This window comes from Sylvia atricapilla, chromosome 2 (assembly GCF_009819655.1).
Source record: "Sylvia atricapilla isolate bSylAtr1 chromosome 2, bSylAtr1.pri, whole genome shotgun sequence".
In the NCBI taxonomy this organism is placed as follows: Eukaryota; Metazoa; Chordata; class Aves; order Passeriformes; family Sylviidae; genus Sylvia; species Sylvia atricapilla.
The window spans coordinates 50,180,912-50,322,244 of record NC_089141.1 but is presented as its reverse complement, the minus strand read 5'-3'; the positions used below and the strand labels follow the sequence as shown (position 1 = coordinate 50,322,244).

The 141,333-nt window shown below is 39.4% G+C and overlaps 1 protein-coding gene across 1 annotated transcript; it reads right to left on the bottom strand.

The window, feature by feature from the left end:
• Positions 1 to 19,832: 19,832 nt before the first annotated feature.
• Positions 19,833 to 135,472, bottom strand: FREM2 (FRAS1 related extracellular matrix 2). Its single transcript, XM_066313206.1, has 24 exons — positions 130,324 to 135,472; positions 126,856 to 126,945; positions 75,163 to 75,309; positions 72,798 to 73,028; positions 69,908 to 70,033; positions 68,770 to 69,021; positions 55,127 to 55,276; positions 53,092 to 53,301; positions 52,709 to 52,906; positions 50,555 to 50,719; positions 50,293 to 50,475; positions 46,817 to 46,947; positions 45,766 to 45,924; positions 44,567 to 44,870; positions 42,610 to 42,741; positions 41,682 to 42,013; positions 32,043 to 32,235; positions 29,741 to 29,845; positions 28,438 to 28,565; positions 28,215 to 28,349; positions 23,815 to 23,941; positions 23,432 to 23,619; positions 22,355 to 22,501; positions 19,833 to 20,679 (listed from the first exon to the last, which is right to left on the bottom strand). Exons 1-24 carry the CDS (start codon positions 135,470 to 135,472, stop codon positions 20,167 to 20,169), a joined length of 9,495 nt encoding a protein of 3,164 aa, XP_066169303.1. The 3' UTR covers positions 19,833 to 20,166.
• Positions 135,473 to 141,333: the final 5,861 nt, after the last annotated feature.

Below are 141,333 nucleotides of genomic sequence, written 5' to 3'. Positions count from 1 at the left end.
TGCCTTGCTTTTCAAAACAAGGAGGTAGAGAAAGGGAAGGAGCTGACTGCAAGCCAGCTCACTATTTTACACCTGGTGTGCTGTAAGTGTGGTAACTCCCTCTGTGACAAAAGCAGACAGAAAGTACTCTCTGTCCATTAGTGGTCACAGAAAGGGTGGGCAGCAGTAGCTGGCTTCAAACTCACATCAGGGAAAGCTACATTTTACCTGCTCTAGGCATAGTTGGCTTGGGGGGTTTTTGGCTTTTTTTTTCCCCAAGAGACAGTCAGTTCCCTTCACCTCTTCTGGTTTTCACTCTCACTTCAGCTGTCAGGAGGGAGGAAAAACTTGAGGAAAGATACATGTGGATTCTCAGGGCCAAAATCCATTCTCTTTGGGAGATATTTATAGGAGTTCAGACTCGGGAACCATTAAGAACAAAGTTCTTTTCTCTCTGCCCTCCCTCCCCACCCACTAATTCCCTCTGCATTTATGCACACACAACACTGATCTATTTCCGTGCCAGAATCATTTTACTCAGGGCTTCTGGCCTCCCAAACTCAAGAGAGATGGTGAGGAAGAGCAGAGTTTTCCAGGTCTGTGTTCAAGGCAAAGACATGTGGAAGAAAAAGTCCTTTTGGTAACTGGGCTTGTGCTCTCCCTAGGGAGTAGAAGTGTCTTGTTAAACCTGCATCTGGTAAAAAAAGGATTCTCACTCTTGCAGGGATAATGGGGAGAGTTGATTAAGAGCAGTGGTGGCTGTGGAGCATGCTAAGGCTCCTGCCCTGTCCAGGGACAGTTCTGCTGCTCCATCTTGCTCTGCTGCCATCCAGGGGAATTCTAGTCACTAAAACAGGACAAGAAACAACTGTGAATGGGTCATTTGCTTTTCTCCAGACAAATACAGAATAAGAAAAGAAATAACATCTGGAAGCTCAGTGCCCATTCCTTGAGAAAGATGTAAGGGAGTTCTCCCAGCTGAAAAGCCAACGGTTTCCAGAAGACCACAACACAACCAGGTGTCCTATTCCTGTAGTCACAGGAAAGGCACCTCTGCAGTGTGAGGTCACACCAAAATCTTGCTCTGTGCCCACCTTTCTCAGAGGGAAGGGGATGGGATTTCCATTGTCCAGGCTGTCTTGTTTGTCAGGGACTCAGGTCTGTTTGCACAGCTGTACAAATAGCCATGTATGAACTCGCAGCTAGACATTTTCACAGATCACTTTCTAAAGAGGACCTTGGAAAAGCTATTATTTTGCTTTCATTTGTCTTTAAGTGGATTTGTACACTTTTGCTTCCTTAAGTGAAGTATGAATAAATATATATGAATATACAACAGCTGTCTACAGCAATATGCTGCATACTTATCTTATACTTGAATTTAAGAAGGTGTTCTGACTGCTAATAAAGCTATTTTTTTCACCAAAATATAAACCAGGGACTTCAATTAAATATATTTTTTCTCACTGTATCTCACATATACAAAAGAGTAAGCTTATGCATAAGCACTTATATAAGGAGAACTGAAATTTCTTATGCTGATTTGTTCTGTCTCTAGGTTGGTATAAAATAACCATTGCACCGGTTTTCTACTATCACAGATTCTTCACAGTGTGATTTGTAGCATAATGTAAAACATTCCAGTCCAAAGCTACACTAAAATATAACGAAACAAAACTAAATAAAATAAAACAATCTCGGCTGAAGCTCTCCAGCACATGCATGAGAAAGAATGCAGAAAAATCCCTCTAAAATAACCTGTATGCTTGTTCTTTTCCTAAAGGCAAAGTCCTTCCCTGTTTACTCATCAGCCACTTTTCACCTATTGATCCTTCAGCTGGCCCGGAGTCCAGCACGGACTGGGGAAAGCACAGCCCGGGATTGATGTGTGTGAACTCTGAACCTGGGGAGACAAAATTGCTTATTTTGAGTCTATGCTGTCTCTCCTTTCAGTACCTTCGTTTGAACTTAGTGGGATTTCACAGTGTTTTGAGCACCAGCAGCGGTTTTTGTTCTTCGGCTTAATCAGCCTAAATACTAACGAGACCAAACTCTCCTTTCACTTTCGTCCTGCGCTCTTTCACCTCTGCCTGGCAGAAGGGTACAAAGGACAGCTTCACAAAGCCCATTTCACGAGTAAGCACTGCAGAGACATCCTCTCTGCCGAGTTACAGGGAGTTGTGACAAACACAAAAGGCAATATTTCACTTCTGACATTTCAGAAAATTAGATTTTGAAATCCTTTTTCCAACAGCAGACCATGAAGTGTGGGTCTAATTGGAAAAGTTCCTCTTAACAGCAGGATGGCTTCTCTTTAGTGTCAATACAAATTGGAATTGTAAATTAAAACCATTTTTTTTTCTTATCATAATCGAGGTAATGAAATGAAAAAGCTGCGTCTGCATTTGCCATAAAAAATAATTTAAAAGTTCTGCATTTAATGTTTCTAAGCATTAAATCTACTGAAAAGATCATATATTTAAAGGAGGAAAACAAATATTTCCCTAGAATTTTCTGCTCTCACTCAGGAGTCTTGATTTCAGGGGGATTAAGCAACCAGACTTAGTTTTTTCTCATGGGTTTCTCCCTCCCTTCTATCTCTTTCTCTAAATCCTGTGATTTTCTGAATGCTGTGTTGAAAAAATAAAAATAAGGGTTCGTGAAAAAACACACAAAACCAACACTACTTCTCTAGAATTATTACATTGCAGAAGTGATGCATTTAAGACTGAAAGATTCTTTTAGGTCAAGCAATAATTGCATCACACTACTGACATAATATTTCACCATACTGTAATAATGCATCCTGGTGGTTTGGTAAACCATGGTTTTTCAGAATCTCAGTGTTTTGGCACCTTTAAGAAGCCATTGAACTGGTCAGGAGGAGAGGATGAGAGTCACTTCCACCTGACCATGGAAGTGACTCTCATCCCAGGTGAAAGCACAGAGCTGCTGGAAATGACAAATAAAATAACTTGGCCTAAATAGTACAGAATATTTGGAGTACTGCCCTTGTACTCAAACATCCTGATACTCTGCCTAGAGGCTTGCTCTCAAATCCATCCTTTGTGGTTTTCTTCTTTTTTTTTTTTTTTTTTCTTTCAATTTCATGATAAAACCCAAAGGAATCCAAATTCATCCTTGTTACCAACAGTAATAAGTAGAAATTACCTAGAAAAATTAATGTATTTCAAATAATTTGATCTTTCTCAACTTCTCCATTCCTCTGGACTGTAATGAGCAAAATTGTCTTTCTAGGGAATACTTTTCTTCTCCTTTTCATGGGAGCAAAAGGTAAGAATAAGTCTAACAAAGCAAAAGGCACCTTGAACCTATCAGTAGAAAAAGCTAAAATTTTAAGTAGCTGAGAAGAGTAAGAACAAAGGTAACATATCCAGTTCTGTGGCTTTCACTTGACTATGGGATAAAGTAAAGGCAGTCTTTTACAGGAAAACTTTAGAGAAGTAAATTATAACTGACCTTCATTCATAGGATTTACTGACTTGCTGTATGGAGACACTCTAAGATTTCAGAAGATTGCACAATTGTACAAGAAAATGTTTTACAGGCACAGCAGAGGAGAAAAGAAATCCCATACCATGTTCAGTTACAGCTAGCCTTGTGCCTATCTGCCACTGGCAGCCTGCCCTGTTCTGATCTGCGAATTAAATCTAAAACATCCACTTCACCCAGTAACTCAGAGGAACACGGGACACCAGAAAGAAGAAAGCATCTCCCCTCCCAAGCTGGAAAAAGGCTCAGCTCCCACCTCCACTACACTCAAGCAAGTTTAGGCCAGCTCCACTGGCAGATGGGAAGCTGCCCTACTTTTTTGATCCTTTGGTTTTAATGTTCAAGGATGAAATACAAAGAGAAAGGAGGAAAGAGGACAGGCTAGAAGGCTCAGGAGAATTTTGTTTTCATTGTAAGGGAGAAGCTGTGCAGTGACAGCAGTTTCAGTGTCAGAAGCTGCAGCACCTCCCCAGGTGGCAACCCTGGCATCTGCTCTCTGGATAGAGAGGAGACAAGTGTGGATGACTTTTGTAGCAGCTCAGTGGGACAGTTGTTCAGGTAATGTATGCTGATCTCTTCTGTCTCAGAAATTTAGCCACGGAGCTCTGCCTCTTTGTGACACTGCTTTTTAGGCAGCTCTTTGGATGGACAATGTGCCTCTTTGTCCTGTGAGTCATAGGTACTGTATCCAGCTTGGACACTGGGTAATCACAGGAGGAGTCTTCCCTCACAAACCCAGTTTTACTCCAGCAAAATAATGCAAAAAAAGTCAGCTCAGCTGCCCTCTGAGTGGCTTAGATGCAGAGAATATTGGTGCCTTCAAAAAGGGACTGACTGGATGTCCCCAAAACCCTGCTGATGGTACTTGGGTCAGACACACTGTGACCAGATTATACAGTTGACATTACATTGTACCTACAAAAAAAAAAAGGTGAAACTATAAAAAATGTCAAGAAAAAAAAATATTTGCATGTATTTAGTCAACACATCTTGGAAAGCACATGGATCTGCTCTTGCTAATATGTGACTACATGTCTCACAACTTCGTGCTGGTTTTGGCTGGGGGAGAGTTAATTTTTTCAGAGTAGCTGGTGTGGGGCTGTGTTTTGGACTTGACCTGAGAACAGTGTAGATAATGTGGATGTTTTCATTGCTGCTGAGCACTGCTGACACAGAGCCAAGGCCTTTTCTGGTTCTCACCCACAGCAAGCTGGGGGTGCACAAGGAGCTGTGAGGGACACAGCCAGGACAGCTGATTCCAAGTGGCCAGGGGGATATTCCAAACCAAACCATATAGTGTCATGCCCAGCATATAAAGCTGAGGGAAGAAGGGAGGAAGGCAGGGACAATTGGAATAATGGCCTTTGTGTTCCCACTGTCCCATTTTTACTCTTAGAGTTCTCTCCCCATGCTGATGCAAGGGCAATGAGTGGGGAGATGTATGGTGCTTAGTTGTTGCCTGGGTTAAAACACACACGTGTATTTTTGTGACACATTTCCAGGCAATTCATCCTTGATTTTGACCTGACCTCTGAATGAGGAAGACGAACAGTCACATCAGGATGTGGTCAAAAGACACTTCTGTAGCATTCTGATTCAGCTTGTGCTGCCAGCAGGATCCTGCTGCTGCACTGACAGTAGTGGAGCCTGCAGTCCTGCTGTGAAAGCAAGGCTGGGGCTGTACCTCTCCTCTCCCCTCTTCAGGGTGGGGGGACAGAGAGGTTTTACAGCTAGTGCCATCCACATCTGGGCATGTCTCTTAGCTTTCCTTCTTCTCCCTGCACTGGGTGTGACTGTGGGCTCTGTCTCTGGATCATTGAAGAAATAAAGGACAGCTCTGAAAGAGCCGGTGGCACTCTAAGACTCAGGTAGAAGCCCAAATCTGTGATCTAATTCCCTGGCTGTTTATGCTGTTCCTGGGCTTGGACACCATCTAGCCCTGCACCTGGAGCCCACTGACCTCTGATATCTAAATGGTGGAGCAGGCTCCTCCTCAAGGTTACACACAGCTTGGGGCTGCCAAGGCTGGCCCCTACCAAGCAGCCCAACCCTGGGCTGCAGTGTTCTGCCTTGCTGGCTTTTCTCATTCCTTGCTGCCATCAGTGATGCCTTTTTCATCAATTTCCCCTTCTGATTCAACCCTTTTCTGGAACTCCCCCATCTTGGTGCTAGCTGTACTTTGTTAATGAAAATATGTCTCCAAGAGCTGCTTTTGGCCTTGGCTCTTGGGAGAACCAAGATGGGATGGGAGCCCTTGGAATGTGTTTTGTCTTTCTGCCTATGGGAAGAGCACTAGTGGAAAGTGCCTTTTCCCTAGGCAGAATGACAAAACACATTCCAAGGGCAGAAAACTAGCCACTAATACAGAAAACATGTTCCAAGTGGTAGAAAACTAGCCACTAATACAATAGGCTACAAATATATGTGTAAAAATAGTGAGAATACACAAAAAAGAAAAAGGCAAAATCAGCATGTCTTCACTAGCAGCAGTTTCTTTATGGCTGGGGCTGGCTCCTCTTTCACAGGCTTTTACACTTTTGCCTGAGCAGTGATAAATAAATAAAGATGCAGTCATCAGAGATCATTAAGAATTACAACATAATGTAATGGATCCTTAAACTTCCAAACAGCTCCCTTTTCTTTGATGACTTCTGTAAAGCTTCTTGGCTTCAGTAAGTACACTGCAGATGTACATTTAGGCAGCAAGCCCAGCTCCAGTGGCTGCGGAGAAGAGTATTAACTTGTACATTATTCTATAAGTATCTGCCAGAAGTTTGCTGCGTGTATTCTCCACTGAGGGATCAAAAAGTGTTGACTCACAGTGGCAGCATTAATGCCTCTGACCTGGCTCACATGTCAATATACTTTAGGATATGGAATCACGCAGCCACAATCTGCACAACCTGCAGCATTTATATACTGCTGTTACTCTAGCCTGAAGCAGCAAGGCAGATTTGTAACACAAAATAGAATGCTTTTCCCTCTGTCCTATGTTTAGAGAAGTGTAATAGAGAATCCCACACCAGTGATTATTCTCTATGTGATTATTTGGAAAGAGCTGCTTGTATGGATAGGCACATAAAGCATTCTGCAGAATATTCCCATCTCGGTTACGCACCACAAAAAACCCACATTTGCCCCTTCAAAAATATAAGCCGTGACAACATCACCCACAGCTCTCCCATCTGTAATTTCCCCCGATCACTTGGCTCCCAGAGTCTTGCTGTGCCTGTTCGCACAGCTCCCCTCCCGGCAGTGATGGATGGGAGCGCTCAGGGGGCCGGACACACACGCACGGAGCCCTGGTGCCATCCAGCGGGCAGCTGCGCTCTGCGCCCCGCAGCAGCTGTCGTGAGCGACTCTGCAATGGTCAGCCCTGCTTCCTGAGACCCCACGTTTCCACCTCCCAGACTGGTACGTGGAATAAAGGGGAGTCAGCTCCGGATTACCACGTCCTCAGGTAGTTCTTCCCACAGCTCAGGATGCTCGTACGTAAGCTGTGGATCCAAGCCCTGTGACAGCCAACACAGTTAAGTGGGGTCTTGAAAAGCAATTTGGGTTACTGAAAGGAGGGTCTCCATCCTGATTTGTTCCAAGGAGTGCTTAAACGCTTGGATGTAAAAAAAAGAGAAGAGAAGAGAAAATAGAATAATACTCCCCAAACAAGTTCAGGGAATTCATTTGTAGCTCAGAATCGAAAGTTACCTTTTAAGACACCTCCGGTGGGATTCGCTTTGGAATACTGAGAGTTGCCCACCTCTTGGCATCACATCACCTTTAGTTACCTGTCTCCAAAACCACCTTGTTTAGATAAAAGTCCAGGTGTTCATCCAGCTTGCCTGATCTACCATTTTGCAAAAAAATATAAAAAAATGAAGCAGCAAAAGCAGTGTTGTTCAAATCAAATCTTCAGGGTAAACTTATATAAAGTCAGTGCTCTCAGCTGGCAGCACAGTTCAGGGCCACCTTGCTCTGCCAAGGTGCATCAGCCTCATGGCATTAGACTGTGCAAGGCAAGATGAAAAGGTTTGTGCTGACCACCGCAGTTTACTGCCAAGTACAAGGCTTATCTCATTTGAGTCCTTTCTGGAGTGATTAGTGCACTCAGAAGTTTGACCCTGCTGCACGCCTTATGGAGTTTCTGATTTACTGCAGCATACTCTTCCCACTCTCTGAGAGTCAAGAGCTTATCTGGGAAAACAGATGCCTTGAAAACTTGGGGGCCCTATTCTCCGTTCCAGCTAAATTCCACTTACGACTAGAAGGGAGGGTAAAAGATTACTTTAAACCATCTTTAAGAACCCTCTATTTCACAGTAAGCAGCGGACTAACTTAACTTCTAATAGGAATTAGAGTGCCTTAAGGCATTGTGATAAAAGACCAGCTGGTTAGGAATGCTAACGCCTTTCTGGCAAAGAGGAATAGGCAGAGAGGGTCTTTGTCTTCTCTGTCATAACATGTATCTCTGAGGGTAAGAAAACAGAGAAAAAATATACTTTCTGAGGATATTTATTTTTCTACTTATTCCTCTTTACAGTCTGCAGATAGCCCTTCTGATGTGGGAGTTACAGTAGAAGTAAAGACTGTGTTAATTATATTTACCATGCTCTTAAAGAATGAATAACCCTATCTGTAACTGAGATATCTGGAAGTGCCCTCTCCAAGGAGTCAGACAGGCAGGATCCACTACATGGAACAGTGCAACACCATATAAAAGCAAGATAATAGGTATAAGGTAGGTACAGAAGAATGCAGCTATGCACTTAGGAAAACACTCCTCATGCAAATTTAGATAAAGCAAAAGACACTCCTCCCTTTTCTGCAGCCTTCAGAGAGGCTTACTCTGACTGCCTCTCCATCTGCCCACAAAGGTGACCCACAAACATCATTTATGTGGCTGTGTGCATCCCCCTGCCCTCGCTCACAGGGCATCACCTCAGTCACCTAACACAGAACTACCTCCTGCTTTTCCACGGCAGAGTCCAGAGTGAAAAGAATCTAGGACCTCAGAATACAGCCCTAGCTGCTCAGAAAGAAGCTTACACCTTGTTAGTGGATAGAGAAAAAAACCCCCAAAATAACATTCCTCATACCTTGGAGTTTGGAGAGTAAGCCTGGCCTTGACAAAGTCCAAGTTTATCTTTAGTTACGGAGATTCCCCAAAAGAGGAAACACGGGTAGAAAAATCTATGCAGAGGAATTCGCTCATACCCATAATACTGAGCTGTATTTGGAATAACAAAAATTCCAAATAAAATACCAGGTGGTGTTTCTTCATTGCGGTGGTGTTGTTTTTTTTTTTTTTTGTTTGTTTTTCGTTTTTTTTTTTTTTTTTTTTTTTTTTTTTTTTTTAAGGAATATTCAGCCATACAAAATCTGTGTTAAAAGTCAAACACAAAAGCACAACCGTGGGGCAGAAGCTTTGTTTCCATCTCCCTACACCACTGTTTTTTGTTGTGGTGTGAAAGCGAGGATACTCAGGATCTGCCCTAGCAGAAACTCTTCAGCATTCCTGCATGAGTGAAAAGAGAGGAGGGAGATTTTCCCAGAGCAGCTCTGAAGGGAAATGTGTACATGTGGGTGTATACCTGGTGGTAAACGAGATAAAATTATGAATTTAAAAAAGCAGATAGAGATCTTCATTCACTGCAGTCATTAAAGAGACTGGATGAAGTCTTACCTTCCCCAACTCCCTTTACTTTCCAGTGACAGTGGTCAGAATTGGTCTAATTTCTGGTTTCCTTGAAAACCCTTTAGTGAGCACATTTATTCTAACAGCTGGAGTGCTAATCTTGTAACTAATCTTGTGAGTAAAGAGATTTAGATAGTTCAGAGGGATTTCACAGATGTGTGCATATGCAGGTTTACATGAGTGTGCATGTGCCTGCCCGTATCTGTGCACAGATGTGCACAACTTTTACACAAGTTTTCAGGGGTTATAACTTTTCTGTGTAATAGCTGAAAAGAACAGAAGGTGGCGTGTTTTCAGTATTTTCATCCAGCAAGTAAGTGCAGTAAAGGAAATCAAAGAAGATACTACAGTAAACGGAAAAAGGATACAGGAGAAAGAAGACAGCTAAACCCAGACCACACTCAATTCAATAAACCTCTGCTGTTAATGATTGTGTTGATACTGAAGGCTATTTATGTTCCTATTTTAGCAGTGTGATTCACTGGTCCCATAAGGGCTGATTTTACTAGACTGTGGAAAATTCCCAGGAAGATCACTACTGTGGTATTTTTACAAAATTTGCAAAATGCAGGTGTGTAATTTTTTTCTGGGTTGTTCTTTTATTTGTTTGGGGTTTTGTTTGGCTTTGTTTTCTTAGTGGTAAAATTCACACAGTATGACCAGTTAATCAAGAACCATACAAGGAAGATAAAAGTGGCCTTGACAGTTTCCCTTTAAAGTGCAATACCTGGGAGATGACACCAAACAAAAAGAGAATTAATTTACATTTTCCAAGAAGTTACAAAGTCAAAACTCAAAAGAAATAAATTAGAAATTACAGAACTGCATGTTCTCAAGTCATTAAATTAAGATCTGTCTGAATATTTAATCAGGCTTTGTGCCACTCTTACCACAAGCAGATGCCTTTTGTCTGCAGGGGCACCCTCTTGGCCTGCCTGCTTTTCTTTAAAGTATAGATTTAACTCTCTTTTCCAACCCACCAATCTATGAGAAACAACAGGTTCCCTACACCCTGAGTGGCAGCAGCAGAAAAAGCCCTGTTTACAGCCACGATTGGTGACTCACCAGGTGGGGAGCTCCTCTTCTTGAGCTCTCCTTTCACCTTCTTCTAATTACTAATTGCCACAGCTCCTTTAATGAGGATCACACTACTCCAGAAGGTGTCGAGAGCTGGTCTGAGCAGGACTAAAGTGACCTCTTCTGCCCCAGCCAGGGGTGCCAGGAGCCCCCAAGGAGCTAAGGTTCACATCCCGTGGGAATAAAGCAGCACTTTTGTTTTCCCCTTTGAGAAATCTTGGACAGCGTCTGACAGCAGACAGCCCTTCTTTGTTTAGCAGCCAAACGCCCTCATTTCCCTGGGCAGCTGATTCGCTTTTAACTTCATACCTTCACCAGATGAAAAAGACTCCCTTAGAATGTCTGGGGACCAGGGGGAGAGGTCTCAGGTGGCCCAGGGGCTGGCAGCATCCCCTGCCACGGGCTGCTGGAGACGTGCTCACTGAGGAAGCCTGTTGCATTCCCCCATTTGGGAGCACATCCAAGCCACTCTGATAATGAGGGACCAAAATCATCTCACAGCAGTTGCAGAAGGAGAGGCCAGAGCCCACAGCTCAGGAGAGGGGCACCAGGAGAAGCTGCTGCTATGCCCCAGACTGCAGGTTCATGGGATGCTGAAATTCTGGTGCTGCAGCATCTTGACATAAAGCCAATAGAGGATGCATAGACTTTGGAAAATTTCTGTCATTTCACTCCTCTTTTTCTCAATGTGCTTGCTTGCTGATTCCCAAACATGAGGTATTTTGAAGAAATGGTCGTGCTTCTCCTTGGCATCCTGCAAGAGACCAGGACTGAGTAGCTCAAACGCTGGGGGTATAGATTGCAGCTGCTGGTCCCAGCTACAACTGCTGGTCCCCATCAGGGAGACAGTCCAGAATGCCACCTGCTTGCTTATTTTGGACTCCAGGAGAGTGTGTCAAATCAGTCTCCCTCACCCCAAGGCTCTGGGAGGTGCATTCTCAGGTTTTGACTGTGGGTCTGGCTCCTGTGACACCTTCCAGGCAAATAGGCCCTGAATTCTGCTTCCCACCTCATAACTCTTCATCCTTGTGATCTTATCTGAGGAATTACAAATAAGTAATTTTTTTTGTATTATCTAATACAAAAATATAGACATACTCATAAAATATCTACAATTTACATATACCCGTACCTATAACATACTATATAAAATGCACAGCTACTACTCTGTGTTGTACATGTATGTTTAAAACACATGATAAAATCTAAATAAAATTTAGATCAATAAAAACATATTGTGTGTCCGTGTTTGTGTGCACATGTACAGATGTTGCAATCATGCTTTGAAAACAAACATTTCTCTAGAGAATAGAACTCCCCAGCACTTCTTGAGAAGACTGGGGAAATGCATATTACCACAGCTGACAGTCCCAGATGTGAACCACAGGCAAAGCCAGAATGCTGCAAGAATTTTTTTGAATTGTTTGCCTCACATTTACCATTCAGAGTGATGTTATGGATGTCAAATGCAGTTCCTGAGGAAACTGAAGTTTCCTGTGGAAGAAATATTTCCCTGGCACCCTCATTTTGAGAGCCAAATTGGAAAGGAAAATCCAAGCAGCAGTGTACCAAGTCAAATAGCTAGGACAGAAGCTCTTATGCGTGGTCCTGTTCTGAGGGTAGTGTTGCAGGGTAGAGAAATCCCCACAGCTGAGGAAAGAGCAATAAATGAGTGCTCCAACTGTTGCAGGAGGTGTGCAAACACAAACACAGACATAATGGCTGATAACAGAATGTGAACTTCGCAGAAAATCTGTCTAAATACCCAACTAGTTCAAGAAAAAACTGTCAGCTAGAGAAAGCAGGTATTGATCTACTCACATGTAGCCTGGCTGCATAAAAGCAAGAAGTGGGTTCTGCCTCTGATACTCCTCTTTTTTGAGGCGCCAGTCAGGTTAGTAACAATTAAGTTGGCAACAAAACAGCTTCAGGCGTGCACCCCTCTGGGTTACGTCCTGCAGCTAGGTTAGGTCTCGGTGCAGGGTGTGCTGTGTTGAGAATCACTGCTGACCAACCAAGCTTTTCCCATAATCAAGCACAGCAAGTATACCCTTAATCAGCAGTAAGAATTGTACTTCTCTGTCACACTTGTGTTCAGAAAACCTCGGGTGTCTGTGACCAACAAGACACTGTCCGAAAAGGGGCTCTTTTTGGACCTTGCTACTAAAGTTCACCTGAGTTAAGATCTGAGAGTTTAGGTGAACATGCTCTGCCAAGCCTTTTGCCACTGATGTCCTGAAAGATGTGACACACACGAGCACATCTCCTGTGCAGCATGGCAATGTTGTGTTTGACATTGCAATCTATGATGGAAGAAGTCACCTGGAGTACAAAGGAGCCCTCAGAGTCCCTGTGCTGTACTGTACATCCACTCTGATGCATTAGGGCTGTCTGGGATATTAAGGGCATCATGTAGCACCTCTGCTAAATTCTGGGCAGATGAAAGTTGCTGGGTGTGTGATGCATGGAGAGCTGCTGGTGTCCATAAAGCCATTGCAAGTCTCTCCAGCTCTTGAGGCTGGATCCAAATCTTTCCTTTCCTCCTACTGGGAGAGAGTGTTTCAAAATCCTGACAACAGGAGCCCAGGAATCCCATTTTCAGAAGACTGTGGAAGGCACACCACTGATGAGGTGGTCTGTGGCACAGCTGTGTCATGAGATGTGGGCACTGGATGACACCTGTGAAGCCAACCTCCTGATATAGCAACATCATTTTGTCCCCAAAGACAGAGATTTTTTTTTTCTTCTGAACAATTAGCCAGATTGTACTCCTCCCTTGGTTTCACAAGCTTGGCAATACTGGGGACCAGTCCCTCAGGGGCACAGTACAGCTTGGTGCACTGAAGTCCAGGTGTCTTGCCAAGAAATGGAAGCAGAGCCCAGCCGTATTCCCACGAGCTACTACTTTTAAAGAATTAGGTATTCATTTTTCTTTCTTGCCAGAATCGTTCTGGTGCCATTAGAAAGATAAGAAAAAAAAATACATCAATGAAAGAGACATTTGAGAGCCCAAGAAATATTATTTTAACCTTTGGGTACAAACAGCAGAGGATAAATGGAGCATGTTTATAAGGTAAATAAAATCATCAACAGTATCTTTTACCTTGGCCCCCAAGTCCCTCAGTCCACTTTACCTCATTCTGCCCAGATCATATGCCTTCACAGGATATGCACCAGGAAAAGGCTATTGGATCCTGCTACCATTTCAAGCAGTCCTCAGCAGGGGGTTTAGGCAGATGTGAGGTGAAGGGAAACCAGCTGTTAGAGACCTGGGGTGCTGAAAAATGGAAACTTTCATTCCTCTTTTACTCCAAGAAAAACAAAATCAGAAAGGCACATTATGGTATTTGTACTTAAAATTACCAATTCCAAGTCTGAGGCTGGTGGCTCCGTACAACTGTTAGGGCACTGGAGTGGCTCTTCTGGGTCAGTTCATCTGCCTCTGCCAGTGCCCAAGAGTAGAGTTCTATGGAACAGAAAGAGAAGATGAACAGCTTGATCCTTCCCCTGAATCCTACTGGCCTCTCTAGTCCAGGCTTTCTGAACCAGCTGACTTTTCCTCCATGAACTACCCTTCTATATATTTTTTTTTTTTGGTTGGTTGGTTGGTTGGTATGCACACCATCCTTCAGTAATGAGTCTTGCAAATTTAATTTTAGGTTGTATGGTTAGGTATTGGCTACTTTCATTCCTCTAGCCAAATTTTATTGTTTGGAACCTCTCTAAAATATTAAAAGAAAGAGTGAACCATTGCTCTCTACTCACAGTCTCTCTAACATTCAGGATTTAATGTACCTCTGTCATATTCTCCCTTGGGTAATTCTCTTCAAGGCTGAAGAGCAGAAGAAAGTTTTATCTATTTAATCTCTACTCACGGTGAAGGAGATTCCATACCTTTTATCATCCTGTTTGTCATTTGCTGTGTCGCTTAGTTCCATTGTATGCTTTTATTTTGGGAGGGGGGGTGAGGGAGTGGGGGGGAGGAAATGAAAGTGGGAGGAAAGTAGAAAGTAATATATTCTCAAAGAGGAGATACAACACACACTTATCCAGACTGCCTCCTCTTGCCTTCCCTGCCAAATAAGAAGGTTTGCTACAAAAATGGTCAAAAAGATGCTTGAGATGACAATTATAACACATGATCTTCAGTTGCACTAGTTTAACCTGAGCACTTTTACTTGGACAGATACAGATTTATGCTCTACATGTAAACATGCACTCAGGAAAACTTGTATCATAACACTGCAGGTAACAGGTAGTAAGAAGAATCCAGCACATGCTGGAGTATTGGCCAGGAAATGAAATAAGACGTATCATTTAAGAATCTTCCAGTTGTTTTCTTCAGTTTCAGTGGAAGCCAGTGGTTACTTACCAAAGTTCTGAAAGAATTACCTCTTGAGGTAAATAACAAACCTCTCCAAACTCAAACAGGCAACCTTGAGGGAAATTTACTGAACAGCTTTCAAAGCTAAAGTACTCCATGGGATGAGCTGAGTTCTTTCAGGGTAAGAGCTGAGTCAAGCTTTCAAAAGACAGTGAGGATGCATTAAAAACTCCTGACTCACAGAGACGCTGAAATGGGACTATGGGGCTTTGAAATGCAAGGCATCCAGGACCTGTTGAGATTCTTGAACAACTCAGGAGTACCAAAATTCTTCCACTACAGTGTCCAAGTAAGTGTTATCATGGACGTGTGTGGACATGACTTGATTGCTGAGGATGATTTTGGAATGGGAAATTAATGTCCTTTGATTTACTGATAATGCCATACTTCTGGGACCAGACTCTATTCATTTTACATCATATGTAGCTATTTATATTGGAGCAGGAAACTCCTTCACTTTGATTTGCCCTGGCAGAAATCACAACCCAGAGCTTGCAGGTATGACACAGAGCTTCTCACCTCAGACTAAGTAACTGCTGAGCACGATTCACATGAGCAGCTTTAGGGAGCAGAAGGGAATACACGTAGCAAACCAGGAATCACTGCTTGCAGGCTTATCCTTCCTTATTGCAAGGTATGTTGATAAATATATTGTGTCACTCGTGTAATTAGCCATGAAATATGGCCTTTCTGACAGTGAAGGAGGGAAGTGATTGCTTACATTCACACAGAAGTCAGAGGTCAGTGCTTACAAAGGGTGGATGAGACGGGAGAAGTTCAGAGTGGCTTTTCCTTTCTGCACTGTACTTCTTTGAATGCATCAACATCTATCAGTGATACCTCTGCCATTCTGATGTCCTGGCACAAGCAGCAACACCAGCCCTGCAGGAACAAGGGAACTGCTCCCTGCAGAGTCACCTTCTCTTGTCAGTGAGATGAGTAAAATAAAGCCTGCCAGCAGCACACAGGAACACGGCAATCCAGCCAACAAAGGGCTTGCAGGTATCTAGAGATTTCTGATGTTCTGGAATTGAAAGAGAAATCCCTCTCTGAGCCATGAGTGCAACCACAAAGATTAAAAAAAACCCCTGTACTGAACCCTTCATGACCAGAAAACTATCAGCTGAGGAACAAAGCAGTGAGATTTACTGCAAACACAGGAACTTTGTGTTCTTCCACTGATGTGACAAAGTAAGATTTTTTAACACTGACCTCTCTCCAGAGCATGATAATCATACACAAAAAGTTAGATCAGTAACCAAACAGAAGTAGTTTAATTTTTTTCCTGATACAAATGCCAAATATCACAGCCATAGACATCAGCAAAAAGTTGTACCAAATAAATATGACAGCTTGATAACAAATTTAAACACAGTAATTATTGTATAAATGGTTAAACAAATGGTATTATTGCTAGCAGAATAAGCATCTCCAGGGAAAAGAGGATTGAATACATAATCTGGAAATAGATTAAATATATATATATATAAAATATACTCAGTTTATTGCTTGGATAGATAAATATTAAAATATTTGTGCACATCATTGGGAACGAGGCACTTACTCAGGTTAGTATAAACAAGGCCACTTGTTAAGTAAAAGGAAAAATGTTAATAAGCCTCCAAAACATCTTGCTGAAATCTGAAACCTTGAAGCTGTAATTACAAAAAAAAAGCAAAAAAAAAGCGCATGCTGTTACAGATGTATTTATAGTTCACTGAATTGTAAAAATTCCAATTTCTTAAGAATGGGACAAATCCAGCATGCCTTACTGAAAACACTGGGATTTTTTTCCCCAGGAAGAGGACTTTGATATCTGACTCACAAATCTTACTCATGCTTGTCCAACTTTTCAGTGTTTGCTTTGTCCTTTTATTTGTTACCACCATTTTGTACTATTATTTTATATATTGTTTCAAAACTCTTAATCTGATTATTTCCATCAACCTAAATATTTAACAAAGTTTTAATCAGACACTGTTAAAAGTGATTAAGTTGTTTACTGGGCTAAATATTTGGCTTGAAGAACACATGGGTCTTGATATGATTCTATAAAAACAAGTAATAATTAAAGAAAGACTTTGCCTGCAAGCACCTTTAATGATATTTTGGTCTGTAAAATTCAAAAGCAGAAAAATAGCTCTACTGATAAACACCTAATTTCTGTATTTTATAGATATATTTTTTAAAAGATCATCTCTGATTATACAAAACAGGCATTTCATAAATATTAAAATGTTCTATTATTTACATGTGTCCGATTCTACTGTGGAATCATTGACTGGTACTACCCAAACATGCAGTTTCTAGGAGAGAAATTCTGCTATTCCCATAGTGATGCCACACATAGGCACAAAGGTAAATTTGATCTTAGTGTACATTTGCAACTTAGTGGTAAATTTATGAAAATAAAAAATAACTGTGGATTAAGTCTTTGATCAATCTTGCACACATAGTTCATTGATCATAAAACCAGAAACTTCATTACAAGAGCAAATTTATGTCAGGTGACTGGGAGAAAAGTCTAAAGCATTTGGCGTGGCTTACAGATAACTGTTTCAGGCTAGAACACAGATTAATGAAAATGAAAGATGACTGCAAGAATTTAGTAATGGAGTTTGACCCTTCAGGTGCTGCAAACAATCTTCAATTAAGCTGTCAATTAATCACCATCTTCAGAAAACCTAGAAAAGGTAAGACAGATTCTGCCCTGATGCATTTTGTGAAAAGCTGATGAAATCCCGTTAAACAAGTGAAGCCATAACAACACAAATCCAGAGCAGCAGATACCAGCACGAGTGTCTCTGTGGGTGTATTCACACTGTATCACGAATCACAGCACAGATATTCCTAGGCTAGTAGAGCTTCATGCTCCTGAGCCTTATGGCTCACAGGACAACTGTGCAGAATTACTAGGTCAGGTCTATCTGTGTTGATTGACCCCCACAACCAGGCTGGGAAGTCTTCTGATGGATTTTTTTTTTTTTCTTTTTTTTTTTTTCAGTTCAGAGGCAGCATTGTGTGCTTACAGGTTGCTTTCAAATTGAATCCCGCTCTGCTAGCTGATCTCTGCAGCATGATCCCTGGAACACCAAATGTCAAGGGTATTTATTGGGGGCTGCCTGTACACACCACCACAAGATGGTGGTGGTGGAAAGGAAGAGACACTTTAGCAAGGTCCCAACATCCTAATTCAGATTCTATATAGTTAACTCTATTGAGAACTCCATTGACTTCAGTGCTGTTTGACAATCTCATGGACTCTCAAATCTCATGGAATTTCAAAAGCAGTGGGATCAAGTGCACCTTCGGCAAGTTTGCAGATGACACCCAGCTGTGGTGTGGTGTGGCTGACAGGGTGGAGGGAAGGGATGCCATCCAGACGAATCTGGGCAGGCTTGAGAGGTGACCCTGAGCAAACCTCATGAAGTTCAACAAGGCCAAGTGCAACGTCCTGCATCTGGGTCAGGGTAATCCCTGGTAAGGTAAACACAAGCTGGGCAGAGAATGGATTAGGAACAGCCCTGCTAAGAAGGACTTGGGAGTGCTGGGGGATGAGAGGCTGGACATGACACAGCAATGTTCACTTCCAGGCCCAAAAGCCAAACATCTCTCGGGCTGCATCCAAAGCAGTGTGGCCAGCAGGGTGAGAGAGATGGTCCTGCCCCTCCACTCTGCTCTTGTGAGACGCCACCTGGAGTGCTGCATCCAGCTCTGGGGCCCCCAACATGAGAAGGACATGGACCTGATGGGATGCATCCAAAGGAGGGTCATAGAGATGACCAGAGGGCTGTGGCACCTCCCCTATGAAGACAGGCTGACAGAGTTGGGGTTGTTTAGTCTGGCCCAAGAAAAGGCTCTGGGGAGACTTCAGAGCACCTTCCAGTACCTGAAAGGGGCTTACAAGAGAGCTGTGGAGGGACTTTTTCCAAGGGGAATTAGAAATCAGACAAGGAGTAATGACTTCACTCTGGAAGAGGGTAGGTTTACGCATTAGGAGGAAATTTACTATGAGGGTGGTGAGACACTGGCACAAGTACTTCCAAATGCCTCATGCCTGGAAGTGTCCAAGGCCAGTTTGCATGGGGCTTTGAATAACCTGGTATGGTGGAAGGTCTCCCTGTCCATGGCTGTCGGGTTGGACCAGATGATCCTGAAGGTCCCATCTGACCCAGGCCATTCTGTGATTGTATGACTTAAAGGACTTATGTAAAACACTAGTGTGACAAAAGGGACAGTTTCCTGAAGGTTACATAGCTTTCACAGCCAAGGATTTGACAGGGACAGAAAAGGTCCTGTCTGGATAAAAACATCTTTGGGACAGAACAGGTCTTGTCTGGGTGAAAACTGACACAGGACACTACTGATCCCAACTTGTCATGTTACCTAAATCAAGAATGCTGAGAGAAAATTAGAATTATTCTTGCAGAAGTAGTCACTTGTTAAAAAATGCACAACAATGACCCAGCATGTTTGTCAAAATGTGCTATGATTATACAGAAATAAATACTACTTGATTCAATCAAATGTTAATTTTTTCTTCTCTTTTTGTTATTTAGCATGGCAAATAATGGCTGGATTCATTACAATGATTCCTAGGCTCAGTTCAGCAGAACCTTGTCCTCTGTACTTTGAATCTAACTATCATCTTCTCTAGGCACTAAAATACTAATGCTTGCATTTCTCAGCAGTGGACACGCACTAAAAATAAAATTGACCTTACAACACTTCCATGATTCATTATAAACTTAACAGAACATAAGCATTCAGTTTCAGTGAAAACCAAAATTTTTTTCTGGATTTGTTGCATTCTTTGGCTTTATATAAACATAAATAAAAAAAAAATCTCAGATTAAATAGATGAATAAGAATTTGAAGGAAAGAGTATGTATTGAATCCTGTGACATGCAACTGTTTATAATGCTATGCTGTATAATCTAGCTGTCTTTTGAAAAAGTTCAGTTACATAATAGCAAAAAAAAAAAAATCACTGGTACAGATTAAGTCAAAAACTTACAGGACGGAGGATCCATGCCTAAGGCATTCTATCACCTTTCAAACTATTTGTAGACATTGAGTTCTTTGTGAGAAACAGTACAAAATTTTACAGAAGAGTGTAAGGATCCCTCCTCTCAAGTATTATGTGTTTCTGAAGAAAGAGATCTCTCTTATTGCAGACAGGATATGTAGCACCTTTGTTCATCTTTTATTCTTTTGAAATGTCAGAAAATACAAGACCACAACAATAATCTCTCCCTTACAATGCAGTCCCTTGAATTGCTGCTTAAGATTAGTGCATGTTATAGGGACATCAGCATTTCCTTTCGTGCAAAGTGGGAGGTTCAGTTCAGCTTCTTCTGTTGTTGATAATCGAAGTAAAAGCTCAGTATAAAAATTTCAAGTACACCTAGAAACAAATGAACTCCGCATGAGTCACCATTATCTGCTTCTAAAAATGTGCAGTTCAAGAGTTTTTTTGAGGCACTGTGGCAACTCTGGCTTGAATACTGCGGTCTTGGAATCAGACTTCTGAGCTGTCATTGTTGTAATTATGTGGTAGCATCATTGGTTCGTTGCTGCCTGGCTCGTTTGTGCTTTCCTTCTTGTCAGAATTTTGCTTCCATTTCAGCAGCAAAACAATAATTGCAATTAAGCAGATGGCAAGGAAAATGGCAGCAGCTCCACCAATGATTGTGAGAATGCTGATTCCTGCACCTTGGTTATCCAGTTCCCTGGGGAGGACACCATTGAGTGCCACCTCCCTCTGAGGCCCCTGTCTCCTGCTGCTGCGATCCAGGGCTATGTGCTGTATGTTTGTTCCTCGGTTGTTCCCTGCTCCAATGTCTCTTGCAAGTTCTGGGGCCTGCTCAACTCCCCTCTTCTGCCTTCTCCATGTGGATGCTCCTGGGCTCCCAGCACTAAGGAGAGAGTGGTACTGCTGCTCCACGCTTCTTTTGCCAATCCCACGGTTGGCGTTCTCCTTGGAGCGCACGGTGTAGATTGTATGGACATACCACTCCCTGCCCAAAGAAACCTGGGAAGAAACATTTTTTTGTATTTAAACACACACATACTAGATCTGGGCAGCACTACATGTAGAGAAGACCAGCCTCTGTTCTGAGTGGAATGCCTGGACAAGCACTGTCAAAGTCATGCACAGATAACTCCTTACTATATGCCAGTGTGCACCAGAAGAGTTGTATTTTCTGCCAGAATTTTCAGAGGGTTTAGTCTCCATTCCTCTCCACAGTCAGACTCGGTGGCTACCAAGCGCAGACGAAGAATGCTATGGCCTCAACATGGTTTTGATACTATTAGTACCAAAAGTCACACAAAGTATCATTAGCTGTGGATGAGCACAGAAAAGGACCTTCCAAACCCAATCTACCAAGTGATTACACCCTGGCTTTAATCCCCTCTAAACATAAGAAAGCAATTTTTTACTGCAAGGATGGCTGAACATTGGAACAGGGAGTCTGTGGAGTCTCCTTCCATAGAGATGTTCAAAAGACAACTGCTCAAGGTCCAGATTAACCCGCTCTAGGTGAACCTGCTTTGAGCAGGGTTTCGGAACAGTCAATTTTCATGGGTCCCTGAACACTTCATCCACTCTCCATGGGTCTCTGCAATTGGAGTGTGAGATGATACTGTCTTCCTTCCATTTCTCTCATCCTTCCTGGATACATACCAGATTTGGCTTCCACAAAGTCCAGTAGGCATATCTAAATACTGTCCTAAAGCTATTGCCTGTTAATTTGAATGGTTGCAGCCCAGTTTTGTTATTTTGAAAAATAACACATTTTCTATTTTATTCTTGTTTTTCCAAGTATTTTTCAGGATATACTTTTGTTTCTTCATATTCTCATGTTTTTGACAAAAAGAGGACCCAAAATCATGGCATTGGAATCCATGGAAATAGATTCTTCACATAAAAAATGAGAATTCATTGTCCCAGGGGCAGATGTGAAACTCTTTTTATACTTTAAAGTAGGCCTTTTTGTTAAATACTCTACTGCTTACAGTGAGACCTTTACAGTGAGACCACTGAGGTGGCCAGGAGTAGAATCAAAGTCTCCTCCATATTTTTCCTACTAATTTACACACTTGAGCTTTGCATGCAGTTTTGCACTAGAGACAAGTAGTGAAGAGAGAGCCTTTTGGCTGGGTTATATAGATCAAAGGGCTGAATGCACGCAGCCAAATGATTATATATAATTAAAAAGTAGTTGCACCCCTTAGTTGTCAATTTTTATACTTTCCAGTGCTTCATACTGTGCAAGTTTGCAAGGAAAGAATTGTACAGAAAATGCTGAGTATCAACTTGATGTTGATTAAGTTCACTATAAATGCTTATGATTTTTAATTTTTTTGTCTTTGAGAAGTGAGATGGGAAGAAGTAAAACAATGCTGTGCAACAAAAATCTTACTAACTTCTTAAAAGAAATGTACAAGAACAATTTGCATGACTTCTGGTTAGCCTGTGGAATTATACAAGAGAAAAGCAAGAGTATCCCTACAGAAACACTTTAGTAAGTGTTCCAGATTTTATACCTAGAAGTTTCTAAGCATCTATAATTGTATTTGACTGCCACTGGAATCAGAACAAATCTTTCTGTTGGTTTCAATTTGATTCACAGTTAACAACAATACTTGTGCAAGTACTTCTTCCTTGGTTCAGTACTCTTGCTAATAAGATGCAGAAATCATACCTGAAACAGAGGAGTTGAGTCTACTTTAAATCCATCAGAGCCTGGCTGTTTGACTAATGGAATTGCTTCAGGATCATCTATTGCAAGTTTTGCATTAAAAAGTACATTTCCAAAGCTTGTGGCTTGTGTCTCTGGCTGAGCTTTGTCCTGCATGGGGGGGGAAAGGGTTTGTGAAATGCAGATTTATTTCTTTGAGGAAAAACAGTTTTAGTATTAACTTGCAATGTATAAATTGTGTAGTTTAAACATGCTATTTTATGCAGTCTAGAGAAATACTACTACAAGAGAAAAGACATGAGAATCAGTTGTGGTCCCATCTGACTTGCACTAACTTCTATTTAATCACTTACCTTTCTGGAATAAAAGGGGGAAACACTTTTAGAGTGTTAACACTTCAGAGAACAATCATAGCTACACTTCTTAAATAAAAAGATACATAAATGTGGTGTGAAATGAAAGTAAGAAGTCTATTTCTCAGTCTGAAGAAGCTACGTTTCATTTCATTAACAGTCATGTAAATTTGTTTAGCTTATTATATAATTACCTTACTTAAAGTTAACTCTAAAAGTCAGGCATCAAGTCTGTAGTTACCTCAGGTTACTCTACAGTTATTGTCAAGAAGAAAATTAGATCATCCAAGCCAACTTTAGAGGTATTTCTCTTTCCCTATGGACTACAGAGGCAATCTGGATGACTAACTTTACAGTATACACTAGATTTTGTGTGGCTAAATATGAAGCAAATTCCAATCCTTTACTTCACTTGCATGCCTTCTAAAATTCTCTCTATGGTCAGTGGATACAGACAATGCAGAGAAAAAGCATATTTTGGGATTCTAACTTAGGTCAAACTCTTAATGTAGACAGCTCCCAGAAAGATAAATAAAACCAGGAGGAAAAAAGGCAAGATACTGCCTCCATCAGTTCATGTTAGTTCATGTTCCTGGAGCTTGAGTCAAAAATTTGGTGCTTCTGAGAAGGTTTTAAACAGTTGGATTTTGGATAGAAGACAAGTTAGAAAAAAAAAAAAAAAGGAAAAAAAAATATATATGCATCCTCCCAGAATTAGAACACTTACCACAATCTTAAACCTGTACAGAAGGGATGGAGAATCAGCAAGGCACCCATATTCAGTGTTGGATGGATTATATTTGGGTACATATCCATCAGCTCCTGTGCACAGGAAAACCTTCTCGATGCTACAGTAGAAGGAATCACCCAAATTCTGCACTGGATCCACCATCACCCGACCATATATGACATCACCTATGAACAGTGCACACAATGCACATCCAGTTAGACTGGAACATTTAGCATAGCTCTGAAGCTGAGCTAATAAAGCCTTGTCAAGAAGCTTAGTGCAACAAGCACAAACCCTTACTCCTGTCTTGTTTTGACAGCAACAGGATCCTGATAGTGTAGAACACAAATTAAATGTGTATGATCTGTGCACAATTGTACCTTCTGAGAAAGCAACATCACTCTCTTGCCCAAAGCCCATCGAGCCATCAGACAGCCACAGTGTCTTTTTGGAGAGGAGGAACATCTGGGTGTTCAAGCTGAACTCAGCAGCCACTGGGTCACTGACCTAAAACCACAAAAGTATAAGGCTCTTCAACAAAACTTTTTAATGAAAAAAAAAATAGCATGATCTTAAACTCTTAAATCAAAGCATGAGCTTCTCCCAATGTACATCAGATGTCAGCTCTGCACATCTACATGCAATAATACAGTTTAACAAAAAGATCTGTTACTAGAAGCATATGTCTCTGTATTTTATATGCAAACAACCTTTGGATTATCCACATCTGTGATATGTGACAATATTCTAGGTTAGTTTCTTCCCACTACATTTTTCCAAATCCCAGCTAAGGAGGTGTCCAGGGCAACTTATGTGTGGGAGTAACTGGAGGAAAATTTTTCCCTCAATAACTTGTCTCTGACTCATCACAGCGTGTTTTCTCTATCCTGTTTTCATTCTTACACACAAGTGTCACCTCTGCTTCTGATCCACTATCAATATTTGAAAACACGCATTGCTGAGAATTTATTTGCAAGTACTAGTTCTTCTAATGTGCTGCAGGATTTATTAGATCATGCATGTGAAAATACACCAGACCATTTGAACATCTTTTTTATGCTAGTATTTATCATTAGATATTTGACACACTTATCTCTGGTTCCTCCTCAATTACATGAAAAGTATAAAATTAATCAATACTATCAGCGGCAGTTTTTCATGAGACCATAAAACAAAAGAGAGAAGGCAAACTGTAAAGGGACATGGCATAATAAAAGGGAAATTATACAGTGAATAGAAGTACTGGGGGAGCCTAAAGTTCAGAAGGATGAAAGGAAATGAGGAAACAATGTGGAAGACACATACATCCAAAAAAAAGAAAAAAGAACAAAAGGCCACTAAACAACAAAAAAAGAGAAGATAACATATATATGTATATTTGTGTATATATATGTATACTTGTGTGGACAGGAAGGAAAGAAAACAACAAAGAAAACATTCTTGCTGGCTCATGGACAAGGGTCCATTTCACAAGAAAATCCCAAAACTATGAAAGCAACAGGATCTGGAGAGAAGAATGTACAGCTCAAACCTTTTTATAAATGGAGCGCTACTCTTCAGAAAAAGGAGCCCTACTGTCATAACCTTTGCAAAGAAAAAGAAGAGAGATAAAAAATTCCATTCCCTTGGAATGCTTCTTTCTAAAAGCCTGGAAAACAGGCCATTGTAGTTCCATAAATACTTAATTAGCACAACTGTTTTCCAACTGTGTTATTTATGACAGTATTTTAAGCGTAATTATTTTCATGGACATTTGAGACAATTTATATAAGAGTTCTTAAAAAATAATCTGTGAGGATCTCCTGGGTGAGAAGAGTAACTGTCAATATTTTCTGCCTATTTGCCATGTCCATCAATTCTGCACTTGGACAAGGTGGGGACATTGCAAATCACCTATGGGATCAAAGCCCAAGTAATACTTGGTAGCTCAAGGAACAGAGCACTCTTGTAATTTGTCCATCCCAAGACAACAAGTATCCTGAGTATGGAAGGGCTCCTGTCAGGAAATAGCCATACACATTGAAAGAAAAGAGATGATGAAAGGATTCGGATAAAGAAAGCAAAGCTTGGAGGTTGAATACTGTTCATTTTCAGGGAATCCCAGAGTGAGACAGTGGTAATACAATCCTCACTAGAGTTCCAAGCTACCTGTTTCACTCCTCAGGGGCCATGGAGAGAGGAAAAAGGAGACATGCAGACGATTCATGTTAAAAAAGGAAATGTTGGAAACGTGGGGAAATACCAAATACATCTTATTCTTGATTCTTAAAATGGTTCCTCACTTGTGACCAGTGAAAACAATTGCAAAGGAAATTGCAAGAAAAAGTTTCCAAAGAAATGAAAATCTTCATATTAAAAAGCCCAAGAAGATAATTCAATATGGGAGCTGGAGCATTAAACTAAGAATTGGTGGACACAACTCTTGTCTTGCCTTATGATTTTATTGTTAGACTTTGCAGTCAAAAGTAATTCTGGTCCAGTTGTGGCCCCTACACTCACTGCTTTCTGGGAGTCACAGAGTGGTTTGGGTTGGAGGGCACATTTAAAGACCATCTTACTCAACCTCTCTGCCATGGGCAGGGACACCTTCCACTAGACCAGGTTGTTCAGAGCCTCATCCAGCCTGGCTTTGAACACTGTCAGGGATGGGGCATCCACAGCTTCTCTGGACAACCTGTCCAGTGCCTCACCACCCTCATTGCAAAAAATGTCTCTTCATCCAATCTAAACATACCCTCCTTCTTTCAGTTGCCCCTTATCCTGTCAATGCAGCCCTTGGTAAAAAGTCTGTCTTTCTTTACAAGCCTAGTAAGATGTTGGAAGGCCACATCAAGGTCTCCTTAGCTCTTTCTCTTCTTTAGGCTGAACAACCCCAAATCTCTCAGCCTTTCTTTGTAGGTGGAGGTGTTTCAGCCCTTTGACCATTTTTCTGGTCCTCCTCTGACCCCCTCTAACAGGCCCAGGTCTTTCTAGCACTGGGTGCCAGAGGACTGGATGCAGTGGGCCTGTGCATGGTATCAGGCATTCCCTAGCTTAAGAAACACCATCCTCCAGTCTCATCCTTCAGTACTTTTTTTTCTTATTTGTAAAAGAGTGGATACCAATGCTTATTCAGTTTTGCAGAATGACTAAAAAAATCTCAGTGGTAAAGTGCTAGATATTGCCGACAGAGCTTGTGCTATGGTACTGCTGCTTTTTTGGGACCTGCTTTGGGACACAGTGTTTCAATGTGTGATCAGATGGAAAAACTATCATGGGCCACAAAAAGTCCAAGGCCCTTTTATTACGAAAATCTCAAGAAAAAGAGCTGGTCTTGGTTTGAAAATTGTTGGTGATGAGGGTTTAGCTGGCCACAGTCTATGATGTTGTTGCAACTTTGCACCTTATGCACATTCTGAATTGATGTACCTGAAGCTTCCATGTACTGTATTATTAAAACTTTATCTGATAAAATAACCCCTACAGTTGTTTATTTATTCCAAGGCAGTTCTAATTCTTAGCCATTGCTTTTACTTGTAGGCTACTTCCAGGCAAAGGTTAGGTCTCTTCCTAGGTTTCTTTGCCCATTTTGCAATCATTTTTGCACATTTTTTGACCTTTCTTTGAAATATTAACATCTTATTGTTTATACTAGGATCAGGAACAAGTTGTAATTTAGCATAGATATTAATTGCTTTAGAGTCCCTAGGAGTAGATTAGAAATGCCAGACAAAGGCTGAAGTGCTGAACTAGTATAAATTCCCCTCACCCATTCCATTCAAACTTCTCCAAAATGTTGAAATGTGGTTAACTCAGAGAAGGCAGGTTTCACATCAGATCATGTATCATCCCTCTTCTTTGCCAGGACTTAATGCCCTATCAGGAATCATCTGTTCTCCCACAGGTGGCATAATGCCAAACGAAAGCATAAAGACTGCATACATTCCCTTGTGTACTCTGGCTAAGTCAACAGAAAAGTGATTGTGTACCCCTGACTAACATGGATTTATTCTGTAAAATGATTTAATACCATAATCTATACTATCAACGAGCATGAAACCACAGCCACACTGTTCCACTATTAGCTGTATTGGCTCCAAAAAACAGAAATTATATAACTTCCCCCTTACACATCCCAAGGTCACACTAGCCCTTTTGATAACCTGGAAAGCTGATGGTTTATGTTCTCCTAACTATCCAACATGACCTCCAGTTGTTGTTTTTTTTTAAACCAATGTTTTCTACAGCGGAATCCACTTCTTCATAAGTTGTTCACAGCTACAGAGCTTCCCAGCTAGGCTTTGAGAAAGGTATGCTGCCTGCCTGTTACCATATGTTCCCATTTGTTTTGGCCACTTTTGTGAGTTTTAAAGCTAAGCATTTCACCAGCGTTGCCTATCTACACCTCCTTCTACAGTAAGTAAATGAAGTTCTATCTTAGGACAGAATGAATCTTCCTTTGGAGGCTCCACTTTCAATACCAGAGACCTAACTCTGATTTTGTGTCAGATGAAAACCTTCTGATAATAGTTTTGTATTTTAGTAATTACCTGACAAAACTATTTACTACGAAAGTTAGCAAACAAACAAAAAAAGTAATTCCCAAATGTTACTATTGCGCCACAGTAACTCTCCCTAAACAAATGGTTATCTAGCAGGAGAGGAGTATGTGCTCTCCCATCAATTTAGGAATGCCTTGTTTATTAGCAGAAAATTCAGCTTCTAGTAGTCTTATTACAAGACCAACAAATGGGAATCAAATTAGAAAGGAAACATGATGAAGATGTCATTGGAACGGTACCTGCTGGAATCTGATGTCCAGATCAAACGTGATGGGCTCTCTGGGACTGCAGATGACAGGCAGGCTGTACTCCTGATGTGGGGCCGTGGTGCAGGCTATCAGCTTCACTGTGTACGTTCCAGAATAGTCTCGAACCTGGACACAAAGAGAGGGGGAGATGCACACCCACATCCCAACCACCAGGCTGGGGCAGCAGGGGGCTTAGTGAGGGCTGAGGTTTTACCGCAAAGTCCGAAACAAAACTCCACTGCTGGGCTGGCAGGTTGTAGGTTGGCTCGCTCCGGATGAGGCTGAGGCTAAAAGTGAGGCCTGGGTGGTCAGCTGACATAACCATGGAAGTCAAAGATGAAGCTAGAAACATGCCAAAGAGACAGGTTTGTCACCCTTAGTGTTTCATTGCAAACTCTCAGAGCCTGAAAAACATTCCCAATAATTCATTAACATAATGCCATAGCTGACGTTAATACCTTCACAGGGCACTGGGTTTTATTAACTGAAACTAAAATCAATTACTGCCAATTCAGCTGGGTCTCCTTGATTCTCGTTTAAGTGCCTATTCAGCAGCTGCTTTTGGGCTACACAACGAGAACTGTATGAAGAATAAATTTAAGAGACAGTCAAAATTGTAAGAGTAGAGTAGCAGAAATCTATAACCCCTCCTGCTTTAAACTTGGAATGTCAGCCCAGGGAAACACAACATAATTTCTCTTAGTAATTGAATGCTTCTGTCTCCACCTTATAAGCAAACCCAAACACACTAGAGGACAGCTGAGAAAAAAAATAGAAGCACGATGAAGGCGTTTTATGGGTTAAAAACATTTGAGTTAAACTAAAAGAGATTTCCTATTTTTTTCCTCTTCTCACTGTTGTTCAGCAGATTTAATTTAGTTAGATATTCTTTTCCATGGCTGGCATTCATGCTCAGATTTATGTCTGTAGACAGAATCTACAGAGTCTTACACCTGTAATTATTCTGAATAAAGGCACTGGGGTGGGTTTAAACAGATTAAATTGCAGGAACAGGTCCTCAGCAACGACTAATTGAATGCCCGTGAGAGCGTTATATTAACAAAGTGATACAATGCCCACACAAGACTTTTTCCTGCTCTCTGAAAAAGGTATAAATAACCTAGAAAAGCTTCAAGTTAGAAAAGAAATTTTAATGCTAAGTACCCAGGGCAATATAAGTAAACAGTAATTATAACTATGGGGTTAAAAACATATATCTATAGATCTCTGATGGACACAATGGTGTAGGACTTCATCTATCAGGCTCCTGGTCAAGTGGAACTATTTGCCTTCCATCAGATTAATGTATATTTCAACAAGTTTGACAACCTGAATACAGCCATCAATGAAAAGTAAGGAATCTAAAATAGAGGAAAAATCTGTATCTGAGGAGCACAGTATATAGAAAAAAGTCAGCCATTAGAAGCAGAAATAGGAAAAAACAAAAAAGAATATTATCAAATTTGTGGAGGGTGTCTTTATTTCTGTAGTACTGCAAAGGGGTAGGTTACACTTACCAGGATGGGACATAACAAACAGACCATGGAACCGGGCCTCAGTCTTGAAGTTGACAACCAAGCGCCCCTCCTCACTGATGCGCATGCTGGTGGGGAACAGGGAGCCTGCCAGCAAAACCAAACAGGTGTTTGGTGACAAAGAAATCACACTCCTGTGAAACACCAGGCCCACTCTTTCATCTACCCTTGCCGTGTCACATTTCTGGGGGGGCCCGCTGGTACTTTTTGGGTTGACTCCAAATTCTTCTCAAACAAGAATTTACATAGCGAGGCCTTGAGTTTTCAGGACGTGATTCCAAAGCATATAGAGAACTTCCCTGCAAAGTCATACTTTTACATGTTACCATGGACCCACACAGCTGGTCTAGTAGGCTGAGGAAAATCCACACAGCACTCTGTGCTTGGGTTCAGGCAGCATGGTCAGCTGCCAGGGTGTTCTGCAGAAGGAAGACTTTTGTTTTCACCAGGTATTCAAGCTGACTCCTACCAATGAAAGCTGCTTCAGAGATACCCTTTATCAGCACCTCCCTGCCTGCTGCGCCAAGGCAGCAACTATCAGCCTTAGCTGGAGCAGCTGGTTGTGACTTCCACAGCAATCTGCTCTAGGGTGCTACAGTTTGTGAAACTCCTTTTCACAGGCTTTGCATTGCTGGACATTTTTGGCATGAGTTTGGCACAAAACAGGCCTTACATATTCTAATTTCAGATTACAAGACCTTGTTTACACATCAGAAGTGGTTTACTTCTGTAGCTTGCAGCCAAGACCCTTTTTCTCTGGAGTTCTGCAAAGCTTTAGAGTTCAGACATTTCTTCCAGTACTCCCTTACAAACAGCCAGTGATGTACCACCATTCTGCTTGCCAGGAAAAAGATGGAAACAGGAATGTCCCTCCATGAATGTGCTGGAAATCTAACACACCAGTGTGAATGTATGCCACCTGTACAAAATTATCTGTACCAATCATATTTCTTTGTACAATAGAAATAACTATATATGCATATATGAACTAGGGCTTTAGAAAACCCTGACTGCTTTACAGTGTTACTTAGGATTTATGTAGGGCAATTATAAGAATTGAGAGGTATGGAAAGAAACTGGAAACCAGTTAACCCCTCCCTGCCAGAAAAACAATGGCTATAAAAATACTACCCAAATGAGACTGGGATATGTTGGGGGTTATTTTGTACTAGTTGTTTTCAAAGGGAACTGACAATGTTCAGCACCTCCAAAGACGTGGCCATCAGCTTCTTAAACAGAGAAGTAAAGAAATTAAAGACGGGAAATTGTGGCACAGATGCACCACTTAACTGCTGAGACAGAGGATTAGATCTGGTTGTTATTTGGCGACTAGCACATCACATGATTTGTGGCATGTGGCTTATTCTTTAGGCATGGCATGACATGCTTCATTCTTCATGCACTGCAGGTTCCCCTTTGCTGCTCCTCATTTCCTGCTCTTAACATAAGGACAGAAATGGCATAGCAATGACTTCTGTAGTTCATATACAGAGTTAGCAGAAGCAAAAAGTGATTTTAAGTTCCCAGGAGTCCTGAAACTGTGTATGTACATAATTACAGCTGGTACTGTATTCTACCTTAGGTTGGGAGAGATAGGAACCACCTGAAGTGTAATGCTGGGAAATAGTAAGTAAATTTGCATAAAATGAACAATGCAGCACACAGGTGTAACTATATATTTTAATCTTGCACGTACATCTGTATGTCACTATTTTTAAAAATTAAATTATTGGTTTTAAAAGATAAATTCTGCACTGATAGATTTTGACTTGTTGACTACTAGCTACACTCACAAACATTTACTGATTGTATCCAACATATTGTAGAATGTCTCAGAGTTTACTACTCTCACACAGAGGAGAGTACTAGCCCCCATTACACAGCTCTGTTTCTTTGGAATGTTTCATAATGTTTTCAAAATATCAAAAGTTTCTGAAACTGGCCATTCATAGTGAGAAAAAAATGGTATCACAGAAAATCTTCAACACATCTTGTGTGCTAACAATTTGGTTACATAATGTACCCTAAAGTTCTGAGTAGATATAAAATTTTTAAATTTTGTGCATGTATTTCAAATATAACAATTGTCTTTCTTTGCAGTAAAAGAGCTGATGTAAACTTTACTTGATTTTCAGAAACACTCCAGCAGACACCTGTGAGTGCTCAGAAATGACAGACTACAGTTGATAATACATGAAAATTTCATTTTTTTTTCTATCCTACTGTAGCAAACAATACTCTTATAACAGAGCACGAGTTCTACGCCAAGAAACTCAACACCCACCTTGCAGCTCTGCTTCAGGTGGGCTGCCGATCCCATCCTTCCACAGGATGGCAGTGTCATACACAAAAGTCAGCCGGAGCTCTGACTGCAGGTCGAAATGCTGCCAGCCTCCGATGCCCACAGGAGAGTGGAAAACGTAAGAGACGTACAAAGGGACCCTCAGCGTGACATAGGACTGCACTAGGTTGAGAACCTATAAAAACCGGGATTGTATATTAGGGATGGTGACCATGAATGGCAGCATCGCACAGGTAAGCCGAATGCAAGAGAAAGGGAAGACAGAACTTGAAATAAATACTGTGACTCAATCAAATTCTCTCTCTTTGTAAATTACAGGTGAAGTGCAAAACCACGTTTCAGTACTTTTCAGCTGAGCTTACATCAGTTCAAGTTTCATCTTCATACTCCAAACCGATACAACACAATTCACTCAATTTTGACTCATCATTTTTTGTCAGTTTTTTTTCAAGTACATAAACAACACAGCTACAAATGAAGGCTTTAGAAATCTTTCAAATATGCATTTGCATTTGCTCTGTGGTTATGCTTTAACCAACTCTTTTGCTTACATTCTTGTTACTATCAACTAAGAAACTCTTCTGGAAGATGCTGCAACTGCTCAGATGTCATTGCAGGACTGAGTCCTTATACTCAATCACCTCTGGAACTCTTTCTTCCTTTGTGCATGGATAATAGCTAACATGCTGCATGCAAACACAGAAATCATAGTGTTCCTCACTGTCTGGAGGAGCTAAAACTAATAAGCAAGCTGATATGGATTTAAAAATAGAGCCTTTATTTATTGTACCAAACAAATGTAATTGTCAAAGAATTACATATTCTTTATATATATTTTTATGAAAAAAGACATGAAAAACAGTGTCAGTAAACTGTCACCTCTTCAGATAGCTCTGACATGATACACGGATCTAAGCCTGTCTGAAGAGACTTCGCATTTATGTTTGGTTACAAATACTTAATCACTTACATATCTCTGACTAGAAATGTGCAATCCAGATCCTTTTAGACCTGGATTTTCTTAGAAACACATGGGAGGAAAGACACTGAGATCATCTCCCTGTGGGAAACTTTTCAAAGTCATAAAAGCTGCTGAATTCTCATTTAGTTTCAGCAGAAATTCCATATATAAATTTGCACATCTGAATATTTTCTTCACAAACCTCTAAAGAGTGTTTTGCACTGTCAAAAATCCCCAGCATTCAAGGAAGTTTACAAGCTGGGTTCAACCAGCAGCAAGTCAAGGGGCCGAATGACCATCACCTTATAGCTGCTTTACACTTTGAAATGCCTGACAGAACTTTTACTAATATAATGTAACCACAAATTTACTGCTTGCACTAACTAAATACTTTGACCTAATTAAGAACTTCATTAAGGTAAATGTTCATAGTTGCCACAATTCACTTTCACATAGGACTCCCCTTGATCTGCACTCTGTGCTACTAAAATGTTTTTGACCTATATTGTTTGACTCATTCCATAATACGTGCTAGCATTTAGACAGTAGTCATTCATTTGGAAACACAGTGTCACAGAATCAAAGAATTTTAGGGGTGGAAAGAATCTCAGGAGATCACCCAGTCCAGCCCACCTGCCAAGTCAGGGTCACCTAAAGTATGTAATACAGGAGCATGTCCGGTGGGTTTTGAATGTCTCTAGAAAGGGAGATGCCATGATCTCACTGGGCAGCCTGTTCCAGTGCTCTGCCACCCTCTAAGTTCTTACTCATGTTGTAGTGGAATGCTTTTTGCTTTAGTGTATGGCCATTGCTCATTGTCCTGTCACTGGGCACCACTGGAAAGAGTCTGGCACCACTGAAAAATAAAACACTAATGCAGACTGGTAGGTAAGATGCTACAGTTGTAGATTATATTAATACTTTGTTGGTTTTACATGAACAAAATCAAGAACGTCTATTTGGAATAGTTGGAATAGAAAAAAAAAGTTTTCTCTATATATTAGATGACCAAATTAAGTTAGACAAAAATATTATTTAGTACCATTTATGTTGCAAGTTTATCTTTGGGATACCTGAATGAGTATCTGAGCAATTATTTTGAACACAGATTCACTAAATTGTTCCGAATAACAACATGATATTCTCATTTCTGTTAAAAAACTATAGCGATGATGAAGCTCTCAAATGTCTTACGGTTTGCCGTTGATTCAGGGGTAACCCCAAACATTTTTCATTCCTTGGAGCAGTATCAAGGATTGAATTAAGAAATTTGATTGTACAACAAATGTGTTACTAATGTAAGGTCATCCCAGACAAACTGTTTTGGCTTTTCTCTGTATGTTTTTGTTCTGTATCTGTATGCTGTACAGTAAGAATTAGACATTGAAACCAAAGATCTGAAATCATAAGGAAGAGACAAAAGTATGTGGAAGAGGATTTAATACATGTCCATTATTTTCTTAAATAGAAGCATACATAATGCTTCATGATAAAGTAGAGGACTGGAATATCAAAGTGAGAATTTAATGACCTTGAGGATTAGAACAATAGTAGCGAGATGAAATCTTATAGCTTAAAGTATGAGGTAATAGAAACCAGTCACAGGGATTTCTCTAGAAATGAAAGACATTCATTAGATACAATGGAGGGAAAAGAAATGTTGTTATGTGAGTTGATCACATCATAACTATGACCTTCCTACCCTCTCCATGTGCTATGATCCTAAGATAAACTGAGGAATGGGGTGGAAATTAGAAGCATGCATGCCATTATACAGAGCACTAGTGAGAGCTTATCTGGAACAGCTTTGATCATCCATGCTTGAAAAAGTCTAATTTGCATTGTAGACTGCAGAAAAAGAAATCAACATAATCAGAAGAATGGCAAAACTATCTGATGAGAAGAGCCTAAAATACCCATGCTGTAGAGCTCAGTGCAACAAAGGCTAAAAGGGAGTAAGAATGCTGTCTATATACATCAGGAAACTAAGTGCAGAGAAGGGCCACTGATGCTGAAAGATAATGCTGACACGGGAACAAATGGGCATAAGATAGCCATGACAAACAGAGACAAGAAATCAGAAGTTTCCAGCCCTCGGTGTGGTGACATTCTACAAGACTAGTGAGGCCATGAAATCCTGTTAGGTTTTAGATTAAGGTGGAATGAACATTATATAAACATAAGGCAGAGCCTTGGATAGGATGATCCACAAAACTCCTTCTAGCTCACACTGAGCTAAAAAACCACCCCTTACTACAAAGCTTTTCTTGGCTTTCAATGTATCATTGGCTCTTCATGTGTACTGTACCTAAAGCAGTCTACTAATGAGGTTTTTAAGCCACATTTCAGGGTTTTCTTGCCTCCATTTGATGGGACCATGGTGTTAAGAGAGCTCAGCTTATTTGTACTGGTCAAAATCTACTAGCAGGATCCCTTCTAGGGCAAGTCTGCCAAAGGAACACTGCTCCTTTGACATATTACCACTGCTCTGGGGAGAAATTTGAAATCTCTCCATTTCTAGGACAATAGAATTTAAAAGCTTCTTCCCTTTTAATAAAAATTGAAAGAGGTGTCTGGGCATCAGAGCTCCTTGCCTCAGCCTGGGATTTTATTTGTGTAGTCATGTGCTTCCATCAGTATTACTGCCCTGTCGTCTGATTCATGACATAGACAGCAGAGGAAGGATTTCTTGCTAAAAGCTTATTGAGTTTTTAGGCACACACATCCTTCTACAAGCACTCATGGATTTGCAGGTCTGGAGGCAAACCTACAACAATGATAGTCAGAGAGTTACTGAATAAATAATTCTCTCTAACAGTAAATGAAAACTTTTAAGACCCTCTCATTCCTACAAGGGGTAACTGACTCTTCTGTAGGCAGGAGAGAAAAATCTCAAGAAATTGTATATAAATGGATCTTTTTGATATAGTAAAAGTAAAATAAAGAGGGGGTCAACTGCAGAGGAAAGCTGTGTCAAAGCGAGCAGACACTGCCCTGCCCCCCAAATGAATCGATGGAATGTGTTACACAGATGGAGGAGTTTGACTTCTCCAGCCCTCCTAATAATGCTGTTTAGACAAACATGAGAAAACATTCTTTCCATTGAGTTATCTTTCTTTTCCAGCACTGCATGCAAAGCCTATTGGGAGCAGCCAGCTGTTCATTTTATATCTCAATGTGACACTCATGAAGCCAAAAGGGTAACTTACAGCTGTGTAAGTGTAGGATCAGCTCAACTGCTGTGGAGAGACAGGACAGGTGCATTATGTATCCATGCATCCTATGCACAGGAGATTTTATTAATTACACTGACAAAATTACATTCAGTAACATTGATTTTAAACAACAATAAGTGGGTGTAATTTTTAGTCTTTTGATACCAGGAGAGAAATATAGACTACAGCTACACCCCAGAACTGGGGAAATTGTATCTCATAATGCATGACAATTCCAGGTTTGGAGAACCTGAGAAGACAGAAGACAAAAACTGTTCCAAAGTGGGAACAGACTCTTATAGATAATATCTGGAAAAATTTAGATTAAACATCATCAAACAGTGCACCTCAAAATTCACATGTGTGAGAGAAGAACAGTATACTGGACATTGATCTAGGATGTAGAACTTCATGCTATTTTTTTGTAAGATAAATTATCACAGATCATAAAGTCTGGTTTAGAATACTGACTATTCCCATTTAAGACTTAGAAAGTATTAATGGGAGTTTCTATAAGAGTTTTTCTTTTCTTCCCCTTTCAGATGCAATCTGTCAAACTTCATTAAGTAAAATACACAATTATTCTGAGAATCTGTCAAGCAACAATTTAGAATATTTACAATAATAAAATATTTTCAATAAAGGGTCTGTGGCATGGACTCTGTTCTACATTTATAGTGTGCTTTATTTAGCTGGCTTACATTTCCAGAGGGCAGAGCTTGTCAGTGTATGTGTGTGTGTACATTGATAGTACTGATAAGATTAAAATTATACATTAAAAAAAACACAAGTTCATGTTTTATTTTGTATATCTCAATGATACAGGCTTTACATGAAAATTGTATTTTTATTCTCCAAATTACCCTAAGTCACATTTTCTATTGGATTTACTTGTTATGTCTGTGAATTTGAGTCGCACAAGCTTAACAATGTTATCAATTAACAGTTTACACAATGTCAGTATGGCAAAACTAAGATTTGGCCCTGAGAAGACACCCAGACAGGTAGGTCACAGGTGAGATGCCAAGCAGGTTTGTTTAAAGAAGTCTGAATGGAGAAGAGAATGCAATACACCCCTGAAATGCCAGTCCCTTGAAAAAATTTAACCTCTGGCTTTGTTACAGAAAGTGCATTCACTTTACAGTTGTTTTTTTTTTTTTTTTTTTTTTTTTTCTTTACAGCTTGCTAAATGCACGTGTTTGCAGCCAGAGAAAAACTATGTCTTTTAGTGAGGTTTCATGTCAAGGAAACATGAGTTGTAAAGTTTTCTTAAACTTGACTGGGGTTACCAAAATGAATACAAAAATCTGAAAACAGACATTTCTGTCTGTTTGGATTTTACAACATCTAGTGAGATTTCCAGAATAGGTGAGTTTTCATCTTACAGTATGATTTTGGTAAAACTAGTTCAAATAAATCTGGAAAATTACTGTTTCTGTGTAATAAAAACCCTCTGCAAGTTGCCTCGCAAAAGGTGAAGCAGTACATTAGTGATTTTAAAACCTGTTTGCAGACAGGTTTTTGAAATGCTCAGTGCCATAACATGTGAAGCATAAATGTGAACTGAACAAATTGGAAGAAAGACATTGTCAGTTTGAGCCAAAAATAACTGGTTTTTGAAGAGAAAAAGTGAACTGCTCTGTTATACTCCATGACCATAGTTTCAAGGTGTAAAGCTATACATTCAAGTATTTTAAGACATGTTCTTCACCTTCTTGTTCCTATAAAAGACTTGGTTAACGAGCTGTTGTTAATAAAATTAGTTAGAATGGTAATTTCCTTGCTTCCCTATTCCGTTTGGCAATGGACTGGAACTATGGAAAGCAACATCCATATATAGAGACTTGGCCAGAACCACACAGAAACCTTCAGATGCCCAACCGCCTGGCTATAGCAAACAGTTTATAACAGTAGGAAATGAGGTCAAATGATACTTCACACTCCATGAAATAAGTGTAGGTCACTATTTCAATGTACACTTCATTAAAGTACGGTCACTTGCTTGGTTTTCACTGCCTCATTTTTTCACTTCTTTCATGAATATCTGTCATTGTTTTAGAACCTGTGTTATGAGAATGTGAGATGTCTGTAGTTCTTGACTCTTGTAATGTCCCCAATGAAATAAAGCCCAAGCTTTAGTAGCTACTTGAAAGTACCAGAAGACTGCCCTCAAATAGGTGATTTCCTCTTTTTTAAAGGCCTGTACATATCCAAATGTAGACACTGAATTTTAGACTGTGACTGCAGGTTGTCCTAAAGGTAACTGCTAATCATCAAAGCTGACCTTAACTTTAACAAGGACAGAACTCTAATCCAAATTAATTAGCTCAATTTAAAGAGGAGCAGGTCTTTAATTTTAAGCAGAAGTTCTTTAAACTGCACATCTAAGTCCATGTTTAGATATGTAAGTGCCTGGTTTTTCAGTTGTGGGCAGACCCCAGGAACAAACCGTCAAGCTGTACACTGAAAGGAGGGCTGCATCTAGCTCACACAGGGTTTGCTCATGCACAGAATAATTGAGAGAGTGGGTCACAATCAAAAGGCCTCAAAGGGAAAAAAAAAAAAAAAAAAAGAAAAAAGAAAACTACGACATTCTCTGTATGTATTATGACAGTTCATGAGTTCATGGGAACTGGCTAAGACAGCTGCAGCCTTCAGCAAACACTAGGAGCTGTGCCAGAAGTGCACCAGCTGCAGGTCTCCTACCTCACTTCTTGCTTACTTAAAAGTTCATCTTCTCCCCCTACCATAGCAGGAGCTCCCATAAAGTAAAGGTCCACATCATTTAAGATATTGCCAGTTCTTGGTGTGAAATCTCTCTGTCTGAATCACCATGGCTGTCTTTGTTTGACCATACAGGTACTGGAGAACTAGAATCAAGAAACAGAATTTTGAGCCTCAAGATACAGCAAAAGTATCTGGTAAATTCAAGATATTAAATTTGTAGTGGTAGCAGGATATGGTAAGAGTGTTTTTGTTATTTATCTGTTTTGTCTGTATAATAGAATTTAGGCTTCCTTTGTCTTCTAAAAAAATGGTGAAAACCATAGCTGCCAGCTTTCCTCTCACAGAAGAGGATTATTAATTGTTCACTGAAGGAGAAGAAAACAACAATGGTGACAACCACAGAGATAGGGCACTGACTGCCTCCCCTCTCAGCTGGAGGGGGTCATGTGAAGATAAAGACCAAACCTGGAGAAGAATTTAAATGGAGGTGGGGAAAACAGAGGGCAGTGAAGCGCGTACTGGCTGTGGAGCAATGCTTCACCGCTAGAAGTAATTCAGCTTGATATTTCACTTAACACACTGTAACCTTTTTCCATAACCTAGAAGGCACTAAAGAGTGACTTCAGATGCAGTTTCATGGCTCTCACAGCTCATGTTTTGTCTGTGCTCTCTCTCTGCTTGTAAATGAGAGAGCTTACATAAACTACATAATACCTCTGAAACCTAAGCAAAGTACAGCTCTCTTCTCTGACAACACTGCCACTTATGCATGTCCTCCAAAACTGAATATACAGGTTCTTCCAATTTACTAAAACATTGGAATAGTACTTATTTCTTCCTCTCTTTATATGAACATAGACATAAATAACAAGGTTTTGTTTAGATACATATTTGTCTAAAGCAGCTATTTAGCCTTTTGTCTAAAGGACACAGAAGTATTTAAAATGGAAAGGATTCATACCAGGTCTTCCTTCCTTTTCACTGAGGGAGAAGTGGCTTGCCTAGTTAGAAATGCTTCAAGTTATGTTTATGGTTGTGTTGTCTGGGAAATAAGAATATATGGTTGCATATTGCCTGGGCATAAGGAGATAGTCAAAGAATGATGAGTCAAAGAAATGAAATCATTCTAAGAATAGTGAAGACGGCTGTCATTTTTATCTTGTGGGAATGTGTAAGGTTTACATCCCACACTTGGATGCCTTCCCCTTCCCTCTGACAGGTTCATAGATCTTGTGGAATGCACCTGTAGGAGGATTTGCTTTCAGCAGAGGCCAAGCCCAAGCACAGCATGGACAGTGAGCTTCCAACACGAAGGCAGAGACCTTGAACTGGTCTCTGCAACAGACAAGGAACCAGAACTGATGACAAAGCACTGAGATGCATATCCATCAAGGCCTTTGTATCTGAGACAGAAGACAGAAGGTCCATTTTGTTCTCATCTTCTGATTTAGAGTATACAATCTCTAGTTAAGAGGGACACAATGTTAGGAAGTTAACCATATGCTGAAGATATCCTGGTGCAATTTCTTGTCCAGCAAATTGACTGTCTGATTACCTCTGAACACCCATGGAGTAAGGTAGGACTTTGGGCATGTAATTATAAAAAAATCAAAACAAACAAAAAAACAATTTATCTGATTAGATATCTCCATGTCCATAAGTGACTACCCTTTTAGTAGTAAATTAGCCCTGTTGTTGCATGTGCTTGTATGTTTCTGTGGGCAATGACACACTTTCTATATCTACTTTTTGCCATTTGAAAATAAAAAAAAAGAATTTGTGCAATTAAGTCTACTGAGGTCTCATAGAAGATGGATTCCCAGCAAAATGTCAAAAGAGCAGAGAAATTATGGCCATTTCACGAAGTAGGCTCATTCTTTTCATGGTAGTTCAACAAGGAATGATAGTGTACCAGGAAAGTGAGTTAACTGTGGATAGACTTCTCTGATATGAGTCCTTCTTCCAGCCTGTAGGATTGTTCCCCAAATATATTTTTCTGTATATAAACTTCAAAGTTACAACCACTATACTCCAGAGCCTGAGTGGGATCAGACAGGCTTAGACAGTAATTACACAGGGAAGACCCAGGGAATAATCTCACTGCCACTTCTCCACAAAAAATCCTGCACCCTTTTCCTTCAACATTACTATGCATTTCCAGAAATTATTTTCCAAAGTACACCTGGAGTTCTCTCCAATATCCTGCTTTTAACTCCCTAACCAGTTTCACATCTCTTTTCTTTAGCCATTCCATATTGGCAGCATTTTTTGCTTCCTGAACAAGTAATTTTCTGCTGGGTAATGCGAGAGCACTGTGGTGTCTGCACTGATGTGTCATCCAGTGAAAAAGGGATCAGCAAAGCCAAGCTGCTGATAGGACACCGGAGTCAATTGTTATCAGCAAGAGGTCTCTCCACAATGTTTTAAAACTGCTTTTTAAGACATACCACAACAAATATTTAATAGCCCAGTGCTATCTATGTGCTAAAAGCAATTTTTCAGAAGGCTTTCATTTTAAGAAAATACTAAGTTGCCTCACTATACAGTAAAAAAGGGATTGGTTTACCCCAAAATACCCCAGAACTGTACTGGGAGAAAATCATCATAACAAATTTCATTCAGAACAAATTATTCTCTTATTTCTATTAGCACAGATGCATTATAAGGGAAACATTTTATTACAAGAATGCAGTACAAAATCCAGTTGCAGCTCCATACCTGTCCATCTGTACCAATGGTGCCTCCACAGTCTGTGAGGAGCTCGGACATGTCATAGTAGCTAATGAACTCCCACAGGCAGGCTTCCAGGTTCAGGTTGCGGTAGAAGCGCAGGGTATTGAGGCCTCTGATTGCCGGGCTGTACTGATAGGGAATGGTCTCTCCAATCACATCTGGATTCTTGGTAGCATCAGTTAAGAAACCATGGTGGGTCTTTACTTCCGTGTAATCCAACAGGTTGGAGCACTTATGGTTTCCAACTCTAGTTCCATCAGGGCTAAGGGTCAGCTCAAAGTTGGAGAGCTCTCTCGTAGAAATAACAGGCAGCATGCCTAAAAACATTAATTTATAGCACTATCACTACATGTCAGTTGTCAGAGCTGCTTAATTTAGACAGACTTTGTCAAACACTAAGCATGTCAGCAGTGCTTTTGTATTTTGTACTTACAGCAATTACCATACCTTAGAATTCAAAGAAAGTTGATATGCTAAGTATGTATGAGAATTCTACCCAAAATAACTGTCTGTATACTATAAAAAAGATGAATAAAATGTTTCTAAACCTATTAATATTTAAATATATTAATATACAAAGTATTATTAAATAAAAAATTGTGTGAATAGTAATTAAATGGTATATTTCTAAGCACCTCAAAGGAATTTTACAAAGGTTAGGTCTAGCTCAATTTATGTAAATTATGCAGTTAATCTGAAAATTATATTCTTCACTCAGAGAATATGTATCAATACAGTATTCTATGCACCTTGTTGCAAACTGCACTTAATCATTCATAGCATTTTCCTTTGGCCCTACAGTTAAAAGATTACATTATTAACTTGTCTATGCAAAATAACCTGGCCAATAAAGGAGCTCAAATAACAGCGTATTGTATAAGTTTTCCAAACTCCACAGCTGATTGTCTCATACCATCAATATGTGGCATTGTGACTGTCAGTTTGATGAGGTTGGTATAGTCAGGATCTTCTGGGCCAGTGTAACGTAGTTTGGCAGAGAATGGCTCTGCTCCAACTACTCCTGATATACGAGGCTGACAAAGACCTAATGGAAAAAAGAGAAAGCAACCTTATTTATGACCATAGGAAACAATCTATTCTTTCCCTTGCACTATTTTACATGTACTTTTCTTCCATAGTACAGGCATCCAAAACAACGAGAATTTTCTTGAATGACAGGTAAACAGTTTGAGAAGCATGTTCCAGAGGTTTCAACTGTGCAAAAGAGGATTCAAACAGAAATGATTACTTGATCAACAGGATCACATTTTCAGAACAAGATGATGATATTGCATCAGTGTCTTTTCAGTTGCATGTGTCAACCTTACTCACAAAGCCAGTGCCAAATGCCATACTTTCTTACAGAGGTCTTCATAGGCATATGTTTTAATTCCTCTCACCATCCTAAGTTTTATGGAAGATACCTGACCAGTGTTGTTGGTTTTGGCACTGGATTGGAGTATGCAGTGATATGCCCACACAGAAATTCATGAGTCTTCTGATCCACTAGTAACAAAAGTGTAGTTAGAAAGATTGTGTCATAGGATATCTAGAAATATTCTGCTTACAATAGAGCCACCTCCAAAGCTGGATCAAGTTGCTTAAGGCCTTGTTAATTTGAATTTTGAATTTCTCCAAGAAAGGAGAATGTGTAATTTATTTTGGTAATCCTTTCCAGTGTTAGTTCAATGTGTTCCAGTATTAGTCCAAGTCTGTAGGACCAGAAAAATAGGTTTGCAATCATATGATCCGAGATATGCAACTTCTAGTTGCATAGTGCAATGTAGAAATGTTTGCGTTCTGGTCACTTTACCATGTGATGGCCAAAGGATTACAAGGTACTCTAAGTAAGAAACAAGCAGATGCTGAAAATCAAAACAGTTATCTTTGTCCATTTCTCAGGGATTTCAAGAAAAGAGGAGGCAAGTTGAAAACTTCTGTCAGGATGAAACAAAATTTCTTTTCTGCAGATGACAGCTTTTTGGTTGGTGTGGTGGTTTTAGTTTTTTTTTTCCCTCAAATACAATAACATGGCTAAAGAGACTAAATAAATTATTTTTGCATAATTTGAATTCCTTATGAGAGTTTGATTTATGCACTGGAGGTCAGGCATCTTCGAAGTGGAAAATACTCAGGATTTTCACAGGTTGTTTTGATCATTGCACTTCTTTCTTTCCACATCACAAGTTAGCTCAGGTACTGGAAGTAATTCATGCATGACAACTCAGTCCTGAGACTAACCTAATTAGCTCTGCTAATTTGTCAAGTGTAATCCAAATAATGCATTATTACAATAAAAAAGCCAGTCAGTTTCATATAACAAGAAGGATGAATAATTATGAATGCTTTGACAAGCAAAAAAATTTGTCCATGCCCTCTTATTGGGCCCAGTTGTTTTAGTCTTCAGTCAAGGAAGACATCAATTCTCAGGTGCCCAGTGAGGTCTGAATGCCAAATGAGGTTTTTCTTTTGGCTGGGTTTTCATATGCCACTGCCATATGGATTCTCCAATGTCTAATAGGAGTTCAGACAAAACTGCATCATTCCTGCAGTTGAATTCAAAAGCCAACAGAAACCAGGTTTCAGTAATTCCATTGCTGACCATGCTGTTCATGTTCATACAAGTTTGCTATGTGGATTACTATGTAAAGATGTGAAGAATTAGGAGAGAGGAAAAACTTTTTCTTTATACAATGCTTTGCTGCGTCAAGACAGTTTTTGCACCACCTCTATGAACAACAGAAGAAAAGACGTCTCTGTCTGAGATGGTAAAGTTAAAATGCCTGATTACGTAACCAACTTTTGTTAGGACTGAATTTGGGATCCAAAAGAGACCTTTTTGAATTTTGCAGTAGGTGATGATGTCTTACCTTCTGATGTGCTTATAGTGACAATAGGGCTCATAAGCTCAAGACCCTCATTCCCATCTGAATTGACAGCCCGAGCTGCACACTGGACACGAGAACCAGCTTGAAAGTAAATGGAGTCAAGTGTAATCATCTTAGAGGAAGTGAAGAAGGTGTCAAAATCGACTTCCTTCATGGGGCTGGTCACACCATCGGGGCCAGTGGGGGCACTCACAAGCCACCGGTACTGTGTCAGAGTATTATTGATGTTCTCACTGGCACAGATAGAACCAGTCTTGTCAAAGTCTTCATACTTAGGATTACAAGCCTGCAGAACAAGGCACACGTGTTAAGAACTTATTTGCTTCATGGAAAAGGAGTTTTAAGTCATCAAGAGTCCCAAAACTCAACAACATGGAACTGACAATCTCATTAAATTTCATAAGAAATCACCTTATTTTGACAGTGATGTATCTAACCCTGTTAGGGTAGATTAAAAAGTGTATCCAATTATGCTTACTGAAAAAAAAAATATTATTTTTAATTGATTTATAGGTGAAAACATGGCAAAGCTATGAAGGCACAAACTCCAGTCCCATGTATTTAATTTTAACTTTGCCCTTTGATCTAATTCTGCAAGTACACTTTGCATTTAAAGACTTATTTTCTTTGATTCTTTTTCTACTTAGAAGAACCATTCAACTTATGACATTCCTGTGCAAAAGAAATGTGCTGAAAAAGAAATTGAAGATGGACAAGACATCCTTCAATGTATATGAATATTTATGTAAACTTTTCAGTTGCAAAACTACTAGTGAAAAAATGAAAGAAGCCTGCATTCCTTCAGCACTATTTTACAGTCTATGGCATTCATTGAAAACAATGGTTCATCTGTTATCTCCAGTGATTTTAACTCTTCACATTAAGGCAGGATAATGCAGGAAATACTAAAGTCATGCCATCACAGACACAGTGTGAGTATCAATAGCAAATTATTCTAAGTGAGGAACAAGTGAAACATCTTTCTATGCCTTTTTTTCCTCCTGAAAATGGATTCATTATCCAGACAAATTAGATTAGTTCTAAGGATAATTCAACCTTGAACTAATAAGCATAACTAATATGTGTGACTCATCACCATATGGATTGATACTGGGTGCCTAAAATCCACTGAACAAAATCCATATACTGATTTTGCTCTGTTTTTGCACAGAGGTACTCACTGTGATACATATGACAGGATAGCCAGCAATGGGGCTGGTTTTGTCTTTGGCTTTAGAGGTATCATCATATATCAACAGAGATGCAACTTGAGGGACAGAGGGAAAGGTGACATCTGCCATGCTGTTCATTTCTTCAATGTAAACAATGGCCTTGGCTGTCTGACAATGAAAAGGACAGAAACAGTTCTCTGTGAAAATTTAAATAAACAAGCTGGACCTTGACCAGAGTATGTACAGCTTTCAAAACAAAAGTTCTAAAACTTTAACTGGATGAGTTATTGAGAAAGGGTTCAGACACCGAAACTACACTGCAGAGTGCAAAAGGAAGAACTAAAATTAATTTTTTCTTTTCAGAACAGTGAAGATCCCAGACCTTCAGCCGGGTCTCTCGGTTTTTTATTATCACTTCAGTATCCTGGTAGAGCCCCCTATGTGTACTGTACGCTTTCATGACTGGTGGAAATGCGGTGTTTGTCATCAGCAAAGGCTATGTCTCTTCTGTCTGGGTCTCTGGAGTCAGACTATATATGGTGTAACACTGATGAAGCAGACAAGGAGTTTCAACAACATTTTATGCGAAATCAGAGGAATATATACTGTTTAAATTTAAAGTATGTGAGATATAATGCCATATAACAAGAAGGTGTTCACCTTACACAATAGGAATAATATTAGCATGGTTTTGACAGCAGAAGTTATATTTCAGCTGAAATTGCTCCTTTTACAGCATAGAGGTTATATTGTATTGCCAGAGAGTGTTTCCAAGAGGACATAAGTTTCTAAGACTGATTATATGAGAAGAATATGTCTGGAACGATATCCTTAAGACTTCAGTCTTTCATTGACTCTATGGTTTCATCAACATTATTGCCTTGACAAAAATCTGTTCTGTTTAGGTGTTACTGTGACAAATGGAATGGCCTTTTTGTCTTTTAATATACAAGCCAAGATGGTGTGAATAAATCTTAAAAGAAGAGTAAAACGATGAGCCAGAATGTAAGAGGTCTCTTCACCAGATTTTGTTCCTCAGGACTTTGCACAAACTTGTTACCTGTATTTCTGCAACCATGTTCTCATCAGGCTTCATGTGAACAGTGAAGGCTTCTCTCATCTCCCTTACTCCATCAAAGAGAACTTCAATCTCCACAAAATGCTGTGTTTCACCCTCTCTGAACTCAATTTCTGAAAACATGAGAGAGTTAAAAATAAATCTCTTGTTCATAACAAGCTGTGATTCTAGGCCCAGCCATGAGAGATGACTGTTAGTACTCACTTTTCAAATTACAGATGCTTGCAAATTTTGTCCAACCAATTTGATGCTATAAATAATAGTAAGGAATAGCAGTAAACATGTGTGGAAATCACTGAAAATAAGACATAAATCAAGAGACTTGCACAGATCAAAAGCCCAAGATTTAGTCTAATGGAACTTAATGTTTTGAAAATTATCTGTGACTAACTACATAAATATTGGTAACATATGTGAATGATCAAAGACTGAAAAATTATAAATAAATAGTATTGTTAGGTCTTTTTCTAACAATATTAAATACAATGGTATATACCAAAAATAAGGAACAAAGCTGTAGCTACACAAGAGTATTGTATTTCGAAAAATCATTGTCTCTGAAAAAACCTTCCTAAGTCATGCTGATAAAAAGTTCAGTCTTAGCTGATTGTATTTGGTTTGCATGGCAAGGCTTGGGTACTGGGGAGCTACAGGGGTGGATGCTGCAAGCAGCTGCCAGAAGCCTCCTCCATATCTGACGATGCCAGCTGGCTCCAAGATGGACCTACTGCTGGCCAAGGCCGAGCCCAGCAGTGTCACTGGTAGTGCCTCTGGGATAACAGATTAAAGAAGAGAAAAAACTGCTGGATCACAGCAACTGGGAAGGAGGAATTAGAATATGTGAGACATCACTTTGCAGACACCAAGGTCAGTGGGGAAGGAGGGGCAGGAGATGCTCCAGAAGCCAGAGCAGACATTCTCCTGCAGCCCCTGGTGGAGATCACAGTGATGCAGGGTGTGGCCCTGTAGCCCACGGTGGAGCAGAGATGCACCTGCAGCTCGTGGAGTACCCATGATCAAGCAGTTGGATGCACAAAGGAGGCTGTGACCCTGGGGGAAGCCTGCACTGGAGCAGGCTCCAGGCAGGACCTGTGGTCCCACAAAAAGAGGAGCCCACAGTGGAGAAGGTTTGCTGGCAGAACTTGTGTGAGACTCACACTGGAGCAGTTCATGAAGAACTGCAGAGTATGGGAAGGACCATAGTGAAGGACTGCAGCCTGTGGGTGGGACCTTGTGCTGGAGCAGGGAAGACTGTGAGGAGAAAGAAGCATCAGAAATAAAGTATGATAAACAGATTGCACCCACCATTCCCTTGAACCAGTCAGAGGTAAGGAATTTGGGAGTGAAGCTAACCCCGAGGGGAGGGGTGGGAGGAATGTGTTCTAAGATCTAGTCTTATTTCCCATCACTGTGCTCTGGTTTGATGAAAACTAATGAAACCAGTTTGATGAACTAAATGAAACTAATTTTCCCAAGTTGAGGCTGTTTTCCCCGTGCTGATAATTGGTGAGTGATCCCTCCCTGTTCTTATCTCAACCCATGAGCCTTCTGTCATATTTTCTCTCTCCTCTGTAGCTGAGGAGGGGGAGTCATAGAGCAGCTTTGGTGGGCACTTGCTGTCCAGCCAAGATCTACCCACCACACTGATGGAGTTAGAGAGTATCATGATTCTCGACTGTATTAACTACTGAAGAAATAAAAAGTACAGAAACTATTTAACATTTGTTCCTGCAAAGGGCGAGAGTGATAATAACCAAAATAATAAGTGCATTTCTAACATTTTAATTTTTAAAGAATGTCAAATTCACTTTGAAGATGTACAGAAATAACCAACAGAAACTTAGGACCAGAAGAACTTGCAGAGAGTGCTGTTCTCACTAGTAAATAGAAACACCACCATAATCAAAATACACCAGGGTGATAGAGAGCTCTGCACTCTAAAGGGACAGGCACAAAAAGCAATAGAGCATTGAAGCTGAACTGTACAAGGGAAATAAGGCACAGTTAGGTAATAGAGACTGATCAGTGAAGCAAAATGATAAGAAACACTCTTCCTCTCCAAAACCTTCAAACCAGGACTGGATGCCCTTTTTAAAGGATATAGTTTCTCCAACCAAAGTTATTTGGATCAATTCAGAAGTAATTTGGGGAAACTGGGAGAATCTTGCAATCCACAGAGAGTCTGATTAAATGATCTAATGATCCCTCCAATCCCAAGTGTTATTAAGGCAGGGAAATACTCTTATTGGTAATAAACATATGAATGTTTAGCTGTGTGACAGCTAAGAATTTTACCAATTTTCAGTTTGCCACACTTCCTTCAGAAAACCCAGTAAAGGATGCAGGTTTTTTACCTATGGCTGAATAGGCAGGTTCTCTAAACCCAAAGGTATTCTGAAACCTGTGGGGAAATAATACTGCACATCACAGACCTTTCTCAAAGGCTTGGGGGCAGAGCCCGAGAGCCTCTTGTTCTGCAGCAGCACATTGCCCCTGAAAATGTTGCTCCCATGTGCTGTTGGTGCACAGCAGGGACAACGTCTGTAAGCATGACAATGCCTACAGGTAACGTGCATACAGGGTAAGCATCAGCTGACACTAAAAGTTCCTGTGGTTTTCAAGGAAAAAGCAAAACTCTACAATGCAGAGTGGCTAACAGAAGATAAAAAGTTCTGATATCACTAGTGGCAAAAGCCACTCTTATGGAATTTGAAGATATAGTTCAATGTTATTGCTGGATGTTCAAAGATAAGTCATATATTCCAGCTGGACTGGATGCCAGAATAGTTTATCCAAAACCATGAAAACACTCCAGCAATGAACAATTAATCTTAAAACACGTATTATCATAAACTTTAAAAGAAAAGAAATCATAATGGTAGAAACTCCATTAGTCATTGCCTAAAGCAGGTAGGTGGGCTATTAATGGAAAGAAGTTTATCAGCTAAGAAATTTCTCATTCTGTTGCACAACTTCTCTTTTCATTCATTAATAGTGTGGAGCAGCAGGCAGTGAATTCAGAAATACAGATGGAAAGCTTTAATATTATGAACATAGAAAAATAAAAAGAAATATACATTAACTCCAACATACAGCAAATCCCATTAGCTTACTGAATTGCTCAAGAAACAACCACACAATCATATCCTACTAGTAGATGTTTCTTCAGAGTAATATTATTACACACTGCAAATATAACCTTCCACAATTTCTTGAGTGACAGATGTTTTCAAAGGAGCCACAATTCTTTTGTAAATATCTTCACTGATAATTGGTATTCCAACAGCAATTGGCTGTTTTATACCACAGGGGATCTGTCCACACTGGATTTGAGCAGGAAAATGTATTTTCAGATGTGGTTGCAAAGTATTCTAATCATAAAGTTATTTCATTTTTCAAAAATTATGTAACAGTCATGAATGACAACAAATAGTTGGATGTGCTAAGTATGATCGTACCTTCTGATACAGGGTGATAGTCTTCTCCAGAAGTAGCAGATCCATCCTTTGTATGAACTCTCACAACAGAAACTTTGGAAGTGTCTCCCAGACGAAGCACTGGGATTTTCACAATTGCTACTTGCCTTGTGTCCTTTGGTTCACTCACACTAAATTTGGTCTCACCAAACTTAATAATAGCCTCTGTAATTAGGAGAAAAAAAATGTTTTTAGAGCATGCAAATGGGCTTCCAAAACCAGTAACAATAAACTGTTCTCTTACTGTCTGCGTCATCCCGAATCTTTATCAGTGTCTCGTTTTGCTCGCCAATAGAGGCACCAAAGGAAGAATCACTTCTTGGAGTGCCAAGAACCAGGCGTAGTTCTTCCTCCTCCTCATGGAAAGTATCATCCACAAGCACCAGTGTGCAAGGCTTCTCTGTTTCACCTGCAATCATTCTGAAGGTAGTATCAGGCAGAACTTAGGTGTTCTTCACTCTAATATAGCTTTTCTCTCCAAGCTCAAGGCACCACAGGATGCTCCTGCCAAGGCATCCACCTTGACAACATACAAGTTAATGAGCAATGACAGCAGTGAAAGCAGAATTAGCAGTCATTACCTTTCTATGGAAACTCATTAAAGTGGAATCCCCCATTTTGGGACTTCTGTAAGACAAGTTTCTATTTGGTATGTCCGCTTTACATATATTAGTGCTTTTGTTTTACCTAAGAAGAAAATGCTCCTTCTCAGTGACCTCTTCTACTGAGTGCACTTAAAAAGTAAATATTTGCACAAGCAAACAGTAATAAAACCTTCCAATGGTAATACTAATTACTAATTACCATTACTAATACTAATACTAATGGAAATTTTGTCCTGAAATTTTGTATTTCAAGTCTCTTTTGATTGGACACTCTCCAACTGTGTGGACCTTCATTATATTATTCTGTTTGACTTGATTCCAAGTGACAGCGAATAATTTGCCTTAAAAATGCTTTGGAGTATCAAACCTCTCCATTTTGCATCTATGAATTAATGTGCCCTGACTTACTAGATGTTCAGAAACTTGAACACCTTGTCTTGCTCCTTCTAAACAAGCAGCAAGACCTATGAATGGTGCGCAGTGTCTGGCACCCAGCACGACTTGGTGGGCTCTTCATCATGAGACTGACTCCTACACCCCAGACAAAAGGAACAGCACAGCAGGAGAGACATGAGGCCAGTTTACTGTATTTTTTCATCATTACACAAATAAGATCAAGGCTTTTCAAGATGAAGAACCAGAACAGGATGCTGACTGTGTTCATTTCCTGAGGTTGCCTTTTACCACCACTATAGAAAATAAATTATCCCTTTTAGGAGGAGAAAAAAAAGCAAATCCTCCTTATTGTAACATGGGAAATGTGAAAACTTAAATGAAACTGCTGCATATTAAACATGCCTAAGAAGCTTAAGGAGACAAAATATAATTCTAGTTGACCTCTTTGCTATTATCTTTACAGAGAAATGGTAGGGCAACACTCAAAAAAGGAGAAAAATCACTTCTCAAGCGGCCCAGATCCATTAATTCTTACTAGCTGGACTCTTTCCTGGTTGCATAGAAGCAATAGCAAAGGTGTAGAGTACAGGACACCAATAAAAGCTGAGGCCAGCCCTAAATAGAGAAAGACTGTACCATTCACTTTTTCAAGAGAACTATGATACATGTCTACAGAAACACAAAGGTTGTAAGTTCTGTGATAAGGGCATACCAAAGATTTCATGCTGATGACACAACTTGTTTAAGACTCGTAAAAAATATCACGTGTGCGAACTTCAAAGACTAGAAGACCGAACTGCCTTCTGCAAAAGTAGAAAGAATGAGGCAATATTCTTTAAACATAGTAACATTTGATTTATTTGCATTTCATCTCTGATGTGAGATGTTAAGTACCTGATACCTGTGGGCGGTCTTGGGAAAGCCTTGGTGGGAGAAAATATTCAAACAGGAATTAAGGAACTATATACCTGTTGAAAGATCTATTACTCATTTCAGTGCTAGTCAAATGTATTTGCCAGGAATCTGCTTAACAGAGAGCAGAACTTCTTAAATTTCCTTTCTGACAGAAGATCTGTGCTTCTGCTGTGTTATGCCAAACCTGCTTTTGCTGTCAATAAGATCCTGGCATTCAGGCTGAACCTAAATGAAGATATACTCTTTTGGTTCTTACTGATTATCCCTCTAAGTCAGAAGAGAAGAAAATAGAGTCAACATCATCCCATTGTCTATGGAAAAAACCCAAACCTTTGTTTTCCAGAGTGATCTTTTTGGTACTGCTTTATGAGAAGGCACAATTAAAACACAACAAAATAAACAAAGCAAAGCAAAGGAAAGCAAAGCAAAACAAAAGAAAACATGGTAGACCAAAGGCTTCTAAAATAAGATCAAGAACTTACCAGGAAGGAATGTGATGATGGAACTGTCAATATTAGGACGTTCTTCGAAATCCATCATAACCTGAGCTGAACCTTGCCTTGTATAGCATCTCACAGTGGATGTGTATCGGATATCCCCACTCCTGTATATCATGGCAGAAATCTGCCCATCATTTTCATTGGCTACATACACAGATTCCTTAAACTGCATCTTTGGCACTGGGCAGAAAAACATAGAAAGCACATATGAAGTATAACTGCAGAAGTTATCATATCTTCCCTCCACCATTTCACGTTTACTTATGTCACACTACACCAGATATAGAACCCAAGCAACCAGACAGCAAATGACTTAACACATCATCTTCAAAATAGAAAAAAGTGAAAAACCCCACATTACTCACAATCAGACACTGAGTCATTAATGAAGATGGTTGTCTTGCTGGGTTCTCCAAGGGCAGCATTCATGGGCATCCTTAGCACGAGCTCAAACTTCTCTGTTCCTTCTAACACTGGCTGTCCAAGATCATCCAGAATTATCACACGAAATGTCTGCATATTGACTCCAGGGGAAAAATCCAAATTACGACTGATGCCTACATAATCTATTCCAGCTACCAAAAGAAAAAAGATAAAGTAAAATTATCTATGATTATGCAGTTAATTGTAGATAAATTATTTTCCTTTATAATTTTAGTATTTGCCAAATTCTGGCATTTATGTAAAGCAAAACTGTCTTGAAGTCGTTAAGTTGGACTACACAATAAAATAAGTCAATATTAATTAATTTTTTAGTTTAATAATGATTTGATTCACAAAATGAGGCTGATTCTGTTCTGTTGTAAACCAACAGTTATTCCAGAAAAACTAGTGAAATTTGCTTGAAGTGAGAAATGAAAGTAACCAAAAAGCCTTGAGAGAGACTCTGAAGATGAAGCAAAGTCTTTTGGAAAGAAATTTCATATTATTTTGTAACAAAGATGGAAATTTTAAGATTAATGTAAAAAGGAAAGGAGATAAGGCCAGCGAGCTGACTGGGGGGAAGAACTGCTGTTCAGAGGAGTTGTGTAAAACAGAATGAATGGAAAACCAACATCAAATTCTGCTCAGAGCATATCAGGTGAGGTCTGCCACCTTACTCGTAAAGGAAGATTGATCTGAGTTTGTTTTCTTTTAAGCAAAGCAAACCAATCTGTAACATGTCAATGAGAAGGTGGCAAACAAAACAAAATACTGACTAAAACATGACACTGTCTTGGAACCAAGGCATTAAAGGTATCTAGGACTTTAGGGAAGGACTCAGTTTTAACATTAGATTTTAGGGAGAATAAACAGTAGAGCTGTTAAAACAAAGCCTTGGGGGCAACACTTCAACTGAAATTGAAATCAGGTTTGGAATTCTGAGAAATTGACAAAATTTGGCCACATTAAAGGCCATCATCAGATGGGCAGTTGCCTAAAAGCCCGACTGCTGTACTCCTCCAGCAGCAAATCCACTGTGTAAGGCAAAGCAGGTTCATGGTTTTACAGGCAGCCACCCATGTCAGAGCTTTCATGCTGTGACCAACAGACTAGAGAGCTCAAGAGCTGAGCCACTCCCAGCTCTTAATCCTAAAGGTCCTGGCATGATGAATGAAGATCCTTACTGCAAGGAAAGGTATTTTTTCCAGAAATAACTTAAATATTCAAGATTTGATAAAGACATCAGATCATAAAAGCAAGTTCAGAACTGAAGCAATCATGTATTTTTCAGACTTAATAATGTTATGTATATTATATTCTGCATATATCATACATATATATTATGTTTAGATATTCCTGCAATAACAGTAATGATGCACTAAGGATAAGCATCTAAGGAAGATAATTTTTATAGGAATTCTATAGGAATACCTTAGTTTATACATTATGATATGTTTTGTGAAAAAAATAGAGTATGCTAACACTTGATTCTGCAGACAAAGGTTCTGCTGAAGGATCCAAGAACCACATAGCTGAAGCAATGCTGTTCCTGAATAGGACAACAGGTGATGATTTTTCATTGCCTACAGTAAAAATGAGAGAAGCAACCTCAGCACGCTGCCAGTGATCATAACCATGCCCAGAGTATGCTCTTGAGGCAACAATCAATTGCCTTTGTAGCAGTCTTTATATGAGGATTAAAAGGCATTTCCCCTACTGCTATACTTCATAGCAGCTCTTACTCCTGTCTCTCTGAAATTCTACTAGAATTCAGAGAGCCACTTAGAACCACTAGATTCGTTCTAAGACAAGAGATCTGCTAAGATTAAGACACACACAATTTTTATTTTATGTGGTTGAGACTGTACCAAGGCCCACTGAAGTAGCACTTGTGAAATGCAGCAGCATGTGCCAGCAGTGTGCACCAGCATGTGCAGTGCAGCAGCAGTCTGAAAGCAGAGAGAAGCAATAACTCACCCTCTGCAGTTACTGGCTCGGATTTGCGAGACCTCACGGTAACAGAGGCAGCTTTTGACAGGTCGGTTCCAGTCCTCCAGACACGGACCTCAATGTAGCCAGCACTCTCATCAACATAGTATTCATCGTTTCCAAAGTAGAATGCTGGTTCTGGTGAAAGAGGAATAATGTCCAAAAATGCTTCTTTACTTTACAATTCAGTTTACAAGAGACCATAAAATCTACATTAAGCAATGGTGTGCATTTTGCTCATCTCAGTAAGTGAAATAAAACTTCTGTTTTCAAGGTTTAGAATTCTTCTAGCTATTTTTGGCTTCTTTTCAAGTATTGGTTTCTATGGTTTTAGATAGCAATTGTTTTATCAGCACTGTGCTCTTTTTTTTGCCTCCTACGTTTTCAACTTTTTGTGTCAGCATGCATGAATCTGTGTACAAACCCAAATGTGGTATCTCATTAAACTTGTTTAAGTTGATTTCTGCACACAAGCCAGAAGATTCCTTGCATTTTTCGCTTTGGTGCAAACATACGAAGGTGAATACAGATAATGAAACTTTAACTTCAGCGTTCTCACAGATTCCTGTTGCTAAAACCAGACTGTAACATGAATGTAACTGGAGTTACTCTTGGTGACGTTTTCCAGCTAACTAAAGGGGAAAATACTTAATTTTAGTTCTCCCACATCTAGCATTTAAAACAAAATCAATCTTATTTCATGTAAACTGAAATGTGAACAGTCTTTATCTTAATACTAAAGTTCCACAGTTCATAATAAAGGAGAGCAAAAAGCAAAGGAGATTAAGAGCTATTCCACTTAACAGACACATTGTTTAGCTTCATTTTTTCCTCCCTTTTCCAGTTTTCCTACCCACAGTAATTTCACAAAGTAAACAGCCTAAAAACATATCCCAGCTTCACCTTGGATGTATATCATCTCCCCTTTTCTATCCTTCCCATTCCTGTCTTAAACATGCAAGATTAATCATGCGCAGCCAGTGCCTCAGCTTTTCCACTGCACAGCATAAATCACCTCCCCCAAGCATAGAAATACCTACCCAAGTTCTCCTTGGGCTTCATCACAATTTTCTTATGCTGTCTTGTGAGAATTTATTAGAATCTTGAGGCTACAGTAACACAAATGAGTTTGAAATACCATATAGCATACAGCCAACTTGAGTCCAATCGGCAAAGATCACAGCAACTGCTCAGTGCTCTGTGAGTAGCACTATGGCTACTTGCCCTTCATTAACCACAGAAAAAAAGTGCAAAAAATTCAAAGAAAAGGACTGGAAAGGGTTATGGTTCTATAGAGGTATGTCTTGCTTACAGAAAAGGCACAGCTCACTCAAAGGAGGAGACACAAATACTTTTTAATGGTAAGTGAAAGTTGGGACCACCATTTCCACAAGTCAGTTTTTTGTAAGATTATACATTTGATGCAAAAGCTATGACTTTGCTTACAATGGAATAAATGTTTTGGAATAGAAGAATCACCACAGTGTATGCAAAAATCTCCTCTGGTAGACTGCTGAACAATGTAAAATAGCAACTTAATTAAAACTAACCAGAAATAATAAAAAAATTTATTTAGTTATTGCTAAGCCAAAACTCCATCTGAGAAAGCAGCAGTTAATAAGGATTTTGGAACTGTATTCAGGAGTGAAATTGCAAGTTTTAGAGAAAAGAAATTTTTCTTCTGCATTCAAGATTTCCTGTATTTCACAACTAATAAAATAGTAATTAAAAAATTAACTCCATTAATATTCCTCATCAATGAAATACTGCAGCTGCCTCCCTGCTAATTTGCTAAAACTGAAATCATGCAACACATAGATGGAACTGAATGTATTTACCGAAAAATAGTGCAGATTCATAGACCTGTTTGAGCACTGTCAAAGTCATCAACCTTTTGCAGGATGGAAGACAAACTTGGAAGAAGTCTAACTTTGGAAGATGAAAATGCTGTCAGCTCCAATTTAACTTTTTTTTTTTTAATTCAAAAGTATGTGTATTTAAACATGTGGGCATTTGTGTACACAGACAAACACACAGCAATCTTTATTTGAGGCTGGTTTGTGAGTAGGTGTTTTTATACTTGGAACTGTAAAGCTCTTACTGAAACATTTTTAATGAGTGAACAGGATACACCCTCTGTACCTTTTGTGTAACTACTATTAACTTTGATGAGTGTTCTACTTACAGGGATACTGAAGCATTTTCTATTAGAACTACAAAGCAATGTGTCATTTCAGACAGAAAATGTTCTTCTAAAATTCTTAAGATGGACAAAGACTTCCCCAGCCTCTAGACAATAACAATACAGAATGTCCACCAAATGGTTATTAATGTGCCAATAGTTAGATAAAGGTGGTTAAAAAATCATAAATTCTAATACATTTCTTAAACAGGTATGCTGAGTGTTGAGCACACTTCCCCAAGTCTAATCTTGTTCTTACGTCCCAATGGTTCCGGAACTTGATCTGGGCTTGTCTGCACCTCATTTTAAGCACTTTAGTGAGAGGTACTCACATGGAGCCTGCTTGCTCTCAGCTTGCAAGGACAAAGATAGGCCATTCCAGGCTTCCCAGAACAATGAGGATACAGGAGGACAAGTGGACTGGCTCACTCGCTGCAATCAGAAAAATTTGAAGATGTGTGGAAGCATTCCCTTCCCTTCTACTTACTGGCTACACAGGGAACTTAGCTGATCTGTCTTAAACTAGATGGAAGGCATAAAATAAAATACTTTCTATTTACTTACAGCACTATCCTAACTGCTTTACTGCTGCTGAAGAAGAATCCTCAAATACTATTCATTCCTATAGTCACAGCCAAACAACAAAAAAATCTAAACCATCAGCTAGCTCGTCCTGTATTTCAGAGTGAGTTTTTCACACTTTTTGAGGTATGTATGCTCAATGAAAGACATATTCTGCATGGTTACCCATCCCAGGAAACAAATCCTTACAAATGTTTTCTAAATTCATTTCCTGTAAGCTGTGTTAGTAGCTCCCCAGGGGAAGCAGCAAAGCCAAGCTCCTAACAGGGAAAGCATTGTCTATCTCAGGTCATGTCTGGAAAACACTCTGCTCGACGACTGCAGGCTCACTTACAGCAGACCTTTGATCTAGTAATCACTCTGAAGAGAGACTACTGCAAATTTAATGGTTCCTCTTAGAGAAATAAAAGGAAGTTTTCTAAAGTTTTTTTGTTGTTGTTGTTCAGAGCCATGGATTTCACTGGCATGAAGTTACAATAATCAGAGAAGAAAGGTTAGGAGCTTTAGTCCCAGGTTTCTTGGCACAGGAATGAAAAGTTTTCCTTGTCCTTGTACTTACAGAGTCAGAGGCATATCTCAACTACAGCACCAGTCAGTCATCAGGCAGGAAAACAAACACACTTCTCATGTTGTTAGGAACATGTCTAACTTTGAAGGTACACCGTCAAGTCTAACACAAAAACGTTTATTTCCAAAGAGGCTTTACCTTTTAAAATTTTATCCTCATAAACTGCTTTAGGGAAACATTGCAAAAGCGTAGGTTGTTCATTAAAAAATCCTATTGGCAGGATGTTTAGGACAAACACAAAAGTAGTCTTTTGTGCAGACACTTCAATAAGGCTTAAAACTACAGTGAATTTCAATGATATATGCTGCCATTGATGCACACACACACATATATATACTCTCAGGAGGAAAGAAATAATAGAAGAAAACAGACATGGCACTCCGACAATTCAGACACTGGAACCAGGAGAAGCAGTCTTTACAAATGAACTTATGGCTCATCTTCTATAGGGTTAAGACTATTTATTCCTAAAAGCTTTTCCCTTCCTTCTTTCCGTGAACAGTACAAATGAGGCTGTGATGTGAACATTATGAGTTGCCAGAGCTAGTAGAAGTCTGTTGTGGTAACACAGAAGGTGCAAACCAGTGCTTTGCAAGCCTACAAGCCTGTTTCTGGTATGCTCTGGAAATGCTAGGGCCATGCTTAATCCAAAGTAAGGAGCCCTGATGGCTGGCACAGCTAATCAACTTAGACATAAAACCAGGCAAACACGGCCAGATTTGGCTAGACCTGATCTGGCACATACTCAGGCAACATATACATCCCTACACAATGCCTACTTGCATTTCAGGATCAAATCTGGCATTAAAGGACTGATCAGATGAGTCTGTAACATAACAGATTACAATGTCACAAACATGAAGGGTGTGAGTTGTAGGTAGAGCAGTTAAGAATGAGAGTTCTATTAAATGTAAGAAGGCATGAGCATTTACTGTTTAATAGCAGTAAAGGTTAACTTCTGAAATCTCTCTCATATGCGTGTTAATAGCAGCAAAAGAAAACCCCAGAAAAACCATCCATTACAAAAACTTCATATTAAGACAATATCAAAGAGGACTTTAAAATCTGAAACTAGGTAGCACCATTCTGCAGCTATTTACACACACTTGAAACTATGCAAGCAACTGAGCTTGCACTTAGCACAATGAATTTAATTTGCCAAGTCATTTATTTTCACTGAATGCTGCAGAAGCAGGGGTCAGGATTACAGTCTAAGCTCAGTTCTGTAGCAGGTACTTATTGTGCAAATGCCAATAGCTTTTTATTTGATGCGGTCAAAACAGATTACTTTTCAAATTCATATGTTGCAATCTTAACAGCTTTCATCTTCTTAGCACTGTTGTCATAACTTTTGCAATCAAAAAGTAAATTCCCCTCAGAATCAAAATTGGTAGTTGCAGCCAAATTGCCACAGACATTATCTTAAGCAAATAATGTCTGCTTTTCCATTTGTCTCAACAGACCATTTCTGTCTATTGACTTTAAAAGGTTTTTTAAAACAATTTTGCAAACACTGTAACAAGTAATAGGATAGATTCAAATTAATGCAATCTTTACCAAACACACTTTGGTTTTGTAAGGAAATTGCAGTTTCTTTTTTAATCCACAATGGCAGCACCATACATTGATTAGACTAGCTTACCACTTAATTACTCTCATTTTATACAACTTAACCTAGTAATTTCATAGTTGCTGCTATGTTGTTCATAGCAGTTGCTGCTATGAACAACATTACATATTTCAACATATAACAACATTACAGATTCACATTTATTAATCTATGATACATGCTAATTTAGCATAACATTTTACATTTTAACTCACCCTTTATGTTAAAGTGCAGCCATGCTTCAGTTTCTCTAGACACAATACCATCACAAGCAGCACCTGCGTGGCAGGCTTGGAGTCCATATCTAAACTCTCTGCTACATCAATAAGCAAAACTCGAATGTGAGCAAAGTGGCATGCTAAAGGAAGCAGACTACAGCTCTAGCTGATAAACTGAGCAGTGAGATGGCTACAGTGACACCCCATCCCTGGTCACCTGTATCTTCCTTCTTGACAGGCTGCACTGTTCTTGTAGCCTACAGAACAGAGCTAATTCTGCTTTTGCTTAATGTCAGGCTGCTGTTCATAAATGGTGCAGTAACAGCTTGATGAGCTACAGAGTATTCCTGAATAATGGAAAATAAAGACATTTGAATGTATGAGGACAAGTTGTAGCTCAACTCATTGAGGATGTGTGACTTTAAAGTGAAAATTAATTTTTCAACAGTTAGTTAATTATTATGTACGAGATAATAATGAGCAGCCTTAAATTGTTTCCCAGCTACAAATGGCATGTTAGTAGAAAGGCTAATGTGTGCAGTTCACTCTAATAAGTGACTTTCCCTTGAAGCAATTAATTTACCTTTGTTGGTTTGCTAAGAAACACTGCTACCTTTCCAAAACAGCAAATTCATATATCAGTGAACTCACAGACACATGAAAATATTTATTAGTAGAGTAGTATTGTTCCACACACCTTCAGGGTATAACCTACAGACCGTGATATCACTGGAACACGTGTTGGAGTTTTTCTTATGTTCAGTCTGAGGACAGGGCCAAAGAATTTTTCCTGCTGTAAGTACATCAAGCTCCAATCACCTGCCTAAACTATTCCATAATGCAGATACTTGCCTCATTTACCAATGGAAATAAAAATATAAAGACTAACAGATGAAGAAACAGACACTGGAATTTGTGGACACACCCAAACATGATCATATTGCCTGGAGCAACCATCTGAAGTTCACATACCTTTTTCCTACTGGCTATACCTCCCACAGAGCATGAAACCAATTCAGACTCTTCTACATGCTCTCTTTTTAAAATGAATCAGATTATTTTTATATAACAGGCTTGGGAAATGGGATCGGTAACAAATTCTCAACAAACTGATGAAACAGGCAGTCAGATAAATGGGAAGGCTTGGCAGCAGCATTTAAATATACCACACACAAGGTTTTTCACAAAGATGCCAAGCTTGAAGGTGCTCACAGTCAGTGATTCACACATCAGGTGAAAAATGAAGGCTACAAACAGAAATGGTATAAAAGGTTCAGCAGCATTTTAGAGACCAGGCTAGGTAAAGATATAGTATGCAGCCATTTCTGGCCGATCCAACTTTGGATTTTTGCACTTTTACTACTCAGTCACAATGCTAGTTACACTGAGTTTGCTTAACCAGTGGAAATAATTTCTTACAGGCTTTTATGCCCACATACAATCAGAACACACCTAGCTCACCAAGGCTGTAGAAGAAAAGTTTGCAAGAGATCCCTTTACTGGAGCTACTGTTGAGGATGGGACTTAGCAGAGAAGACAGAGCAGAAGTGAAAACAGAGCAACAGCCAGACTCACCAGACCACAAAAACAGAGCTATAATAAAAGAAAATATGCTCCACTATATGTTTAAACTTCTTGAATTCTGTGTCTTTGACTTTTGATCCCATTTGTGTGAGAGAGAAAAGAGTGTCCTGACAATTAAGTGAGACAGTAACTGAGGTAATCTTTTGAGGATTCACACGTTCAAAAGGAGAATCCATGACATTAAAGCCTAATGGGCTACAGTGGTTACAGTTTCTTTAGGGTCTTCAAAGAGCTAACCAGCAAAGTCTCTGTATGAGGAGATTCAGAGTAAGGAAGATGACTGGAGAAGCCTTAGGAAAACTGAATGCACCAAGACATCCTACTCAACTTGATTATCCAAATCTTAAACCTATAAAGCACTCACTCGGTCACTAAATTCACTCCCTGCAACCATATCCAACAATGATTAATTAAGAATGGTTTGCTAGGCATTCATTAAGTTTCTAAATAGCGTATAGTAAATGCAAGACCTACACTACAAAGACCAGTGCCATCAAAAATATGACATGCTACAGGCAGGACATGAGAGAGAAAGCAGTTCAATGTACTCTTGAGTGAACTGTTGTAAACCAATAATGCATTAGGCTCTGGGATGCAATACCAGTTCCCATAAGAACACCCCTTCATTAAACTTGTTCTAAATTTAACAGAAAGTATAATTTTTTAATCTCGTGCCTTCTGATTATCAGCTATTTTGTGTACTTTGAATACAAAATTAATTTTTTTTCTGTATTTCAACACTCTCCTCAAAATATTACTGCAATTCACATAGGAGTGTAATAATGCATATGTAAGAAAGCCATTTAAAAAGATGCAGCAGTGAAGGCTGAAGAGCTTCACCAGCTGCATCCCCTATTGTAAAAGAGCCATCTGAAATAGATGTGACAAATAATAGATGTGACAAAGCACTGACTGGAGGTCATGTTCTGTCCTCCTCACCTATCAAAGGAGACCAGATCTTAAGGTTGTACTATATATCTAGTTATTAAATAAAGATGGGATGAAACCAGCATCTCATAATAGTTCACATATATATATATATGGACACACACACACTCTTATAAAAGGCACACACATACATAATAAACTGTAAGCAAAAAATAAGGTAAGAACGTAAATCATAAATGTGCTTGGTTACTCTATAGAATATCCTACTGCAAGGTATGATACTAATTTATTTCTGTGATAGGCAGCACACAGGCACTTTCCAAAATCTTTAAGGCTACCATCATAGATTGAACATTTTTCACTCTGTTGAACTGGCGATAATAAGAAGCTATTAGTAAAGAAAACTGGGAGTATAATATGTGTCATAAGCTGGCTATCATCCACTTTTTCCCTTCATTAGTTGCCAACCTGGCCACCTGCCACAGACTGGGGAAAGGGGAGGGTCATAGAGAGATTTTATTTAATGGGAGCACAAAAGAAGTTAAAAGCTACACAGAAGTGCCAGGAGCATCAGACTCACAAGCACTGTAAAAACATAAAAGGGAGAAAGTAATCAGAGATGGATGTACACAGGAAAAAATAACTAGTTCACTATTTTAGGCATCTCCAGAGAGTGGTGATGGATAGCTGGCCAAATCATTACTCCAGTCTGTAACATACCAGTGGGCATGCTCTGCCTGTAGTGTTCAGATTTTAATTAAAATTGGACAAATAGACTAGCAGATGTTAACTACCAAGATTAATCAACCACATGTTCAGTTTAAGGTCTGACAGACCTACTGGCAGAGAGAAAAAGGCACATTTGACTGCCTGCCTTGGAGGCCAATGGAAATAAGGAGATTCCAACCTGCCTTATGAGATAAGGATGTTCCTCTGATAAACTATGTTACTAATAAAACACTTATTTATCATAAGCTGTAAATTTGGCTCAGTGCACACATTGAGAGTTAGTTCATTCTGCCTGCTTGCTAGAAGCCAATGCAATGTATACATTTATAGTATAACATGGCAGTGCTGACTTTTCAGGCTAGTGATAGCAGATATTAATATGTACTTTACTACTCCAAGGAAGCTGGGCAAGTGTTAGTGGGTGCCAATTTCCAGAACATGTTCTAAGGATTTTCAAAATTTAATTAAGTGTAAGGAAAGTGACAGCAAGTGTTCTAAAAAATCTCCAGAAGACTAAATAATTAATTTGTTCTGTTTGACCTCCAACATTCCCTTTCTACATTAGGATACCATCATCCAGTTTACTCATCTGTAAAATATTCCCAGACAGTGCTATCCTCTATCATGTGAATGGTATGAGCGATTGATTCTGTTCATCAGGTGTAAATATATGGTCAGCAAATCTCTGACATAAACCAGAGTCCTTTGCTTTCCCAGCCTTGATGTAGAAATGTCAAGAAGAAGTCTGAGAAGCTTCTTGCCCATCTAATGTGAATGAAGTGGAAGAAATGTATTTAATGTACTTCCTGCTGTGAACAGCATGAGGCTTCAACAATTTCACTGAGGCAGGATGACTGTCAGCCTGGCTGTAAGGCTGTGTGCTCTCACAGCAACACTAAATACAGTAGCATGGAATTAAAATCACATGGGGAGAGAGCCACTTACAAAAAACTTGCAGCACACAAAATAATTGCAAATACTTTCCCCTTAGGTGCAAACTTCCAGCTCTGCATTCACCACACCTCTTCTCTTCAGATTTCCAAATGTGATTACAAACTGAGTTTTAAATTGCCCACAACAAAAAACCAAATAAGTGGAAAAAAGAGTCTAAATTAGCACAGTAGTCAAAACATTGGGACTATGAAAAAAGCAGAGCTTTGGCTCAAACCTTGTTACAGCATTTTGTACCAGATTTGTTGCATACAACACAGCAACTTTGTTAGTGCTGGAACCAAGTTACAGGCTCTTCATTCCCCGATGAATACTAACAAAAGACTTAGATCTCTGGTTTTTTTTTCTCTCTCTCGATGAAATGATTTCAGAGTCACTGCTTCAGCTGGAAAAACAGAGAGCACTTCCAGGCTGATCTAGCTTAGTTGCTAAGTGCCTGAGGATTAAAACATTTCTACAGAAGAGTAGGGTCTGAGTTTTTTTATGAGTCTTAGACTAAATTCCAGGATTCCTCTGTCCAAGGGGAATGAAAAGTGTGCATTAACCTCATCTTCCTTTTCCTAGATGCATAATATTTATCTACATGTAAAGTGCCTCCTTCAAATGAGCTTTATGCTGAATTCTGCGCTCTCCATGTAGCAGAGGTTATGTCTTTCATGCCCAGTAGTGCTTACATCTTTGTATTTGCAAATTAAATCTCTATGGTAGGGTTTATATCTACTGCCATAAATCAATGTATTCAGATGCACCAGGTGTCCCTGGTGATTGAGCTCAATAATTTAGATACTTGTTCTAGGATAGGATGTTTCCTGGGAGTACATCTCTCTTTTTATTTACTATAGAACAATCCTATAGTCTATTTGAATCAGATGTCTAAAGTTCTAGAGGCTAACACCAAGTAATATTAGTGCCACCCCAGAAGTGGATGATTTACACATGTCTTTTCCCTAGGCATGCTTTTCTTCCATGGTTTACAGTTAGTAACTATCACATCTGACTCAAACAAGCCATATTTTTACTTTCTAGTGCCTTAACTGTAGTGGCATGTATAACTTTGAATACAAGATTTCCATGTGAAGTTTTTTCTTCTACTTACTTTGTTAACTTAATCCTTTTCTTTTTTCCTATCTAACTGTAGTACTCATCAGGAAAACTCCCTCCAAAATGAGGAAATGCCCCAATATTTGAAAATCACCATTCACAATATCTAACTATACCAGTGCATGTTCTACATACTACAATTTTTTTTTCCCCAGATTTTGCTTTGGCAGCACAGCACAACTGTATAATCCCCAATTAAACTTTTCAGCTGCCTGGAATTTAGTGAATACACTGTAGTTCACTAGAGCACACCTCTTACTTTTTTTATTGTCATGACTATATAGCAACTACGACATTTTACTTAGACCCTAAGGGCATTCTCTAGAAATAAGACTTGGATGGTAGGTGCTGAAGGTGAATGTTTCCTAACTAACTCACATGGAATGCCAGAGGAGGTAAGGCAATGCTGCCAGTGCTGACTTGAGTTCCATAGAAAAGATCTCATGTAGCATTATTAAACTTAGACCTTTGCTATTCCTATTGTTTGGCCTGAAGAAGTCAATGCATAATGTTAGTCCAGTCACAGTACTTGGAGACATGACTTAATGAGACGCTGTGACATTCATCCAAAGAAACTCTGTAAAGTAGAAGATGAATTTTAGCAAACAATGAGAAATATATATCAGTAGATGTGAAGTAGCAACTGAAGTGGACCACAGAATTTAGCATTACAGCATTACTACAGCTGATAGGCTATTATCTATGTGCTAAAGCTTCTACCGACCCCTATCTTAGTCATCTTCTAAATTAAATGTTACTGTTAAAAGGAAAAGAAAATGCTTTCTTTTCATGTACCACGCTAGTTTAGCCTAGTAAAATTAATGCTATGCACTGCAAACAATAATAATCAAAGCTGCTTAAAATCTTCTGCTTATTTATGCAGAATTTCAATCATGACTGCCAGGGTGCTAAATTGCTCACACCTTACATAAATATGCGCTTGTATATATATTTGTATGTGTGTGTGAATACATAGATAAATATGCGAGGTGTAATCTATAATTTATCTACTCTATAGTCTGTACTCTGCTTTTTATAGAAAAGGCAGTGCAACAGATATCAGATGAAATAAAACAAAGACTTTTCATGCTTTACATTTTTATGCAAACTAAAAAGAATGTGGTAGGAAATTTTACTGGTAAGTGAATTGTAGGAAAGTTTTTGCATGTGCCGAAATTCTTTGTGGGAGTTTTTTCACTGATACAGAAAGCTAAAAAGGAGTTCTGTGACATCATTCAAAACACCACATATGCAACATTTTGGGTGTAAAAAGAAAAGTGAATGTTTGCAAAAAAGTGTTCCAAAGTTATCCTTCAAAGACTTCTTATCTTTCAATATCCCAAATACTCTTTACTCCTACTAATAAACATAGATATTTCAGTTGCTACATAATGAATATATTCTATTACAATTTCCCAAACACTTGCCCAGCTTTTTTAATAATCCCATAAGATTATTAATTTGTGTAGAAAAGTTTGTAGCTCTGAGGCAGCTTGTGCTCATAAATGCAGAAACTTAAAACTGAACAGTGGTACACAAACTAAATAACTTGCCCTGCTTTCTAATGGCAGTGTCAGAGGAGATTTCTCATTAACTTCCCTAATATTTTGTGTGAGTTTCATAAAATATTAAGTTTTAAACTCTGTTCTGACTGGGAGTCAGAGATTCCCACTGAAGTTGGATGGTCTAATTTTAGCTCATCTCTGATATTAAGAAATGTCTTGGAGGATCATTCTCTCCATCTCAAACTTTCCATATATATTTTAAGCAGTCAGAACACCTTCAATTTTTGGATAATCAGCTTCTCCATGAACACGTATTTTTAATAGCTACTCTCTATACTCTGCTATGTATAAACTTCATAGTTCATGAATTCATCGAATTTATTCATACAAATCAAACTGTTGTAGAAGGGCCTAAATGAATAAATTTGTGTTTGCTATAATAGCAGAGTCAGATAAAAATACCTATTTTGGCTTGCATTCGATATATGATCTCTTACTTTACAAGATACGTTTTTTTAACCTCTTGTAGTCATTAATGATATATGATTACCCAAATGCTCCACAGAGAAAACAAAGTCACCTCTGTCACAGGATTACAGGTGAGAAATTTCAGACAGACTGAGTATTTATGAGGCAATTAGATGGGTGTGGACTTCCTGCCTTAAAGAGCTGCCTTTTGTGTCCTTACCTAGAGAGAAATCACTGTGCTGATAATAATGGTCTGTTTTGGCATCAGACTCACAAAGAGCACTGTACTATCTAATTCCTCCGTTTAGCCTTTAGGAAGTGTGATGGTGTCACAATGGAAGGTTTATGGCCTTGCAGAGAGGACTAAGACAGCTTATCAGAAGTCCTATCACAGAATTTACAGTTGAGATGTCAGTCTCCAAACTCCATGCATACATTAGGGCAATTGTACCAGGAAGCTTTCATTCTACTTCTAGAAAAAGAGCTGTCACACCAATGCTGAAGCATTAAAGGTGCTTGAGGCAGCAATAACACATGTATTTTTGAAAGCAGATGGTTATACAGTGTGCTGATTCTACTCTGCCTTAGTCATACCCCTTTTTCTAATCATCACCAGAAGAATCCCTTTAAAAGCATTATCTTAAAGCTATAAACCAGGTGAACACATGACATAATTCAGTCAGTGTTTCCTTACTGAGGCAATTTCTAAAGCAACATATTCTTATTTGAATATTTGCTGTATTAAAAAGATCAAGAGAGCACAAATGGACACTTCCATGCAGAAATTCAAACGCAGCATCAAATCAGAAGAAGTATAGCTTGCATTCTAGGGAGGTGCTAGATGGTTTCTGCCCCATCAAGGCCTCCAGTAGGCCCTCTGCAGCATGACTGAATGGGCCCAAAGGTTTTGTGGACACAGCCTCAGAATCACAGAAACAAGGCTGCCCATGGCAAGATGACATCTTGGATGGTGTCTGTTAATGTGACAGAAGAGAAAGGTGCAGCTCCTTGCTCTGAATCACTGCTCATGCAATTTTCTCAAACAATAAAATAGCAATATTAAATACTTTCAAAAACCCACAGAGCTTTCCAATAGTATTTTCTAATCTCAAGATGGAAGCAGCATGTGTTTTAACCAGCAGGAAGAAAAACAAGACCCATTTTCTACATGCCGATTTTAAATGTGATGCTATTTGTAGTTTCTGTCCTGAGTTGGGACTATCATGTCAATTATGTGATATCTTACCATCATCCTTATCAGGTACAATGGTAATGCGAGTACTTGGGAATTCTGCACCAATTCTTCCACCCATGGGCATGCTCAGCAAAACATCAAAGGTTTCAGCCTCCTCATACAAGGAATCATCTATGATCACGATCCGACACGTTTTTTCTCGTTCGTCTTTGTCAAAACGTAGAATGCTGTTGTGGTCCTCTGGTCTGGATATGTAGTCGGAGTAGGAAAGTACAGAGGTTGGAGCAGTGCCAGATGCTGTTCCTGTGGCATAAAAGGATAACAGTCACTATACATCCCATGGTTACAATGATCTCCTCACAGAGATGGAATTTTATTTTCATTATCTTTTACATTCTGTTTACTTTTTGGTGATAAGATGGGCTGTGGGTAAGATCAGACGTCCACGGACCCACTTCTGAGGTCTGCACTACTTCTGTATAGGACACAATGGAAGAGTGTTGCTCTTCAAATCATTTGCACCTTTTCAGTCAGAAGGAATATTGTCTATTACAAGAGACACAGACTGACAAAATAGTCCCTGTGAGGATTAGCAGTTAACTACCTTGGTGTATTTTACCCATATTGAAGATACCAATGGACTGGAACAGATAGAATTTCATGAAAACAAATTATTTGGATTCCAGATCACTTTGCACAAAATATTGCTTTATCTCCCCAGATAAAAAATAGTAATAACACCACAGGTGTAGAAACCCCATGCCCTGCACATGCATTATTATTAAGAGAGTGAAAGTCAGAGGAAGGACAAGTATTACAATTAAGCAATATTATTTTGTGTCATTTTTTTTCAAGATACAAATAAGTGAAGGATAGCCAAGGCAATCACTGGAGTGCTTTCAGTTCCCATCACTCTCAGATATATGCATATAAAAATTGTACAGAAATATAAAGAACACAGATCCTCTTCACCTCTCCATGAATGATGATTTTTAAATTGTGTTCAGTAACATCCTTAGACAGATTGCAGAGATGAATACATTTCCAGCTGAGACTGAAGATATTTAGAGCAAAAAGTAATTAATAGAGTTATAAAAATTTTTGTTATAAAAAGATGGAATAAATATTTTAAAATTTATGTCTCTTTTCCACTCTTGCCATTTTTTTCTTCTGTAGTAGGTTCTACTACCTTGTTGTGTGTAGCAGATGACCATCAGTTCTTGACTCACATCTCCACTTCTTCTGACTGGAATAAATAACTCACCAACATCTTCTTCAATAGTATAGGTGGACTGAGGAATAAAGACTGTTGATTCTGCAAATAAAAGAACCTCATAAAGTCACCTGGACATTAGCTAAGAGCATTTTTGAATATTCTAAAATGAAACAAATTTGCATTTATTGGCAATGCCAAGTAAAACTTGAGGGTGAGAAGTAGAGTTTCTTAGTGTTTCAGAAATGGAAAAGAAAATCAGATCCTTAGGTCTGAATTCAAAAGTTCTTATTAAGTGGTCTCTAATGTGACTGATTTGTTTATCTAGGGTTAATGGTGCAAGACAGTGTTTGGAGAATTTGCCTACAAAGTCTATCTTTTTATTATTTCCATGGTAGGTAATTATTAACTGTTAATGACAGAAGTATCAATAGCACAGGTCACACACAGGCTGTGGTTCACCAAGGCCATTCTTTAACTTACTGCATCAAGATAACCAGCAAAGTCATTTGGCATGGAGGAGTAAGGTTGAGCTCTTGACATCTTACTCTGACTTGGACATTTGATTTGAGATAGTTGCATGTCTACACTCCCTTTTTACTAAAAAGAGACCCAGTCCATATAGCCAGTGAAGTCTGAGGAGCAATCTCACCCTAAAATGTATCATGCAAAAGGATATCAGATCATTTTTATGGGAAAAAGTCCACTAAGATGCATTCTGAACTCCTTCATTATTTTATGTTTATATAATCAGATTGCTGGGTTTTATGCTGTTACTGGGATTCAGGACGAATTTTGTTCTTTTTCTTTCAAAAACTCAAGAACAAAAGGCAGCTACACACATAATTATAAAGCACCTTTACAGTTGTGTCAGTGTGACTGCAGCCCAAACAGAATATAATTCTGTATAATATCAAATTAAGTGATATCAGCTGATGGCACAAAGCAAATTTTTCATAATTTCACAGTACTCTGGCAAGCAGTGTTCTGAAAATTGTCAGGTGACTTCTTTGAAAACATATTCCAGGTTTTATTTCAACAACTACTAGTAGCATGACTTAAGGTCAAAAGCCTGTCTTAAAAATGCTGTAATTCAGGTTTGATAACATCTAGACTACTCACTATTCTGGCAAGACAAAAATTCAATGTGAAAAAATATCAAACCCCTACTTTTTTTGCTTTAAAGTAAAGCAAAAGACAGCACTAAAAAAAAAAACAAAAACCAAAAAAAAAAAAAAAAAACAAAAACCCACCAAAAAACAAAAACCAAAAAAACAAAAAAACGCCCATTAAGTTCATTTTATTCTCCCTTTAGAATTCAGTTGGCTAAATAAAAAACTCTAACCTTCCAAAGCATGCAGGAATCTGATTTATTCAGTTTCCTCTCTCTCTCTCTCATAATTATTCAACTAGGAGTAAAATGGCTCTATAAAAGTTTAGCAGACCTTATGAACAACACAAAAGCTTGGAGGAGAACGAGCTACACCATCACATCTAGTATTAAAAAAACACATCCCTATGCAATCTATATTTTGAATAAAACATTAACTAATGTCCCATACCCCAAGAGGCTGGTACAGCTTTCTGAACAAACTCACAGTTTTGATTCTAAAGCTATGCCATTCAAATCAATGATTTCTTCACTAGAAGCAGAATAAAACTTTGGATGGTTCCTATTTAGTGAGCTTGGTAAACCCTGAGCTTCAAAAGACTGTTAGGAAACACAGTACTTCCCCTCAAAGTTCTCTCTCTAGTTTTCTTCAGGGTATTCCTTGATTTGCAGCTGTGCATTTGATTTTGCCCTCTGCAACTTCACTTAATGTATAGTTAATACAAATTCTCTGGGACTGTAAAAATTTTATCTTAATGCAAGAAATATACTGTTGTTGGCATAAAGAAGACTCAGCCAATAGCTGAGTCAATAGTACACCTTTAACTGTGCTATCTTACTGATCATAGAAAAGATAAAGGGATTTAACACATTTTCAAGTTATTTCTTTGTCTGATATGTACTGCTTTTCAAGTTAAGCACTATTTTTCTCAGTGATCAAAAATGGATGTGAAATAAGTTGTGGTTTAACTTGCATTTGTAACTAGGAACTAAGACACCTCTGATAATTTCCATGCCCAACACTCTCCAAATGTTAATTAGAGAAGACTATATAAGTCAAGTTGTTGTGGTATCCAGTACTTAAAAGGTTTCTTAAGCACAGTTCTGTGTGACTACAGCCCACGGATTCAAGTGTCTGGATGCAGCTGAAAAGATGCAAAGCAACCAGAGCATGCTCTACTTTTTTTTTTTTTTTTAAATCAGCTTATTTCTGAATTTATATTTAACCATATTTTTATTTGTTCTTAACCAAGTGCTATACTTGGTCTAATGGATTTTATCATTACTGAGCTTCTCAGGGTGATATCAAGGCCTAACTGATGCAAATAGTTTGCTCCAAGACCAAACCTGTGATCAACCAGCCCAGACTCTCCTGTCTCATCCTCTCCCATATGAATTACCATGGCACAGTAAATCAAGTCAGCCTCCAGCCAAGCCTTCAGACACATTCAGTCTGCCAACACATTTAATGGAAAACCTGCTATACCTAAAATGAAAACAAACAAACAAAGCCCCTAGAAATAACATATAATAAAAACATGCAGGTATTTCATAAAAACATGCCACCTGAGTAAGCCCCTCATCAAGCACTTAAAGTGATAGAGGACAAATGGCTACCTGATGCCCAAGTCTGTCCTCAGGAATATTTTGAGGATAGTCAATCTTTAATATTCACTGTTATTCACAGTATTTGCCCTCCAGTTTATCTTTTGGTACATGCACATGTTGGCAGTAGAGTTCTGGAAAAGTTCTCACCATCTCCTGGATCAATAATTTCCACTGTGGATGCAGCAGGAAATTCCAGAATTGCCATGACGGGCTCAGAAAGAACAATTTGAAAGGACTCAGAGTGTTCATGTTCATCATCACTCAAAATCCGTACTCGCCATGTAGCTAAGGTTTGACCAGGGTTAAACTGCACTTGCTTCTGAGCTTTTCCTCTGAAGTCTTTATCTTTCTTGGCAGTACCATCTTTGGTGCTAATACCTGTTAAAATCACAAATTCAGGTCATTATAAACATCACTGGTAGTTTTTCTCGCATTGTGTCATCTTTAAAAGGTGGAGAAAAATATACTTTTCACAACCTGAGAATATTCAAACTTAATCCATTACTCCTGATCAATTTTATGTTGAGTGTCACACACAGAGGTGGAAAAACTCTACATTCTCTGAAGTTAAATCAAGTTTCCATTTCTACATAATTCAATTATGGATGACCAAAAAGGACAACAGACTTTTTTCTCTTTCCTTTTAGCCCCCTGGGTTCTCTTCTTTTCTAGGACATCTAAATAGCATCCTGCCTGAAACTCTAGAAAATACTTATTTCTCATAGAAAAAAATAAAGACACTCCTGGAAAGTTCAGACTTTAAAGAGAAAACCAAGGAATACACAAAGACACAAAGGAAAATATACTGAATACAAAACCTGAACCATAGCCCTCACTGCCATTGCAGTAAGAATTTTTAAAAACTATTATCCTCTGATTTCAGTGTTTGCATAATGACAAACATCAGGCTAAAGTGAAATTGAAACTAGGAAAAAATTCAAACAAACTCAATCCAGAGAGATGGCACAGGCCTTCGAGGCTCAGATTCAGATTGCTCTGAAACAGGTTTTCACAGGCATTTCACTCCCAGTTTAAGGCTTTCTAAAAGACCCTCATGGAAATTAGCAGAATTTCCTAACTGTCTCCAACTCATGTGTTTGGCCTTGTTGAAATCCCACAGTACAACTGAAATCTTGAAGGCTTTTCTCAAGTTTTCAGAAAAAAAACCCTTAAATGCTTCCTTCTCTGATTGTTTCTTCCAGCTGCAATATTTAATGTATTGAAACAAATGACCTTTCCTTACAATCCTTCAAGCTTGTGCTTCATCCTAAGTGATAGCAAATTTTATATAACCTAGAAACCTTCAGCCACTTTGGCACTGCATACAGACCAGAAAGGCCAGTAAGCATCTTGACCAGTGTGTTTTATGCTCTTTCCAATTCTGTAATTCCATTTGCAGGATTAAAGTAGTCGGAAGCAAGTTATTCAAACTGGTTTTGCTGATTTTTTAGCTCAATACTGAAACTTACTTTGAATCCAGAGGTAGAAAATGCTGTAAACACTCTATCTGAAGAATCACAATTCCCATCAGTATCTGTTATTCAGTATCAGTAATTAATTTAAACCACACATCCTTAACTATGTATTTATCTCTTCCATTCTTTTTCTTTCTTTAAAAGAAATGTATCAACAAAGTTGGTTCACTGTCCAAAACAGAAAATTTTAAGTAAGATCCTGTTGGTTAAGGGCTATATCCCCTAAATCTCATGCTAAAACAGATGTCCTTACTGCGTCTCACTACCTGAAACTCAGATTTTCAATCAGAAAAAGCCCTAAACAGAAACTTGCCAGGTAAATGCTTACATATCTCTGCAAAAGCAGCTTTAAATTGAGTTTTCTCTAAGCACTGTGAGATCACCATAGGTGAGATAATGTTCCCTGTACAAATGCATCAGAGGAGGAAACAGACCCAGAAGCTAGAAACAGGTGTGAGGTTGCAGAATGTGATAACACAACCTTTTTTTCACCCTCCCCAGAGACTTCAAACAGTTTTCAACACCTTCTGTATCAGCCTCAGCTGACTGCCAACATTTTGTGAAGAAAACGAGCCTAATCCTTGTAGCTGCTGGTCAGAGCAGCTCACAACAGCCAGCCTTCCTGGAAACTGATATATGTTTATTGTTCTCTTTTCAATTGCTACAATTGCATTTCTTCATTATAGGGAAAAGATGATCTGGACAGAAAATGTATTCTGTGAAACAAATAAACAGTGGTATTAATCAAATAAAAGAAAGAAAGATCATATCTTGGGTTGTTTGCTCAAAAATTATTGCAGAAAACAAACAAAAAAAAACCCCAAAAAACAACAAAAAAGGAAAAATGTCATTATTTAGCTAAGGAAATCATATACATAGCATATAAAAGATACACTCTTTAATAAATAAACATATTCCTTTCAATATAGTTTGCTTATCATGAAACAGCAGTGTTGTAATAGTTGTGTTGATACATTATATCAACAGGCTGGGCAGCGATTTATGGAAGCAACTGATAAGGTTAGAATTGAACTTACTTATAAAAGAGGTTTCTCCCAGGTAACCTCTCCGCTTAAGAACAACATCAAGATACTTGGAGTCTTCGTTTATTAAGTAATACTCCTTTTCTAAGGAGATCCATGCCCAGTTTAGGCGAAAATGTTGATTCTTCAGCTTATTGCCTCCTGGAAAACAAAGATATAATTATAATTTTTCTTTTTTGTTAAAGATTACTTTGTCTTTTGAGGTTAATGGAACCTTGTATCCTGGATAAGATATGTATCTATCTGGATATCACAATCCAAAGGTTTTAAAGATTTAAAACTAAGAAATTACAAGCAAAGAACTCAACCATAACACATTTGCTACACATCGGAGAAAATCTTTTCTTACGTGCATACAAACATAGTACACTAATTTTCATATTTCTCAAGAGAAAAAGACCAAGAATTAACAAAAATGTATTTGAGATGCATTCTGTGTATCATCCTAATAGATGAACTTTTTACTGCTCTAGAATCCTGTAAGTTCTATAGCAATAATAAAATAAGCTGTTCAGCTCAGGGATGGCGAATGCTCACTTGGCAATTGTCTTCTGGGAATGCTGGTTTGTGTGGGAGCTGTAGTCTGATTTCCTTCCCACAAGGTGCTGCTACAGAACAATGTTTTCTCAGGTAACAACTATTTATATGCACAAGAAATTTCCTTTAGAAATTAACATTTCTGTACCCAAGCTGGTGAAAAAAGTAATTCCTCTGAACTACAGAGAGGCATATCTGAGAATTTAAATTAATTCATGGCTTAATTACTTGAGGAAGAGACAAATGCTTGCTTTACCCCTTCTAGTTCCTTCCACTCTTGAAAAATGAGGCAGCAACTCCATATGCTTTCACTCTGCTTCAAAGATAAGCCTCTATGTTTCTTTATTGACCTGCCTACTAGAAAAAAGCCAGAAACTCTAGCTGTGCAATCTCACACAGAGGCAAAGGTACTGTGTAAATGAAAGCAGGGAAATGGTTACTGGGGTATCTCCCTGCACTCCTCACCCTGCTCCTTTCTGCTCTTGTGATCTCTATTGTCACTGACCAAGGGGAAGGCTGCAAACACACATATCAAAAACTAATGAGCACCACAGAGAACCAGCAGCTATAGTGTTACAGCAGTAACTACAACAGCACTTACAGCAGGTTAGCTGCATGTTAGGTCTTCTGTTTCTGGGACAAATGTAACAGGATACTCCTGCTCTCTAACCCAGCGAGAAAAGCCATTTGTGTGCCACCCTTGAACACACTGCCGAACCCAGCCATAATTTAACAGAAGGATAAAAGTTTCTGACATATAAAAAGGATGGCAATTTACCATCTTTTAGAGGAGAGAGAACCTATTTGTACCACTAGTGAGAAGAAATACTGCTGCATGTGCTTACTACAAATGAGAATGTCAGATACTTGAAACTGCCCAGGAAAAGGAAAATTTTCTAGCAGAGTTTGCATCCTTTTAGACAGAAGATAATCTAACCAGAGGATAGGAAAAAAAAATCTGGCATAATTTGCTCTCTTATCCATAGAACTCAAGGTTGAATGTGCTCTGAACAAAGGCACACAATCTACATATTACATACAGGTCTCTTATGAATGAAATTAAAAAAGAAGCACAAAAAAGGCAATAAAAAGATTTAGCATTTCTTCATTCCACCTATATCTTGCTTTCAGCTGTTTCTTTCTATTTTTCCATAGAATAAAAATACCTCAACAATCAAACAAAAAAGTATATTTCTTAAGGGGGTTACAGCAAGCTTCTATTTTTACAGACCTACTTCTGTCCCTAAAATATATAATCTTGACATTTTAAAATGTGCAATACCAAACCCATCAGTTTTACAATTTTAAGAAAAGAATATAGTTATTTCAAACTTTTGTGAGTTCACTTTGTGCTTTATTTTTTAATGTTCAGAGGAGATGTTTTCTAATTTATACAAGCCATTTAATAGTCCACTATCCCATAGAATAAAACTGCTGTTCTTCTTATTATTAGCTACTACTACTATTACTATTATTATTATTATTATTAATACAAACTTCTAACAAAACAAAGTAAGAAGCATATGATAGACCTTACCTAATTTCAGGTATTTATTTTGAGGCTAGAAATCCTAAACTGTCTTTAGAGCCAAATCCAGGAAAGAGGCATTTTGTAAGCCTATGACTTAATTTAGGCATTTATTTTTGAATGAGGTTAGCTTTGCCTTGATATATGCAAAAATATGTGTGTTTTCCCTCAGCAGCTTTTAAAAACTCCTGTTGTGACCCTTTATATTGCAGCCACTTTTGTTACAGCAGTCTAATGCTGAGTAAGATGAATTCCCTCCTGCCTAATCTGGATGAAACTGCTAAAACATAGTAGAGCAGCCAAGCACCACTCAAGCACAAAGCCTGTGAAGAACATTAAGAGTATAGCTTTAAGAAATTATAAAACATCAGAAATAAAATAGCACACGCCACTTTAATTTGGTTCACTATTAAAGGAAGTATCTGCCCTACAATTATATTTCTATCAGCACATGGATTGAGCACTGCTCACAAGCACTGCCCTTGGGCACAGTCAGACATTCAGCTGCTGGGCAAATCATTAAGCTACTCCACCCTAGACACAGTTTTGCTTTTATTCCTCTCCCAGACAAGTGCCGGCAGTACAAATACATCAGAAGTCCAGAGAGGGAAGCCAGTACTTATAAAACTACACAAAATGAAGGAGGGCAGTGTTAAAGAAAAAGTTAAACCCAAAGCAACTTTGCAGGAATGAGACGTGGTTGGCAAGGTGCTGCTAAAGTGAGACATGAACTTGTTTCCTGAATTTTGCCAGAGCTCAGAGTGCATTAGTGCTAAATCAGAAGATGACAGACAGGAGGTGGTGCAGTGAGATGTTCATGAGAAATGAGACAGCAAGAGTTGTGAGACATATTCAGAAACTTTGTAAGGAACTAGAGGTAAGGATCTAGAGTAAGGTGAGTCACAAGGTGACTTTAAGACAGAGGCTTTTGAGGACAAAACCCTCGGAAAAAGTTTGCTTGTATATGACAAAGACAGATATAAGCTGGAATTCGTATTTACAGAAATCCTGTCAGCAAATTGTTTGCCTGTCAGAAAACAGTGATGTATTATTCTTGCACAGGTCATCAAACAAGAAATTCCTAAAAAGAGCAAGTCATCTGGAAAAAAGCAGTTTCAGTTACACAATATGAATAAAAGAGTGGGGGGAAGACTTGAAGGGAAAATATTCAAATTAATATCCCATTCAAATATTCATCTTTCCAGCCATGCTGCTCAGATATCTCGAAGTTATAAACTCTCTGTGAAAGAATACAGATTAGATTGTCAGAATTTTCTATCATGGTACAAAGAGCTCTGAGAAGGAAAGAATCAAATCCAGTTCTCTCCCTAGCTCACAGAGCTATGTAAAGAAAGTATAAAAAATAATTCTTACATTAAACTGTGTACCTTGAGCACTGTTGACCTGAGGGGCCATAAAAAATGGCCACTCTGTAAGGAAAGTCTGATTGCAGTTTTGCTGTCCTTAGGAGCTACCCCAGACCCCAATTCATAAATAAAAGCATGCAACTGAACCTCAGTATTCACTTATTGACACAACAGAAATTGATGCATCTTGATGCAGATACTGACTTCCCTGCTGAGCAGCCATGGCATAAATCAGAGATGAATCAGCAAAAGAGTGCCTGCCCTGCATAACCACAGCCACACAGACTCATTGTATGCATAGGATATGTCTATACAAACACAGCTATCTGGGACCTGTAGAGCTCCAAGGTACAACATATCTGCTCTCTGTAGTCACTAGCTAAGGTTGCTTAACGGGGGGAAAAAACAGCCTATAAATTCCTCCAGGACAAAAAACATATATGAAAACCAAGAAAGAGTGGGAAAAAATAACCAGTAAATAAAGCACTAAGAGAAAAATAAAACTTTTACTACTGGTCTTCTCTCCTTCCTCTTCTTATTTTGCTTTCTAAACAGACTGCAAAAGGATGTTAATAAGGAGAATCAAAATAGCTATGACATATCAGTATGACGACAGTTCAAGAATCACTGTATAGCAATGCAGTACTTGCTGACTTGTCTGCATGTCCACTTGTCTGCTGCACTCTTTCTTCCTTGGTTCTAAATATTTGACTTTATCTGGTGCCTCATTCAGACAGGGTTACTTAAGCTGGCACTACCTCATCCTTCTCTTTGTAGTAGGGACATGAAACATCTGAAAACAGGAATCCACTTCTGAACTTGATTTCAAAAATACAGAGAGGGAAGAAGGGAATTGTCCATTTTGAGACATCTGTTCCATTTTTTATTCTTTGATTAGCATCTTTTGTGTCAAGTCAATGTATACCAGGATAAAGTTACATCAATAGGTTTATTAGCAGGAAAATCTGATGTGAAATGCAGAAATTTTAGTCCCCAGCATCATGATTCCCTATTTAGCATGAAGCTTCCTGTGAACCTCAGCACTTTCCACTTCTCCACAATATTTTCCTAGTCATTCATAGAAAAGTACAAACCTATTTTTACCTGACTACTGGAGAAACATATAAATCCTAGGTGATTCTGCTAGTCAGAATAAATATATAGACATTATATCCCCAGCTCAAGGCACATGGTTTCAACAACTCTGATTTGCCATACTGTGTAGTGGTCCCAGTACCTTTTAGCTTCAGGTTAAAAAGGCAAAGGTCTCAAGTAAACTCAAGTAAATCTTTTTTTCTGCCAAACTATTACTCCCACTCCTCCCCCCCATACTGCCCCCAGCAATAGACAAGAAATGTTCTGCTCTCAGTGCATTGGGGCAGCACATCATTGGACTAGATGACCTGAAAATGTTCCTCCCAACCCACACTAATCCATGATTCTATTACCAAATGCTTCCCCTCTGGTATGACCATCAGAAAGGGTATATCCTGTATAACTGCCTTTATTTCATAGGGAAATTGCAGAAGTGAAATGCCTAATTAAACCCAACACATAGCACATGCCACTAGAAAGCTCTGAATTGACTTTAACAGTGCATAAGATAACCTAATGATATTACCTGATTAGAAAAACTTCAAAATATTTCAGCTTTATAAGTTTCTTCCAAGTATACTGAAAGAGACCCCAATCACTAAACAACTTGCTGAACTCTGCACCCTCCTGCATTTTATCTGCCAATGTAACTCAATATACTTGCAGAACAGCCAAAATGAACCCCCTAAACCAGCCCCTACTGATTAGGGACTAAAACAATGCTTTCTCTAAACTTCTCATGAGAAAACACACACTTCCCAGCATTATGGACTTAGCTTGCCTGGAGTATAATTGGTGGTATCCAATGAACTGCAGACAGTTTTCATCTTTCAGTAGTTTCTGTAACTCCTTTTTCTGTTTTATGTCTATCCCCAAGAAACAAGTTGGAAGGGCCACATTTGCCAGGGCTCAGAATTAGCAAATGCCTGAAGTCATATGAAGAATACCATGTAGCTGCTTTGTTACAAAAAGAAAGGAAGGGGAAGTGAGACTCAGGACATGGATGTCATGGTTACCTAGTGGTATTAAATTTGGATATTCGTAATATTCAACTAAGCGTTACTAAGGATGTCTCCAAGTGCAGTCTGGAGATTCATGCTGGGTTAATTTAAGGAATTCCCAATTCAAGTCTGCGTCCAGTTCTTCTCAGGAGATTAACTGGGTTTTGATTAAGAGATTAACCTGATTTTAATTAACAAAATCTGTGCAAGCAAATATGCACTGGCTCTTTGGCCAATTAATTTCGTAGCTTTAAATTAATTTCAGTACAAATCAGCTCTGCAGAAATTAGTTCACCAAGAGCCACAATACTGTCACTCTGTTGGCTGCACCAAGAGACTGTGAGTTATCAAAAGAAAGAGCAAAGTGGATAAATAGCAACCCAACCTGAATCATCAAAAAATATGCTGGAGCACTGTGTGTGTTTGAAAGCCTTTGTCCATATTAAGTACTTAGTTTGTAACTGGTTTCTAGAGAATCCAAAAGATCCACTTGCTGGTTTTGGAGTCTGTGCTGTAAGCAAGGAACTAGCTCTGCAGGATGACCACTGCTTCTGAGCAGAAAAGAATTCAGAGCAAATAAATTCAATATCTGCAGTGAATAACCACTCCTGGCAAAACACACTATGTTTTTGCTCAGGTTCCAGAGCACAGAAACAATCAACTGGCTCCTGATCCACAAAACTGAAGACAAGAGATCTGCCTTAGAGATCTTTACAAGAGATCTTTCCTAGATATAGAATTCATATCATCTAATGTTATTCTATAAAAGATGTATGTTTAATTAAAGCTAGCTATCTAGGCACAAGGAATGGAAAGAACTTCACCTTCAGGAACTGCAGGCACATCTTATATGAATAGCTGGATTGCTTTCTAAGAAGATTTGACCTACTCCTTTGAATGTAACAGGAGTGTGCTCAACCCACCAGTCTATATGGCTACCTAAACCCAGTTAAATCATCTTCTTGACAAAAGAGGGTCCAGAGAAAACTCAAAGACACAAGTGGTCCTGAACTGTAATATGGCAAATTTGTAAATTCAAACACTTTAAAAGTAATCTTTGGAATATTTGAACACAGCAACAAAAGAAACCTATTTGGTTTAGAACCATTCTGTTACTATAAAGTTATTTCCATGCTGTCATTATTAAACTAATTGGTATTTTGTGCAGTCACTAACTAACTTTGCATGAGAAAATTAATTTAAATTGCCTTGTGAGTATTAACAGAGAAAACCAAACATATCACTCAAGCTGTCATGTCTATCACTAAACAATGCCCACATTACCTAAAGCACAGTACCTTTTTCCTAAAAATCCACACCCTGCACCTCCCTCTGAAGGAAAAAACCCACCACCTGGATTATTTAAGGCTTCATACATGCATGGCCTGCAGCAACAAGTAAATTTATTAGATCTCTGACAACACATTCTTAAAATAAACTTAATAGTTTTCAGTCTCTGCTTACTAATTTGTTTAGTGGCGCCAGACAACTTCTCCCAGGAGGCTCTGCCTGAATTGCAGCAAAGTTCATTTCCTCAGCCCACAGAATAACGGGTTTAGCTCAACTACCTTAGTTACTGTCACATGAGGGACTCTTCTTTTGGTTTATAACTTTAAAGTACCTGTGTTAGCCCATAGGAAAACTGCTCTCATTTAAAGCCTACTCAGACAAAGTGTTAAATTTGAGGGTCATGGCACATCCTAAGCCCCAGTCAATTTCTGAGTAATAACAGGAAAGTGTACTGCAACCTCACAAATGCAAGACATTACAACAGAACAGGAGTCAGGAGAAATATAATTACAATAAAAATATTGTACAGTAATTACAATAAAAATATTGTCTCACTTAATATTTTAGTATTTGAAGAAACTTCGCTGTTCTAGGAAAGGAATAGACTAATTTCCCTTTCATTAAATTACATTTTGATTTAGAACCCACTACTGCAAACTCCTACATATGTACCTAATGTTTCGATGCTTGCAAAATCATTCTCCTGCTTAAAACCAGGGTACATGAGGGGGTATCACCTGAAACTGAGACCTCTAATTTTTCACAATGATGTTTAAATTGGGGGTTTTTGTGTCAAAATGGCAAATTTCCCTTAAAAGAGAAATAACTGAACATTTCAATTTTTTTTCTTGCTGTTAAGTACTGTCTGCAAAAAATTCCCCTCCATTTCAGATCACAATCCAAACGCATAAATCTCAAATTTTACAGACTTAAGAGGAAAATGTACGCAAGAGGAATTAAAGAGGTTGTTATTATTTGGAAACTCTAAACAAGTTGGAATACTGCTTCCATTTTATCAGCTGGACTTGCTATAACTCACTAAGAATTGACACAAAAAACATTCTTTTAACTCTGTGTCAAATTGATTAAATTGTCTTTTGTTATTAAGAATTTACTTCCAGAGACTTGAATTTTGGTTCCTTTTCTGTTCTGGCAATAGAACAAATAAAATGCCCAACTGACTAGAGGAGAAAAAATGTCAGGCAGGTTAATTTAACATTTACTTTTAATTCATTCCAGAGTAAATGTACCAGGTAATCTCAAATATTTAACTTTTAATATTATTTGACCAGAGAAACTCCTTTGTGGTGGCTTTCATCCTTTTAAAGCTATGTCAAACCTATAACCTTTTGCAGGTGATGTAGTTTTGCTCAGCAAGGGCAGATTAAAAATTAGAAAACATATAAAATTGTTGATATAAACAAGAACAGAAAAGGATTTCTTTTGAAGTCACTAACTTTGACTTGAGGCAACCCTTGCAGAGTAGTCAAAGATATTACTCCTGCTGAAAAAGAAATATTTTTGCAATAATGTGTTCTTTTTTATATCATGACAAATTTTTTAGTGTTACTTGACGTCTATCCTAAGGGGCAGAACTGTATATTCCTATGGCAGTAACTATAATACATTCTTGTATTATTTTATCTGAAATTATGTTGTAGTCACAACGTATGTTGCAAGAAGGGAAAAAAAAAAAAAAAACAAACCTGGAAGAAGCCAAAGATTCCTTAAAAGATTCAAGCCAAGATGTTAGAAATATGTTTAAATATTAAAAATACATGTACAAAAGTACTTCAGTAACGAAGCACTGTGAGTTTTCCAAGAGAGAAGCTCAACAGACATAAAGCAGAAGGATAGGGGGCAGAAGTGACTGTGAAATTGTGACTATCTTGATAGTATGTTGCTTCCAACATATCATTTCTTTCTCCTTCTTCTCTGCATAAAATCTTCACATACAGTCTGAGATAAGTAGTAATTAAATTTAAATCAGCAGTAGAAAAATCGCATCTTTACAATCAAATTTGGTTTTGTTATACAAATGGTTTTAACAACTTATGCATGTACGGGTCACATTTTATTCAGCTTGAAAAGAGATTGCTGTTTTAGCTATTTAAGTTGATTTGGCATCCCTCAAACTTCTAAAAAACCCTTGATGAAGATTTCTACCACTGCTCTCCCACATGTACTGAGAAATTGAAATCCTTCAGCTTTTTCCCAAGGGTCAGGGAGGCAATGTTTTTCTCAAGTCAAGTCAAGTCTGGCTGCCACCAAATCTGCTGGCAATCGCATAGAGGCAGGTGAGAGTTTGTACAGAAACGTGCAGAGGTGTGATCACAGCCTGCCAGCCAGCACAAACGTTTATGGCTTTTAAAGAAAGCTGTCTCCCACCCTTTCTTGAAAGGGAGCTGCGCAGAGCTCGCCTGTTTGGACATGACCTCAGCCTCCCACATGTCACCTGCTGTAGCTGCTGAGGTTGCTGAGACACAAAGCAGGCAGTTCCCTGGGCTGCAGCGCCATGGGGGGCACTTGGGAAGTCGCTGGGAAAACTCTTGCCTGCAGCAATCTGAACAAAGTTGATTACACAGTGCCGAGCTGTCATCACCTACCTCCTCCTTTTGGCTGGGGGTGTTAAATTTGTTATTTTAAACTGATCTCATGGCTGTTCAAAATATTTATTTTCTCTCCCCCACTAAATGTGACAGTGCCCTTACTACCTGTTAAGATTTCTGCTTCTTGTAGGATGCAACAACATGACCTAGGCCCATGGAAGCCCATTCCAGGAATGCCACAGAAGCCCCATGGACCATAGGGCCATGAAGAATGGAGGATATAGCAGAGGTTGGAGAATAGGGCAGCAGTGAGAAGCTGACAAAACTCACTGGTTGCTCAGTGAGATTAACAGGACATCTCAGATGGAATCAGCCTGGGCAGCCCTCTGGCTGTGTAAGTACAGATGGTTACAGAAACCCTTCTAGTCACTGACTGCCACAGAGGTACCTGTGAAAGCCTCTACCCTGGATATCTTTTCAAAATACTCCTTTCTCCTCTCCTTACCCTAACCCTAGAAGAAAATGTATGTTCTAATTAGCAGGATTGATTAATGAGAGGTATGTAGGAGGTGCATAACTTACAGGATTTTTTTTCTTGGTTCTATAGGATCAAACAGGTGTGATCATGAATTAAGAGCAGAAAATGAGATGGCAACGGTATTAATCCTCATACAGACAACTGTTTAATATGTGAAATGTCACTGTTTGACACCTCCAGAAAGATGTACATTTCAGCCCATCCGTGAAAGCTGAGTGACCAGTTGGTTGTTTGAAAGCAATACACTGCTGATTCTCCTGTGCAAAATGATCTACATCACACATTCTAAAGAAAAATATGGCAGTGACTCCTTATTTAGAGATAGATCTGAACAGTTATGTGATTCATAATAAAGTTTCAATCATTCTAAAATTTGCACATGTAACTTTACTCATGCTCACACCCTTGCTAAATCAGATCCTTGACTAGTTTCTCTGTCAGAGAAGTTTTCCCACTTTAACTCTACTGGGCAGTCCTATCTTGTCACTTGGAAGGGTGGGCTCTAGGCTTAAGTTTTCCAAAGAAAGTACCTGCTACATTGCCTATTTTAAAAAAATCACTTGTCTACCTAGGTTGCTTTCTCCTTCCTTTCCAAAGAGGGAAAATATTACTAATGTTATTCATAAGGTTGCATTGGGTGTGGTTGAGTTAAGAGTTCATTTTCCCCGCAGCAGCCCTCACAGTGGTGTGCTTTTCACCGGTGTTGATCACCAGTGTATTTGGCTGCTGCTGAACAGCGCTGGCACAGCATCAGAACTGTCTCTCCAAAACTTTCCACCACCCTTCAGTAGGCTGGGGATGGCAAGATCTTGGCAGGGGGCACAAATAGGACAGATAATCCAAACTGACCAAAGGGATATTCTCACTAATCTCCACCTACAAAAGCATGGGCTTTTTGCCCTTGTCTCTAGCTCCTATGGTGGAACATTCAAAAAATTATTGAACAGATGAAACCAAATGGTTTTTGACTAAATGGAACAAAATGGAACTAGATGAACTTTAAGGTCCCTTCAAACCCCAGATCATTCTGTGATTCTAAAACTGGGTGCTGTACTCCAAAGGAGGTCTCACAATCAGTTGTTTTTTTATACACTTTAACTCAAATATCTCAAGAGAGCACATTGTGACCTTGAAACATCTTTGTCCACACATATTTCTAATCCTTTGGACACGATTCTTACCTTACATTAATAAACCAATATATTTTTAGATTTCTTAGCTGCTGTGAGACAAGCAATACCTCTGTTCTCACTTCTTCACATACTCCCTGAGTAAGTTTTTGAGAGGATAATAAGGGTAATACAGTCTAACATAACCATGGGAAACCGCTTTCTTTTCACTTTCTCGTTAATGAGCAACTTTCAAGATAAGTTTGATAAAGGCCCTTATGTTAAAGAACATTGGAGGGAAAAGTGAAATGTGTGTGTACTGTCTCAAAAACTACTCGGTCAATGCAGACACATTTGCTCTAGTATGTGCTTACATTAAGAGCCCTAGGTTGTAGCTCTTTTATTGAACAGGTATTTCAATCTACAGTCACCAAGACACCTTAACGTGCTTTTGCACATGAACATGGGGGCAAGACACAATATGTGCATCCTGTTATCTGACACAAACAGGCTCCAGCTAGGCAGGTACCTCTTCATGGCACAAAGGATAGTGCCACATGACTCAGTCCTGCCAGAGGCAAAGATTTACCAGATGGATGCTCTGCTGAGCCTCCTCAACCCTGCTGATTCCTGAGATAGTTCATTAAGCTCTGTCTTGAGTAGCTCACTAAGGGAAAATGTTGCTCCATTGACAGAAAATGTTTAGTTTTGCTTAGTGTGAAATAATTGAGGGTAAATTTCATCTTGGGTTATCTCTGGTTTTTTGACAGTGCACTCTACAGGTTGTTGGACACACTTGTCTCTCTCTTTCCTACTCATGTGTGGCCACTAGAAATCATTTTCTCCCCAGCCTGCCACCACATGCCCTTCTCAGGGTAAATACAGTAGCTGCTTACATAGACATACAATACAGGCCAAGCCTTCCAACCTTTTTTCTTATGCTTTCATTTAACATTATTCAACAACTAAAGATGTGCCAGCCATATGTGTTAGACAAATTTCATAGTCAGCTTTCACACCAGTGCTCTCAAGGGGCACTGCTTTCTCCGAGTCACATTTTGATAAGCAGAACAGTTAATTAAGTCTACTGGAGAACAAGTTGGCAAAATTCACAGCATAAAAGTGGGCCTAGACTTTCATTGAGACTATGGTTAAACTTTTTCTTCCTAAGAGATCTTGAGAATGAGATTTAAACAGTACATTCTACCAGAAAGCTATAGCCTTTTAGGTTAACTCTTCGCTCCCTTACCAAGTATGCAATAAAAGAAATGTTATGCAGAAATGCATGGAAGTTTGAAATAAAAGCATATTGATTTGTACTACATGTAAGAATGCTTACTCACATATATATATATATATAATGATGATAATATTCCAGATTAACAGTTGAAATTTGAGCATGTCCCACTATGGCTATACTCTATTTCAACTTGAAAGTAAACATGCGTTCTCTTCTTATATCATGCAGTGCTGAGTGAACCTGGCTTTATAATACCTAAATTTCTGTTTACACCAAATCAAATTTGATGATAAAATATGCCCTCTCACGTAGTGGTTTTGCAAACCAAACCAAACCAAACCAAACCCAAAAAAACAACCCCCCCCCCCCCCCAAAAAAAAACAAACCCAAAACCAAACCCCCTCTCCAAATCCATATTAATACAAATAGTGCAAAACTTACTGTGAATTATTCCTGTGAATTCCTGAATTTTCTCTGCAATCTACTATTTAATATTTTGTACACTTTTTTTTTATCTATGGTACACACACAAGTGAACCCCTATAAATAGATATAAAGTCAGCAGTAACCAACTATTCTGTGGAATTTTGTAAAATGTTTCAAAGAATCATAATTTAGCATGATGGGAAGACAACTAAGTGTGATATGATGCAGCAGATTGCTGCAGATCTGCTTGAGGCAGGAAGGCTCTGCACAGAGATTTGGCCAGGCTGAATCAATGCGCTGAGGCGAGATTCAACAAGGTCAAGTTCCAGGTCCTGCACTTGGGTCACAACAGCCCCATGTGGCACTACAGGCTGGGGGCAAAGCAGCTGGAAAGTGACCCAACAGAAAAGGACCTGGGGATGCTGGTCAAGAGCAGCTGAAGATGAGCCAGAGTGTGCCCAGGTGGCCAAGAAGGCCAGTGGCATCCTGGCCTGGATCAGCAATGGTGTGGCCAGCAGGCCCAGGGCAGGGATTGTGCCCCTGTACTCGGCACTGGTAAATCCCATCATAAATCCCACGTTCAGTTCCAGGCTCCTCGCTACAGGAAAGACATTAAGATGCTGAGGCATGTCCAGAAATGGGCAAGGGAGGTGGGGAAGGGTCTAGAGAGTAAATCATACAAGGAGTGGTTGAGAGAGCTGGGGGTGTTTAGCCTGGAGAAGAGGTTCAGGGGTGACCTTGTCACTCTACAACTGCCTGAAAGGAGGGTGTAGCGAGGTGGGGGTTGGTCTCTTCTTTCAAGCAGTAGTGACAGGACAAAAGGAAATGGCCTCAAACCATACCAAGGGAGGTTCAGGTATGACAATAGGACAAAAAAAATTCAATGAAAGAGTGATCAGGTGGAGGTTGCCTGAAGGGCTGGTGGAGTCACCATCCCTGGAGGTGTTCAAGAAATAACTGGACATGGCACTTAGTTGACATGGTAATGTTCAGTCGAAAGTTGGATTCTGTAATCTTGGAGGCCTCTTCCAACCTTAATGATTCTGTGATTTTACAGTTCTGTATTTGAGTTAATACACAAAATGTTCTGACACAGTAGTCAAGAAATCGGCATTATTTGGGTCAATAATATAGACCAGGGAAAACTTCCATTACTTTACCATGAAAACTAGTGCATCAAGCAAATAGCTTAAAGTGCTTAGAGTTCTTTCAGAGACATACTCAACAAGGTATAAATCTCTTGACTGTAGTAAGTATAATATTTATATGGTCTAACCTATGCCAGAATATTATCATTAACACAGGAGAAGAAAAATTATAAACATGCATGCTTTAGAGAATATTATTTCTACAATTCTCTCCATTCCTAGCATTTCAGCACTATACTGCAAACACCAGCAGTGAACTCAAGGCCAGCAGTCATTTCTATGGTTTGAATCTGCCCAATAGCCAGTGTGAAGTGCAATCACCATCAAACAATGCAGTATGAATATAAATTTATAAGTTAACATGAGTTAACAGTATCAGCCAACACCAATGTATTGAGGGTAATATATGTGAAATATAGTGAATATAATTAATGCTAAAGAATTTTACACGTGATATGCTCAAATTATTGACACCACATTTTTCAACCATAGAGATGTACATTTTTCATTTAAGTTTTGGGAAGAATCCAAATTTCTTCTCAACAACAATGCATCCTGTATTTTAAGAAACCATGTGTGTTTCAACTGATGAACTTAAGCCAACTTTCTTTGTTAGATTAATAAAGAAAATTGAGATGCACTACTTTCATGGAATACTTTTTAATCTGTTCCTACACTGCAAGTCTCTTTCTCTCTGAATATATATTAATCCAAAATAATTATATATGTATACATAAGTTCCTATAGGTACATACACGCAGATTTATGTAAGAATGAACTCAGCTAAACTTCATTGAGTACAGTGCCTTCACTCTGTATTCAAAATCAGTTACATTCTGCAGCTCAATTGAAGCAAATGAAGCAACAACTGCTCATTAAGATAAAGACCTGGTCCACAGTTTTTGTGCTTCTCTGCCATCACAGAATCCATAATAGCTGCTAACCAGTGATATTCACTTCCATATCACCAACATAAATGGGAATAAATGTGCTCACAGTACCGTATCCACACAAATTTAACACTTTTTAAACGTTGAATTGATGCGTTGGAATTCATTTTTCATCTTACAGAGAATTCAAGTCTTCATTCAGGGCTGGAAGAACCTGTGCAACAGGCTGAGGATTAATTCTCTTTGGCTGTTTAAAATAAATCAGTAACAGATAACAGCATTACAGTTATGGATAGTAATAGTATTTTTCTGGATGAAGCAAAGTAAAATATTCTGCAGATCTCCAGAATGATTTTAAGGTATTAATGGCTCCATTTGGACTCACACTCCAATCCTTGTAAAAGCAATTCCAAGAGCACGTCTTCATGAACCTAGTCCAGGACTGCAGCAGGCTCCCACAGCACACAAAAGAAAAATAAGTTCATACATTTTCCCAAGACACAAAGCTAAAACGTCATATTCTGTCAGTAAACCAAGACTAAGGAGCCTGTCCTGAAGGGAAAAATTCATTCTGTGAAAACAACACAGTAGTGTCAGGCATTCTCTCCTACCTTCAATACTGCAGTTTAAGTTAGTATAACTCATTGACCTTTCTTCTCCAGTTAGTCAGGCTTTGACCTGCAGCCCATTGAGCCTTTGGCCTGGACACTACACTGGCTGCGGACACTGCTGGTTCCACACAGCCTGATTCACTAGAAATATACCAGTAAGTAAAGACACAGTAAAGAGCAATGTTCTTGCAAAAAAAACCCCAAAACCGAAACAACAATAAAAAACCAAAACAAAAAAACCCCAACCAACCAACCAAAAACCCAACCAAACTAAAAACTTAAACCAAAACAAACAAACAAACACAATAAAAAAAGAGTGATGGCTACCCTGAACAGAAATCTTTTTTTATGTCTGTGGAATTCTTTTCCTTATTCTCTCCACTGAACTTCTATAGTCGTGCTACCCTTTAGTGGAATAACTGACACCTCACTAAGTATGATTATAACTATGAGCTATATATAGCTCACAGTTATAATCACAACCCAAATCCTTCTCCTTTCAGGAGTGATCCAAGCTGTAGACTGCTGATTCTAGTAACCAGTTTCTTCACTGTTCTTGCCAGTGGCAGCTGGAAGCCTTCATCCACTTTCTCTCCAGAACTCTCTGTGTAGGGAGACATCAGTGCATTGAATCATGCTATGTTAGACAGGTTTTTTTGAAAAGCATTTGTTGAGATTTGTTTCACCTAACTTTGGATGAGTTGGATGTCTGCATCCCAAGATAGCTATCTAACGCATTCATTATATCCAGGGAAGGCGAGTCAGTGGATTTGTGTCTTACTTTTTAAAGATGGGTATTCAGGGTCATTTGAGACCCTTTAAGGTATCCGAGACATCTGCAGACAGTTGGCAAATATAACACATGATTAACAGGAAACCCATACTCTTTGGCAGGGTTGGACAGAGGTCAGGCAGGTTGGCTGGAGCCCTGTACACAGTACACTTGGTCCTATGCTGAGGGAAGTGAAACATGCCCAACAGTGTCTGTAGAGCTATTCAGCTCATCATAAAGAAGACACTTTCACTGGCTGAATAGTTTTGTAGTTCCAAACTGTATCATCTAGTTTTTCATGGACCACAATGGCACCTTTGACAACTACGCACATTCAGAAACATGCCTTTAGTCATCCAACTTCATCTGTCTTCAATCTAGTACAAACTATACATAAAAATTTCCTCAGAGAGGGGAGTATGCAGATTGAAAAACAAACATGTTACATGGCATCTGACCCTACTACTAAGGAAACTACTAAAAGGAAAATGTTCTGAAACAATAGGAACACATCTTAGAGCAGGATAAGTTCTGAGGGAAGCAGTATCCATTTAAGTGTTGGTCTCAGACTGGATTAAACAGACTGAAAATGCATCCCTGAGCCACAGCTTCTTGCATGCATCCAGCAAATGCAGACTAAGCACTGCCTAGTAAATTAAGGACTCCCTGTTCCCCCACAGGCTCTCAGCCCCAGCTCCTGCTCTGTCCCCTCCCTGGAGCTGGCACAAGTGGTTGTAGGGCCATCTAAGGAACCGCTCTAAGGGAAATGATCTCTAGTACAACTAAATACGGAAAGAAACAGTTTAATTTTAATCTGGGTATTTTCCCTGACCCAGAGTTCATGGCACAACAGTAACAGTGCTTGTGCCAGTGTAAGGGAGGCACCAGCACAGTGATAAATACCAGGGGTGGAGAGAAAGTGGGACTGCTGTGCTTGGCAGCAGCGCTGTCTCTTGATGCTGGAAGCAAGCCCTCATGCTGACATTCCTTGCTGGTATAAATCAGTGTTAGAATGCAAATCTGGCCCTTAACCTGAAAAGCCAGTTTTCCATGTTATTTCCACTACAAAACAACTTCATCCCTAAATCTGATTCCTAACAGAGAATGAAACCAAGGAACACATGCTTTGATGGTGACACAAATCACATCACTTTTAACGACATGAAAATGATTCCTGATAGAAACCAGGAATTGTTGTGGCAACCATTCAAAGAGGTCATAAAGGTTCCTCCCTTACAATGCTTCCCAAGGTTATTCCTACAGACAACCAGGCTTTCTGTTAAGGCCTATTTCCATCAGACCTACAGGCCAAGACACTAATGTGACTGAAGGACAGACCTTTCTGAAATATTGCAACTTGCTCCTTTTGATCATTTCTGAGGCACTACCTTGCATCTAGCTGCTCACCAGCCACCCCCTTTAAAGGTAAGAAGTCACTCCACAAAATGAAGATTTGATGTCGTAACAGGAAAAACACATATTAAAAAATCTAACCCTCTACAAAAATATTTTTTCTTAAACTTGTGCTTTATACACACACTGACAGATATGTACCTAAAAACACACAAACACGTAGCTTATACAGCACCCACCAGAATGAAATCTAAAGTGAATGTATAATTTAAAAAAGAAACTAAATGGACAGAAGCCTAATTTGTTTGACTCACTTGTACTAACACGTGTAATATGAAGATCTGGATAAGTATTAGGAAATTAAAAATACACTTTGTTTTTACAGACTTCTTTATTTTGAGAAATACGCTAAGAGAGTCACTTCCGAATGTATCCATAATTGTATCCTATTTACTAAACCATTTCACATCTTGAGCTCACAACAGAATAAGCTTTAAATCAGATGTTGTGGTAGACCAGGACTGAAACTAAATTTCATTGTGTTTAAGATACTAACTAACTTTGAAAAATGAATGTGTATTTGGACTATGTAACTCAGGCTTAATTTTGGTTACAATAATGTATCAAGAATAGGTCTCTTCAGAAACAACTCAGATTGTTTTATGTTTAATGGCAAAAAGAAGGATTCTGTCATGGGGAAAGGTTTTCCTTTTATAATTAATTACAGAAAAAAAGGCTATATTTGTTTTTATCACTCTCTCATGGTCACAGCAATGTGATGTATCTTTAACATGTGTCCTTTAGTCAACAGAGAATGCTAAATGATAAACAAACACTCCCATTCATTTGACCAACAGAGACTTTAAAGGGTGTGTCCAGTCTTTTTGTTAAACAGTTTTTGACGACTTCACAGTGAACTTTGACTTACGTTTAAACCAAAAAAAACATCCTTTCAAGCGGCTCATTATTCTGGGCTGACAATATTTAAAACACTGCTTAAAGCTCCAGTTCAACGGGCTATTCAATACTCCTCAGGCATAATAGATTTTGGTTTTCTCCTGAAGGTAAAGCCTGTCTGCGCAGGAAACACAGCTTGCTTGGGAGCTGGTCTGAGTTGGTGAAATGAACTCCCCCAGGAAGAAAGCACAAATGCTCTAATTTGAGTCAAAGTATACATATTTGATTTCTCTTTAACAAACATAATAATAATGTAGCAAATACATAAAAAAAGAAAAAAAAAAAAAAAAGAAAAAAAAAGTGCTAGGTTACACTGCACACACAATTCTGCCCCAAGGAAAGGATGAAAGAAAGAACATTTTGTGACAAATGCTAATCATGTTTGCTCATGTACTTCTGAGAGGTGTTTGGATACTACAGGAAGGGGCGAGGGGGGGAATGCAGTAAGAACCAACACAGAAGAGAACAGCCACACCATCAGTCATGTCCCAACATGCTCTGTAAGGCTCCTTCCCTCTCCCAGCGCAATGCTCTGTGCTTTATCAGGAACACATTCTCTTTGCCGTCTCCACAGGCTCACATCTTAAAAGAACCTGGCAGTTTATCCATCAAGCCAGATTCCTAAACCTAAAAACACTACAATGAATCCTGTAAATGTTAACTATGATTATCAACAAACAAAAATTTGGCATGTAAAGTAATATTGACAGTACAGGGAACTATCAATAAACCCCACCAATAATGTGAAGTTCCACAAATTTCTGCATATGCTATCAAGCAAATATGGTTTTCAAGCTTTATTTCCCAGTTCCCAAGACATTTCTGAAGTTTTTTAGTTTATCCATTCTTATTTCAAGACAGCTGAATACCATATTGGACATCTGTTCAGATGTAAATACTTTAATGCCCATTCAATGGGTTTTCAAAACCATGTAATTTGTAAAACTTTCAGATATCCATTTCTATTTAATAGTAGATTATTAAACCTCTGCCAGAAAACTGCTGCTAAAATGAAGTCTCCTTCTCCATTCCAACTTGCCTTGTGCTGATAGTTGCATGATATTACCACAAGCAATATCTGTGTACTCCTTATCCAACTGCAGGCATAACATAGGAGACGTAAAGAGACCAGTTGACCTTGACTGATAAGTGAAACTAAAGCCAGCATGAAAATGATGTGTATATTGCAAATTGTTCATGAAGCCGTTTTACAAAGTGAACAAACTGACAATAAAACTTTATGCTGGATGCTTTATTGTGTCACATATATTTTCATTTAACAAAGCCTCTGTCATGATTGACCTTGTAATCTTATCCTACTTCTTGAACTGAAAATTTCAATACCAATAACCTGTACTTTAAAGAGATTTGCTGGCTATTTGTACATTTAGAACTAAAGTCTTTACCGAACAGTCAATCAAGGCACAGAAAAAGACGTGAAATTTGCAAAACTTCAAAACGTCAATATTGCTATCTAGTAATAAGAATGAGGTTCCTCCAAAAAATAATGGCGAGATTATGACACAATAAATTTCATTTCATACAAGAATTATCACGAGTAGGTTATTATCAGGCAGCCTAAAAGATTCGGAACAAAGAGCACCATGGAAGCAATTTATGGCAAGTAACCAGTAAGTTTGTTTTATTGCAGCATTTGTACAAGCAGTACTCTCTACTACTATAAGGAGTTTCCCTGTGGATACTTTCCTCCTACCAGGCTACTTTGCTTCCTTTTGCTAAATTGTCCTTAGTGCAACACCAGTCTTAGCCTGTTCTCAGATTGTCTCAGATAACTAAAGTAGCACACAAGCAGTCATCTTACTGCTGTGGACTGGATACTCTTAAAAACCTTGTCCTCTAATGAAGGGAAGGACTGGCACTATGGAATAGAGGAATACAAAATGAAGATGGGGAGATGGTGCTTCCCACCTGTCCTCCCCAGTACTAGCAAAGCTGGCCAGACAAGCATTCATGGCAGAAAACTCTCAGAGGGGCTTCTCTTTCTCTGAGCCAGAATATCCCTGGCAGCTCTCCATGGGCCCTGCTGCTTTCTGTGGGATTGTCATGGACAAATTGCAATAAATAAAATGTTGCACACTCCAAGGAAAACTGAACTTAGATGCTATAGGCAGATTATGAATTACTACAGACAGGTGGAAATTCCATAGCAGATGCAGCTACACATCCAAAGTCTAAAGGGATTCTTGAGTTTAAGTAAATTCATGTAAGAATCAATACAACTGCTGTTTTATAAGCCTATGATGCAAAATGCAGAGCATTTAATGTTGCATCTTCATTCCTGGTTTCAGAGCACTAAAATCACACTCCAGTATAAATGTATTTATTGGACTGGAGCAGCTGGGAATCCTGAGAGATGAGCAAATGGCAAGCCAGAGATTTTGATGTCCAGTTAGTCTTGGACAGAGGCAATACTGTAAAACACTACAGTGAGTGCATATGAAGAAGATTAGCTATACTGCTGCAGCTGTTTCAGTTGATATATTTAGTTTTAGGCCACAGCCAGACATTCATTAAAGAAATTAATGAGATGGTACTAGAAGCTGATATACCTTGGCTAGTTGTCTCTGCTCCTTTGCTGAAGGCTTCCTCTAGCAATATAAATCAACAGATCTTGTGAGCCTCTCTCATCTACTCCAGCACAAATTAACCAGCTTAACTTAAAGCCTCTTCATCAACAAGTTAAGGTAGCTGAGGTAAGCATGATGCTGAACCAGAGAAGGACAGAGTTCTGTTGTCTCCTCTCATCCTGTGTGGGATGCAGCCTCTAGCAGTGCTTTAGTACTGAACAGCTGAAGGACAAGGACATCTTAAACCACCACAGCTGCTTCTGTGATGATTGTCTGAGAGGGCCTCAGTGTTAACTTACTGAGATTCATACACAGGGCAGGTCATACATATGCTACCACAAAACAGCATGCTTACAGATTTCAGAAGAAAAAGAATACTGTACTGACGTGATTTAGATGCCAAAGTGCTGACAACTAGTGCAATTTAAGATTATGGAAACCAGACATCAATGCAGGCTAGCTTTGAGGCCTATGGAAAACCTGGACTGTTGTGAAGTGACAGCTAGATACTAGAAGGATACCTCTTGGTTCCACTGTATTTGGATTATTGCAAGACATTTAGGCAATTTATTCTTAAAATAATTAGCTTGATTATGAGGACTGGGAATGCATTTTTAAAATTAAAATTCAGTAAAGGTTGGGGGTTTTTTTTAACCCTTCTTTTCCTCTCATAAAGTCAATGATAAATTTCCTATAATTACCCAGGAAGGACAGGATAAGATTGACACTGGACACTTTTTCAGATCATACCCAGCCACTTCCATTCTGGAGCATACTATACAGGCAAGATTCTGCAGCTGTAGGTGTAAATATATCTATGATCTTATCTGTAAGACACTAGTGAGCCCTTATGTTAGTGAGTTTACTGTCAGTGCTATTTCCCAATTCCCACAGGCATCACTGTTTCCTTCCTTTACCGAAAAAAGTCTTTTAAATTTCTCGTACACTACTAGCAGAGCTCAAGGAGAATCAGTTTGTTGGAAAGGTGTCTCAGCTAGTAGCACTTCCTCTGTAGATGACTTATACTTTGAACCACTTTGTTGGCCCACACCTGCTGCCAGCCAGAAAATACACACTCAAGCGCTGCAATGAGGTTTCTGCCAGTCATGAGCTGGCAAGTGTGTGCAGGACTAGGGAAGGGTGCTGCACAGCCCCTGGACATAGACACTCAGTCTTGTGATGACATCTACTGGTTAGCCTCAAAGGCACTAACCCACCTGTAGGGAAGTTCATTTCAACATTTTTCATTCTTGAACATTTTAGATATATGGTCTATCCTCAGAAAGACCAGGTTAAAATTGAAAGGAAAAGAAGGACTCACTGAGAACCTCTTATCTCTGCTGTTGATGCCTCTTTTCTGACTGTGCATTTTACCTTCTCCCATAGAAGGGAAATGCAAAACAGACATGTGATTATATGTATTTGGAATGTTTTGTAGGTACAATTTTTCCCTTACTGTAGCAGTTTTTCAGCTTTGCTGTTTTCAGTCCTATCTTTTTCCCTTCTGTGGTCTGCCCCATTTTTGGGGAAAAAGGACTGTTGCTGGCTGCTGTCCCAGCCAGCAGCCAAGCCCCACACAGCTGCTCCCTCATTCCCCCACCAGTGGGATCAGGAAGAAAACCAGAAAGGTAAAATCTGGAGAATTCACGGATTGAGATAAAGACTGTTTTATAGGGAAAGCAAAAGCCATGCACACAAGCAAAATAAGGAATTAATTGGCCGGTTTCCATGGGCAGGCAGGTGTTCAGCCATCTCCAGGAGAGCAGAGTCCCATCATGTGTAATAGTGACTTGGGAAGACCAATACTGTAATTCCAAATGTCCCCTCCTTCCCTCTCTTCATATGCTGAGTATGATGTCACATGGTCTGGAATATCCCTTTGGTCAGTTTGGGTCACCTATCCTGGCTATGTCTCCTCCAAAACCTCAATTTCCTTGCCAGCGTGACAGTCCAAAAGGCAGAAAGGCCTTGGGTCTGTGTAAGCCCTGCTCAGCACTAACAAAAACAACTCTATATTACCAACCCTGTGTTCAGCACCAATACAAAACATGGTCCCATACCAGCCACTGTAAAGAAAATTAACTCTACCCCAGCCAAAACCAGCCCACCAATCAAGATATGTGAAGTGTAAAATGCAAACAAATTACATACAAAAAAAAAAGAATCTAGATTTTTCAAATATTCTCATTTCTACTTATCCTGGAGTTAATTAACTTCAGAAGAGCAGAAGAAAAATGTGAAAAAATCAATCAAACTTCTTTTTTAAAGTACACATACTAAACCTTCCAAAAAGGATCATTCCTCCAGAGGAGATTATTTGCTCCTCTGATATAGCATTCACATGATAATTGAATTCACTCCATCCAAGTCAGTTTAGGCTAAATGAAAATCGACAAAATTGAAGGCACTCCAGAATGATTCTCCAGGACAAAGGCATTGTGCAAGTAGCGGAGGAGCTACACTAAAGAGAGTTACAATGGAATGCCCGGCCATGGTAGCCAGCTCAAGGCTAAAGCATTAACCTGAAAGATTAAGCAGATTTTGTACATAGGCATGGAACAATTTAAAGATAACTCTAAAATTCTGACTTGCAGAAAAAAAGTATTTAAGTAATTTACCTAAAGAGCAAAGTTTGCTATTAGCAATTAGCAGTCTGGTATACCTGCAGATGATGAAGTTCAGAAAATTAAATCTCTCATACACACACATTTTCATTTATTGAAAGGCCTTTTAACATCTTTTGATCATAACATAAACACTAAGATTAAAAATTCAGCCCACTAACTAATCAATATTCCTGCTTCTCAACAATGACCTTTTAAAAGCTTAAGGTAGAAGACACCCCTGGGTAACAAGAAAGGTATTTCAAACTATGTCACATGAACAGGAACATTGCCAGAAGCCAGCTATTACTCTGGAAGCACCCTTCAGTGGTCATTCAGTCAGTTTGTGTAGTTTCTTTTTTCTTTTTTTCCCCCTAGGTAGGACCAATTATTGGACACAGATCTGAGAGCACACAAGCAGCTCTCTCCGAGGTCAGGAAACAACTACTTAATGTATCCTGCTTTCAACTCTGCTAATGAATGGGTAACTCCTAGGTTAAAAATTATCTTCCAAGGTTTATGTACTTTATGCTAGAAAGGGCAGGAGGAAAAAAAAAAAAAAACAAAAGGGGTGAATTGAGCCCCCTGCTTGTTGTACGTTTAACCTACGTGTGTGAAATCAAACAGCAGTAATCACAAAATATCTGTCAGTTTGCTAACAAATATTTTTGATGTGCATGCTAATGCCACAGCCTAGGAAAGAAAGAATACTAACATTAATGTAGCTCCTAAGAGGATTTAAGCATTTTTTTCCTAAGAAGACAAAAGCTTTCAAGTAATTTCTACTTCAGTACTTTACAAAATTTATTCCACATTTCCAACTCAGAGATAAAAATGGTAGCAATAGTCAGGTTTTTTTTCAAATCAGGTGATTATCTCTCAATTTTACAAATACAGCAATCATCCCATGCTTGATTCTGAAGAAAGTACAGTGTCACAAGCTGAAGCTCCCTTTTCCAGTGGCCACAGATAAACACATCAAACAAAATAAAATATGGGGAGAGGGAGAGACAATGAAAAAGTGCATTGTTAACGTGCCAGATCTGGGGAAAAACCAACACAATGTCTCATAGTGCAGCCTCACTTCAAGAGGCTGTTAGAGCTGCTTAGCTATTTACTGGATGGTTAATTGTGTACTCAGAACTCATCAAGTGAGCGGGAAATACAATACAGATACATCCCATTCCACAATGCCCATCGCTGAGCCTGTACCTTGAACACCTGCAGAACCATACACTGGCTCTTTTTCTGCTTCACAACATCCACATCCCAAAAATCTGGCTTATTTTGTCAGGGAAAGGGAGAGGATGTTATGTTACACAGAGGATGTTATGTTACACAGCCACAAGGATAAAACGTACAACCATGATGTATTATTAACAAAGTCCTGCTAAAATATATGTTCTCCATCAACAGCTTAGTGTCACAGCCCAGCTTTTATCATAGGACTTGTCATGGCACATCAAGTGACATGACACAGCCATTTGCACACAGTCTATTAGGCTGTGAGCAGGCACCTTGAGCACTTCACATACCTTGGAGCTTTGCAGATACTAACCCTCTGCCAGTTCCCCCAACCACTCCTGGATTCCAAATAAAATGAAAATTCCTTTGTGAGGCCTGCCAATAATAAACAGCACAAACGTGTGCTCATCACAGCCCTTAAGAGTCCCACTAAACACATCAAATGCGTATTTCCGACACATTTCCTTGGGGCAGTCCTGTGCAGGAGTACAAAGGTGAGGTTCCCCTGGCTCTCTAATATGTGTGCTCCAGTAAAACCACTGTTCTGCAGATTTCCTACAACACTGTTCACCACCCACCCTGGCCATCCTCTCTGAACCCTTCTGTGTAGCTCATCTCTTTGTAGTGTTTGCTGCTTCTCCCGTTAGCTAACAAATTGAGGCTTTGCAGCCTGCAGCCCATCATAAGAGATCTCATCTGTTTTTATTTCTATAGCCCATATCTGTATTTGCAACTGTATGTTTGCTATGGATACAAATTTTTAATAAAATTCCAGGACATTGAAAACGTAGTACAGCAGTCCAGACAGTATAAACATCACACTTCAGTGCTTTAGAGTTTTTTTTTTTGTCAACAGAGGGATTCATCTCATCTCAAAACATATATCTAAACTAAATCTATTATTAGATTAAATAAATTCCTTCCTTGAAACACAGTTTAAAGATGTTGTAGGCTAAATAAGGACAATGAGAAGGAGATTTTCTACCACTGGGGACTGAAATAGAAGGACTAAGGAAGGGTACTACCGACGATTTCCAGCCAGGTGAAACATGACTGAAAAAGTAAATAGAGATTTCAATCTCAGCCTGGTCTGGTGCTTTTCTCCAACCCCCTATTTTCTCCTCAAACACAATAGATAAAGATCTTCTGAAGTGAAGACAGAAGGGAGATGGGAAGGCAGGTTTAGAAAAAAAAGGTTTTTTAAATGTGTCTCTGTGATCACACTGAAGGGACTCAGTTTGAGTTATTTTTGTTTCAATTATTTAAAGTAGGATCAGTTTTCTATTAAAATGAAAAATGCATTTTTAAAAGCCTCCTTAATCAGGTCACTGAAAAATCCTACCACACAAAGGACACATGTAACTGTATACACTCTTGTGACAAAAGACCAGTCTGCTGACATTTCTATCACCACAAGAAAAATCAGATGGCATAAAGTTTTAAGACTTAGGAGTGGGTAAAACCAGCATTCTATTATTTCTTGTAGATTTTGAAATGCTGTTCCAGTAATACAGAGTTACACTTAACTCTGTATTATTCAAGGTTAAGGTTAAGGGGCCTGGGAAAACCCAGAAAATGAAAAAAATAATAGCAAGGGAATTATGAGACATGCTGGGGAGGATGATGTGCAGATAGACAAGCAACTCTGTAGGGCATCAGGTCAAGTTTAGGCCAGGGTTGAAGCAATTAGTTGAGCTCACAAAAAAACGTGAGTTTGCTTATATAATTAATCCTGAATTCCTCTCTGAAGTTCTTCTTTACCAGATATAATTTTCAAAAACATCCAAGTGACACAGAACCCACTAACACTTGGTGAAACTTCATACTCATCTGCAGTACAAAGGGACTAGTAAAACAACACCAAGATCTCCAGTTAAACAGCAAGGTGTCAATTCCACTTCTTGAGGCTCAGAGGTGACAAGCTCAGCAGATTTGACTGCTTCAGTTGCAGAATTCAATCATCATGAAGACAATAAAATAATTCATATTTCTAGGATAATGAAGAACTCTACTTGTCTTGCAAGGGGTTGCACTATTCCCAGGCTTTATGTCTACTTTCACTTTTTTTTTTTTTTTTTTTTTTTTTACACTTAACTTTCCCCTTGCTTGATTTAATAATTTCACGGTTTTTACGCTTTATTTGCTGGCAAACCTTGCTGAGTGACTTCTTCCCTTGAATTGTTCCCCATAAGACCATGGGAAAGAAAACAAGATTTCATTCTAAATTTTCACGAATAATTGTAATTTTCCCATAAAACCAAAAGCACCTAAGTGGACAAGTGTTTAATAGCATTACAAATTTCCATTGAAATGGCTTCCCTTCCTCCTGCCATGCGGGGATGTGAAAGCACAAAGCATTCCTTATGTTGGTTGCTTCCTTGGAAGCAGCCTACATGATGACAAACAGTACTTTCCTAACCCTTTGCAATGGCCATAGAAAACAGTGTGAAATTACCTTGCAATTGCATAACAAAAGCTCTAGGCCTCATGCTCAGTGCCTGCAGCATATGCCAAAGAATATGGCAGCCAAAAGAGAAAACACCTCCTAATCCTTCAACTCCACACAGGACATCTCTGTTTTAGTTGATGATAACAATCTGATCAGCCACAGCTCTTGGCAGCCTAATGCAAACTAGCACTCATGGCAGGTTATCAAAAAGCTTCAGTGAGCTCTACATCCATATGTACAATTTCTAATTATCATGCTTCATTTGTTCCAGGGATGTCTAAAATTGTAATCACTTGGTAGAACACAAACAAAAAGACAGTCTGGGGGAACTACTCTGGTTAAGTAGTCATCCATCTGATTACTTATAAAACTAAAATCTCTTAAAAAAGAGGCATATGACTAAACAAGAATAGTCATGAACAGATGCAGTGTGAGATTGGTTAGAATATTAATATTGCAATTTGCACTAGAAGCTCAGCTCATCTTCCAGAGAACCTGCAGCCATTGCTCCATCTGTCTACACTTTGCCACATCTACACCCAAACTATGAAATCATCTTGCTAAAACTCATCCCACCTTCTGAGGCTCCTGTATCACCGAATTTCTAGATCATTCTGGCTAAAGCAGACACTGGAGTGCTCTGGACAGTGGAACTAATGGAATGGACAGAGAGCACAGGACACTTCTGTGTAAGCCAAGAACACCACTTCAACACCAGTGTGTCCAGAGATTCTCACAACTTAGGAAAACAAACATCCCAGAGCAGCTCAGTGCTATAAGAACCCATTCTTGTGCTTCAACAAGCTCAGCACTGCAAACCTTGGCAGGGATGGCTACATGCTGTGAATTGACCGCAGCCCTGCGACATGAACACTCACAAGCAGACCCAGATTACCTGCAGGCTGAAATCTCCTCTAGGACCCAGGTCACAGTGCAGAGAAACACACCTTCAGGGAGTTCTAATGGCCAGGCTGCACTCAGGTAAATCTTCCAATCTACTTCTTGGAAACCCCACCAGTTTCATCTAATAAAGGACTAATTAAGCACACAAATAATTCTAAATTCTTATAATATGTCTTACAAAGTGTGAGATATTTCTGATGATGAAAGTAGAAGGCAAAGAATATTCTTAGTCACACATTTAAAAAATCTGCTTCAAAAATCCCAAAGAAAGACCTTTTCCCTTTTAAAACAAAACTCAAGAACACATTTCTGCCTGGGATGATAGCTCTCTCATTAAAACACATAAGGAGAAACAAAAGACATATTAAAAAGTAATCATATTGTAAAGAGTGGCATTTAAACTTGATATTCCAAACTAAGTCCGTATTTAGAAAAAAAAAAAAAGATTGCCAGTTTAGCTTACATTGTAAGTTATGGAAAAGATATGTATATGTACAGCTAAAGCTGCAGCTGGCAAAGAAAGGGCAACACAGAAAGAAAAATTACATAGAAATCACATTCTGATTACTGTAATTCTGTAGGCTCCATAAATCATTACCTTTTTCTCCTGCAGTACCACAGAAAGCACCTTAATTTCATATTACTCAAGGGAAAATTCCTTCTATTACTTAAATTAATTTTGTAACAAATTAACCCCCTTTTTTTTTCCTAATCTGTTGCTGGATGTATTGCACTTGTTTTCAGACTCTCTTTATTTCTCTACTAATAACCTTCTCTTGGCTCTTTCTCTATAACTGTTCAAATCTAAAAGTCAAACTTTTCTTCATGTAGTTGCATCTGCATCAACATATCTGCCCATTTCCTCCAAACCATAATTTTCTTGCTTCTATTCTTGTTTTTTCTTATTTTATGCTGCATGTTACTTCCTATTGTACTTGACATTCATATTCCCAGTTCTACTTGTGAATCACTATATCCAAACTTCAATTCTCTCCCAACAAAGCATTCCACCATTAAGTACATGTTAGCATATGAGATATAAATATATTTTAATATATCCTTCATTTGATATGACAGATACAGGCAGTGCAAATATTTCTGTAGTAAAAAGAATTGCTGGCGCTGTAATGCTCATGATATTAATCTATTTCTTTAAATATGAAGCACAATTTATAAGAACTATTTCTTTAAAGTGCAAAAGTCTGACTGCATCTGTGTCACGCCCAGAGATCAAAGATTGCTGACTTGAAAACAACCCCTTCATAGGTGAACCTGAACTTATCTTATATTGCTAAAACTACATACATTTAAATAAAATTTTAAAACTGAATTTGCCTGTTTATGCTCATTAAAAAGCATGATTGCTTTTTATAACATCATAACAGGACATTTTTTTATGTCCTGTATAGTACCAACATGAAAATGCCCATAACTGCAATGAAAAATACAGAAACAGTATTTTTCTGATTTTCTGATTTCTGAATTAAGAGGGTGGTGGATTCAATAATAATTAGACTGTGGTGTTTTAAATCTGTGTGCAGTCAAGATAGGTTTCTAGGCAGCTTATCCTAACTTGGACAGGCCAGACAAAACAACACATACTTCAAATGAGTGGTGAATAAAATCTCTTAATGAATTGCATGATACTGTACATTCTGATGCTCATGACCATACTGGACAGGAAAGCCCTGGCAAATTTTGCCATAGCATCTCCAAGACATTACCTTCCATAGCTGTTCACCCCCTCCTACAGCACTGGCAGACCTTTAGCAGCATTACTGAAGCAGAGTGGGTGTCCCTGCCCTAAAACACCCACAGTTCAGCGTCTTGCAATGCTACAGAGCTGGACTAACTCTGGACTCACTAACATATGCATACCTCTCTGCTGACTCTGTGAAGGGGCAGCTACCTCTGGCAAAAGGGGATTTAGTAACTTATTAAACCACCACACCTGTTTCCTCAGTAAATGACAGCCAGAACTTATTTTTTCAAACATGGTCATTACTACATTACTACTCTCTTCAAGAAGAGCTTAGGGACAAAGCTTGTGACAAGCAGAGTCAGCAAGCTTAGATATGTTCATTTAAAGGAAAAAGTGTCATGCTTTTTCACTGGAAAAGAAGGTATGTTCAGATCCTTGCCCTCACACAGGCTCCTTTGCTTTGCCAATGTCTCAGTGAGTACACCGGAGCAGAACACTCCCATGCTGTGGAGGAACAGCAGTTTCTACATCATACCCAACCCTCAGCACAGAGAAAGGGAGTTCTAACTACCAACAGCTCCCAATTTTTGGTACCACACCTTGCCACACCTTGCATCCAAATAATCAATTGCAACACATACAGATACAAGGCACCTAGCTTTATACTAGTTAGTTAAAAAACTTCTCTGGCAGTGGCAAAGTAGAACTCAGTACTAACACCTGCAGAGTATTTTCGCAGATCAATCTGAATCGCAAGCTTTTTTGGCTATAGTCTTATTGGTACCTCACCCAGATGGTAAATACAGCTCAGGTGCAGTCATTATTCCATCTTACAATTAGTCTGCTGTGATTGACACACAGAATTTATCAAGAATAGAGGATTTCAGTGTGCTTTGACACAGACCAGAATCATTATGAATATTCAAAATAGTTGTAAAAGTCAGCTTACCAGATCACCTTCACTAGAAGTACAAAAAGATTGTTTTATTTTCATGCAAAATCAACCTGGTTATCTGCAACAATACTACAATATTTTCAGATACTCTGTTCAAACCAAATCATGTCTATTAAGCTATAAAATAGCTTCTTATTATACAGTATGGAAAGTTTGAGACACCTCATCACAGCTGTGTATGAAAATATAAAGTACAGTAATTTGATGTACAGTATGACATTATGTTAGATTAAAAAAAATGTAACCAAGTACAAACACAAAAAGGAAATATGGCATGCACGTGCATGCACTGTCTCTAGAGATACCTTCAGGAAGAAATCTCCGGAGGCAACTCTGCCTTTGTTACGCAAAGGGGATAGCTGGCATCTCTACAGACACTGCGTGTCTGAACAGACACTGCAATTCCTTGTTTCATTATGGCAGCATCTCTGGCTATTGTCTGGACCCGCCTCCACAGCTCCCCCTGAAATCCTTGCAAGGGGAGAAAGGCCTCTTCAGTGCAAACTCCAAGCAAAAGCTGAGTGCTCTCAGCTGGCTTCTGAAGAAGCCGTTCTCTCCTGGGTATAGGCCTGTAAGCATGAGGTCCTGCCTTCACCCCAGCACAGCAAAGCCACTCAGGAACAGGGGGGAGATCACCTTGGCTTGACACGCACACCACCAATAACTACTTACACAAAGCAATAGAGAACATGTATGAATTCTGGAAATCGCATGGTCTTTTCCCTTAAATTTAAGAGGATCCACTTTGTGGGGGATTTGTTTGTTTGTTTGATTTCTTTTTTAAAAAGAAAGAAAAACAATCTATTTTTGAAAAATACTATGGTGCTATGGTTCTCCATCAGCCTTTACTCAGTTCTGGGTGACAGGGTTTAGTGGTTTCAGTGGTACTGCTGGGCTGAGAGGTGGACTTCATGATCTTAAAATTCTGTTCCAACCTTGATGGTTCTATGATTTTATGAAACACTGAAGCATTTGCCTAATGACTTGGTTCACCACTCCTTGCATGCTTTGCCATCTCAAAAGAAGATTGTTTTGATGATGTACTCATCACATGAATGCCACATTTAACCTGTTAATCAAATATTTGATGTAAATTATGCCATTTATTATGGTAGAACATGAGATGTAGACAGCTGGATCTCTCTACTTGCACAGGTTTTATAGGATTGTAATCCCAATACATATATGTACACAACACATGATTTCAATGATCTAACTGGACACCTCCTACCACACTCAAACCACCATCTTGTGTAAGGTACTTAAATTGTTTAACCCACTTTTGATCTAGTGATAATCAACTTGCAGCACAGTGTTCCTCCCACAAGAGCAATTAAGCTACATTTTCATCACTTGTTACCTCAATTCCAAGCTAAATCAATCACCAACACTAGTGCAACATTCTAAATGAAATGGGAGAGCTTCCCTTATTAAACAATTAAAATCATTTAAACATTTAATTAAAATTATTAGAACATTGTTGATTAGAAGACATAAAACTTTCTCTATTTTATGTGTGCAATGCTATATCTATGTTTTTTCTCATGTACAGATTAATTTTTTTCTCCTAAATAGCACAAATATGTATATAATTTTCACCTTTTTAAAAATTATTTTCTTCTTCTTAATATTTAGATGATTATTACAAAACCTACAGTCTCTTTCAGCATATTTCAACCTCCCAGAAAATTTTGCCTAAGTGCTAACGGAGATATCACCACTAGTCAGACAAATACATGTTAATATTATTTTTAAAAGAGTAGCTGGAAAGGTGTTTGTTCATTCATCAATCAAATCTTCTTAGCCTGAGGAGCCCAAGAATGTAGTTCTAAGATGGTTTTAGGATGATTAACTATGGGATGCTGTAGATAGGGCAATCCATGCTTTTGCATGTAGCTGCACTGTCACTTGTGCTCACACAGAGAGAACGAATACAGCCAGATGAAATGAGAAGGTGGAATGTCCCCTGTGGTAAGCAGCACAGTTTCCTGCTGCCTCCAGCAGCCAGAGAAGGCCCATCTGAACTGAGTGGGTAAAACTGGACACAGTTGGACAACCGAGCTGAACCAACACAGCACCTCAAGCCCTCAACTGGGGAGACTCCATTTCTCTTCCATCTCCTCCAGTCTCTGCATTCCTAAATGCGTGGTCTCCCTGCTGCCCATCCCTGCCTGCCTGGGAAACCAGTTCAGCACCCTACCACTCAGCCTAAATCCCCCCCAGCTTTCTGCCAGAACAGTTAGGTGAATCAAGTTAGCATGCTATAAGCTGGTGTGAGATGAGATAGGAAAGGACAAGGGACGGGAGAGGGGATCTTGCTTGCGTGGCAGCAGTAAGTCATCAAGTCAAATTTGACGGTATTGTTGAACCACATTTTAGGGGAGGAAACCAACCTCTGCAAACAGGTGATGGAGAGAATTAAACTCCAAAGGGTTACCTGGCCTGCATAAGACCTAAAATGTACTCTAGAGATACCTACCATTTCCTCAGCAAAACTCTGGAAGCATCATGTTTAGGGTTAAGAACCAGGTGGCAAGGATTTTATGATTCTCTCTCCTCCTCCTACTCCTCTCACCTAAACAGCATCTCATTCATTAATCTAAATTAAAAAATTACGGAAGGAATTAGTTCCAGCTATAAAGCAGTACACTTTTATGATAGTTCAGGTTCTTTCAGAATATCCTTTCATACCTCTGTCTTACATTATTCTTTTAAAGCCCTTTAATTTTAGATAGTTAAACTGAAAGAAAAATTAACACTTCTGAGTTTGCCTCCCAACTCTGATTCTTCTAATTTTGCCAGCCATTATGGACATGAATCTCTACGTTCCAGCCTATAATATTCAAAGAAGGAAGAGAGAAAACAATAGCTAGCAACTGTCTTGCCATGAGCCAAGGTAATAAATGGTAATAGATCTTGCGAGCAGCTGACAAAGCCTTTTATGTGATTTCCTCAGAATCCTACTATGAGACGGACCTACAATTCTACTTACCATTGGTGGCTTCTAACCATGCTCTATTTCCATGGGGAACATAGAAATGGTCTCTAGCCCTATTTCAACTATCAGTGATTTACACTAATTTGGAAATCCTCCTTGCACATGAAATTTGTAAGCCACTCGCATTTATGGCAGTTTGTACACTTGAATACTGGACTTTTGCTTCTTCTTCACAAACAAAGTAACAGGGAATAGATTTTTTTCTTACTGCCACAATATAAGCCCTGGACTTACCTAGTTTGACCCACAATAGTATGAACATAATCAGTGTTCTGGGCTGCATTAGGGTGAACTGCCAGCAGGCTGAAGTATGTGATCCTTCCTTTCTATTCATGAAGAGACACACATGCAGTGTTGGGCCCAGCACTGAGAACAGTGCACAAGGGATATGGACATACTGGAGCAAGAAAGGCCACAAAGGTGATTAAAGAACTGGAGCACCTATCTTTTGAGGAGAGATTGAGAGAGTTGTTATTGTTCAGCCTGGGGAAGAGAAGGCTCAGGTGGGAAACACAACAAAGCACGTAAGTACCTGATGGGTAGGTGTAATGAGAGTCAGGCTCTTCTTGGAGGTGCCCAAAGACAGGACAAGAAACAATTGGGACGAACTGGAGAACAAGATGCACTCAAACAAGACAATAACACTTCGTTATTGTAAGGCTGTCCAAGCTTTTTATCACATTGTTCAGAGAGGGTGTGGAAATCTTTAGCCCTGGAGATACTTCCAACCTGACTGGACTCATTCCTGGACAATCTGCCCTAATTGATGCTGCTCTGCACAGGGATATCAGACTAAACTATCTCCAGAGATAGGCCCAGCACTTTGTTATACCACGAATCTATGGCTTGCATGGAGTCACATACCAAGTGTGAAAAATTAGGAATAAAATCTATTTTAGCAATTTCATTTCAAAGCCATCCTTTCTCCACTTAGAGACACAAATAGGACTGGAAAGTAACAGATTCTTTTCTATTCATATTATTTATTATGCTCCTAAAAACTCAGAATATTCAGAATATTCAGTATGGTTTTCTTTAACTTCACAGCTAATATTTTCATTGCATTTTTTTGTATGCACGTGCATATAAACCTATAAGATTAGGACACTCTATATTCGTAAGTATTTAGAAAAACATCGATAAAAGTTCACAAAGAAGTGTTTGCAGTATTTTGCTTTCAGTCTTGTAGTCCAGTGCTCAACTCCCTATTTGCTCTAATCATTTCATATATTAAAGGATTATATATGTAAGATAAAAATTTTCTCTGCACTTCTAAGCATTTTTTTATCTAAATCACAACTTCTTGGTATTTCATTTCATCAAAAATTATCTTTGTATTCTTTCCCAACTATTTAGATAAAAGGAATGGCCACTGCAAAAGAAAGGGGCTTGCCAAATTTGCAGTGAAGAAAAAGATAACACAATCTTACTTTTATTAATTTCCTTAACTCATTAAAACTGTTCAGTGTCTACCGCATATTTTGCAGTAATTAAGTTTATAAAGAAATAAAACTATGAACCATCTCCAAGCTCCAGGAAAGGCAAAATACAGAATCTAAACTTAGGTTTTCTGAGCAATACATAGTTAACATTAAACAAATGCACTGAAATTACTGCATAAACATTTTTAATATTCTTTGTTACTACATTTTTCCATTACATTAATTTCAGCAAATAAAATAATTTGTGGGAGTTATAGAACTAGGTATGTTGATGCAACCTTTTTTTTTCTAATTTTCACTAATAGCCAATATGTACCATGACATAAATGGAGAAATGAGCACCCCAGGAGAGCAATTCAACTAATCTATTAGCTTGTTTCTTAGACTGAGATGAATTACCCTTATTTAATCAGCTTAGCAACTTCATTTACTATAAAAAGACTCCAAAATGCCCATTAGATTTGCAACCATACATTTGGACATCTTTGTTAAAACATATGACTCCTATCTTTTTTATTTTCCTTCTGAATTTGAAAGAGCGACATCTGTATATTGAGAATATTTTCTTGTTAAAATGTAATATAAATAAGCAGACTGCAAAAACATATGGCTATTCAGACTTGCATTTAAAACCCTAAAAACTAAAAATGCCCAGGGAAGCATGCTACAAGCTCCCTCCAAAATTGGTTAAATCTTGAGCAAAATTAAGAAACTAGCAAGAGTACAGGACAGTATACCTGTATAACTTGATCTAGCTAGCACCCAAACATTAGCAATTAAGGGATTGAAATGTGGGTTTTAGCAATGCTTGTTATTTATTTAGCATTTTTAGCCACAATGCACAGAAAATTTGTGCCTGGACAAATATATGTTAGAATTCATGCCATGGCTTCTGCTACTCTAAGATATGCAGCTGGGCTGAAGTAAAACAAATATGCTAGCACAAGCAATTAATCATGCCTTTGTTCCTCCTGTGTATCCTATTCTATGCCATTTAGCACACGACCTTGTATTTTGGAATGAAGCTGAACTACACTAGCCAAAGGGGAATTATCAGAGGTAAGGTATTTGTGGAGAGGAAAAGAAATCTTTTGTTTTTAATCTTAGGAAGAAATAAGGCAGGACTACTCAACTGTGTGTTTAAGAGAAGGATTTTAAAAGAAGCCCGGAGAAAGAGATATTTCAAAAAACACGAAGGAAGAAAATCTGCATTTACTCACGGACACACTTTGCACTGAAAGCCCACCCCATATACTTTATTTTACCCTTAATCCTTAAGCTCATGTTTATCAGCTTCTTGACAATCTCTTATCAGTTGCACACTGGAAAGGTGGGCTGGGCCTGAAAGCTGTAGTTTCAGATTCAGTGATCAGTGAGAACTAAAAGTTGACCTAAAAAGCATTCTGTAGAAGTGTGAAAATATCTCTTGACAACCTTTCCCCACCAAATAATTATTTTTCATCAAAATTTGGAGTCTTTCCGATGCAGAAGAATTGTGTCTTTTTTATATATTTTAAACCTGATCGCTGCTTGAAGCAGTCTCCCCACAGTGTAGCTGACTGGATAACAGTGTCTATAAGCACTGGTCAGGGTAAGGAACTATTAATGCAAAGCTAAGCACTGAAGGAGGAATACCTGCTTTTTTTCAGGTGGAAAGCCAGTTCAGGCATGTCAAGAATCCAAAAGTCAAGAGTTAACCGTGAGCCATGCTACTCACCAAAGCAACCTCAGCGCTGTGTGGGGGGGAAAACAAAACAGGAGTGAAGCAGGAAAGAAAGACATCCCATAATCAGAGCAGAAAGTCATCCATATCCCCACATCTGGTATCATGTGACAGCACATCCACAGAGAAGCCAGAGAACATGACGTTTTTGATCTGCTGAACTCTTCCAAGCAATACACTAATCAGGCAGGGCACATGTTGGATATCCTCTGCGGGAATAATTTGGTTCAGAAGGGGGTAGAAATCTGGCTAGTCTGGTTCTACATTCATCTACATAAGGATGGAGTTATTTCACTTGATTATGTCAGAATAAACTTGATCTAACTAAGAACAGCAGGATAAAAAATGGAATTCTATAAAAATACTGAATTCTATAAAATATTATGTAAAATATTATTTTAAGAGTATCTGGCACATTACGGGGTTTTGAACATAAAAAATTAGATAAAATTTAGCAAATTTAAGGGTTTTGACTGTTAAATACAAATTTGGTGAAATTTGTTAGCCATGTTCTTTTTGGCTGTTTTTTTTCCAAGTGCTGCTTACTTATAGAATTCTTTGTAAAAACTTCCCTGAGGTGAAAAATGTTAAGATAACATTAAGATTAGAAAGATATACTTCACAAGAATGTGTGTAGGTGGGAGAGGGATAAGATTGTATGTTGAAATACTAAACAAATAATAACCACTGACTATATGAAAAGCTAAAACAGTCCACAGGTTTTGAGTTCTGTACCATTCAGGTTTCATTTTATCTTCTTTGAATTCTTGGCTTCTTAGCTTTGTAATTTAAAGTTCCTTCTATGACTTTCACAACAGCACTTCTTAATTTCCTTAAGGATCTTGGAGGAGGGTCAGGGAGGAGTAAGGATTGTTTCTTAAGTATACAATTTGGAAATACAGAACTGGTAAGAATTTTCTGCAAACGATATATTCCCTTTTCAGTTTTTTTCTCATAAGTTTCCAGGAGAGATTTTCTGCTGTCTCTAAATGCAGGCAAAATCAGTAATAATTGAGAGTTTGTACGAATTCCTGCTCTATTGACTTCAAAGCCAAAAGAGGCATTTGTAATGATTTAGCTTGATCTTCTGTATTGAGAGAACATAGGAGTCCAGTCACTTTGTGTTGGATGTAGTTTCACAGGTGATGGGGTTTTTTCTGTAAGATATCTATTCTTGAAGACAGCAGAATTCACCACTTGCCTTGGAAATCTGTTACCAGTTAAGATCACCAGCTCTTAAAAACCCATCTCTAAGGTGAATTGTTCTGCATTCAAATTCCAACCACTGATCCTTGTGATGCCACTTCCTAACATGGGTGAAACACAGAAATCAAGGATCCAAAAATTGCCAGCAGACTAGAAGCAGCTTAAGTTTAGCTTTTGCTAAACTCTGTTTAGCAAAATCACCATTACTGTTAAGTTTCATGAAACAAGGCTTCTCACGAAATTGCACTTCCCAGCTTTTGTGAAACTTGCTAAGTTCTACAATCCTTCAAGGAAAACATTATAAACTGCCCAAACTGTCAATTTTATGAAACTCAGCGTTTGCTAAATGTTTAAGGTAATTTTTAATGCATTGCTATGTCAAATGCTGGGGGGAAAAAAGCCTATATTAACTCTTCATAGTTATCTGCATACCTAATACTCAATCTTCCCATATCAATACTCTTTCTGGAGTCATCAAACATGGCTCAAAAAAAAACCCCAAAAAACCCCCAAAACCAACAAAAAAACTCCAAAACTACCAAAACCCCAAAACAAACAAACAAACAAACAAAAAAAAAACCCCAAAACAAAACAAAAAAAACCAACAACAAAAAAAAGCAAAAAAAACCCCTCACAAGTCAAAACTAATACTTGAAAGAAAACACTAAAATTACTGTGTTTCAAAAGTACTCAAAAGGTACAAAACCCACAAGATTTAAACAAAGAATATACAGATGCTTTACAACATATTTTTTCTCCAATGTCCATATATTCCATATATTCCACAAAATTTAAGAACTGCAGGAAAAACAGCATAGAAGCTGTTTTTTTTTAACCTAAATAATACATTGCCTGTTGATGAGGGGTTAATTAAGCAAAGCCATGCATGGACAAATCAGGTTCCATCCTCATTTGTGAAAGAGTGTCTCAGCTAGGAAAAGCAGCTCCATCATTCCCAAAGACTTCACAAACAGTCTTACTAAAAATATAAGTCAAGTCCACAGAAGATTTATTCTCTTTTAGCTGTAGAAGCCGAGGGAAGCTTGTCTAACAATAAATGGATTCATCACACATAAGAACAATCTCTGAGGTGCCCCAGTTAAATGAAGTTTCCCTAGAAGGAGACAGCACCAAAAAATAAGGCAGTCACTTGAGACCTCAGTAATTCAGTAACTAGATATTGATGCAGGGCTGTCTCCTCCTCAGAGGTTTAGATGAATCTGGGGACCTCAAAACAATGAATAAGGCCTGGGTTATGTATGTAATTAAGGGAAGTGTAAAGAACCATAACAAATCAGAAGTTGTGTACTTAAGAGTTATTTGCTTTAATAGGTGGTTACAGTAGCAATCTAGGGAAGGAAATAATTTTATCATATGATTTCAAGCATAGTTCTTATGACTGATGATTATCAAACTACTTTAATAGCAGTAACTACACAGAGACTAACAGTCTAAAACTACTTTTGTTTATAACTCAATATGTTGAAAGCTTTACAACTTCAACATTTCATTCAATGGGTTTGCATTTCTCAGCTGTAGATTATTTTCAAGCTTCTGTCAATATTCAAGCACAGGATTTTAATTAGGATGAATCCAGGACAAAATCCCACCCAAAATGCCCACTAAAGAAGTTCTGTCATTTGTATCTTAAATGTACAACACTGCATCATCTATCCCTAAAGAAGAAGCTGAGTATAATGCGCTTTGCATCTGTCAGGGGGTGGAGAAAAAAAAGTATCAACTAGTTTTCTTTTTCGCTAGGATCTTATATCTCTGTCCAAAACACTCTCAGTGCAATTCTCTCAAAAAGGATGTATTTGAGCACACATTTGAGTACTATTTGTACTCAAATTTGTAGTACTGCATTTGAGTACTACAAATCCTCCATGGTCAGGATGAGCCAATATGAAAGGCATTACTGGGATTAAATAGCATTTGACTGAATGCATAGATATTGACTGAATTCAGTACAAAGCCCAGGAAAGTCTTGAAATATTATTCAGAGTACTTCAGAGTTTTGTTTGGGTTTGTTGTTTTTGTTTTTTTTTAACTGGCTACAGTGTCTCAGGCTCTTGAGTTCACACGCTCTGCCTAAAAAGCAGACATCAAAATAAGAAATCAAATACTTTGAAAGCTGTAAAATAAAAAACTGATAGGGCAAAATAATTCTAGAGACCCTGAATAACTTTTAGCTTTTAGCTATGAGAATCTTCTCTTGCACAACTTGCTCTTGAACACCACAGCACTGAGTGGAAAAAAAAAATTCTTATAGATTTCAGTGCTGAAGGATCTATAAAAATTCTTATAGATTTCAATGCTTTCAAACCAAAAAACTTGAGGCACAAAGGGCCTCACTGGAGGCACTGGCCTTTGAATTAGGCTTCAGATATTTCTTTAAATTTGTTTACAATTCCCTCTCTAATTATTATGTTATTCCCTAACTACAAAGCTTTAGAGAGGCAGCAAAGTGTGTGGTAACAGCATTCCTACAGTTTAGAAGAAAATGTGCATTATACAGCAGCGACAGAAGTGCTACTATGCTGGTACTTAACTTAAGAGTTACTGAGATTGGAATCCTGGCAAACATTCAGGGCAATGGTGTATCAAGCTGACTGAATTAATGTTTTACTAATGACTTGAACTTAAACAAGTCAAAATCCTTCTTCAGGAAGGGGAAAATTTTTTTGTGTGTCTTTTCAAAGAGCTTCCTAAGGGCCTACTGCTAAATGAAATCCTTTCTAGTAATAAAGCCAAAAAACTAATTAGTTAAATCTGTTTAAGAAAAATTAACTGATGGAAATGCTAGAGAAAACAAGCCAACTATACACAAGCCATGCTAAGATATTCTGATCTAGACCAAACCCAAGCAACAATCAACACAAGTCAAATTAATTAATTTACTCTAACAGGATTTTAATTCTGCTTATATCATTCCTGGATTTTAATTTCATAGAATCATTTAATCATCTAGGTTGGAAAAGACCTTTAAGACCACTGAGTCCAACTACAAACCTGGCACTGCCAAGTCCACCACTAAATCATAACATCCACATGTCTCTTAAATACCTCCAGGGATGGGGATTCAACCACTTTCCTGGGTAACCTCTTCCAATGCCTGATGAGATTTCCCATGAATTTTTTTTTCTAATATCTGATGGATATTAGAAACCTTCCCTAGCACAGCTTGAATCCATTTCCCCTTGTTCTGTAACTGGTCACCCTGGACAAGAGGCCAACCCCCTGCTCACGAGACCCTCCTATCAGGCACTTGTAGAGAGCACTGGGGTCTCCCCTGAGCCTCCTTTTCTCCCAGCTGCCTCAGACACCTCATGGGAGCTGCATTCCAGACACTTCACCAGCTCCACTGTCCTTCTGTGGACATTCCAGAACCTCAATGTCTTTCTTGCAGTGAGGGGCCCCAGAACTGGACAAAGGATTTGAGGTGTGGCCTCACCAGTGCCGAGTACAGGGTGACAATCACCACACCGGTCCTGTGGCCACACCATTGCTGATACAGGCCAGAATGTCATTGGCCTTCTTGGCCACCTGGGCACACTCTGCCTCATGTCCAGCTGTTTTCAACCAGTACCCCCTGTCCTTCTCCCTGAGCCTGTAGCACTGCATGGGATTGTTTTGACCCAAGAATGGGAGCCAGCACTTTGCCTTGTTGAACTTCTTCCAATTGGCCTTGGCTCATCAATCCAGCCTGTCCAGATCCCTCCAGAGCCTTCCTGCATTCAAGACAACCAGTACTCCCACCCAACTTGGTGTCACCAGCAAACTTACTAAGAGTGAACTTGGTCCCTCATCCTTTGTCATTATTTTTCTACCCACACCCAATGCAGGATAGAGATTTTCCTTAGTCCTTTTTTTCCTAACAAGCTAATAGAAACTTTTTTTATTGTTTTTCATGGCAGTAGATAGATTAAGCTCTACTCAGGACTTGGCTCTTGTAATTTTCTCCCTGTGTAACTTCATGTTATCCTTGTAATCCTCCTGAGTTGCCTGTCCCTTCTTCCAAAGGTGATAAGCTATCTTGTTCCCCAAGTTCCAGCCAAAGCTCTCTGTTCAGGCAAGTTGATCTTCTTCCTTACTTCTGGCACATGGAGACATCCTAATTCTGCACTTTTAAGATTTCCTTCTTGAAGAATGTGTGGCTTTCCTGGCCTTCTCTGCCTTTCCGGACTGTCTCTCAGGCTCCTAAACAGGCCAAGGTCTGCCCTTCTGAAGTCCAAGGTGGCAGTTCTACTGACCCTGTTCATTTAAACTCATTAATTTTGTGATAGCTGTGCCCAAAACAGCCCCCAACCACCACATCTCCCATCAGTTCTTCCCTGCTCACAATCAGCAGGTCCAGCTGGGCACCTACCCTGGTTGGCTCCCTGACCACCTGTGTCAGGAGGTTGTCCTCCACACATTCCAGGAACCTCCTTACACTGCCTCTCCCTTGCTGTACTGGACCTACAGCAGACATGCTACAAACTGTTCTCCCCCAGGAGAACAAGAACTAGTGAATGTGAGACTTCTCACAGCTGGTCATAGAGTATTTCATCTGCCTTTTCATCCCAGTTGGGTGCACTGTAACAGACTCTCACCAGGATATCTACCTTGCTGCCCTTTCCTTGATTCCTACCCCTAAACACTCTGCCTTACTGCCACCATCGTTAAGCTCTAGCCAACCAAAACACTCCCTAACATACTCCAATGCCAATTATAAATAACAGGTAATACAACTTCAGGGAAAATATGAGCAGTGTCCAAGAAAAATTTGGGCTTGTGAAACAAAAATAATTGTCTTCATTTTATATATAATTTTATATTTTTAATTTAATTTGATTCTCAGCATCTTTCTATAGTTAGGAAACTTTCCTTGTTGGAATACTGTTTTACATGTATCTATTATCTGTTTCAGAGACATTCATTACTCTTTGTGTAAATATCAACCTAATTTTTAAAAAAGTTCAGAAACTTCTGGCATACATTTTTTTACTACTCAGATGATCCTGATCTCTGAGGGATCTCTAGAGGACTCTACACAGTTAACTGGCCAGTGAAGTGATAAAAGTTAAACTTATCCTGAGGGCTGTTTAGAATCCTTTGATTAAAACAAATTGGGAAATTAAACAAGCTGTGAGCAGGATTTCTTGGCAGCAGCCAGTGTCCCTTCTCTAGAGCTCTTCAGAATATCCAAATCAAAAATATTTCCAACTGACTACCAAGATAATTTCACAAGCTTATTATAGTTCACTCTAGGAATTAGCGTCTTTCTGCAGGTTCTCATGTCACTGGCAATCAGTGTTACTGTTGAGAGTTCTCAATTCTTCTACTTAAGCCTAGTGTGTCTCCTTAATCCCTTTAATTCTTGCATTTTGACCTAATTTTACTTCTCATTGTCATGCTTCTTTTGCTGCTATCTGGGCCTTATTCTGTACCACAAGAATATAAAAGCTAAATTGTGGATTATTTTTAAGTAAAAAGCCTGTTAAGTACTTACAGGGCTAACTTATACCTTCCTTGTCTCTTATCTGACCAGGTCAAATGAAATCAATGGCACTATTCAGCGCGGGAAAACAAGCGTGATTGAGATTTAAGTGCTAAACTGGTAAACTTCATGGTAACTGTATCTGTTCTTTGAAAATGTGATTACCCAGCAAGTGATCTCAGTTGGAAACTAGAAAAATACTATCTACAGGTACTGCTGTTTCAGACATTTCCTTTCAGCCAGCCCAACAGTCCAGGTGCTCATTTTGTATGGAAGAAAAGACCATTGGCTCTGACTCAAGGAGAACTGGAATGGAATCAGTATCCGCCTGCTCTAAACTCTAATCTAAACCACCAGCCTAAGGGTTATCCTGGAAGGCACTAATGCTAACTGGCTTGTTTAAGCCATTTTATTCTTTCTGTGGAATATAGCAGGTATCACCAGCAAAGGAGAAATATAGGGGAAAAAATAGAAGAGGAACGATCACAAAAAAAAAAACAACCAAACAACCAACAAACCAAACACCCCTGCCAAAAACCAAATCAAATCTAAAAAGCAACAAACCAAACAAACAAATGACAAAACAAAACAAACAAAACAAAATCAAGAAACTAACAAAAAAGAAGAGACAGAAATTGTTGGTCCCATAGTAACACCACTTAGTTGAAAGTAGAACATTCAAGCGCAGGCAATATCCCAAAGAGTAATTAAGAACTCGTATACTTGGGCAGCAAACAGAAAATCAATACAAAAGAGGCCAGAATGTGACTCTCCTTCCCTTCATAATCCAAGGTAATATCTAAACCCTTTCAATTACACTGCTTTGCTTTTTTAAAAAAAGAACATTAAAAAATCCAGGACGCGGAGCAGAGGGAAAGCTTTGTTTTTTGGATAAAATCACCATTTGAACTAAAATATCTAACAACAACCAAAAATTCTCTTGCCAAATCACACAGATTCCTTAATTCCTCTAAAAAAAATCTTGTTTCAGCTAGACAAAGCAGACTTTTTCTATGTATACATTTGGAAGATAATGTGATATTCAAGTTAGAAATGGAAAACTCAGTAATTTTCATGATTTAGTCTAAAATATCAGGACAAGGAGACCAATATTATATCTAGTACAGAAGACAATGAAAATCTTTCCACTGAGATTAGTAAGGCTACCAGACTTTCTACATGCCCCTATAAACATCTTTTGCTCCTGTATATTTTCACAGATACTCAATTTTGTTGAGACCTTCCAGCCACAATCACAACAATGTCCCCATGAACTCATTATTTATTTACAGTAAAGTTTATTTTGATTTTTTTTTTAATATAAATTGTAGTGTCAAACTAACTATTTAAATCCCCTGGTAATACTTACAGTAAGCAGCGTGACATGTGGAAAATTGTTTGGGCACCATTCTAGAGTATTTAAAACAGCAGCAACAAGTCTGGCAGTGGACCAGAATCCAATACTTGGCAAACGATGGCAAACTACCAACATGTGATGCCCTCATTTTTAAGCCAAAGACAAACGTAGTTGATGTGTCTTGCCAAAACTGGTGTGCCCAAATGCCGTAAGTGAGGTCAAGCAAGGATGCTGCAAATAATTCCCAATTGTATTTTACCAGTTTACTACTTTAAGAGCTATCAGATATTAAGTCCAAAAGGTCTGATACAACATTACTGTTATAGCTCACCCAGGAAAAGGGTGAGCAGCTTTGAAAGCATTCCAGCTTTGAAAAAGAGCAGTGACAACTGTTACAGTTTAAGGTCAAGGGTGTAATAATATTCTCTCACAAATTACTAAAGCATATCAGAATAGTGAAATTCCTAAAAAATATTATTTGTTTAGCAAAACAAAGGATGACAGATTAAATATTTGTATTTCACAAACTCTATGGAGAGTTTTCTCTGGGCAGTGGAACAGTGATTCTTTAGCAGAAATTCTTGTATAAACATATTTGGGAAAAGCCTATGAAGCTTTCCCATAAATTTGGCTTAAAGACAAACTTCAGGGAACTGTTTCTGGAAGATTCTTGCTTCAGTGGAGATTTAGGCAAATGATAGTACAGTAAAATGCAGCACTGTCTTAAGGCATTTAGGGATCTGTAATGAAAAGTTTAAGTGAGATTTAGCTAATGATGTAAATCACCAGTTTTAGTGAGCCTTGGCTTTGCAATGCTTTGGCTTTAATTCAGAAAAGCTGCCCAAAGAGCCTGAAATAAACCAATTCTTGTTTCCCTAGTGATCCTCACATTCCTAAACCAGCTATGAGAATCTGTCATTACTTCCCCTTTGAAACCATTCTACCCTTGAGGCAAGGTGTTGCAAGGTATCATAGCAGTCCTAAAGAAGTAGTTTAGAGGACTCCACTTAAGCACTGAGCAGAGGATGAAGTTAGGAAAGGGACAGGCAGATTATGGTTCAAATTAAAGCTGAACAGGAAATCGGTTTTTCCTCACACGATCTGGGCTTTTTTCAGAATGCTCCAGACCCAAAAAGCCCACATCAAGAGTTGTATCATTTTGTTAATCAAAACAGGAAAATATAATGGAACAGACTGTAATGCAAAATATTACTAGTGTGGCACTAGCCTCTTGAAACAAAAAATACTAAGGCTCAACACAGAGACTTCTGCCATGGGTGCTGCAGTCCTGGTTGACAGTTTCCCAAACTTCAGAAGACACGACGGGGGGAGGAGGGAGAACAAACACAGCAAACTACTGCCATGAGAGCATTAGTCAAGTAACAAGCAGGCCAAGAATAAGGTCTTCTTTTAAAAACATCTGGGAGCAGACCACTATTTAAAAGAGATGAACATTCCTTCACTGACTTTACATGACCTGATCTTGAACATTTCAGAGTTATCTACAAAACCTAAATAAAATAAAGAATTTTTCTTATGTGAATCAAAAAAGAATACAATAGCTGCTCTCTAACAGGCAGTCCACATGCTGCCACAGCAATACTGCTACCCCAGACACCTGCTGCTGGGCAGGGGAATGTATTTCACCTTGATACTGCCTCTGGAGACATGGAGGTTGTGCTGGGGTTTGAGTTTAGTGCCAGTTTTTTAGTGCAGCTTTGGGGTATGTTTGTTTTACACTACACAATCAGCAGAATCTAGGAAAAAATTGCCTTCAACCAGTTCAACCTGTTTCAGATTATTTGAAACAGGGCCTTTTACGAGAAAATATCTTCTACAGAATGGTAGCTGGGCATTAAATCCATATTCTTAGTCAATTATTATGACTTACTGCAGTGACAATAATGAATCTCAGACAAGCAATGAAGAAAGAGAAGGTAAACAACAGACTTCAGTTTTAACAGCATTTTTCATGCTCAGTTCACGTAAGGAGTAAAAATGCCTCAGACATTTCAAAAGGGATGTAGCATAAAATTGTAGTGTGCAGTTTTCTGAAACAGGCACCAGAGCTCAACACACTGGAGCTAATTTCTGCGTCAACTTTCATTCCATACAGATTAGTGCCATTTTGCACAGCTGAAGCATCAACTCTATGCAGTGACATACACATGTAATTTTCTCAAACTTCCAGTATTATGAACTTGCTGCAGAAACTGCAGCTTCTCCTTAAAATTATCAGATATAAGTTAGCGTACAAGTGTGTTTTTCACTTACTAAAAGGCTCAAGCATTTTCAATTTTTTTTTCTCCAACCTAGTGAGTCTTTTAACAGTGTTAAAACTTACATACTAGAAATACATGCAGGAGTTCAACTTTAGGTCTAGATTTGCATTTTACCTCCCCATGAGAAATAAAAATCCTGCTTTCCCTACGTTCTGGTAGCATTCATTCCTTTATTAATCATTGAATTAAGAATTTAATAATGTAAACATCAGGATTCACCATCACATGCTTGCACTTGCTAAGAAGAGCTTTTTCTCCACCTTCTTATTGGAATGTAGAGGCCACTCTTGAGGAATGTGATTCAACTGAGACTATTTTGCAGCCTTTGTGAAAAAGAAAATTTCACACTTCCTTCAAGGTTTTGCAAATATGGACTTATAACACTTTTTTTGTTTCAAAAGAACTCCACATGATTATTTTAAGATTAGAATCCTAAACCAAATGAAAAAATAAATTCTTAATATGAACCACAGTAGTTTCTTTCAAAATGTCACACAGCTAACTCAGCAGAATCTGATACACTACAGTCTTCCTATTCTAAGTAAACAGACATGCATGGGTTCACCCACTTTATAGCAGACCATCTGAGGCTAAATCCCTATATAGGAAGCATAAAAACACTTTCTACCTTTAAAAAACATTAGTGTGAATAAATAGGTGAATTGTGTCCAATTTATTTTACTTTTTAATTACTCTTATAAAAAATAGCATTTAAAGCAAGAAAATCTTTACAGCCATACACTTGTAGGTAATTGATGCTGACAATAAGACTCTTTCAGCACTTTAAACCTGAACCAGTTCTTCCAGGTGAAACCTCTAATTTTGGTTTGAATACAACAGGCCTATGCTCTTCCTTGTTAATTATAGTCCTAAGGGCTTTCTTTCCTTTTTTTAAATGGACTTCCTTTTTCTCCGTATTGAGCCCATTTCTGTTCTCTTCAGTTACCATTGCAAAGTTTATTATGAGCTAGCCATAATCCCAAAGCTACTCTTCATTTGTCTATACTTCAGTTTTCTCCCCTGGCCACTAAGCAAACAACCTCGTTCCAGTACCATATTTCATGCTTTCAGATCCCAGTGTGTTTCAGATGGCAGTGTGGCACTCACCTTACTCCCACTGTGAGAAGTGGAGCAGGCAAGGGGCCAAGAGCTGGCTGGCAGAGGGCTGACTTGCTGCTTTTCCCCTCACCTACCCACCTAGTCTGCTGTTGCCCTAACTTGCTTACCATAAATACCACTGCAACTGAGAAGATAAACAAAATTCCAAATCCACAACAAAGCTCCTGCCAGAGCAGTTTGATGACTCCTTGTACTTGGTCTCCAGGCAGTTGCATGAAGTAACAGCCTGAAGCCCCAATAAGACTAACACCATTTAAGAGGCTGGCAAAAGACCTTCTGCATTTGTTTTCATATGTCATGGCATAGTGAGTATGGCAGATCAGACACCAAAAGACAGACCTAGAGGAAGTCACGCTCTTCTCCTATTTGCAGTACTGAGACTACGAAAAAATATCAGAGGACACGCAGAATAGTATTTTACAGGCAACACTACAGGTCTGAGGCAAAAATAACTTTCTAATTCATGTCACATAAAAAGAGCAGGAACTGCTGCTTTATGTTCCCCTTGCTGAGGCATGAAAGCCTAGAAGATATAAAATACTTGGGTTGCAAGATGTGACTTATTTTAGGGTTTTAAAGTTATTTGAAATTACATTAGCTGAATTATACAAACACAAATTCATTAATTGAATCATGTTTTGAAATGCTTCTTGATTTGAACCAGATCATGCAGGGATTTGAACCAGATCATGCAGATCATCCGCACAATTCAGTTTCAGTGAAGTCCCATTTATTTAATTTATAGCATTAGGCACTGTAGGGTAGCACAAACCTGTTACTACTGCAAACATATGGTAACAGGAGATGGAAGTCTGAAGTGTGGCTTTCTACAATGGATGTTGATCACCTGTGCTCCATCTTTCACTAAGCTCTTGTGTGGAGTCTTTTAATATGATTTGGCTTAAAATCAAAAAAACCCTAAACAATAGCCTTGGTACAACTGAAGGTCTGCCAAAATACATCTGAGTTGCAAAAGACTGGCTTTGAAGTCTTTCTGAGGAGGGTGGAAATATAAGTAGATTAAATTGCTGGATTTTTCATCTGTTACAGATTCTAAAGACATTGCTAATAAATTTGAGATATTTCAAACTGACAATACTACTGTTTATATTACAGCTTCATCAATTTTAAATGTGCCTTTACCATCTTCAAAATCAGAAATACTCTGAAATGCAACACAGGTCATTTTTCTGTCAAACAAATAGCCTCAGGAAAGTAAAAACCATCTTACCATCTAGCTAAGTAGTGTCTAAGACAAAAATGTCACAACTTCCAAAGGCTCTAAAAATTAGCAAGTGCCTTGTTATCATGACTTTTTGTATTCTGAAAATAGCATGCTGTTACAATTGACAGGCTCTTACAACTCTGCCAAACAGAAGCAGATGTGACAGGTAAGCTTTCCATTGGAAAAAAAATTCTTGGTATAGAGTTGGAATATATTAGGTGCAATTTGCTTTAACTACATATTTGCCACTATGAAGTGTTAAACAGCACAGAAACAATATTGGTCTCTTGAGGGGCAACTCAGTTTAAAAACTGATGCTAAACACCTCACTTAGAGCAAACTTCCATCAGCTTTAATTACTCCTATCACACAAAACCTTATAAGAATAACTCGAAAATCACAAACAATGTCACCTTGTGGTGACACCTGTCATAAAAAAGTATTGCTATGAAAAGACAGCATCCCATGTTCCGTTTTATGCACCTTTAAGTTCCCTAACCTATATCTCAGTGAAAACAAAACATTTATGGAAAATAAGTCAAGTGTTGGAAACTCTTATGTCACTACCTGATCTCTAATGTCACAAAGACTTGCTAAGACATTTCCAAAAATCTCAAAAGGTAGTGCTTCCTCTGTGTTTGTCCAGCACAACAAACAGTAAACATGTTTTAATATCCCACTCCAGCAATGGTAGATGGTGACAAAGCTGTCCAGCCTGTGACACTACAAATCTCTGTTTACCAATCTTAATATTCTTAATTGGCTATGGATCTTGTGAAGCAGTAACACAAGATGTGTACATAAGCTGACAATCAGCTAACTTGAAACATTATTTCTAAGAAGTATCTTATTAAATCAACTAATAAAATTCGTTGCAAATTACTTATGGAGCTATGTATTACATATTTAAAAAGGCATTAAAGTAACATAATCTAGCCACCACATATAGGAATATCTACATTTAGGAATATCCACGTTAAGTCAGACTCTGGATAGGGAAAAAAAAAAGCCTGTTGATGCATTTTGTTTACCCTTTAAACGGCTCTTTCTCTGGGCTTTTAAAACAAGTAAAAAAAACCCGTTATATTTTTCTCTCAAATGAGTACACACCAGTACTCTCAATTTTTTAAAATAATTTTCTTTTGCATCCACCACAATCCCAGAAAATAGTATTAGCCAAGAGAATTCAACACCAGTTGCCTGACAAAGATCTTTGACAAGCCATTGAGGATTCTGTTAAGTACGTAGAATCAAAATTGAACTCTACACAACAGGTATATGTTTTGATATGAATAGTCTTAGAACTGGAACCTTTAAAAAGGTAGACAACTGTCACTGTTAGGGACACGAAAGAAGGAGCAGGCAGCAGAAAGGTCAGCAGGAAAGACTCTGAACTTTATATTTTTGACTTCATCTTACATACGCTTTTACAAGAAGGCCAAAGATTGGCTACACAGGTAGCCACCTCTTCAACCTTGTTGGTGAACATCACCATCAATCATCTTTCTCCTCTCAGAGCAGAAATATGTCAACAAAATAGATAAGTTCTAAAAATATACATAGCTTTCTTGAAGCTGCGTGAAAATAAAGTACAAACAAGGAAAAGCAGGCAAACTTGGGGCAACAGACAACAATAACCATAAATGTAAAGTTTCTCGAGATAAAGACTTAAGAGAATTTATGTGTGAAGAGCCTGGACACGGAATATCTGGTAAAAGGTAAAACTGAAGAGAGTCCAGGTATCTGAGTAGACTTACAGAATTTCACTTTCTTGCTGAAGTAGGTTGAGGTTTTTCGATTTGATGCAATTACCATTTCATCGACACCTCTCTTCATAATCACCAGAAATAGTTCAAAATATAGGAAAGCCATAAAAAGTCACATTCCAGGAAATAACACAGACTTCCCTCAATTAAATTAGATGTTCTTCAACTCCCAAAGCATACTTAAATTCTTTATCTTTAAATAATGAGAAAAGATATTTTAGGATTACTCACCACCGTCTTCCACCAAAAAATGAAAAATGTCACTGGTAGCATTGTCACCCCCTCGTAAAACATAGCATATCTTCATATCATCAATATCAGCTGGAAAAAAAATCAGGAAAATATAGACTTTATTTTAAATTATGAAGGTAGGAAACTTTTTTAGAAAAACTTGATGTAGTAAATAGTTTAGCTTCAACAAGAGAGAGGACAAGGCAAAACTGAGGAATTTCAGTATTAACAGTGATGAAGTCTTACAGATATCATGCATTTTCTCTCCCTTTACTTCCCCCTCCCAAGTGCTCTCTTTCTTTTAAGCTGTATTTACAGAAAGAAATGAAATGAAATTTAAAAACATGACTTGACAGTCAGAACTAGTTCATATTTTTCATTGACTTCAACAGTAACTCCACAAGGATACTGATATTGATTCTGTCATTCTTCAGCCTGTAGAGGACAGTTAGTGATTGACTGTTTTAAGAACCCAAATAGATGCAATTAAAATAAACAGAAATTACTTCAGTAGGAAAAAAATATGATGTACAATTTTGAATGAGCAGTTACCATAAAGTATATAAAAGATAACAAATATTTGTTAAATTTTTTCTGTATTCCCTGAATAGTGATGACATACATTTCTATACATAAAAACTAATTTTTGGCGCTTTCTTTGAAGGACTGATGTTGGTAAAAACCCAAGTCTGACACCTTTTTCAAGAAAAAGTGTTAGAAACTAATCACATTAAAGTGAAGCTCAAGTACCACGCAAGTTCTCCTCTGATGTTAGGGTGGATGCATGACTAAAAAGAAGCCAAAAGCACTTTTGTTAGAGCTTCACAAAATCTTCAGTTCCAAAAGTAAACAGAGCGCAAACAAGTTAAGAGCACTATCAGCAAATATACGTAACTGAACAATCTTTTCCATAAATGTTTGAAAGTTAAAGATCAAAAATTCATGGGGCCATAAAGAGGATGCAAACAAATACTTTTTGATGCCAGTGGAGCACATAAATCTTTCATTCAGCAAACACAAAAGTACTCAGCCCTGCTCACGTGGGTAACCTTATCAAAACCCATGGTTCCAGAAGACATAAAGATAAGCACTTGAACTGGCGTTTGCAGGACCAGGACCACCTCACACGAAAAAGAGGCCACTTGCCATCCAAAGCCCTTAATTTTGTCAAAATAATTGCAAAGAATGATCTGTTTTGTGTTCCTTAAGAACATGTTTGGAGTCACTTGAGCAAGTCTGTGCTTTCCTTCCACAGCTGATTAGGTTGTGCTAGCTATATCAAAACTTTCCAAGTTATAAGCACAATTCATAACCGTGTAACTATAGTGCCTGATAAAATTAATTTCATATTGGAATTCTACAATGTAACTTTGAAATACATCAAGCATAATTTTCTATTTCAAAAAACATAACTATCCCCACCAGCGTAAGGCAGAAATCTGTGGTATAAACAATTGCTCTGCCCTCTCCTTCAGTTACAGGAATACGAAAAACCAGACTGCTCCCACGCTTGCACACAATGAATCTTGTTACCCTACTCAAAGTGGTGAGGCTGCCTGTTCATACAACCACAGGCACAAATCCAAGATATGCAAGTTTGAGTATGGACTTCACAAACTAGCAAGCAGCTTTCAAAAATTTTTTGCATGACATCCTGAAGAGCTACATTTGACTTCCAAGTTGTCTCAGTTTTGAGTAGAGATAGGATCATATGACCTCGAGGGGTCCCTTCCAACATAAACTGGAGGACTCTAATGAAGTTTTACGAGCCCCATAAGAACCCACACGTGTTGATCAAACTGGAACTTTTCAGCATTTTGAATATTTTAATATTTAAGAAATATTATATGTATTTCTTAAAAATGCTCTTCAATCCAACACAAATTAAGAGTGCTTGCACTAGTACTGTCAGGCAACCTGTGAAGTTACATCACCTTCTGGGGATCCTCACAAGGTTTAAAACCAACCTTTCCTAAGGGTTGCATGCTCCTTACCCAGCTTGGGCAGCCCCATGATATTAAGATAGCCTTCATGCCATACAGTTGGACAGCCAATTCAAAGCCAAGTAGCAATTTCATCTTGGTCATCAGACAAATGCATGCCTGGCCACACGGCACAGGAGGGAATGGAATATGTACCTCTCCCAAGTGCTCCCTGTCCTCAAAAAAGCAAAAGGGATCTCACTGTTCCTCTGCTTTCAAGGAGCACCTGTTCAATAATTCCACATTCTTCAATATAAGAGAAAACCCACTAAAATAAGCGATAAACTGGTCATTTGCTCACTCCCTTTCTCTTTTGTTTCTCACTTATTCTGACAACACTCTAAATATTACTCGCAGTTCACTACTGAAGCCTTACATTTAAGAAACTGTGGTGGTTCCCAAAGTTAGGACACAGTTTGGTCTCCTCTTATCCCCTTTTTTGTGCTAGCACTGCAAAGCTTAAGACACTTTCAGCCATTGAAAAGTTCATCAGGCTTATTTGAAAGATTTGCTATATCTGACAGAAAACATTGCTACAGCCAAGACCATAACATGGACCTGTACCGGTATGGGCTCTGGGAAACGAAACACAGCCAACTGCAATGTTCACCTCAAACCTTTCCACCTACACAGCCCAGCCCGGCTAGGCCCCTTGAACTCTGAGTGTCCATGCTGTTGGTGCTGTTTGCTCATTCCACAGCTGCAGAAGGCTGTAAAAACCCCTAATTTCATTGTTAGTCAACTGGCATTAAGTCATTGCAAAGTAACATGGAAAATTCTCCACAGAATAGCTAATGCTCCCATTTCAATTAAAGTTACTTCACAGCCTTGGGTTGAGGCTTTATTTCAGAATATATGACACATGTGGGTTTTGCCTATTTATATCACCAAATGTTTTAGTTCCATGTAAAAAGTAAGTACCACTAACATAATTTTAAAATGTTTATATTACCTTTTAATTTACCACAAACACTTTGTGGTAAAGATTTGCGTAATTAAGGAAACAAATGCACTCATAATATTTTATTTCCCACTGGTAGGGAAATTACTTTGATTTTACAGTTAGGTGTGCTCAGACTGTACAGTAACTGATACCCTAGCCATTAGTTAATAATAGCTTGTCCATTCCCATAGTGTTTTCTAAATAAAACTGGTTAAAAAAAGCACTGTCTCTTGTCTCTTAAGATGTACAGCCCAATTCTGTTATCCATACTTTTATCACTATGACTGACATAAAGTGCAAATCAGTTATTTGGACTAAGCTCTCCAAAGAAATGAAGCTTGTTTAATCAGTGTCTACCCAGCAGACCACATTTTCTGTTTAAAGGTGTCATGAACGTAATAAAAACAAACAGATGTAAAAAATTATGAAGCCATTATAAATAAGCTCATTGTGGGAAAGCTTCTCCCATCAATTATTATAGAACTTAGCACAAAAAATTATATTTCCAGTGATCTAAAGAAAGCATGTGAAGTATTGTAGTACCTTGGGTGAACTGGCTGATGCTATGGTTGCCTTTCCCCAGGTGAATCAGGAAGCCATGGCGTGGACCCTCTGTGATTCTGATCTTAAGGGTAACATGTAAACTGTCCCTGTCTTCCACTTTGAGCACTTTGTTGGTAATCAGAAACCCAACGTGACCTGTGGCCAGAACACGGAGAGTCTGAGCACCCTTATTTATTACAACTTGAGGTACACTGTTGTCCACAGCCATTATTCGAATCTTCATAGTCTGAGGTTTTCTTGTTTCAAACACAGTGTTGGGGAAAACGTAGAAATCGGTATGAGTGCCATCTGTAACAGTGAAAGAGAAACTGTCCTCAACTGATTCTGAGCCATCATGTTTGTAGCTGATTAGATTTTCATTCAGATCTTGTTTAGTGAAGGTGGTGACCGGTTTGGAGTTATTGAACATGATCTGGCCATGAACTGGTATTTGAGTGATGACAAATTTTAGCAGTGCGTCAGGTGTATCTCTGTCTTCTGCAGTCAGTTCAAATGGGGTTATCAGTTTGTATTCATTTTCACTCACCACCAGGTTATGGATTGTGACAACAGGTTTCTTATTGTCCACATCACTGATAGAAATTCTGAAAGTACGAAACACAGGGTTATAGCCATCAGTCACCTCAAACTCAAAGCTGTCCATTTTCACCTCATCTTCTGATGTATGAATGTAATAGACTTTATTGCCTGCCAACAGGAGTTGAGTGAAAGTGGAGATGGGTATCCCAGGCTGATCTGTGCATTCAAGATGACCACGAACAGGTGGTCTCGTAATGGTGAAAACTAAGTTCTCATCTGGACTATTCAGGTCACTGGTACTAAGCAAATCAGTAGTAAGGGTCACCTTCCCTCCTTCCTTCAGAGAAACTCCTTTGCTGATGACATCTGGGAAGACAATATCAATGCTGCCTATTGTCACATAAAAGTAGCGGTCAATGAGAGGATTTATTCCATCTGTCACATCAAACTTGATAAGATCACGGACTCCTTGTTGGCCAAAATGCACATATCGAATCAAATTTCTATCCACTTCATCTTGGGTGAAGTTCATTCCCAGGGTGATATTTTCAGCTCCACCTGAAGGCTTTATTCTCTGTAAGAGACCTTGTCCTGGCCCATAAGTTATAACATATGTCAAAGTTTTGTCTTCAGAATCAAGATCAGTAGCCTTCAATATTTTGTTATTAATAGTTCTAGTTTCCCCTATTTCAATCTCCAAACCATCATTGATGGCCATTCTGGGTGTCTCATCATCTACAGGAATAACCATGATGGGTACCATTTTCCTAACAGTGTGTTTACCATCCGTGAGTTGCACCTCAAAACTGTCTGCCCTTGTCTCAGAGTCATCGTGTTCGTAGAGGATGTTGGAGCTCTCTGTTATCTGATCCAAGATGAAGCTCTCCACTAGGACAGTTCCATTGACCAGCTGGTTCACAATGTGGCCGTGCCTGGGAAGCCTGGTGATTGTGAACGTTAACTCATCAGCAGGGACATCCGCATCAACTGCATTGAGGATAGGGGTATCAATAACCAGGCTCATGCCTTCCATCACAACAAACTCCCGCAGGAAGATTTCAGGCTCTTCATCATTGATTGGCACAATGACAATGGGGAAGAAGTGCCTCTGGGAAAAGTTAATGCCATCAGAACAGCGCAAAGCAAATCTGTCTTCAACAGGCTCTACACCCTTATGTATACTCTGGACATAAAAAATATGCCCTTGACGGAGGTCCTTCAAGGTAAAAGCACTTATAGCTACACCTGCCCTGGACTTTTCAGATCCTGGGGCAGGAGAGATGTTCTCTACATACCCAGATGTGGGCTGAGAAACAATTGTGCATAGTATATCATCACTAGGAGTATCCACATCTTCAGCCCTGAGGTGAGCAAGAGTAATGACCCGTTTGTCACCTTCCGTCACCATGAACTGCTCACCCACAAAAATCTCTGGAGCTTTACTGTCAACAGGAAGAATGGTCACCAAGACTGAAACTCCTTGAATGACATTGCCCCTGACACGCCACTTCTCAGAGAGGTCAGACAAGGTAAGGTTGAAAGCATCCTCCTTGGGCAGAAGGCCTATTTCACCACCAGTGTGAGCATATACCACAGCACCATCCAGCAGATCTCTCTGGGAAAATCTCTCTGCAGGCACCCCTTGGACCAGGATGCTCCCATGCTGAGGAGGATCCTCTACAATGAAGGTCAACATAAAGTCATCTGTATCCTCATCCGTCCCCTGAATGACATTAGCAGTGATTTCAGCAGCACCATTCTCCAGCACATCTAGGTAGGATCCAAGAGTGCCTGGAGGCAATCGTAGTGTAGGAACCTCATCATCAACTGGGTGCACACTCATTTTCAGTGTGATGGGCACAAAATGGACCCCATCACTCACATCAAGCCTGCAGGTATCACTGCTGGTCTCAGCTCCACTGTGCACATACACCACTCTCCCTTGTCTGATATCCTCCAGGCCAAAGATACCTCCTGGAACCAGACTGTACCCAGAGAGCTGCAACTGGCCATACCGAGGAGCCTGGGTCAGGATAAATCTGAGACGGGCAAGCTCAGTGTCCGTGTCACTGGCATCCAGCTCAGCTGGACTAAGGACATGGCTGCCTCCCTCAGGCAAAGTGAAGCCAGTATTAGTGATTTCGGGAGGCTGGTTATCCACAGGCTGCAGGTAGATGGTGAAAGTGCCTTTGGCTGCATTGCCAGCTGCATCTTGTACTTGATACTGAAACTGAATCAAATGAGGGGCCACCCCCAGCTCTTCCTGTGGGGGGCGATACGAGATCTTGTGATGGTTGATCTGGGCTTGGGTGAAGTGAGTAACTTCCACAGAGTGATCCTCAGTCAGCACCAGGGATCCAAGGCGTGCTCCATATGCCTCGGGAGGGTGGTTGGAGTCAGTGTCAGTGGGGGGCTGGATTACTGTGTAGCGAAGTTCACGGTCCCCTGAGTCCTGATCTGTGTAACACAAGTGCTTCCTCCGCAGGGGTGTCACCTGCTGCTCTGCAACTATTAAATGCAGGCTGCTGCTACTATGGAGCTCTGGGGCTAATCTGTCTACAGGATGTACCCTGATTACAAAAGTCTGTGGTCCAGAGCGGTTGGGTGGGTCATTGTCATCCTGGACTCTAAAGATGAACTGGTCCAAGACAACCCCAGGGCCAGGGCTGTGAGCCCCAAAGTGGTGGTAAAAGAGACGTCCTTCCACAATGTCCTGTTGCAGCCACTCTCTCACTGGCTTTTCATAGATGAGGGAGCTCCCTGATACACCTGGCACCTTCCTCCAAGAAAAGCCCTCCTCTTCTTCCTCCTCTTCCCAGCCAGGAGGTGCTTGTGCTTGACGGAGCAGGAGCTGCCCAGCCGTGGGGCCAGACTCCACTGTGAAGAGCAGGATGGCATCCTGCGAGTCAATGTCAGTGGCACTAAGAGCACGGGTGGTGATGGGCACTGTTTCACCCTCAGCCATGGCAAGCCCTGTGTTAGCATTAAGTAGGGGTGGCTGGTCATCAGTGGGCACCAGGGTAATGGGGAAAAGGAACTCAACACGGTGGCGAGAGCCACCATCTTCCAGCCGCAGCACAAGGTTGTCACTGAGTGGAGACTCGCTGCCGTCGTGCTGGTAAATGACTCGGCCTGCTGCCAGCTCAGCCACTGTAAAATGTTTTCGAGGGGCAGCAGGTCCTGGGGTGTCCTCCAGGAGAGTGAGATGGCCATGCTTCAGCCCTGCCACCACACTCACCCGCACCTGCTCAAGGTCATCCTCATCACTGACCACCAGGTTGGGGCTGGGACCTGGGCCTGAGAGAGGCCTTGACTGCCCCTCATAGAGCACGAGACCAGTGTTACGGGTCACCACAGGTGCCAGGGTGTTCATGGGCTTCACCACAATCACGAAGGCAAATGGTTCTGAGGCAGCACCCTCTGGGTCCAACACTTCCAGTTCAAGCTCGAAGAGCCGCTCCCGATCAGAATCCTCCATGGGTGGTTGATAAGCAATGCGCAGCTCCCGCACATCCCGCTGGCTGAAAGAGGTGACAGGTAAGCTCCGGTCGTCTGTGCTGACCATGTGGCCTTGGCCAGGACCAAAGGGAGAGGTGATGTTGAAGAGCAGTAGATCAGGTGGCGACTCTGCATCCTCAGCTGACAGCATGTCAGGTGTGAGGGCGGTGAGCACAAACTGGTCCACCTCCATCATTAGCATGGCCAAGAAGCTGGGTTTGGGGGCCACGTTCTCAGTCCCGGCACGGATCCGCACCAGCACCTGGAAGTACTCGCGCTTCAGCAGCGCCCCGCCGCCGGCCGCCTCCCGCAGCTCGGCCACCAGCGGCACCAGGTCGCGGTTCGGGGAGCCGCCGGCGGCCGTGTGCCGATAGCGCAGCCCCAGGCGCAGGAACTCCTCGCAGTCCCACATCAAGGACGGCATCGGGCCGCCCCCGGCCGCTTCCCCGGCTCCGCCCGTCGCCGCCGGCGGGTAGTTGAGGATCTCTCCGTAGCGGGGCAGCCCGGCCAGCAGCGGCAGCAGCCCCACCCGGCAGCGCTGCCGGCCCGGCTCGAAGGCGAACTCCAGGCTGCGGGCGTCCAGCGGGTTGCTGGTGCCCCGCAGGCGCTCCACGGTGAGGGGCAGGTTGCGGGTGACGATCTCCAGCTGGGTGAAGAGCACCTCCACCTCCAGCACCAGGGGCAGCACCAGGGCGCGGCTCGGCGAGTCGTAGCGCAGCTGAAGGCGGACGCGGTCCCGGGCGGGGCTGCGGCCGCCCAGGTGCGAGTACTGCACCTCTCGGGCTCCGAAGTCGCAGGGGAAGCGCCGGGGGCTCAGGCGGCCCGGGCGCTGCCACAGCGGGTCCTCGTCCAGCACGGTGAGGTGACACCGGTCACCCGGCTGCACCTGCAGCACCAGGTCCCGGGCGGGGTCCAGCCAGGCGGAGCGGCCCAGGGGTACCCGCAGCCCGCGGTTGGCCACCACCACGGGGGCTACCTCAGGCGACCACGGCGAGGAGACCGCGGCGCCGCTGCCTGGCGGCTGCTCCGCCGCCCCAGCCCAGGCACAGCCGGCCAGCAGCAGCAGCAAGCCGGCCAGCAGCCGCTGCGGCCCGGCGGGGAGAGGCTGCATCATCCTTGCCGGTGGAGTAAAGCGTCGGGAACCTCCGGCAGCGGCCGAATCGCGGCCCCAGTTCTGCCGCCGGCGCGGCGCCGCTCACTCCGCGCACACGCTGCGCTCTGAGCGCGCCGCGCTCCGCTCCGGAGGGGAGCCCCGCGGCCCGGCAAGCCCCGCCCCGCCCCTCCGAGCAGCCAATGAGCACCGGCGGGGGGAGAAATCGCCATGCGCGATTGGACAGTGTAGAGTGCCAATCATGAAAGTTACGAGAGGGGCAGGGCTCCCCCTCCCTCATTCTCTGGTTCCCGCGGCCGCCCGGCAGGTTGCGGAGGAGAAGGCGTCCGGGCAGCGGCGGGATGACCCCGGCGGTGCGGGAGCCGGGAGGGGGTGGGCGCGGATTGCTCGGCTGCTGCCAGCCACCGCGGGAAGGGAGACCTCGTGTCGGGGGGAGGGCGGCTTTGCTGTTCCGCAACGTAGGAGCGCACCTCTGCCAGCCCCGGGAGCGGCGGGAGCGCGCCACCACCCCTGCGCTGAGCCTCCCCGGTCCCGCCTGGCCCCTGGAGGCAGAACTAAAGCTGGGCTGTTCCCGGCTCGCCGCCGAGCAGTGCTCGGGGTTTCGCTTCCTCTCGGGGTGCGGGTGAGCGCGGGGCGGCGGTGCCCTGGGTCCGGCGGCGGCAGGAGCGGGCTGCCCGAGAGCTGGGTCCGGGTGACGGGAACGGGGGGCCACAGAAGTTCCCGAGGGGGAACGGGACGGATCACACGAGTGCAAGCGGCCCGGGGCTGCGGCGGAGCTGCCTGCTGGCACCGCGGCTCTGTGCGCCACAGAGAACACTGGATAAATATCTCGGGGGCAAAAGGCATCCCTTGGTACCAGTTGGTGCCCAGTGTCCCTCCTCGGAGGCGGCGAGTCACAGCAGCGGGGGAATGAAAGCCTCGCGGTGCCTCTGCCACCTTGTGCCTGCAGCTAAAAGCACATTAATGAGAGCCCGAACTTGGAGTTCCTTGCCTTTTAAAATTCCTTGATAGTAGGCTCTGAGTTTTGATTCAGCGTGTCTCACAGTTGCTACCATCCTTTCTTTTTTGTGAAATGTGATCCGCACGCTGGTTAAAGAGAGATTTCTGACAAAGCGAAATATACCAGGAGACAGATACAACGGCAGCACAAGGCTGTTTCGACATTTATATAATTTTTGTATTCCTTCTTTTAAAATTACCTTTTACAGTATCCCTCAGTGGTGGAACAACACTATGGCACGTGATCTTGCTTTCTGTATGGCAAAACTCGAGTTTGGAATTTGAATTTTGCAATGTGGGCACATTCAGCTACATTCATAATTAAGTATTTTTTCTAATCAATAATTCAGCTTGGTTTTGGGTTGGGGAGACAAGAGTAGATATCTACATCCAGTTCTACAACACTGGATTATTGTAATTTGTGATGTATATTAATATATTACTGACATAGCTGTGGAAAAATGCTGAAAGCTATTTTATTAAGTAAGTCTGTACAATAGACTGACTTAATTAAACTTTGAACTTGGATGCTGCTGCAGGGGGTAGTAATTCTAGTAGTTAGATATCTAGCAACTTAAGCAAAACTAATACCATTTGTCTACCCTTACGAGACATTCACCCTGGATTTCAGCAAATATCTTATTTGTAAGATTCAAAGGAAGATATTTCAACTGAGTGCCAAGCATCAATGACCAAAGCGTTCTAAATATTAATTTTTTTGAGATATTTTGCTGCTTCTGAAAAAAAAGGAACAACAATAGTAAAAGGATGGAGTTGCTCCATGTCTCACACAGAAATCTCTTATTTTTCATCAATGCAGGGTCTGGTTCTTTGACCTCTGTTATCTCCATCACCAAGTAGTAAATCTCCATGTATAAACAGCAGAAGTCCTCTTTATTTTTAAGAGTTGCTGTCTTGTCAAACAAGTCAGTGAGCTCTTGTGCCACAGTCCAAGTACAAAGGGCAAGACTTGTTTTACTTCTTCTTTTCACAGGACAACATAAACAAAAATTCCAGATTGTAGAATTGATGAGAATTTTGAACATATTTTCCTTGGCTTATGCCAAGTTGTGTTCAAATTGTATCTGAAGAAAATTCATCTTGGCTAAGTTTTGATGTAATAACATAGATGTAAATCCAAAATGTTCTCCTACCGATTGTCCCTGAAGTTAGCATGGAAAATCATTATTGGGCCCAATAACAAATCCATTGATCTTTTAAAATGAATTTTTAGTGTAATAAGGAACTGGTATTTGCCCGGGTGAAAAAAAACCCTAATACATATCTTTGCATGAAAGCTTGCAGTTTTGCTGTATTACTAAACTTTATTTCCAAGTCTAAATAGAAACAGAAAGATATAGGGCACAGAAGACCTCCTCATTTAACAGAGCGTTATAAATAAGTGTGTGCTCTGGAAATCTAACGATGAACATTTCCTCTGAAATAAATTACCTGTAAGGTTCAGCAACATAAATCTATATTTTAAGACTTTTTTTTATTTTAAAAAGAGTGCAAATATATTCCTTTTTTTAAACTCAACTCTTCCTGGGAGCATCTGGCTTCTACTTTTGATGATGGAGCACAGATGTATATTTCTTACTTGAAACCTACACAACTTACAATCTCATGTAAAACAAACAGAAGTTTACTTCTCTCCGTCTTCATTCAATGTATAGTTATCAAAGACTGCCCTCTGTTGATAAGGAATAATCTTAACTTCTAAATAGCACCAATGTTTGATTTTTGTTATTACATTACTTTTTGTAGCTATTTTGTACTGAATGATGTAAACAATTCCAGATGCGCTCTTCAAATAAGTTAGTAAAAATTAATAGTTTTGGTTCTTAAGCAGGTGTAAAGGACGCAAAATATGACATACAAATGTCAGGGTTTTTTAATGTTTTCCAGCAGCATATTTCATAACTTAAAAGTGCAGAAAGATTCGCCATCTCTTGCCAATGTATATTTACTATCTTGCCAAGGAAATTAGGAGAGCAGAGAAGGAGGATGGAAACAGTAAGTGGGATTCATGGGAGTATTTGGATACTTAATTGGTTGTGTAAGTAGTTTTGCTATTATAATTCAACTCTGAAGGCCATGTAAAAGCAAAGTGTACAGTATCTACTGTGCCTCAGAGAAAATGTCCATCATTCACAGTATGCCAAGTAATTTGGTGTTCAAAGATCAAAGAACAAGTCTATATAAATGATCTGCTGAAATATAGTAAGAATTTGAAAATTTTAAATCATCCAGCTGAGAGTGTTTCAGTTGCCTGTGTGTTGTTGTACTTAACCAACAACCTTTCTGTTGCTTCCGTACTCTTTTTGTTCATTATTTCAGTAATGAATTATTGCACAATTAGCTGTTTATAAATTTTCAGGCATAGGTTTTTGCCTGGGTATATGCAAGAGTATTGCTAAGCTGTAATTTTCAGTTACCCTTTTCCTGCCAGGAATCTATAGAGGCAGATAGCTGCCTCGAGAGTCATCCCTAAAATGTCTTCTTACCATCAAACTCCATAAAAAGGTCATTGTCCTGAACCTGTTCTCCATTTCTTTCATGCCTTCTGTTTCAGTCCAAGTATCTGTTGCCATGCAGGCAGAGACGTTTGTGGAAAGTCCAACTAACTTTGTGCTAACTCTGGCATCCATAGTTTTTTTCCTATTTCCCGTTGGTATGAAGGAGTGTAACTGTTTTCTGTCAGAATATGGTTGCATTCCTTGACTAGGGAAACTTACACAGTCTGTTCTCAGAATTGTTTTGGGTTGTTGCTGGGATAGGTACAGTGTTGGTTTGTACATTTCATGTACTTAGAGTAAATGTGACTACATGATCTAACCAGCATTCACTCCAAAACCCAGTCCAAAATTACCCCCCATCTTTCTAAAGTTCTTAGATTGTATTGTATTAGTTTGTGATGTTTCTTCTGCTGCTGTACCAGTAATTGTTTTCACTTGTCTGGTGCTTACTGTCTGTCTTACTGGTGCTGTGCCCACCCTCCAGGTTTTTATTTTTGCTTCTACCTTGTCTCTTTGAAAACCTACTTTTCAAGTCAAGCTTCCCCCTTCAAGCTCCTTCCCACTTTAGATCTCATCAGAAGCAATGTGTTTTATGTTTCCTTTTTTCTCTGCCTTTTGATCACTCTTACTATTTTTGTTTCAAAGTCAAAATACAACTACTTTATCTGTTAACAAAGGGTTATAGTTATTTACTAGACTAAATAAGTTGTTTCATCAAGCTTGCTTACCTATAGTTTATGTCTTCTGTGTGGAGTGTGAAGTTTTTTTACTGTGATTATGAAATGTATAGCATTATTTTTAAATGTACATTTGCACACACATGCATGTTCTTTGATGTATAATGAAGGCAGGAAAAAAGACACTATAAGCAACATTGCTGTTTCCAAAAATATTTAAAGACCTTAAGACCTAGAGTCTCTCTCAGATTGCTCTTGGATAAAATTGGCAAGGGGTTGGAAATTATGTTGACAGGAAGTGGCCAAGTACTGTCACCAGTGACAGTGACAATTTAATCTCAGTGTACAATCTAGAATAGGTGCTTTTTTGTGGTTACCCGTAGTGTTCGATATATTTATAAAAATCATATTTATAACTGGAATTGTCTATTAGCAAGGAATTATTGGTAAAATATTTTATTCCAGCATAGATATTAAAGGAAGTTGAGGTGAAACTTTTTGGAGCACAAACTGTCTACAGTTTAATATCTTTGTTAGTGGCAATATTTAGTTTAGTGCTCAGTTTATGATTTTAGGGTTACTCCATTATAATAAGCAATGGAAGATTTATGCATAAAAGTAATACAGTTAAATAGATTTAACAGAAAGTACTATGCAAAAAAGTAGAAAAGCCTTTGACCACATGAACCTATCTTATCCTCTGGCCTGCCCTAGAAACAGAGCATGAAGATTATTTTTCCCAAATTAACTTTCTCATGGTAAATCTGTGAAGTAGTTTGAGAGAGAAGTTTGGCAGTTCCTGTAGAATGAAGCCGTGCATGCTGAAATTTAATTCAGAAGGTGATCTTCCTCCGTCATGGATTCCTATGGTTAATCATTTTCTGTATGTTTCATGTTTACCTGAAAGAGCAGGTGGTGCAGGGAGACTGTGTTGCACCAATTACTCACATCGTGTTAAAGTGGTTAATTCGTAGTGTCAGTCCTTTTTTCTTTAGAGGAGTGACCTCAGTGGTTGTGAGACTTTTATAACATAAGCATGACACGTTCTCAAAACAATTGCAGTGGTATCTAGATGAATGTTACTATCTTTCATATATATTTTAGATGTCTGCTGTTTTTATGGAAGGAGGTTTGTCTGTGAGTGAGTTAATTGATGAAAATAGTGCAGTAATTCTACAGCTGACAGAGGATTAGGTTTAGTAAAAATATTTAGAATTATTTGAATGTATCTGAGCCAAGATGTTGATTTTTGCCTATTAATAGAACTCTTTCTCTCAACTAAATATTTTTATACACACCTATAATATAAACATGACATACTGCACATGTTATATAGTATGAAGTCATGTTCCATGACAAAGACTGTGAAACTAGGTCCAGAACTTCAGTCAAACAAGCTGTCAGGTATCCCCAAATTGAATGCTTTTAATAATTCAGGATGCTATGGTATTTGTTATAAAATGTAAAAAAACTCTTTTGAAGAATGATCCTGCCATCTCTGAGTTGACCTTGGATAACTATTAAAATTGCATATCAAAGGCTGACAAAATTGCAGTTCATTCACTTAAGACTCCCTTCACTGTAATTTTTTCTGTCCTGCTTTATAAAAGAAATTTTGCCTAATCTTGTAGCTTTGGTTGTCATAACAAAACCACCTCACACAGGC

Excerpts from the sequence above, each read along its gene's own strand:
- FREM2 (XM_066313206.1), bottom strand. The coding sequence starts at position 135,472 with ATGCAGCCTCTCCCCGCCGGGCCGCAGCGGCTGCTGGCCGGCTTGCTG. Across the intron at positions 75,310-126,855 it reads TTTTTTGGTGGAAGACGGTG|GAGGCAATAAGCTGAAGAAT; the intron begins GTGAGTAATCCT and ends TTTGTTTTCCAG. Across the intron at positions 70,034-72,797 it reads AATTATTGATCCAGGAGATG|AATCAACAGTCTTTATTCCT; the intron begins GTGAGAACTTTT and ends TTTTATTTGCAG.